This window comes from Chrysemys picta, chromosome 16 (genome assembly GCF_011386835.1).
Source record: "Chrysemys picta bellii isolate R12L10 chromosome 16, ASM1138683v2, whole genome shotgun sequence".
Lineage (NCBI taxonomy): Eukaryota > Metazoa > Chordata > Testudines > Emydidae > Chrysemys > Chrysemys picta.
This window is the reverse complement of record NC_088806.1, coordinates 28,658,374-28,798,508: the sequence shown is the minus strand read 5'-3', so window position 1 is coordinate 28,798,508 and position 140,135 is coordinate 28,658,374. Positions and strand designations below refer to the sequence as shown.

At 47.9% G+C, this 140,135-nt stretch overlaps 6 protein-coding genes and 1 long non-coding RNA gene across 27 annotated transcripts; 3 read left to right on the top strand and 4 right to left on the bottom strand.

Moving 5' to 3' along the window:
• Window positions 1-1,201: 1,201 nt before the first annotated feature.
• HTR3B (5-hydroxytryptamine receptor 3B) lies at window positions 1,202-18,911 on the bottom strand. The gene is made up of 8 exons (XM_008172359.4): window positions 18,757-18,911; window positions 13,327-13,371; window positions 12,093-12,202; window positions 11,217-11,386; window positions 10,719-10,876; window positions 5,182-5,392; window positions 3,939-4,139; window positions 1,202-3,848 (listed from the first exon to the last, which is right to left on the bottom strand). Exons 3-8 carry the CDS (start codon window positions 12,200-12,202, stop codon window positions 3,577-3,579), a joined length of 1,122 nt encoding a protein of 373 aa, XP_008170581.2. The 5' UTR covers window positions 13,327-13,371; window positions 18,757-18,911; the 3' UTR covers window positions 1,202-3,576.
• A 17,356-nt stretch (window positions 18,912-36,267) lies between these two features.
• On the top strand, window positions 36,268-81,623 carry USP28 (ubiquitin specific peptidase 28). 13 transcript variants are annotated; one of them, XM_065570647.1, is made up of 27 exons: window positions 36,355-36,424; window positions 38,503-38,580; window positions 45,151-45,228; window positions 47,471-47,603; window positions 51,785-51,890; window positions 52,763-52,925; window positions 54,333-54,419; window positions 55,044-55,181; window positions 55,693-55,766; window positions 56,887-56,963; window positions 57,473-57,621; window positions 59,793-59,920; window positions 60,123-60,218; window positions 60,473-60,652; window positions 61,385-61,578; window positions 61,933-62,003; window positions 64,586-64,814; window positions 66,894-67,097; window positions 68,813-68,952; window positions 69,146-69,331; window positions 70,489-70,584; window positions 72,757-72,935; window positions 73,028-73,106; window positions 73,742-73,821; window positions 75,282-75,405; window positions 76,565-76,763; window positions 78,971-81,623. In XM_065570647.1, exons 3-27 carry the CDS (start codon window positions 45,160-45,162, stop codon window positions 79,144-79,146), a joined length of 3,357 nt encoding a protein of 1,118 aa, XP_065426719.1. In that variant the 5' UTR covers window positions 36,355-36,424; window positions 38,503-38,580; window positions 45,151-45,159; the 3' UTR covers window positions 79,147-81,623. The 13 variants fall into 13 exon arrangements, 12 of the variants coding, with proteins under 12 accessions (XP_065426720.1, XP_005291461.2, XP_023964837.2 ...); XM_005291404.4 differs by lacking the exon at window positions 38,503-38,580 and having other exon boundaries at window positions 36,269-36,424; XM_005291405.5 differs by lacking the exons at window positions 36,355-36,424; window positions 38,503-38,580 and adding an exon at window positions 43,451-44,887.
• On the bottom strand, window positions 81,349-86,836 carry LOC101944013 (claudin-22). The gene has a single exon (XM_065570657.1). It carries the CDS (start codon window positions 86,689-86,691, stop codon window positions 85,999-86,001), a length of 693 nt encoding a protein of 230 aa, XP_065426729.1. The 5' UTR covers window positions 86,692-86,836; the 3' UTR covers window positions 81,349-85,998.
• Window positions 86,792-115,495, top strand: LOC101940098 (G protein-activated inward rectifier potassium channel 4-like). 2 transcript variants are annotated; one of them, XM_005291409.4, is made up of 4 exons: window positions 86,792-95,130; window positions 104,736-105,009; window positions 107,000-108,254; window positions 112,152-115,495. In XM_005291409.4, the coding sequence occupies exons 2-4, from the start codon at window positions 104,794-104,796 to the stop codon at window positions 112,517-112,519; spliced, it is 1,839 nt and encodes a 612-aa protein (XP_005291466.2). In that variant the 5' UTR covers window positions 86,792-95,130; window positions 104,736-104,793; the 3' UTR covers window positions 112,520-115,495. The 2 variants fall into 2 exon arrangements, with proteins under 2 accessions (XP_005291466.2, XP_065426724.1); XM_065570652.1 differs by having other exon boundaries at window positions 104,733-105,009.
• A 1,094-nt stretch (window positions 115,496-116,589) lies between these two features.
• Window positions 116,590-118,036, bottom strand: LOC135976101 (uncharacterized). The gene is made up of 2 exons (XR_010593336.1): window positions 117,557-118,036; window positions 116,590-116,911 (listed from the first exon to the last, which is right to left on the bottom strand). It is a non-coding gene; the product is annotated as an uncharacterized LOC135976101 (long non-coding RNA).
• A 157-nt stretch (window positions 118,037-118,193) lies between these two features.
• On the top strand, window positions 118,194-124,194 carry LOC103306390 (centromere/kinetochore protein zw10 homolog). 3 transcript variants are annotated; one of them, XR_006174831.2, is made up of 3 exons: window positions 118,195-118,733; window positions 120,095-120,196; window positions 120,495-124,194. XR_006174831.2 is itself a non-coding variant. In XM_042851855.2 (2 exons), the coding sequence occupies exons 1-2, from the start codon at window positions 118,650-118,652 to the stop codon at window positions 120,290-120,292; spliced, it is 282 nt and encodes a 93-aa protein (XP_042707789.1). In that variant the 5' UTR covers window positions 118,194-118,649; the 3' UTR covers window positions 120,293-120,331. The 3 variants fall into 3 exon arrangements, 1 of the variants encoding a protein (XP_042707789.1); XR_010593331.1 differs by having other exon boundaries at window positions 118,195-119,335; XM_042851855.2 differs by lacking the exon at window positions 120,495-124,194 and having other exon boundaries at window positions 118,194-118,733; window positions 120,095-120,331.
• A 227-nt stretch (window positions 124,195-124,421) lies between these two features.
• On the bottom strand, window positions 124,422-138,430 carry LOC135976097 (centromere/kinetochore protein zw10 homolog). 6 transcript variants are annotated; one of them, XM_065570659.1, is made up of 5 exons: window positions 138,321-138,430; window positions 134,857-134,931; window positions 128,336-128,444; window positions 126,873-126,974; window positions 124,422-126,574 (listed from the first exon to the last, which is right to left on the bottom strand). In XM_065570659.1, the coding sequence occupies exons 1-5, from the start codon at window positions 138,329-138,331 to the stop codon at window positions 126,566-126,568; spliced, it is 306 nt and encodes a 101-aa protein (XP_065426731.1). In that variant the 5' UTR covers window positions 138,332-138,430; the 3' UTR covers window positions 124,422-126,565. The 6 variants fall into 6 exon arrangements, 4 of the variants coding, with proteins under 4 accessions (XP_065426731.1, XP_065426730.1, XP_065426732.1 ...); XM_065570658.1 differs by lacking the exon at window positions 124,422-126,574 and having other exon boundaries at window positions 126,582-126,974; XM_065570660.1 differs by lacking the exons at window positions 124,422-126,574; window positions 138,321-138,430 and adding an exon at window positions 136,621-137,927 and having other exon boundaries at window positions 126,582-126,974.
• Between the last annotated feature and the right edge of the window lie 1,705 nt (window positions 138,431-140,135).

Sequence of the window (140,135 nt, the reverse complement as noted above, 5' to 3'; positions counted from 1 at the left end):
TTTACATCAGCCACCAGTCGTAAAGAATGAGCTTTGGTCTGTACCAGGGAGGGCTGGATCTAGACAGGTGTCTGAAGATACAATGCACCGTCTCCCATCACTGAGTACCTGAGCCATCCAGCCCCCCAGGTCTGGCTTGTTAGGCTCCTCCTCCATCACAAAGTCTATCAAAGGGACCTCTTTCTGCCGGACTGCGGGTGTGAGAGAACCAGGACGAGAACCTGCCTGCTGCACCAGGACGGACAGTCTTTTTCACCATTCTACTATATTTCATTGATTAATTAGCAGCAGCACAAAGGGGCAAAGCAGCTATGAACCTGGTGGGGAAAGGCACTGCCAATGGCTTCAGAAGCTTTGTATCAGCCCATTGTAAAGGAGAACAGTGCAACCAAGAGAATGGCTAGCAGTTCCCTATCTTTTCAAGCAGCTGTACCAACTTACCAGGCTAACAGCTCAGCCAGGGACCCTCACCCCCAGTTCAGAATGGGCTGCCCCAAAATCCCAGCCTCACAACTGGAAGCATGACTGATAGGAGAGTGCACTGCTGCCTTTGCTGCGTGTCCGTGTACCCATGCGGGGAGGCGTGTCCGTGTACCCAGGCGGGGAGGCTCATCGGTAAGGGCTGGATTTTGGTACCCTAAATCAGGTTCAAGAGGGCCTTACCCTGTGAGAAGCCTCATTGAGCTCAATGGAGAGAGATGGGTGCACCACAAGTATCTGAAACCCTTTAGACACTGGGGGTACAGTGAGAAATGGCTGAAGCATCTGTCCAGGTCCGAGGACCAAGGGATGGGAATTGGTGGGCTTGGAGAGGGCACTGTCCAAGTAAAACACAGGAGCAAAAAATGTTGTTTCATTAAGGGTGGGATCTTTCCAAATCCCAGGGATTTTTCCTGCTCATCATGTCTGTTCTCAATGGCACTTCTGGGGCTAAAAGTTTAAAATCAATTTCAAATTGGGCCCCAAAATTTAATAAAAATACTTTTTTATGTTTAATGCCCTAAGAAATGAAAATGTTTCCATGAACTAAACCAACTAGAACGGTTGTTTCTAAACAACTGAATGGGTAGCTGCTACCCTGACAACGCAGTGCTGAGAAGCTGTCCGGGAAAGTTACAGTCAGCAATGGTGCAAGTTCGCATGGTTTGCATTTCTCTCAGTTTAGACAATCGCTATCTAACGGCTGCCAAGTAATTTGGACTTTTTGATAGTACATTCACTTTTAATATTCTAAAACGAGGCAAAGCAATGTATCTGTTACCAGCATGTGATTTCTAAGCAGATGGGCCCCTTATAATTCAGAAGCTTGATTTCAACTGAAAGGGAATTAATCAGATGTATTTCTGCTGGACAAAGTACACTCACCAGGGAAGTTCAATAACCTTCGATTCGGCCCAGCAAGGTGATGGGGGTTGAACAGGAGCTGATAGTGTGAGGTTTGCAGTGGAACCCAAATAAACTTTTTTCCCTTTGTGGGTTCACATCTCAAGTGAGTGTCTTCTGCCCTCTAGGCAAAGTGCTTGACTGTAACAATGATGGCCAAATGCTAGCAAAATATCCTGTTTTGGGATGAAGAGGTGACCTGATCATTCTCTTCCATCTGTGATTCTCATTGGCTTTATTCATCTTTAGAAGGGAGTGTGATTGTGACAGGCGTAATGGGTCCAAATTTATAGCAGCAGCATTTTGAAAATAAGATTTTACTAGCACGATAAGAAAACTGCCCCACATTGTGTTCCTATCCTTATAATAAAAATAAACGGGGGCAATAAATAACCAGCATCGCCATGGGAGGGAAGATGGGACTTTTTCACCATTCTACTATATTTCATTGATTAATTAGCAGCAGCACAAAGTTCTTGGCTGCCTGGAGGGGACAGTTATAAGTGTGTTACTGTTTTATTAAAAAAAAAAAAAAAAAAAAGCAGCGCTCTATGTAATGCACACGAACCTGGCTTTGTCATAAGAGGATGTCTCCTCCACACTGACTTCTGTTTAATCTGCTTTGAATAGCTCTCTGATAAATGATTGCCACGCCGGCTCCTGGCACGGTGATATTTGCAGAAGTGGGGAAAACACTTTAAATGCAACAACTTTTGCAATGTCATTTGTTAGCATTTGAAGCTCTTTACCCACAAGCACTGAATGGGGATGTAGACAGGTGAGATCTTTCCACTAGTTGAAATGGACCTGCCTGGTTCAAAGGAGGGAAAGCAGACACTGAACTAATGCCGTGGAGGAATGGCTTCATACAACCCAGCCAGAGTACTGTTTGTACTGGATAAAATGCTTTACTCTCTGCATTGGTACTGTACAGTGAGACAGTAACTCAGCATCAGAGGCCAGCAACAGGGCAGACTGGTTGTGCGTTGGGTTCTGGGAAGGGTTGAGCGCTGTGGGTTGGAGCTGCTGGGGAGCTCCAGCTGCATTGCAAACGCTCTCCAGTCTCGCAGCTCGCTCCTTGGAAGCAGGTAGATTTTGGGCTCCATCTAACAGAGCAATAAATCATGCAACAAAGAGGTTTAAGTGACTTGCCTAAGACCACTGAATGGTAGAACTGGGAATAGAACACAGGAGTCCGGATTCCCAGTTCCCCTTGCTCTGGCCACTGATGGCAACAATGCATGTGCTTAAGGACTTGGCTGACTAGGGATGGACTTGAGCATGTAAGTAGTACTAAGCATGTCTGATACGTTTTGCCAAATCTGTGCCTGGGAGCTGTGGGCCGTTTGTTATGCCGCTTGGCCCTGTCAAAGGCAGCCCTTACCACTAGGGGGCGATGTTTCCATAGATGCCAAGGGTTAGCAAGCAGCGGTCCCGTGGGGCAGAAAGGACTGGGAAGTACCTGCATTTCTAGGCATGGATGGGAATTGACTCTGGGTGCACCCCACCTGCCCCTCTCGCTGGATTGCAAAGCTGGAATGCCTCAGCCAGCTGTTGGGAGCAGAGAAAACTCCACAGGCGTCTGTGAACGCACTGTCTGGGGAAGCGCCTCCCAGTTGAAATTAAGGGAGGTCAAGACAGAGACGTTGTTCCCACTGGTGGAAGGGGCTGGGTGGGGGTGGTTCAAAACCTGTCTGATGTTCTTCATTTCCTTAATAGCAGTGGAAGCGTTTCATGGGCAATTGGAGCAAAGCACTAGCGCGGCGGTAACGAGCGGCGAGAGACAGCTGCAGGTAAAGGCTCTTTGTGGGGTTTGTGTTTTTTGTTTCAGCATGAATTGAGTTCTGGAGGGAGGGTGCCAGAGAGATGATCCTGGAGACCAAGCGCTCCGCAGATCCACAGAGCAGGGAAGGCCCCCTGGAGGATGAGCTGAAAGGTGAGGGGGTTCAGTCCCGATGGGCCACATGATCATTGGCAGAGGGTAAGATTTTAGGCCCTGATCAACCTGCTCTAGATTGGAAATGATGCCCTACAGGTGAAAAGTCTTGTCCTCCCGTCCCTCTGACCTGGATCTAGAGCCCAAGAGACGGACACTCAGTAGCCCATCCCCTGCCCCTGTGAGCCGAGCCAGACCCCACCAGCATTGAATGTATCTGCATCTCTGATGTTAGCTTTGCCATGCCCCCACTACCATTACTGGGCGCTCCAGACCACCCACAGGGAGCAGAGTGTGACTGCATACACCCCCAGGGTCAGGACGTACACCCAGAACAGCAGCCTGTCCAGCCTGTAGGACAGCGTGAGCCAGTTGACTTCTCGTCTGCTGGCCCCGTCTAGTGCACGGAGCTGGGAGCTGATCAGGAGGAGCTCTGCCAGGATCTTCTCCATTGGGGCCTTCCAGGCGCTCGTCACCTTCCAAGGCCCCTCTCCTTTCCCTTCCTCCTGTTCCCCCCGCAACGAGAGACCTGCAATGACAGCAAAGCATGTTCAGCGAGGCAGCAGTCCAGGGGGCTGTATGTGCACAGAGTGCACCGAAAACCCAGCCTGGCTTGTACCTGCAATGTCACCAGCTGCGTGCAGCCTGGGAACCTGGGGTCTCTCGCCGGGGCCTCCTCCGACTACGGCACTGCTCACCCGGCAGCCGGAGAAGAGCCTTTCCCGCACAGGGTCTTCCCCCAGATGAAGGAACTTTACTAGCAGGATAGACTTGGACAGGCTGAGAACCAAGAGGGCCATGCAAACCGTGAAGAACACCCCTGAGGCAATGAGGAAAGAGAAAGGAACGTTACTGAGTGGGACAGGCAACCAGGACACCAAACGGCAATGGCTGAAATAGTCTCTCAGGGTGTGTCTACACTGCAGTCATGGGGTGTGACTGCAGAGCATGTAGACATACCCAAGCTAAGTTTGATCTAGCTAGGGCAAAGCTAACTTGAGGAGCAACAGTAAGGAAACCATGGTGGCAACATGGGCTAGCCCCTCAAGCATGTCCCTAGGGCCCTGAGTGTGCGGGGCTAGCCTGTACTGCCACAACTTCACAGCTAGGTGAAAGCTAGCTTAGGTACGTCTACACCTGTTGCAATTGCAGCTCCTGATTACAGTGCAGACATATCCTAAGGCTCTGCCCACACTGAAGTGTTTTCAAACCATTTTCAAACCCTCTTACCGCAGCCATGCAAGGTGTGCATCCACTGTGTTAAAAACATTACTACCCTCCATAAACCTGGTTTCAGCTAGCACAGTGGTTGAGAAATACAAACCCAGTCCACTCTGGGCTGAAAATCTGACACAACCATGCTGCTGAGTGCCTGGCCAAGCCATGCAGGATGATTGTTTGGGTGAGGCCAGGAGGGTTTGCAGGGCACACAGGGTGTCAGCGGCACTGTAGTTCTTTTCCCAGAGGTTCGTTTGCCGGAGGATGCACACGTCAAATCAGGGTTAGCAACAGGTGCTTTAAAGGAGAAGAATAGTACTGGCACCAATGACTGGCTGCCCAAGAGAGGCCCCACCTGGTCAGAGTAAGACACCTAGTCAGCAGGGAAGAGCTGGATGAATGTCCATCAACATTTCCCTGCAGTGAGAATGATTAGACCATGGAACTTTCCCCCCAAGGCAGATGTCCCAAGTCTGCCCATTTTAAAGCTAGTCTGGAGAATGAATCTGGGCTGGATAGGATAAACTCATGGGTCTTCACCATCTCTGACCTCTAGTGTTTGCAGATTTACATGCTCCCTTAGCATAGAGTCCCTACCATAACAGCCCAGCCCGTCCAAGATGCACTGGCCAAACCCAGCTCACCAATGAGGGGAGTGCTGACCGCCGTGCCAGGCAGTTTGTCTGACATGTTGACTTTGAAGACAGTATAGCCAACCAGCACGCTGGTCTTGAAGGTTATCCTGGTGCCACAGTTGGGTGGCAGATAGAAGCTGGCCAGGTCAATGACCATCAGGAATAGACTGGGGATCAGCAAACTGACCACATATAGCAGGGGGCGTCTTCGGATAACAACCTGGGGTGGAGAAGAGAAGTCAGCGCCAATTCTAAGTGTGACCTGAAAACAATGGGGCTTTGGATTTTTAGCATCTTTCAAGATGCAGAGACCTGTCACGTAAGAGCACGTAAGTGGGGGCTCCTCCATGCCACTCACCTAAGTGGTGCAGGGTGGGCCAGGAGCGAGGGATTGTTACATTGGCCAGAACTTTTGTGAATTCACCACCAGCTTGAATTTTCTCCCCACAAACCTGGAACATTTTTGAGATTGGCAAGAGTTTGGGGAACTCTTATTCATATATCTCTCCACATGATCCCTTTGCCTCTGGGCTTTGCAGATTCAGACAGAAGCAGACATCCCCAAACACCAAGAGTGGTTGCATTTGCTGTATTTGTGATCCAAGTAATGAGACGAACCCACCTGCTTCCTCCCTGCCATTCATCTTGGGGACAGCTGTGCAAACCTTCCTGCTGCAAAACCTGTAGCCCTGAGAATTCACCTAGTTTGGGCTTCAAATGGGGAAACACAATCAGCTGTGTTTCATGCAACTGTTTCTAGGGCCTGCAAACCTTTAACGAAAACTTGAAGCCAAACATTTTGCGCTCTCTCACTGGGCATGACATTTTTGAGACTCCAGTTCATGGGTTTGTAACTGGGTCCTTCATGAGATTTCTAGGTGGTGGAGTGATAAGTTCTGGGTCCAGTGAACTTTTCCAAATCTATCTGCATTGCAGAGGTTAACCCAACTTGTTGGGTTTGGTTTGAGTCTTACCATCGCCAAAATGGATCGGAAGGAGCCCGAAACTTTTAAATCAAAACCCTTGGGTGTCAAAGCACGTGATGAGAAAACGATTCCCACTAAAAAACTGTTGCAAGGCAGAGAACAGTTTTTAGTGAGAATTGGTTCCACTCAGAGTGTCAGAATGAAAATCATGAGGGAAGAAATGTAGCCTAGGTAGCCCGTTCCCCCTCTCTGCTTCTGAGAGTCTGAGTTTATTGAGCAGTACTGATCTCATTGCATCTTGGATGTTTCTCTCTGGCCATTGGTACCATGCTCATCACCGTGGTGCTCTTGAAAAGCAAAGCATTGGCCCAGTGTGTCATGTTGCCATGTGGAGCTCACAGTCTGGATCTCACCCTTTCCGGCGGGGTGAGGGAGAAGAGGGAGCCTTGCATGAGTTCCATGAGAGAAGCATCTGTAATTGGCTGGAGTCCTGCACCCAGGTTCACCCACAGCACAATACAACAGATTTCTACCAAGTTCACTGCCCTGGGTCTGGTAGCCAGATACCAGGGCAGACTTAGTGAGTCAGTGGAGCCCCCAGCCAGATGTGGGACGTGCTGTGGCTGCATCCTGTGTGCTACCTGAGCCAAGGCTCAGAGCAGGAGCCAGGTTGTGCATAGACCCCAGTTCTTCTCACTGAGCCACCAGGAGTCAACTGGGGTTACCTCCTCCTGGCTAGGCGGGTAGGACCCACGCTGAGCTGGCCTCAGCTGGGAGTCGCTCTCTGCAGATCTTAAACCAGCCAAATCCCATCCTCTCTAATAGGCTAAGAAGTGGATGCCTTTAAATTCTCCAGCAAAGGGAGGAAAGCACTTTAGTTTCAGTCGTGTTCTCCATTAGACACCCTTCAGGTGTTAGCAATATTATGCCACAATTTCATTATCCATTAAAGCCAGGTAATAATAAGTACACAAAGGTATTTGCAGCCCATTGATGTTAATGAAGGAGATCAATCTCATTCCGAGCATGTACAGCAGCCGCACATTGGAGATGGAATATTACCCAAGGTTAGGCATGAATTGTCTCCTTGATAGCAGACCCCACCAGCACTTAATTTTGCATGACTGTCTTTATGGCACAGACAGCATTTGACACCCAGACACAGGTTTGCCGCTAAGTTTGCTACGTTCTCTCCCCCCACCTCTGTGATTTCTCTCGCAGATGGGAAGGTTGCAATGGTCTCCTCTCACCTGGGCTACCAGGGCAGTAAGGAGTCAAAGGTGACTCTGGCTGGAAAGCTGGTCAGGTAGCGCAGGGCTGATTTGTGCTGTTTTCAGATGAGACCTGCTCAGTGCCCAGGGTCAATGCCCAGTGGACTCCTGTGTGAGTGACGCTGGGCACAACTCCCTTCGCCTGCTCTTGGGGGAATGGGAGGGCAATACCCAGGGTGCCCCTACCCGTCAGTTCAGTGCTGCCCCTCAACCCCCAGATTCCTAGGGCATACCCCTGAATCTCTGTGTCACTGTAGTCCACTTATTTTCCTGCTGTCCAGGACCCCGGTGTCTGTTTCTGCTCCAGCCCAGGCTCAGAGGAATGTGTCCTGCTGTGGCTGCTGGAATGGGTCCCAGACTCAGAACTGACCTCCTTGTCATGGCAATTGTCTTCACGTGGGGTCCCCCTGCTCACTGCTGAAAGCAGCCCCAGCTTCCAAACATTGCCTGAGCCTTGCGACGTGCCTGGCATGGCCCTGGGGCAAGTGCCAAGGGGACGGGTTTGCTGGGACCGAACAAGGCAGCAGTGAGTCTGTACTGTAGGTACAGGGGCAGGAAAGAGGGCTGCTGGGGTGGGGACTGCTTACATAGAGGGGATATGCAAGTAACTGGGTAACTTAAGGACAGATGGCTCAGTACTAACGCAATGTAACATTCACCCCGCCAGGACAGGCGCTGGATTTCCATGGGGCAAACCACACCCCAGGGTCTCAGCACCAGTAAGAGAGTCTGAGCCACTGGAGAGGCTACCACTGCCACTGCTGCTCAAGGTAATGCTGCCTGCTCCCCCACTGTGCCAGCTTGCAGATATGGTACTAGGGGCATTGGAGGGAAGATGCTAATGATTTTTTGCAGGAATGTAAATATATAAAAAATGTTAAATTCCCCCGGGAACATTTTCAGTTTTTCAACAAAAACTTAGAACCAGAAACTAAAAGGCTTTGGGATTTGAATTAAAAAACTGAAATCTTGTTCCTGAAAATGGTTTGGTTTTTATGAAAACCTGGAAAATGTTAATAGAAAACATGGAAAATTTCAACTAAAAGTTTGAAAAAGCCACTTTCTGTCAAAAATAAAAAATTTTACAAGAAAAACTGGCCCTTTCCTAGTTAGTAGGCCAGTCTGGGGCGTCCCCTGACTGGCGAACGGCACTGAACAGTTGGGTAAGGGGGTTCTGTGCCTGCATTAAGGTCAGCCATGCTGGGCCTGATTCTCCTCTCGGAGACACTTGGGTAAATTGCAAGTGACTTCACTGAAGTCAGCTAGAATATCCTCCAGCCCAAACCTTGGCCCTAAACTCAGTCACTGTTAGTAGGATCCTTGTGCGAGGTCTGATTAACCGCCAGGTTTCTGCTTTGCCTCTGTGTTCCCCTTGGTGTATGAAAGGCAGGGAGAGAGGCTGACCTTGTGGTGCTTAGCAAGGGGGACTTGCTGGGAAACTGGGGAGGCCTGGGCAGCAGTTGGGGAGCTGTCCAGGGCCCAGGGGGTCTGATAAGTTTCTGAGAGGCTTCGGGGTTCTCGAAGCCCTGAGTGTTGAGTTTGCTGCTTCCACCGAACGGGTGTGTGTTTCACCTGAGTGCCAGATCCGCAGCCCACGCTGCAGGTGCTTCTCTTAGTGTTTTTCCCTTTAACTGCTCTTCATTATTCGCTCTGGCATTAATAATGTTCGCAGGCGGCTATCTTTAAAATTAATGAGGTGTTTAACTCTTAGTCAAGAAGCTCATCAAAACAAAAACACATTTTCGTCCTTCAGCAAGCGGTGTGGACGAATTAGCTGCTTCCCCTTCACACTCCAGCCTTCGCCAGTAAGGAGACGCAAGCCACAGGCTGTCTCCTCAGTGCTGCTGCTTGGAACGTAGGTACGCTGTCAGTCGATTTCATGAGCGATGTAAGTGTCCATGCTGGTGTGACAGAGGGATGTCTGGGGCAGAGCACCTGCAGCAGCCCTGTTCAGTGCCTGCAGTGTCCGCTCTATCCGTGTACTACACGGTTACCACCTTAGCATCTGGAGCCCTAAGTCCGTGTGTATAGACATGAGGATCTGCAGGCCTGAAGCAGGGTCTGCTGGCTCCTGGGTGGCTGCTGTGTCCACATGGCCACTCAACAGCTCTGGCAAAGCAGGGAACAGTAGCCTATGCACTCTACAGGTTCAAGCAGCACCCCGGCTGTCCCACCCCGGAGGTCGTGGCTGGAGGAGTCTACGGAGTGCCCTGACTGGCTCAGGCATGCTATTTAAGGGACAGGGGAATCACCTGGAGTCTGGCTGTGCAGTCCTGATACCATGCCTTGCACCTAGTTCCTGACTCCAGCCCTGCCCCTGGCCCCGCTCCTGGTCCTGGGTCCTGGTCCCCTGTGTTCTGCTCCTAACTTTGCACTCTGCCAACCCTACTTTGGCTGGCCTGTTGGCCCTGGCCCAGTATGGTTCATTGATCTCGACTCTGATCAGACCCTGTGGCGTGACGTGATACAGAGTGCTGCTTCTAACCTTGACCATCTAGACCGGGGTAGTCAATTATTCTTTGTCAAGGTCCAAATTTGTTGGTCACGGTATAGTCAAGGTCCGGAATTGAGAGAAACATGTTTCACCCCGCAATAACGATGATAAGTAAATAAAAAGATTTTGCAGTCCGTTCAAAAGCATGTGAACTTGGACTACGTTCTCGATTCCACTCAGACCTACGCCCCTTGGCTGGGGATCCTGGCAGTAGGTCACTGTATGGTAGCCATCCCTGCACCGGGATCAGGTGTGAGCTCAGAGCTACCATACCTCAGCATTGGTCTAAATTTCACTTTCTCTTCGCTGGCGTGGTCGAGGACCAGTCTGAGCTCCTCTTTTCAGGCTGCATCTGTTACTTTTCTGTCTTGGAGTTCTCCCCACCCTGCCCCGACGGAGAGCCTGGCAAATGCTAATGCTGTCTCGCTTTGGAGGTTGATCTCCAGGAGCCCATAGAGAGAGAGCCTTGCCTCTTGCGTTGGATCATGTGGTATCCAACCAGCATCCAGCCGGTTGTGTCCCTCTTGTCTACCTCATCCTCAGTGCTGATACTGGGGCATTTTACAGAATGACCCGCTTTCTCCCTCGCTACCACCCTCATCTTGGCTTGTCCTCCATGTTGCAGCCGCCCACTTCCCAGTGGATCACAACCCATGGATAGCCAGGAATTGCAGCATGTCACGTGTTAGAGAGAAAGTGAAGCACAGCAGAGCCCGTGTGCTCATGATGGATTCAATGACTCTGAAGCCCAGCACAAATCGCTAAGCGGAAGAGAAGAAAAGGAGGGAAAGTGGAAGGTGCCAAATGGAAAGATGTCCGCGCATTAGAGGCAAAGGAGAAATCGCTGATACCTACGTTAAACTGAATCTGGGCAAAGCGTCCGGTCTCCATGTGCAGGACCCGGGGATGTGAGGGCACGGAGAGCAGCTCCCACTCACCGTCATCCAGAAACAGCGTCTTGTCATTCTTAATGTCCTCACGGCTTCTCCAGAAGGTGAGGTCCACATCCTCCACTGAGAATGACACAAACAAAGGGCTGGGACTCAAGGGAAGGGATGGTCTCACCCCGTTTCTTCCACGAGCTGCCAGTGGCCACAGGGGAGCCAGTGTAAAGGCAAAGTCAGACTTACAACCCCCAGCGTGAGATGGAACTGGCTACCTTGCTGCTATAGAGCTCGCCTGCTGACTTACGAAATGCCTGGCATTGATGCTGGCACCAGACCGGCTCTGCGTTCCAAAGGGAGCACTCAGTGGGGCACCTACCCTGGGCAGCGCTGACCTAGGTCCTGCAACACATGCTAGTCATGTTCCTCTTCACCATCCCAAGTCTGGGCCGAGTCCTGTCGGGCTCACCTGTGTGCAGGATGCTGCTGAAGGTCAGGCTGCAGTTCTGGGTGTCGAAGGGAAAGGCGTAGGCCTCCAAACTGCACGCGGACACCACCTGCATGGGCTTGTAGTTCTTGATCATCCCAGCAGCATTCACGTAAACGTAGGGGAGATCGGGGGACCTGCTGACATCCACGCTGTACAGAACAGGAGGGTTTGTTGCACAGGGAGGGTGGGGGAAAGAGACCTGACTAGTTCATTGCACAGGATACAGGCAGTGAGGTTTTTTTAATGTCCACGCTCAGGATTCCAAGCTCTCATGCGACACTATAGGTGTAAGGGTGGTCCAGTGGCCAGGGCATTAGCCTGGGACTTAGTAGACCCTAGGTTCAATTCCCTGCTCACCCTGTGTGACCTCCGGAAGTTTCTCTGCCCCTCAGTTCTCCATCTGTAGAATGGACTTAGAAGCAGCACCCTGCCTTGCTCCCACAGGTTCTGCGGGGATGAAGCCATTAAGGTGGTGAGGTGCCCAGGCACTACAGTTGTGGGGACCAGGTTACGTATCAGACAGAGAGTGCCTGTGGCACTCAATTTACGAGGCTCAGAAGGATGAAGCGCCAAGCTGACCCTGCTGTGTTTGGAATCTCTTGCTCCACAGAAGGGAAGTGTCTCACACCTGCGACTCAGACTGTTAATCCATCCCCTGCAAAGCCTTCAAACAGCTCGTCCGGAGCCGTTAGAAACAAGATCTTTTTCCTCTCTCCCCCCTCCCCCACCCCCCCGATGGAGCCTTTTGTTCTTGCTGTGGGCAGAGGCAGAGCTTGCACTGATCAGCCAGAAAGAAGCCCTGAACCCACCCCAACCTACTGCGTGCAGTAAAACTCTGACCCGATCCAAACTCACAATTCGTTGATGACGATATCCGGAGACCAGAGGGTGCTGAGTGGCAGGGAAATCTCCCTGATCCCATCATAGAGGCTGGAATTCCAGGTGAGAAACTCATCCTTCCACATCTGTGGGAGGGAGAATGGAGTGTGTGACTGCCCGGGTGGTTTCCCATATTGTGACTCGGCAAGGCCGGTTAACCGAGGTGCCACAGTGAGTTCAAACCACTGACTTCACGATTTAGGGGATGGTAGGTACAGAAAATACCCCTGCATTGGGAATGTGATAATCGCTTGATCCCCTGTGCGGGATCAAGAGCGGCTCAGGTAGCAGTGAGTCCCACTCTGCTTCCTACAGGATAGACTTTTACAGGTGTGTAAAGTGGATATTCTCATCAGAACACGGCTGCTTTACCTGTCACCAGGAGTCTGTACAATTGGTGCTGATGCAGGCACCCCTCTTCAGCTCCACCATCCCCATCTCAGGCTGGCTCAGAAAATGCATTTCTCAGAGTCTGCAGTCTCTGAGACTTGCCTGTGTCCAGAGTGGGTTGAAATGTGAAAAGGACATTCCCCCCCTCCCCCATTTGGGGGGGGGGATTCAAAATTTGAAATTAAAAAAATGCTAATTGACATTTTGAAATGTTTTGAGCAGCACTACATATGTATGCTTGGTTCATCTACCCCATCTGACGCTTTTGAGGATGGTGGAGAACCCGTTTAAAACACCTGACTGATTTTTTTTCCCCCAATTCCACATAGGAAGGAAAGAAGGGAATTGGTGTGGGAGATAGACCCCACTGCAGGTGAATGTACCCTGGCCCCTGGAAGATATCCCCCAAGATGTTGTCAAATAATATCAAAGGAATACATTTTGAGAAGATTGCAGTCAGATATTCCACAAAGGGAAGAGGCTAAACCTATCGCATTATTCATTATTAATGATTTTTTTTCAGCTTTTTTAGAAATCAAAGTTGTTACTGGGACACTAAAAGTATCAACTCCAACACACACATGCAAGACTCCAAACTTCTTTCCCTAAACCCACCCAGATGGGTACAATAACAAGATGACATTTAGCACTAACATACAGCACTATCTATTGGTGGAGGTGTACTCTGCACTGATCATTACAATATTAACTGAGTCAGAAAGCAAACAACCTAAAGTAATGTATAATAAATACTACAGAGCAATTAAGTTCTCTCTCTGCTTCAGAATCACATGTAGTTAGGGAAGAAAATATCATTTACCTGCCGAAACCAAATGCTTGTTGTTAGCTTTTGATTCTGTGTATTCTGTAGGGGGGGGGGAAATAAAATCACATGTTTAACAAATTACATAACTGACTCAATGGATCGTAAAGAGACATGACAACTTAAAAATCACACTGCTCTCAGAACGGGTAGGCTCTGCTGTACCCATTGGTGTTACACATAACATCTAAGGTTGCTCTAGACGAAAGAAATTAAGTAAGTATTATTCATTATTTCTTTAGTGTGATGTTTTGTACATTTTTCCCATTGAGAGTCTTTGGGGTTTTGTGCCATAATCCATTAGGTGCTTTTGAAAATCTCTCCCACTCTTTGTATATCATCAATTTCAAAAATTTCCTGTCTGTAATCAGGTAGATCCTGCAATCACCTGCTCCCAGCTGTAATATCTGCGACGGGGATAGTCCCATTGGCTTTTACAGGGTTACTCACTGTTCTAAGCGATGTGCCTAGTAATAGCTGTTCGCAAGAATGGGACCTGAGTTAGTGAGCTTCTCCAGTGCTTTGCATGAGGCTTTCGTGCAGTAAAATGGGATAGAAGAACATTTATGAAAGAGGAAAATAAGGTGTGTAAGAATAGGATAATATCCCTTTAAATAGCGTGTGAGCCCTCCAGTAGTGCTCAGTGTGTTCTGTGTTTTAGAAGCCATCAAAACCAGCCCTGTGTATACAAGTTTGTGTATATTTAGTAACCACCATTCTTTTGGACTCATCCTGTGATGCCTTCATATTATTTTTGTTGTGCGAAGAGCTAAAGAAACAACAGAAACTGAGATTGTAAAATCACCAGGCCTGCCAGGGAGAGCTCATGGAAGACTTTCAACTCATTTTTTTTTAAACTGACTAGATTTCAATTTGATTGCATCCCTTTACATTTCTCTCTGGTAAAACCAGGCCATAGAGAAGGATCCTGAGGTTTGTTTGGCCATCACCTCACTTCATGCCAGCCTGCGGCTCCCATTTGTTGTTCATCTGTGTCTGTGCAATCCTCACTACAGTAAATTATCTTTGATAAAATAGTACTTTGGCTGCACTTGACTCTCTAAATGAATCATCAGTCTCTCTCTTGCACCCTAATTAGCTACGGTGACATTAATCAGGCTGCTAAGCATAATACCATATTCTCAGCAAATCCAGGGCTAAAAATATGAGGCTGAGCTTGTATTTGTAATCGGGACATTCATAATTTCTCAAAGGGAGTTGTCTCAGCTGCTACAGGCAGCCACTTGTGTTAAATCTTTGTGTGTGTGGATTTTCCTGCTCATAAAACAGAAGTGTGACCTCAAGCTAGGTGTATTTTTTATGACATATAGAAATTCCCTCCCTTTGTAATGATGCAGCATATTTTATTTTTCCTCTTCATTACTCGCACGCTTCAAGTTGGGCACGTACATAATTGTTTGTATTATTCTTGAGGCAAAAGGTTTTCTCAAATTACTAGTATCTTGGGATGGAGCAAAAGCACAAGTTGAAGAAAGAAGGCTCCTTTGGAATACAGGAGATCAAATTTCTCCCGAAAGAGATGGAAGAAAGACACTAGTTGTTAATGAAGTGTGACTCCCATCTTGATGGAATGAGAGAGAATAGCAGGAATGCTTTGGGTTTGCTGCGGACTCGGAGCTTGGAATTTGTATATCTATGCCATTTTGAAAGTGGATTAAGCTCATTTCCCTGGAAAAAGTAGTTTAGGAAATCATTGGAGATGAAAAAGAAACTGCAACATACTTTCCAGAATCCTTGGATCATCACACAAAAGGTTGCATCGAGAAGAAATGAGTCAGCCCTATTCAGACACCTTTGCACAAAATACAGATGACCTGTTTCTATGATGTCCTCTAGGGGGAGGCCTGCATCAGCATCCGAGACAGGACTTGGTTCATGCATGAAAAAGAAAAAAATAATTTATAACTTTTGTTTGGCCATTTGGCTAAGTTCCTTTGTAATGGCTGAATATCCACTATGTCCTCTCCTGGGGGACTATAATCTGCCTGCCGGAAGGATGAATTCAGTGATCTAACAGGTTTTTTTCCCCACACAGTGAACATCTATGATCCTATGAACACGTGTGATCTGTAAAAGGTGAGTTCCAGGTTAGATGACCTTAGCCTAGGGGGAGCAGGCTGCTGTTTGGCTCACCTGATCAAGTTGCCTATTATGACCCACAGTAATAGTCTTTTGCAGGATGGATGTCAGGCCAGTTTCAGATTTGGACAAGAGAGGGACTCAGCTAATGGTTCGTCAGCACGAGAGATTTGCTCCCACAGTTGACTTGACTTTAAGAAATTGATTTTGTTGCAGAGAGCAACATTTAAAGTACCTTCAACCCTCATTAATCCTTTTTGATTACATCTTAAATCAAAATGATCAACTGCAGGATCACAGGCCCACAAAATGGGGAGCAACTGGACAACCCCATCCTTTTGTGGGTCCACTCCTTCCATCACCCCCACTAATGCTTATAATTCTTGAGCATGCCTTCACCGTATGCCACGATGACGCCACCACCATTGTCTATTCCTTTTGTTCTTACCATAAAAAGCTGTTTGTTGATGGCTATCCTACACTTACTGCTAGATTCTCCATTTGGCCCTGACAGAGATCCCAGCGTTAGAGGGGCCCGGGGTGAGCGAGGAGGAAAAAAAACATCTAAGGCTAAAACTTGAATCTTTTTGTCAAGTGAAACAAGAAGTTTCTCAATGCCAGCTGGCTGGCATAATTGGTTCTCTCGTGGTATTATTCACAGCTCTTCCCTCTTTCTTTTTCAGCTACCTTCCATCTTGCTTGTTAAAAGCAAAGGATATTTTGGAGAATTGGAATTCATTAGTCTTCCTAACAGAGGGAGACTACTTAGACTTAAATTGGTGGTTAGCAAATATACAGATAATTCCCACACATTCTTATTTATCGTCTCCAGTTCGGCAGACTATAGAAACAGATGCCTGAGCGTCTGTCTGGGAGGCTCTAGTCAATGGAGTGGAATACAAAGGTATCTGGGATTCGGAATTGACGAAACTCAATATAAACAAATTGGAACTCTTCTCCGTTGACTAGATTATCTCCCTAATCAGATTTCCCCAAGGTACTCATAATAACTTGATATTCTCAGACAAGACTAGTCTTTTATGTACATGAAACAGGAGGCAAAAGATCACAATAGAAGTCAGAGGCAGTGATGAAGATGGGGTGAGAGCTCTTCACACGAAACAATGGTTGCTGAACAGTTCGTCTATTACTACATGCACCTGCTGAAGTCTCTACTGCATCAAGCCCTTTAAAGCCTACAGCTTCTTGATGACATTGGCTCTGGAGCCAAGTCTCTGATTAGATTTATCTGATAGCATGAATACGGATATTTTGAACATGCATTCGTTATAGCCAAGAAAGTAGAGAAGACCCTGACTTAAATACTACTGCTCTCCTCCTGGTCTGGTGTAATCACTTCACCCAAACCCCGCTAGCTGGCATCTAATGGAGTGAAGATGATGAATTCAGAAAGTGAAAGCTTTGCCTGCATACTATATAATTCACCACTTCCTACTGTGTACAAAAGATAACGAGGGACTCATTACAGTTAAGAGGGATAAAAGCAAAACCCTGCTAGAGCTGCCGTTAGAGCCTCTTTTAGTTACTGTAACAAAAAAGGCATTTTCCAACTCTGCTCTCTCGCATTTTCTCCTTATACAAGGATGATGGAAGGTCCAAGGCAGGAGGAATTAGATTCTGATGGGCTAGACACCTCTAGAAAATATGTGCCTCACTCCCTTGATCTACACCCAAACTTTGGATCTGTACGTACTCTGAAATGCAATCTCGGAGCACCAGCAAGGAATTAAACAGCTGCAATGTAAGAGGTAATTACAGTGCTTGTAGTTATTTGTTAATTCATGTAGCATATTTCATATAATTAATACTGTGCCCACACTCTGCCTATGTTAATACACTTGCCTGCTCCTCAAATACATTTCAGCAGCTTCCAGAATATCAAAGTGGCTCAGGTAGTCTGAGGAGGCAGTTTGATTGCACAGCGCTTCTGACTGTGCTTAAACAGGCACTGCCAAAATGAAAATTCATATTTTAATATTTGCCCCGATCGGTGCTCTTAAGAACATTTTTAGCTTGTTAAAAAGGGAAGAATTCTATACGTCTAATTTAAATCACACTGGCTATTTTTGTGGTTTCTTTTACTACTTGTATTTCATTCCAGTTGGACGGTGTCATTGGGTTGCTCAATTTTACTTTGCTTATAGTCAAGTTTCTTCCGAGGATATTGCAGGAAATTGTCACATGTGTACAACTCCATTCCCAATGAACCAGCCCATACACCCTCCATAACAGGGAACGTGGTGCAATTATTTCCCCTGTGCTCTGCTTCTGAAATACCAGGGGGTTATATGCTGTGAATATTGAGTTTGATCCCTGCAATGGTATTAATAGTACCCAGGGAATATCTACACATAAGATCAGTAGACCCTGAGATACCAATGGAAGCAAGTGATTCAGTGACTTTCACATCCCATCCCAGTAATAGACAAGCGTTGGGATTCTCTGATCTGGTCTGGCAGCAGAGGTTTCTTAAGGGAAAAGGCATAGAGCATCTGTTGCTCTCTCACTGGCACTGTGCACTTATATGTAACGCACGCAGCACGTTGGGGCTCATTCTATCCATTCTTTTCCGCTCTTTCCAAATTCCCTGTAACTTGGGTCTTAAGTTTCTGAACTCTCCCCCATCATTTTCTGATACCCCAACACACCAAATTTTCTCCAAAAGCACCAAAGCCCTTAAGCCAATGTTTATTACATGGTAGCCTGTCTGCTCTGAGCTCTTGGTTAGAATGTCCCTTTCTGGTTCTCTTAACTTAGCACAAAGCTATTTGAATGTGGGTTTCCACAACTGCAAGGGAAGCTTTAAAACTGGGATTTTCAATGTAGCTTAAGGGAGTTAACACCCAAATCCCATTCAACTTGGATACTGGACTCCTTTAGGCTGTTTGGTAAATCTAGGCCTCAGTCCCTCAAAGCTGTTTGCATTGAAACTGATCAAAATAGAGGATTTACAAATGTCTGTCTGTATTTGTATCTGTCTGTCCAACCTTTTGCAAAACAACCTATTGTTAAAAAAATATTTCTTCACTGAACTGAGTTGTCAAGGATTATTTATACTTATTCTCAGCCTGAATTAAATCGAATGGGTCACTTTAAAAACTTCTTTTTAGCCTTTTGAAATTCCAGAAAGTCTTATTTAAAGGGAGCAGGAGCAAAGTGGTTTGTCGATAAACAGACCGCTCCTTCTGCTGAAAAGCACCATGCACAGCCACTGGCATCCATTCAACTCCAATCTCCAACTAGCAGATTCTACTGTATTATGAACAGCGGGACACGGGTTGTAAATCGGCTTGAGATTGTGTTTACCACATCCAGCACTGCATGGACAAAGAGGTCAAGGTAAACGGTAGTGGCCTTTGACCAGTTTCTGACAGGTCTCACTCCCTTGCTGTAATTCAGTAAAAGGTGCCTGGTCAGACGATGCAAAGTAGAATTTCTGGGCCGCTGAGCATCTGTGTTTGAGCTTCCTGAAAAACAAATGAATTTGTGTAATTAGAGCTGGCAGGTAGAGGAGGAAAAGTTGTTAGCTCGTTGTTGCTGAGGCTGGGTTTATTTTTGTATGGGCTGATTCAAGGCTGACTTTAGGCCAATTCAACCAATTCCCCTGAATCGGGCCCTGCCCCTAAGAGGGCCCCGCGCCCAAGCCCCGGTATGGCGTACCGGCAAGAGCCGGTGTGCTGTACCCGGGTGGCCCGGTTTCCCCAGGGGGCAATTTAAAGGGCCTGGGGCTCCCAGCAGGGGATGGAGTCCTAGGCCCTTTAAATTGCCACCAGAGCCTCACTGCTGGAGCCCTGGGGTAGGGCTGCGGGGCTCTGGGGGCTATTTAAAAAGTCCAGGGCTCCCGTTGCTTCTACCGCCCCGGCCCTTTAAATAGCGGCTGGAGCCCCGCCGCTTCCCCAGGACTCCCGCGGCTATTTAAAGGGCCAGGGCATTGGAAGCAGGGGAGCCCCGGGCCCTTTAGATTGCCCCTGAGCCCCGGACTGCTGCTGCTACCCCGGTGGGGGAGGGAGGAGGAGGCGGCACTTACCGTACATGGTGGGCTGTACCCGCACCCTCTGCCTGCACCAGCCCCGCACCCCCTGCCCTGCCCGCACCCCCTGCCCTGTCTCCAGCCAGCCTCGCACCCCCTGCCCTGCCCACACCAGCCTTGCACCCCCGTCCTGCCCGCAGCCAGCCCCGCACACCCTGCCCTGCCGCTGCCCGCAGCCAGCCCTGCACCCCCTGCCCACAGCCAGCCCCTGCCTCACCCCCTGCCCTGTCTCCAGCCAACCCTTGCCGCACCCCCTGCCCGAAGCCAGCCAGCCCCACACACACCCCTGCCCGCACCAGCCCTGCATCCCCTGCCCTGCCCACACCAGCCCTGCACCCCCTGCCCTGTCTCCAGCCAACCCCTGCCGCACCCCCCTGCCTGAAGCCAGCCAGTCCCGCACTCCTCTGTCTCCAGCCCTGCCAACCCATGCCGTACCCCCCTGTCTCCCTGCCTGAAGCCAGCCAGCCCGCCCCACATACCCCTTTCTCCTGCCAGCCCCGCACTCCTTGCCCTGCCTGCAGCCAGACCCTACCTCCAGTCAGCCCCTGCCCTGCCTCCCGCCAGCCCCATGTCCAGTGGTGCCCTGAAGTTCCCAGGGCAGTAACCCTGCACACCTGCTTCAATGAGGGGGGCAGGGAGCAGCTGGGACCCAAACATGTGCACACCCTGGGGTGACCAGACAGCAAATGTGAAAAATCGGGACGGGGGTTGGGGTAATAGGATCCTATATAAGAAAAAGACCCCAAAATCAGGACTGTCCCTATAAAATTAAGACATCTGGTCACCCTAGCACACTCCCAGGGAGTGGTGGGGACCCACACACTTGAAAAGGAGCTCATTTCTAGTTCAGGCCCATCTTTTTAAAAAAGAACTGTAGGTAGGGTTAACATACATTTGCATTTTCCCTAAATCGCCGTCCGGGACGTATGGTAACCCTATTGGTACAAAAAATACATACTGTGGCATATCCCTTAAATCAGAACTTTTTATAGGGAACCAGTTGCCAAGAAATGAAAGGCTTTTTTTTACGTGTTTTTTTTTTTTTAGTCATCCCTGCCGGGGCCCCGCCAAAAATGTTTGAATTGGGCCCTGCACTTCCTAAAGCCGGCCCTGGGCTGATTCATTGGGAACGGGGGAAATCCAGCTTGTGTCCTGCGACAGGACTCCATGGCCCTCTGAGCAATACAGGGGGAGGTAAAGGAGAAATGAAGACCAGCAATTGGAAGTGACACATTTCTGAGTGTTCCCTCTGAAATGCAAAACGATATTTTGCTCACGAGCTTCGCCAGACCTTGGGGAGCACAGTCTCACCAACTCATTGGGCTGAAGCAAATTGCCAATGCGCGTGAATGAAATCTAATCTGCGGTGTCCTGCACATGCAGTTGCCTGAGCACTCGGTGCTTTTGATGGCTGTTTTGATGAGCTGCTGAAGGTACGAGAGATCCAGCAGGAATCTGTAAATGAGATCGCCTTTCCCCGCACACCAGGCCTGCTCATACCCATTCCTTGATGAAGCATGCGGTGTCACTAGCCGCCAGAGGCGGCAAATTCTATGATTTATCAATGTCACTGAGAACAAAATGCTAGAGACGATGCTGTAGGTGCCCTGGCGTGAGTCGTGGAATAGTCCCCTTCGATCGCATCAGAGCTGTAAGCCAAATGAGCATTTCGTTCTCTAGCTACGCTCTCAGGAGCAGCCTCGTCTGTTCAGCGCCTCGGGAGGGCCCTCCCCCCAGCACCATTTTCAGGGCAGTTTTCAGAAGCTGTAATTTAAATAAGAGCAGCGTGTAAGATCCCAGCTGAGACCCCTTCACCGTGGCTGCTGCCAGCTCAGCCAGGGGGATAGGTCTCCCAGCTGAGACCAACTCCCTGCAGCTCCTACTGGTTCAGGTCGGGAGGGGACAACTCCCGCCTGAGTCCCTTTCAGTACAGTTCCTAGCGGTGCAGTCCGAGGGATGCTCCCTTTGGGCTCAGCAAGTGGAGATGCTGCATATTGACCACAAGGATCTCCTTTTGGGTCTGGGCTTTCGAATGCCCATGCAATGAGCACAGCTGCCTGATGAGGGACCCCACTTTTTGGTTAAGTCAGCGCCAGCATTTAGATCCTGGAGATAAAGTTACACTAAATATTACCTACTGTGAACTGGGATCCCTTCTCCCCTGGCCAGCAGAACCTGTGATGTAACCAGAACATTCACTGATACATTCTGGGATACAGCGGGCCAGATTCTCAGCCGGTTTAAATTGGTGTAGCTCCATTGCAGACAACAGGGCTTTGCCAATTGACATCTGGTAAGAATCTGGTCTAGCCCATTTCAATGTGGGGGGTCTTCCTGTGCAATCTCCCATTGCTTGTCTTTACTTCTGTCCAACTGATGAAGACTGGACGTAACTCCTTGCAGTCCTTAGCAATGCTCTTCCAAGTGCTGCTAGAGGGGGCACTGGACAGTGACATGAAACAGAGTGTTCCCCCCCAGGAGCTGATATTGCTTCTTACACAGGCCCAGAGACTAAGATAGCCCCAGGGGCTGAGTTCTTCCAGCTGAAGATACTGTCATCAGCTGCCCAGCCTCGGGAGGGAGGTTAGAAATTGCCAGACCAGAGTGGATTCATCCATCTAATCCAGCATCCAGTCTCAAACAGTGCCAGCACCAGATGCTTCAGAGGAAGGTAAGGGTTAGGTAGATGTGTGATCATCTGCCCTCCATAAAAGTCCCATCCTTATCCCTAATAATTAGAGATTGGATTAAACCCTGCAGCATGAGATTTTATCTCCCATCCAATACGCTTTATTGTTAGTAGAAATTATGCTAACTCTGGATATTTTTGTTATCCACCAAATAGTCCAATCTCTCTTTCGATCTTACTACATTCTTTGCTTCCATGACATCATGGGGCAATGAGTTCCACAGTCTAACAACACAGCAAGTGGAAAAAATATGATATTTTATCCATTTTGAAGCAGAGAAAGCACCTTCAGGACTCACTCTCCCTCTCCCTCTCCCCCCATTTAATCTTTCAGAAAACAGACCCAATAAGAAGGTTGGGTGCTTATTTAGATATATAAATTGCAAAATAATTGCACTTTTGTTATGAAAGCGAATTAGCCAGAGGAGGATTAATTACGGCAGAGACCGATTCAGAATGTAAGTGACCATTAATTAATACTAAATTATTCCTCTGAGAGCTAATGTGACATTCACATGAATGTTAGACCAATCCCAGGTCAGCACTGTCTCAACAGACACAGAAAAAATCCATCAAGAGTGGCTCAACGAGGGTTTTCCCTGTGACTTCTCAGGGCATAGTAATATAATGTAATAATTTACACTGCTTATGATCATTAGGAAGGGTCACCTGGAACTGGAACATCTCTGTATCATTGTGGGTGGTGAGTGGGGGGTGGATGTGAACGGAAACAGGCTGGAAATAAGCCTGTTTTCTATTCCATCCCATCACCTGTGGATACTTTAGTTAATCAGTATTGTCTGTGTATATCTCATGCTTTTTGGCCCTGATCCACAAGGTATTTAGGCTTCTAACTTCCATTTAAATCAATTTAGCACAGCTTGGAGTTGCACACAATATTCTGGGGGAGACAAGAAGGAAGACAACTGTAGTGCAACAGGTGAGAAGCGCAGTCTGATACACGCAGATACACAAGAAATTTCTGTAGATCTCTGCCACTGCCGTGAAGGGAGGAAACTGAGTCAACCCCTCTCCTGCCACAGAGGCAGCAAAGTCAGGTCCTGTAGAATTCTTCCAGACTAAATGGATTCTGAAACCTACGTTGTCTCTTCTCGACCCTACAGGCCAGTGCCTGTCACTGCAAGGACCTACCTTCTGGCTTCATAGAGCAATGAGACACCTGGGTTTGAGCCTCATCTCTGCCGTGCTTTTGCTATGTGACCTTGGGCAAGTCACTTCATCTCTTTTGGTCCTCGGTTTCCCCATTGTAAAATGGAGCTAATGATACTTGCCTTGTATCTCTCCATCTGCCTGTCAATATTATGCTTATAGCTATGTTATCTGAGTTCATGGGGCATTTGTAAAGTGACTTAAGATCCTCAGAGGGGCGGTTATTAGTTGTCCTCTCTCTCTCTCACGCTCTCTCTCTCTCTCTAATAAGACATGCACTGTGTATAAATTGTAAACTCAAAGGGAACCTGCACAACATCAGAAGGCAAAATCTCTCTGCAGGTTCCATGGGGAAAGGTCTACTCGATGGAGTTAATGACAGCACTAAAAATGATCAATTGTAGGATGCCTGCTTTGAGTCAAGGTTCTAAGACTCTGCGCCCACCTCTCACCATTGTGGCAATGAATGAACGTGATGCCACTGGCCTGCATTCCAACCCCAATTACGGAAACATTATGGACTGAAACTGAAGTGAGTCCCATTTGCAGCCCTGCACGGAGGTGGGATTCCAGCACAATCAGGGTTCCTGACCTTAGCAAAGTCTCCCGTTCAATTGTCAGAAGAAATATTAAAACCAAAATGAAACTCGTGTCTAATTTACAAAGAGATCTAAAAGAAGCGGCTGCTTTGTGCACAGGCTTGGTTCAACTCTGTGGGAAACTGATGATAAATAGTTAAAAAAAACATGGGGACTTTTCAGTGAAATGAATATCATTAAAAGTGAGATGTTTGTTTTCCCTGAATTTTAACAAGACCCGTACAAACCTCCCAGCCTGAAAAACTGGTGATGAACTTTACATAGAAAATAAGGTACTGACTCACTACATTTTTGGACCCTTTCTTTTCTCTCTTACATACTGTAGACAGTCGCTGCTACATGCATCACAAGAGACTTCTCTGCATCATACATGTCCTAGCACACTGTAGATCTCTGAGACTTTGGTAGCTTACCCATTGAAAGCACTGGCATTTTCTAGACTCCTAGTCAGATGAATGCTTGCAAAGATCTTGCTCATCTTAATTATATCACAAAATTGGACCAGCCAGAGAGGAAGCAGCACCCTTGGGTACCTATTCATTGCATGCTGTCAGGGTTAACACAAGATGATCCCCTATAGTATATATTCTAGTCTAATTATATAGGTAGGGAGTACATAGTGTGTGTGTGTGTGTGTGTGTGTGTGTGTGTGTGTGTGTGTGTAATATATAAAATCCTACACAGTGTTTGCAGGCATGGGTTATAGCATCAGTCTTGTCAAATAAACTTACCTGAGAATAAGAGATTAAGGAGAAAGAGGGACATGAAAACAGCTGCCATCTCATCATCTGCAGCATCTGGCTTTGTCCAGCGCTCCCACCATTAGAGGTTTTCTTAAGTGAAGGTTAACAGTGTCTCTCTACCGGGCTCCGTTCCCCACTACAACGTCACTCTCTCTAAAACATCCAACAGGGGCCGAGGCGAATGAAGCCGTTACCTGAACGTTTCTGGGCTCTCTGCTAGCTCTGAAATACCCCAGCCCCTTCTGATCTGGAATCGGATTATAGGCAGCATTTTAATTTCATTGACATTCTAGCGCTAAGTGAATAATGGAATCCGAGGCTGGTCCCCAGGAGAGGAAATACCATACTAATATGATTTCCTTTAGTGCTCTTACCTGAGGCTGTGCCTGTCGCTGACTTACAGCATGCTAATTCCATTAATAATTGAGGCCCAAATAGCTGCTTTAAATCAGACTTGTGCAGCGGTGTCTTCAGCATTTGACAATAGTTACTGCACTCTTGAATTACCTTGGATAATGGAAACCTGCTATTGTTTAATGAAGAACAATCGCTAACAGTGCGGGGGGGGAGGGGGGGAATCCTGTCTGCTTTTTGTCTTTCCTGACTCTGTAATTAAAAGATGTATTACACTGTGATTAATGGGAGTGCCTGGGTAGCGGTTTATTTGGCACATTTCAGAAGGGGAACGGGACACTCCCTGACAGCAGGATTATTTCAAAGGCTGTTCAGGTCCCTTCTGAATTGGCATCTGCAAATAAAACGGGGATTAAGTGCCATGAATGCACTTGCTCTCTGTCCAGGTTTATGGTAGAAAAGGGCCTGGATCCAAACACCCCTTTAACTTTGCAGCTTGGGTCCATTGCTGGGGTTTGTGCTGCTGGTTAAATCAAGGAAAGGACACTGTCCAGGCAGCTGCGGTCTCTGATGATGGTGTCAACCCAAATGGAAGTAGAGCTCCTAGTTCTGGCCGTGGAGTTTCCCCTGGATAGTGGGAGACATGTTTCCAGCGCTGGTTTGTATCCCCATGGGCCACCACTGCAATGACAGAATATGCCTTCTTTCTAAACAGCTCTTTGTTCTCTATGAACCATGTATGTATCAGTCCAGCAACTCTGAGGAATCCACCTGACCCTTTCTCTTGTTTGGTAACATGCCCTGCTACCCCAGAGCTAGGAGTGAATGGAGGTCAGGGCATCTTCTGAAAGGTAAGAACATAAGAACGGCCATACTGGGTCAGACCAAAGGTCCATCTAGCTCAGTATCCTGTCTACCGACAGTGGCCAATGCCAGGTGCCGCAGAGGGAATGAACAGAACAGAAAATAAGTGTTCCATCTCCTGTCGCTCATTCCCAGCTTCTGGCAAACAGAGGCTAGGGATACATTGTGTGAAGAAATACTTCCTTTTGTTTGTTTTAAACCTGCTGCCTATTAATTTCATTTGGTGGCCCCTAGTTCTTGTGTTATGAGAAGGAGTAAATAACACTTCCTTATTTGCTTTCTCCACACCAGTCATGATTTTATAGACCTCTATCATATCCCCACCTTAGTCGTCTCTTTCCCAAGATGAAAAGTCCCAATCCTATTAATCTCTCCTCATACAGCAGCCATTCCATACCCCTCATCATTTTTGTTGCCCTTTTCTGAACCTTTTCCAAGTCCAATACATCTTTTTTTGAGATGGGGCAACCACATCTGCAAGCAGTATTCAAGATGTTGGGTGTACCATGGATTTATATGAGGCAATATGATATTTTCTGTCTTATTATCTATCCCTTTCTTAATGCTGTCCAACACTCTGTTCGCTTTTTTGACTGCCACTGCACACTGAGTGGATATTTTCAGAGAATTATCCACAATGATGCCAAGATCTCTTTCTTGAGTGGTAACAGCTAATTTAGACCCCATCACTTTATATGTATAGTTGGGATCATGTTTTCCAGTGTGCATTGCTTTGAATTTATCAACATTAAATTTCATCTGCCATTTTGTTGCCCAGTCACCTAGTTTTGAGTGATTCTTTTGTAGCTCTTCGCAGTCTGCCTGGGACTTAACTATCTTGAGTAGTTTTGTATCATCTGCAAATTTTGCCACCTCGCTGTTTACCCCTTTTTTCAGATAATTTATGAGTATGTTGAATAGGACTGGTCCCAGTACAGACCCCTGGGGGACACCACTATTTACTTCTCTGTTCTGAAAACTGAAATGGGAAAGGCCTCTTTTCTGACTCCCCAAGAGGTAGCTGAGTTCACCAGTGTCTGATAATTTACCAGGATGGCACACTCAGACAGGATAGATGTCTGGTCCATTGCTCTCTGTTCAGACACACCAGCCTCTCTCTCTTTCTCCACTCCCCCTCTTCTTCGGGACCACCAAAGAATCACAGGTTCATCGCATCATCACTGATCTGCGAACTCTCTCCTCCGGTGTGTCCAGCTCCCAGTCACTCTGTTTCGGATGTCGATTGTCACCAGGCAAAGGTGAGAGCGGGTGTATATGAGGGACTGAATATACCTGCACGAATGGATGTGTGCAATATTTCTGTACACAGAAACCTTCTCCGGGTATGTCTACACTCCAGTAAAAGACCCACAGCCTGGCTGCAGCTGACCTGGGCCAACTGACTCAGGCTTGGGCTGCTGGGCTGTAAAATAGCAGTGTCGATGTTTGGGCTCGGGCTGGAGCCTGGGCTCTGAGACTCTGCGAGCTGGGGTGAGTCTGAGCCTACGCTCCAGCCTGAGCCCAAACCTCTACACCACTATTTCTATCCCTGAAGCCTGAGCCCGCTAAACCTGAGTCAGCTGCCCTGAGTTCGGAGACTCAGTGCGGGGTGTTTTTATTGCAGTGTAGGCATACGCGTATAGGCCCAAATCCTGCAGTTCTTACTTTGGCAAAACTTCCACTGAAACCCCTCGCAGTGAAGTCCATGGAGGATTTCCCTGAGTAAGAGTGGCAAGGTTTGACTTAAAGTGCAGGCATTTTGATCAGAGTACAGTACCATTTTAAGTCCAGGTTCTCTTCGTTCTATTCCACAGAGTGTCACTAGATATGTATTCATTCTAGGCCTAAACTGAGATCTACCCAGAGATACGTAGAAAGCCTCTTGTCTGCCCTTCTTTAGTATGTTCTCTTGACCATCTGCCTGTCACCAGATGGTCATTGTTAATGATTTACAATCCATCACAACCTTCATTAACTAAAGTACCGTCAGCCTCGGGATCCCGGGCATTATTATTCTTAGCAGGTAGACAATTGCTGCTAGAGCATGTGTAGCTTTTTGGTGACATTGATACCAAGGCAGTTTAGTGGATGCTAATCCCACTCTGTGTCCAGCCTTCTGGAATACACCATGTGAGCTGGCCTTCCACTTCTGCAGTCATTTGAGTCTGCAGTTCTCTTCCCTCCATGCAGCCTCTCTCTAAGTTGGTCAATGTCTCTGTTAGTCATCAAACTGATGCATGTGTGTTTTATGAACGTTCTTCTCCTGGACTCCTTCTTTAAATCCATCCTCCCTAACTACAGAACAGTCCTCTCCGCCACTGACCTTGACTGTGGTGGGGGGGAGATCTGCCCACCCACCACATAATTCTCCTGTGCTCAGTTTTCTCTGTATTTCTCTGGCTGGATTAAGGAGGGGAAAGGAAAGGTTTTGACTATGGTAGACAAATTCAGGAAAAGGGTCTGCTTAGCTTTGGAAAATAGCAACTCTGGACATATTCTCAGAGATTCTGCAAGAATCTGGAGAGGGCATTACATGGAGTCACTATTGCATGCTGAGGATAGGGGAACTGGAGTAGCTGTCTGGAAGGGCCTCTTCTCTCTAAGCACTAAAATGGTTTCGACTGGAATTCCATAGAAAGGAGCCAATGGCCCTGAGACTGTGCTGAAAGGAGAGGAAGGATGCAGCGCTGGGAGCCTGTAAGAAATGTGAGGAATTTGGTATATGTCATAGAGCAGAAGACAGGGCCTCCCAGAGGGGGAGGCAAGTGGGGCAATTTGCCCCAGGCCCCGCAAGGGCCCCCACAAGAGTTTTCAGGGGCCCCCACGAGCGTTTTCGGCGGGTTTTCGGCGTCAGGTCCTTCAGTGCCGCCGAACACACCCGGAGCGAGTGAATGACCCGCTGCCGAAGACCCGGAGCTTCTTCCGCTCCAGGTTTTCGGCAGCAGTTCGGCGGCTGGTCCTTCACTCGCTCCGGGACCCACGGCCAAAGTGCCCCAAAGACCCGGAGCGGAAGGACCCCCGCCGCTGAAGACCCCGGGCGGCCCTGGCAGAAGAATGGGATTCACTGGGATCTGCCTGCTGTCCTGTGTTCCTTTCCTATTCTTTGCTTCCCTAGATGGCTGGACAGACTGGGGTATGTGTCCTTAGTCACTTGATGTCACCTGCTGGTTGACACAAGAGCAGCAAGGTTAAATTGTTCATCCTCTTCTACACCCAAACTACTTCAGATTAGTTCTGTCATCTTGATTTTGTTTTCTGACACACTCCACCCCCGGCCCAGACCCATTTTCCTTCTCTTGCCCTCTAGGTTGAACCTTGAGGTCATCCTGTTTCCCTTGCTTTGGAGAGCTGTCTCAGCTTTCTCCAAAGCATGTCAGCATCGCTCCTGAGCTGACGGGCTGCAGAGCTGTAAGATGCATCCCACCCCACCCCCAAGGGCTAAGCACTTCTGATCCTGCAAGGATGGGACGAGAGAGGCCAGCAGAGATCTGCAGAGGAGCTGAGGTGGGGTGCTGGGGAGCTTCCCAAGAGACACTGAGTGTGTTGCCTCATGGGGAGACAGTGTCACTGTCTTAGACACTCCAGCAGTGGGAACTTCGGAAACACCAGACGCACAGAGTACATCTACACTGCATTGAAACACCTGCAGCAGACCTGGGCCCACTGACTCAGGCTCATGGGGCATGGGTTGCGGGGCTAAAAATTGCAGTGTAGATGCTCAAGGTTGGGCCTGAAGCCTGAGCTCTGGGCCCCACCCATCCTTCATGGGGTCCCACAGCCTGGGCTCCAGACCAAGCCCCGTACATCTACACTGATTTTTAGCCCAGGCCAGCCACAATCATGCTACAGGTCTTTTATTGCAGTGTAGACATACTGATAGGGGTCACTGCGGAGCAACATGAGACATCTCCCTCCTCCAGGAGTTGGTTGTGCTGCTATGCCAGAGACATGAAGATCCTTGAACCTGCCCCCTTGCCTATTGCATGGTGAATCCTTGCCAAGGGTCTGGGGTAAGCTCTGCTGGGAATGCTTCCTTTCATCTCCTGTGCTTGGTTGCCCTCTGCATTCAATTCACTAGGAAGGCAGCGATGTAGCTATGGCCCCTCCCAAATGGATGGCTGCCTTAACAGGCTGCGGAAGCGTTTATTATGCAAACGTAATAAACATAATAAGGGATGTGTTTATTATGCAAACAGCAACTGAGTTATGTGTCTTTTAAGACTACTAAATAGTTTTTAATTACTGCTATATCAGTAAATCCCATAAATATGCAAATGCAATTAGTTCACAAAATAGGCCCTAAATATCTTTATTCCTCTCCAACAAAGTTCTTTGAAGTTAATCGCCAGCTCCCTTTGTTCACTCCCTTGGCAGTTGTGCTGAAATTGATGGGAATTATGACAGATGTACAAATTCAGGGGTACCAGATTTTTTCTGAGTGCCACATCTGGACAGGCAGGGACAGAAGATTGAGGGGGAGGGGGTGGCACAGGGAAGTTGAGGGGCTGTTCCCTTCCAAACAGTAAGCTAGATCATCTTATATTTTACATGCCACATTTGTGCTCTGTGCTGTTCAAGTCACGGATCTCAAGATAGCCCTCTGCAGTACACAGCTCATAACTAGAGCTGGCCAGAGGATGACCATTCTGGTTCGGGACAACTTTTTGAGGACTCAGAACTTGTATGCTTTGCATTGGAATGAAAACAGAACCTTTCAAATGATTGCATGAAATACAAGTGTGCCGAAAAGGACAGGCTTTCAATTCCTCTCTCTTGCTCTGGTTAGAAATGAGCAGAGAGCCCTGGACCTCAGAAACTGTCCCAGCAAAAACTTAGCTGAAATTGACAGGTGTCTGTGAAAACATTTCAGCTTTGGCAAAACACCATATTTCAACAAAAATACATTTAGTCAAAAATGTTCAAACCAGCTCTACTTCTAGCTTACGAAAGCAAGCACAGAAAAAGAAGATGCACTGGCAGTAATTGTAAGTGTATTTTAATACTCTTATGCAAAGCCATTTTTCCTGTCTTTAGGAGTTTGGACTTCCTAAGATATTCCATATCTCCAGATTAGCCCCCTATTCCTCCTGCCCCTTCTTTCCCAGTGTTGAACACTTCTACGTGAAGATGTGGCTCTCTGGAACCTGCAAGTCCTCTACGTAACCAACAGGAGATGCTCCTTCTGGAATGTGCTTTATTTAGTATGCTTGGGTCAGATATTTTTTTAGAGCATTTATTTAGGCACCTAAAGATGCAGACAGGACACACAAAAACACATTGGTCTCTAACTCAATGGGAGTTTAAATACCTTTTAAAAATATGGCCCTTTGCGTCGTGGAAAGAGAATCAGCTATTCACTATATCAGGGATTGGCAACCTTTCGCACGCGTCTCGCCAGGGCAAGCACCCTGGCGGGCCGGGCCAGTTTGTTTACCTGCCGCGTCCGCAGGTTCGGCCGATCGCAGCTCCCACTGGCCGCGGTTCGCTGCTCGAGGCCAATGGGGGCTTTGGGAAGCGGTGTGGGCCGAGGGATGTGCTGGCCGCTGCTTCCTGCAGCCCCCATTGGGCTGGGATGGCGAGTCTGGCTTACCCTGGCGGGCCGCGTGCCAAAGGTTGCCGATCCCTGCACTATATCGTACCACCAGGAAGTGGTTTCGTGTATGTCTGGACTTACTTATTTCATCTGAGCTGCCTCAACTATGTCTGTTTTATAAACTGCCACTCATCACCTGTTTCAGGTAAAGGTGATATGAGCAACTGGAATTAACAGAGTTGAACAACAGAGCCTGACTTCACTGAGCTCCCAAACTTCACTGAAAGGTGGTGACTTCCCAGGAGCTGAGGCCTGCATGTAATTTGCATAAGATGAAGCATGTAGCAGCTAGCCACATTTTTAACAAGGAACAGCAACCTATGGGGAGAATCTCTCCCAGCATGCAGTGCTTCATCTTAAGTAGTTTCAGGCTTGAACTTTCCACTCAGATGTAGCTGGAGCATTGCGTGTTGGAAGCAGCAGTTTGCAAAGGATGCACTTAAATACAGTAAAAAGAACAGGAGTACTTGTGGCACCTTAGAGACTAACAAATTTATTAAAGCATAAGCTTTCGTGGACTACAGCCCACTTCTTCGGAAGATGCATCCGAATAAGTGGGCTGTAGTCCACGAAAGCTTATGCTCTAATAAATTTGTTAGTCTCTAAGGTGCCACAAGTACTCCTGTTCTTTTTGCGGATACAGACTAACACGGCTGCTACTCTGAAACCTTAAATACAGTAGAACCTCACAGTTACAAACACACCAGGAATGGAGACTGTTCGTAACTCTGAGGCAGCTGGGCTCCCAGCGGAGATCCATGCTGTTCCTAGTGGGGAGCCAAGAAGCCCGGTGTGGCTGCCCCCTGTTCCGGGCAGGGGGAGATCCATGCCTGGAGGCCAGTCAACGGCTGTGCTCCCAAAGGGGAGCAGAAAGCCCAGGCGGCAGCCTGGCTGGGAGTGCGGAGCTAAGACCCTGGGGTGCAGCAGGACTCCCTGCGAGGAGTAGAGAGCCCAGGCAGCAGCCTGACTTGGAGTGGAAACTCGGCAGCCGCCTGACTGGGAAGCCGGGAGCCGGCTTTCTTGTCAATTTCACGGCTCCAGGATGACAGGCAGTAGAGGTAAGTTACATCTGGAGGGACACTGCATCGCCTTAATGACACCGACATAAGACCTACGCCTCTTGTGGAGGTAGCGTTATTAGGTCGGTGTAGTAGGGCACTTACATCAGTGGGAGCAAGGCCATAGGGTATACGCTGACGTAATTAGGTTGATGTAAGGCAGCTTATGTTGATCTAACGCTGTAGTGTAGACCAGGTCTAAATTGAAGTACCAGCTAAACTGTTTGTTTTATGAAGTCAGCATAGTCAGAGTGCCACCTTGTGGCCCTGGTGACAAACATGGCTTTTTTTCCTCTCTTTTTGTTGTTGTTGTCATGATCAGCCCTGGAAAAATGTGATAGGTCAGGATTTAATTTGATAGGCACGGTGAAATGGTGATCCCGTACTATGGAAACCAACTACATGAAACATGCTTCTTTTTTTGTAACAGAAAATCAACAATGATTCAACAAGAAGATGACCAAGAGAACTCTTTATAAATGTGTCTCCTCTTATGTGAGTGCTATTGGATTCTCTGTTGTGGTTTTTTGTTTGTTTGTTTGTTTTGTTTTTTTACTTCCCTTTCTGAAATTAGGTTGGTGTGTTCTTTGGGGTAAGGAGGGGTTGGGCATATCCCCTTGGCCAGACGCTATTACTGCACCTCCTGGATAGGGCTGGGCTCAAGTAGTGGCCACAAATTTTGCCATTGGGTGGCTGTTTAGTGGACTGTATGAAAAGAGCTTGGGCTCAGGCCATTCCCCACTGGATAACAGTCCAAACCGTATCAAGCACCAATACAACTGGCCCTCTTGTTGTCAATCCCAATAGAGAAGTCCTGCAGCATGAATTGCCCTCTCACTCTTGAGGAGACCCCTCCTGCAGTTCAGGCGAGAGGCAGATGGGCAGGGTGCAGAATGGCAGGAGCTTGCACTGCTAGTGCTTGTGCTGTGGAGAAACGGAGGACTTTATTCTCTGGGGTTACTTATTTGATGTCTTCACCAGCATGAGATTCACATATCAATTTAAAAGTTAGACGAGAGTAAACTGTAGCAGCTTCAAGTTAAAGTAGTCAATGATGTAACTTTTCTAATGAGTTACCCTGCTGTTAATGAAAAGTACATAGCAGGTGAGACATACCTACGCATCTCGGACATGTAAAGCTATTATGTAACTAATGTTCTAGGCTTTCTCCACCTGGTTGGTGGAATTACCAGCTCATGAATGCTCTGAGAGGCTTGGCATTTTGAACTAAGGGGCAAGGAAAGTCACCCTTGCTGTGTTCCTAGAACTGGTTGTCACTAACAGATAAAGGGGACAACCCAACCTTCCAATCAGTCAGAACTACCTGCAGGTTGACAGCTTTTAGTCCTATAGAAAGGCATTTGTCCGAACATGGAGCTCCACTTCATAAGGCACAAGCAACAACTGTCTCTAGGAAGAGAGAACTAGTCTAGAAAATAGCCTATAATGAATGCTAATAGCTAATGCAGCTCCAGCCATTTGGAAGGCAAAGTAGGGAAAACACTTCAGCCAGAGCTGTGCAGTTTCATGGAATGCTGGCAGATTAAAAAAAATACAGCCTGGATTTTTTTTTCTTGATGAAAGGACACTTTGCACCACAACCAGCAGAGAGGAACCTAAAGTTAGTGTGCTGCCTACAGCTTGACCACCCTAGGGGGGAGGGAGTATCTTCCTTTGGTGCACAGTTTCTCTGCCACATCCGTCAGGCTGCAGGTGGTGTGGCCAGAGAAAGGTGGGCTAGACCAGCCCCAAATGCCAGATTACTCCCTTGGTTGCCCCAATTTACACCGCTGGTTTGGGCTGGTACAAAGCTAGTCCAAGATCAGGAGTGCACAGATGGATTAAAGCCAGTTTGGCACCCCTTCTGGTGCCCTAGGCCATCACCCATAGCAGAGGATTTAGCCCCATATGTATGTTTTTGCAAATGCACATCCTCCCTGCATCATATCAGTAAAACTGATTGAATTTTACCATTCTCCTTTACTTTCCTGCACTGATGTGGGCATGTTTTTCACTTCACTGAGCTGGGCCAGTGAACAGAACAACTCAGTTTCATTTCTGTTTCTTTCTGGACACTTTTCTAGCTTTCCCATGGTAAGCCCAAGCTGCAGTGTTTGGGTTTCCCTCAGGGCAGGGGGATGTTTACAGCCAAACAAGCACTGTCTTCATTGACATATTTTCAAAACACTTTCATGACAATATTTCTGGGACGGTTAGATGCTTTCAAAATATTTTGTTAAAAAACCTCATCTGCCTGCCCGGGAAAGGGGTGGCAGCACCAGAATAAGGCACGTTTCACCAAAGCCTTGAGAATTGCACTTTGTGAACGTGAGAGGACAAAAGCCCAGCCATGTAACAGTTGCAGTCCCATAAATAGCATGTAGTCCTCCAGTCTAAAACATCAACCACCACAGAGAGTTTCCAGGGCTGATTCTCTCCTACTATTATTCTTTATATTGCAGTAGCAGCTGGGAGCCCTAGTATATGGGCTAGGACCCACTGTGCTAGGTCCTGTACATGCACAGACCAAAACGATGGTCCATCCTAAAGAGCTTACAATCTTAGTAATGAGTGACAGAGAGTCCTGTGGCACCTTATAGATTAACAGACATATTGGAGCATAAGCTTTCGTGGGTGAATACCCACTTCGTCCGAGGCAGTGTAATGAGTGCTCAGGTTTACAATGCTCAAAAATAAATATCTAGCCCAGAAGCAATATCTAAAGAACCGGAGCTCAGCTAGCCGGTACGATAGTTAATCAGCTCAAACAGGTGAGGCGGTTTCTAGGTGATGGTTTGAAGTGACCCAATGATGTAACAGTGCAGTGGGGTTTGGACAGTCTGAACTAGACAGAATCTCGGAGCATGCAGCCAGGTGCACCCTTTTATGAGGGTTGCTGTGGAAGGGAATACTGTTTAAGGGAAGAGGGGAAGGCCATGGGTTAGAGCACTAGTCTAGGAGGGGGCAACCTGGGTTAAATCCCTGATCTGCCACAGATGACCCGTAGGTAAGTACTTAGTCTCCCTGTGCCTCAGTTCCCTATCTGTAAAGTGGGGATAATAGCATTCCCCAAACTGCATAAGGACTGTGAGGTGCTCAGACACTGTGGGAACGGGGCCAATGACTACCCTCGCTAGCTAGCTGTACGGCCCTATGGACGCTTGTTTACTTTTCATCAGGATTCCAGCGATTTGAGGTTTCCGTGAGCTGCCTGGAGTACGAGAGCAGGTACTAGGTTCCTGTGGGATGGAAATGCGGTGGCAGCCTTGTGCCGCTTGGGGCGAGGCAGGGCTGTGACCCAGCCCGGGCTCAGCCCGCTGCGGGGAGATGGGCCAGGGCGTTACGATGCTGGGGGAAGCGCGCGGTGCTGCGCTGGGGGCGTTGGAGCGTGGCCCCCTCAGTGGGGTGCCGGTGCCAGGTGATGGCTCGCACGGGGTGATGGCTGGCAGGGGGTGAGGGGGTGCCACTGTCGTGCCAGGGGGTGGGGACTGTCTCATCACTGACTCCCTTCCAGCACGGAGGGGGGCTGTGCCCACCTCAGGGAGCCTCCTGGGCTGTGCCCATGGAGCGGGGGGGCTGTTCCCCTCTGCGAGGAGGGTGTTTCGGGGTGGGGGGGCTGTGCCCAGCGGTGGGCGGGGCTCCCCGAAGGCAGTGCCCGGCGGGGGCGCGCCGCGTGCCCAGCCCGGGGGGGGGGAGGGAAGGTGCTCGGCAGAGCTGAGGAGCGAGCGGGCGCGGCCCCGGGCGGCGGGGGCGCGCGCAGCGTTTCCCGCGGCCGGGCTGGCTGGGGTCGGGCGGCGGCGGCCGAGCGGGGCCCGGGATGACGGCGGAGCTGCAGGCCGAGGCCGAGGCGGGCGCCGCCGAGAGCCAGGGCACGGTGAGAGCCCGGGGCGCGGGGGAGGGGAGCACTGGGATCCTGCTCACCTGGGGGGGGGCCGATAGCGGCCGGGCCCCCCTGCGATCCCCACGGCGTAGCTGGGAGCCCCGCCCCGGGCCGCGCCCGCTGCTGGGGGGCAGAGATGTGGGGCGGGCCCGGCCCGGGGCTCTGGCTTGGGCCCACGCTGCGGGGCGGCCCCGGGCGGCGGGCTGGCGGGGCGGGTCAGCTGAGCCGGAGGCGCTCAGGGGACCCCGGGGGGCGCCGCCCACGGGCTCTTCCACGCCGGCTTGTCTGTTTCATCCCCTTCGTCCTCCGCTGCCTGGACCCGTCCCCGCTCCCCGGGGAGGCCGCGGCGACCTCAGGGCTGAGCGCCCCGGGGTGCTGCAAACCGGGGGTCCCCTTGGCTCGTCACCCCCAGGTGTGGTTTTCAGGGGAGATGGTCATTCCCCTGGCCCAGGGCCGGCTTCGACCAAACCCCAACACCTGCTGGGGGACGATGGCAGGGGCGGCTCCGGGCACCAGCGCAGCAAGCCCGTGCCTGGGGCGGCAAGCCGCGGGGGGCGGCGTGCCGGTCGCTGTGAGGGCGGCGGTCAGGCGGCCTTCGGCGGCACGTCTGCGGGAGCTCCGCCGGTCCCGCGGCTTCAGCGGCCATTCGGTGGCGGGTGCCGAAGGCGTCGGGACCGGCAGATCACCCGCAGAAATGCCACCGAATCCGCGGGACCGGCGGACCGTCCGCAGGCGTGCCACCTGACTGCCGTGCTTGGGGTGGCAAAAAACATAGAGCCGCCCCTGGGTGATGGGAGCAGAGAGGGAGGAGGTTAGTTCCATGACCACCACAAAAGGTTAACGAGCCCCAATAATTCCTTCCTTTAGTTCTATTATATCCTGGAATTTCAACTCAAAAGTATTCCACACCGGCTCCAAAAGAGTCGTACCAGAAAAGTTCAGCCGGTGCACTTTACTTTTTCATCTTTTCAGTTAATAAATTAAAAGGCTAATACAGTATTTGGCACTTATGCAGTATGTACCCGTTTAGTGCATTTTACAAACTTCTTTTCTTTACATGCTTACCACAATGTTAACCGTATTGTGGCATTTACTTTATCGGCCGGTCATGATGTCATCAATTTATTTTGTGAAGGGCAAGAGATCTCTTTGGCAGACTTGCAGCATCTTTGCGGAATGATGATGTTCCCTATAATATAGGGATGATTTGCTGGGTATGGACAGATGCTAACATGAGTCATGTTCTGCCATCAGTTTGCTGTAGTAACATCCATATATTTGTGGCTTAACATTGTACGTGATTTTAAAACCGTTCATGTTAGCTAGCTAGTGTCAAATGGGAAGAATTTTAAGATTTGAGAGATCAAAGATATTAATAAAGTTTTCTTCAGCTTTTTGATGGAAGTGCCTTAAACCTGTTCGTCTCGACTGGTTGGACTGAAATCTTTTGTGATGTCTTTATTTTCTTCCCCACACCTGTGCATCTGAGAAGGAATGGACACAGCTTTCATAACACCTTGACTATGTAGCTTCATGTGTCTGGTGAAGATCTTGCTTGGGAGTGACTGTACCCAAGTGCACCCCTGTATTCACACCCTACACATGGTTGTAATAATCTTTGTTCACAATATGGCTTGTAAGATATCATTTGAAAACGAATAACCTGCTGGTCAGTAATATCATGGTGAAATGTATGTGACAACGTTATATGTAAAGTTATGAACGTAAGCTAAAATCATGATTGAAGTGTGTTTACCAGACAAATTTGGGGAGTGGGTAAACCTGTTTCTCAAAGACAAAGCTGATGCTTCTAGCCAGGTGTCATCAAAGCTGATGGGCCATCATTTATCAACTGGCCATTCTTTGGCAAGGAAAGTGGGCAGGAACAAAAAGATCAGAATCGTAGCAAATACTATGGAACCTCTTTCACCACCAGGTTTCTTGACTCCATCCTCACAGCAGGAATGAACTTTAACTAGGGGTAACCCTCAGAAAAATGCTTTTCAAAGGTGAGGGGCAAAAACATCCCAAATTATCTTTCCCTATCTATCTCTCACCTTTTCACCCAAAAGGCAAAAGAAACAGCCATTGGACTTTGGGAGCAGATCCTGGCCTGAGAATTTGGTCAGCAATGTTGCTGGAAAAATGTGGTAAGGGTCTTCACCTTGAACCAAGTCAAACTTGTTAAGTTTAGTACTAGGAAGCATTTTATCTTTTTTTCTTGCAACCATTTTTGACTTTTGTGCTTTATACTTATACTCCTTATAGTTAAATAAACTAGTTTTTCTTTTTTCTTTAATTAAAACTAATCCAGGATTGTGAATTGTTTGGGGTAGCTTCATTTAAGGTCGCAGACTGTGGTATATTGATCCCCTTAGAGGGGCAACAGACCTAATATACCAGCAGAGGGCTGGACAGTGCAGAACACATGTTTTTTGGGGGGAGAAATCCAGGACAGGGAGTGTGTTGGGGTCACCCTGCAAGTAGTAGCCAAGACTGCTGAAAGCCAGAGTGTGGCTTGGTGTTTGCTGACAGACTGTTTGGGTCAGAGTTGCTGGACCAAGGCTAAGGCTGGACACAGACACTCAGGATGCTGTTTGTGAGGAGCCCAGGTTGGGAGCTACAGCAGCAAAGCATTGCGAGGCACCCCAGGTTGCAGGGCAGGAGTGACAGCCTCTCACTGGTTTGGATTGCACCCCGAAATGTCATAATGACTGCGTGCTTCCAGCTTCTATCAGTGAGAGTTTTTCTTTTGACTTCAGTGGGCTTTGGATCAGGCCTGTGGTGGACAGAGACCCATGCTTGAATCCTTAAGTGGGAGCAGTAAAAGTATCCCGGGGGAAGGGAAGTTTAGTGTAAGGTTGCTGCTTGACCGTGCTGAAGACTGAATTATTCTATGGAAGGTGTACGGGACAAGCAGTGACAATGCGAGCTTCCCTCATCTCTGTATGTTGCCACTGCCAATGTGCCTCAACACTGACTTGGCGGGACATGTCTAAAGTGAAGAAAAGAGTTCGAGCTCCATGGCCCATTCATTCCTTATGCTGTCTGCCAAGGGTGCCGTTGGAGGGATCAATTAGTAACAGGGCAGGTGTCTACAAAGAACATCTGCACACTAGGAATCCCACTGAGGATCCCCCCCCCCACACACACACACACTTGATTCATGCAGGCCATTGAAAATAACAGCTACGGAAGTATGAATTTCTGTCTCCATGAAGGAAGCTAACCCCAGTGAATATTTATCTGTCTGCATTCTAAAGTACACCTTTGCTGTTAACAGCATGAATTGTGTCTTGTTTCATTAGTGACTGAAGTGCTACATTTAAACAAACAAAAACAAAAGAAAACAAACAAGCAAACTACCACCAGACATCACTGGAATGACTTAGAATTTTCTTGGGACTCCACTTTTACATTTTTTTGGTGGATTAGTACATAGGGATAAAATAATTTGCAAGAAATAACTTTCTGAAAACCTACTCTATCCCTCTATCTTGCTGCCCAACTGGGAAGAATGTTTGGGAATATACTAGGGGAAGTTTATCCATGGGGAACAAATATTTAATAATATGCTTCTCAGTTTCACAGAGAAAGGTATAACATGATTCAAAAGATGGATAATCTATCCAAAACATGATCCAAGTTGAAGCTAGACAAATTCAGACTGGCAATAAAGTGTACATTTTTAATGGTGAGAAGTATCAGGGGGTAGCCATGTTAGTCTGTATCTACAAAAACAACAAGGAGTCTGGTGGCACCTTAAAGACTAACAGATCTGTTAGTCTTAATGGTGAGAGTAATTTACCATTGGAACAATTTACCAAGGGCAGTGGGGGATTCTCCATCACTGATCATTTTTAAATCAAGATTGGATATTTTTCTAAAATCTGCTCTAGGAATTATTTTGGGGAAGTTTTCTGGCCTGTGTTATATAGATATATGATCATAATGGTCCCTTCTGGCCTTGGAATCTGTGAAGTCTGTGGACACCATTTCTGTCTATATAACCCCTCAGTAATTCATTTTACCTCTTGCCATTATTAAAACAGCCTTTAACTTCTGTGCCATGTACAAAGACTCATCTTCTGAAGCCTTTTTTAATGTAGGTTGTATTACTTGCCTTTAGAGGATCCAATTAAAACTGTTCTGAAGGATGCAAGTTGTATGTCCATAGACATCTGTAACATGAAGAGAACATGAATAGATTCACTTTCAATCTCATTTAAGTTTGAAAGGCCAGGGACTTCAGCCGAATCCAAGATCTTCAGGGAACTATGTTCTTGAGATAATTTGGCTGTGGGTTCTGCATTGGAGAAATCAGTGGGAACAGGCAATTGATTTTGTGTGTGTTCTAATTGTGCAGTATTTATGCAGTTCTAATGTCAAAATTGTACAAGACTCAGAGTCTGCATATGTACATTAAAGCAATGGCCAACTATTTTCATCCTTCAATCTAGCTAGGTATTGGATTGCAAAAGGTTTTACTGCACAAATGCTGGAATTGTTGTTAATGTCCATCTGTAGGTTTTTAATCTTCTTGATATCTATTTTCCAAGCATGATAAATGTGAAGTTAAAATGCAGTTGGTAAAGGTCACCTATCTTGTGTGCTGCTTCCATGCAGGCCACTGTGTTGTCCTTCATGCAGACTGCTATTTCTGCCGTCTATCCTGCCTCTAGCCTGTCCTGCTTTAAATCTCTCCTCAAAGCATATTACTTCAGGTAGTTTATATTCCATAGCCATTTTAAAACAACAAATCTAGGACTCTCATGACTCCCTTAGCTGATTACACCATCATCTTCCCCTCTGTCAGCCCCTTGTTGTTTATCATCCTATTCTGTTGCTATAGTCTTAACGTGTATTGTAAGTTCTTCTGGGAAGGGACTCCCTTTCTTGTAACGTGCCAGGCACGTTTGTGGTGCTGCCATATATTATAATTGTTTCCATTACATATGTCCAGTTTCCGAGGTGGCACAACACACAGACTAGTCAGAACAGAGTGGGGATTTTTAAACCATTTAATAAATATGACACTTAAAACATGCCAATGCAGATGTGTTGGCACTTGCCAGTGGTTGTTTGCCATGAATGCAAACCCTCTCAGTATGTTGTACAGAGGAAACCTTCAGTTGCAAACCCTAGTCTTGTGACTGACATGCTAGTGCAATAAATTGTGCCTTAGTGGAGACCCAGAGGAACAACACAAACTGATTGGCGAGTAGGAAATGGTCTTTAACTAAAGGTTGGATAAAATTCCACCAGAAGCCTTCGGGATACGTCCATAAAGGTCACTTAAGACAGAGAGTTGCCTGTTGACTCTAGTTGCTTAGTCCCTCTTTCACAGTAAAACTGTTCCTTGTTGAGCACACAACATGTCTTGTCCTGGCGTGTGTTTAGTTATTGTGTGTTTTTTATTAACGTGAGTTAGACATAGGTAAAAGGTTTATGTTGAGTTTTCCTCCAGACCGAAAAAAGAAAAGAAAATGCCCTGCAGCGCAAAGGGGAGTTAAGCAACTGGAATACAACTTGGTGTGGCAGCAAAATTAGAAACATGATATAATTGGTTTGCCTTTGTGAAAGGACTGCAACCCTGATCCTCAGAATGTTGGCATTAGATCAGCATGCAATTTCCCATTCTACTGCCTGCTAGTCATAAGAATTTCCTGTTTCTTTTTTCTCCGGAGTAGCTTTGGGGATAGGGAGAGTTTTTATCCAAGAATTAACCTAAGTGTGTGTGTGTGGGGGGGGGGGGGGGGGGGGCAGTAAGATTGGTTTTTACTCAGTGCATTCTCAATAATTTTTGATTTTTGTAGTTTTAGCTTTTTATATATTGTAGATTATGAAAAGGATAAAGAATGTGAGCTCTTCGGGGCAAGCACTGTGGTGCACCCATTTCTCCAAAGCCATGTTGCTGTTTGTTTGATAATGTTTCTAAGTGAAATAGCAGCAATTGAATGACTGCTGTTTGTACTTTTGATGGATGGTTGGAAACAAAGGTGACTTGCTTAATTCCCCTAGGAAAACATGACTCAAATTAGATCTGAATGTGTAGAGTTACTGTTAGGCTTATCAGACTATGGGAAGGATTTTACAGTGGAATTGCAGAGCAATAGATTTAGGATCAAATAACTGTACAAATTGGTGAGATTAAAACTCTCTGGATAGGACTGAGGGTGGGCTTCTAAAGAGCCCCGTTAGCATCAAGTATGTCAGAAGTGATGGTGGAGATTTCTCTCTGGGTGCTAATGTCTTTCCTACACTCCTGATTGCTGCATTGCAAAGCTGTATCTCACTGTCTCTAATTCCAGTTGAAACCAAATGCTAGAGCTAGAAGGCTGCTGAAATGTTTCTTATGCAGGAAGAATTGTCACGGACTAGAATAATCAAGAGCTCTGACTCTTTATGGACAATTGACCCCTCTAGCTCAGTGCTGTCTCTAAAGTTATTCATAGCACTGGGATGCTTAGACAGTAAAGCTGATGACCACCGCTACAAAAGGACAGTCCTTTGAGTCAGTATTTATACCAGAACTGGCAGTTAATACAAAGTAACTAGGTCTATATGAAGCATTTACAGATGCTCCCCAGGTTACACAAGACCCAACTCGCGTAAATTCGCACTTACGGAAAAAGTTCCGTAAGGCAGAAATAGGATTTTCAAGTTGTGGAAATTTTTGTGTAAGATACGGGTATACGTTTCCGACTTATGTTAAATTTGAGTTATACAAGGCTTTCCGGAAGGGAACGATTGGGTAAGTCAGGAGGCGTCTGTATTAGGTTTCAGATGTGCTGTGGGTGATTATCATTAGGCTTGGCAGAATTCAGTTTTTATTTTGTGATAATTTAATGGATAATATTGATTATTTTAAAACATTTTTTCATTTTTATCTGTTCAGATTTTCAGTTGCAGGAAATTATGGGGCACCAGACAATAGTTATTTAGTGACAGTAGATATTGAGAGTCAAAAGTTAAAGCTTTATAGCCATTAAAACACATATTGTCAACGTTGTATGTCAAAATATACAAAGTTAAATATCCATAGCTCAAACTCTAATAAATTCTCATGTAGCATTTTTCTTACTCTTTCTATCTGTAAGTTTCAGTAATTATCTATGGAAATATTTTTTGGTCAGTTTATGTGTGTGTGATGAAATTCAAGTTTGACATTTACCGATAAAATATAACCCTTTTATCTTACTCCATTTACCACAAATTCTTTGTCCAGTGATCCACATAGACTTTGGAGTTACCTCTGTGCAGCAGATGAATGCTTTTGTCTACCTGTAAGGCTGAAAGGCATTTTTCACCATGCTGTTGTTGGAGCCCTAGGCTTTCAGATCCAACAGACCAAGTGCTGACCATTCCTGACTAGTATTGTTTGACTCATTCTGAAGTGAATAGGACCACAGTGTGATCTGTAGAAAACTGGTGTCATGAACTCCCTCAGGCTAATAACTTTTAGCTGGCTGGCTTCCACATTTTGCACCAGCTGTAGTGGTCAAGGGCAGCCCCATCTGCCTTTCATAATAATTCAGTCTGGAGGTTGGAAAGGCCTGGATTGCTCTGACAAGGATTCTCAACAAAGAATCTATCACAAGACCAAATGCAGGTTGGAAAAAAAGATTTCTGGCCACCAAAGCCATCTGCGACATCTGGCCCCTTGACTGCTCCTTAAGCTTCTCTCAGTTGCAAACTTAATTGACAAAGAGTGGCCATCTCCCACAAGAAGAAGCGCATACACTGTCCCCACCATGCTCTTGAGCTGCTTTCACAACCAGCGAGAATCCCCTCCGTCTTATCCGGTTTGAGCTTCAGCCATCTCATTCTCATTCCAGCCCCTGTCTTGGCCAGGCACTGGAAAAGTAGACATGCTGCACCATCCAGACTCAGTAAAAAAGACCTGTGAAACTGCATGTCACCCCAATATTGACAACTCCACAGTCTGGACTGCCTCCTTATCCCCCATAGCAACCTCAGACACAGTAAATAAGGGGAATGTGGAATAAAACGCTGAGGAACTCTGCATAGGGTCACAGATGTGAAATTTCTGTATTTCTGATATAATTTACTCCTGATGTTTAACAACAAAAAGAAGAGAGAGAACTTGAAACCTAAAATAATGTCTTTCATGGTCAAGGGTTGGTTGCAGTCTCTGTATTGAAAGATTTTTGAGTGGTAACTCAACCAACAAGCAGCTAGCTAACCAAAAATTCAGAGCTTCTTGTGGGAGGAGGGGAAGAGGATTCTCCAGGCCCACTGTGCTCTATATCTCTGTCACCTTATTGTAAGTGAGAAGTGACACACACAAATGGCATGTGCAACTAGGCTTAAAATAGCCCTCCATCAAACCCACACACATTCCCTGGGCTCCTTATATGTCCTAATGCACATGCTGCTTCTCTTTGAGAGGATTGATTTACATGGGGCACTGATGCCCTGCCCCTCTCCCCCAGTGTAACTATTGGCATTTTTACCATTTCTTCTCAGATATGCCTTTTAACATTCTCTTTTAAATACAAACAAAAATTAATGTTAGTCTGTAAACCCGTTGGAAGAATTCTAACATATTCAGATTCAAGTCTGACAGTGTCATTATCTCAGGGTGCTGGGTCTTGTGTTAGTCAAAATCATAAGCCCCTGACAAGACGCGTGGCAGAAGCTTGGTGTCTTTCTCATTCACCGCCTTACATGAACTTTCTTTGTCCTTTGTAACACAGAATTGCCAAATGCTCTTAAACCGCTTGGGAGAAATCACAGGAATTCAGGATCCCTCGTTCCTTCATGCAGCCCTGAAGGTTAGTATGCTTTGCGGAGATACTGTGAATGTCGTCGTTGTTCTATTCTCAGCTGACTTTGTCTTGTTGCGTGCGCTGCTTCAAGCTTTAACCTGTATATGAGCTTTCTGTAAATAGCATTTAAACTCCAAATATTTGTTTGGCATTTGTAATATGCAGATATTAGAATACTGCCTTGCTTGAGATGCTCAAAACTGGACTCGACAAAAATAGTAGAATATGTGCTACAGGGAGCAATTCTGTCCAGGGCCGGCTCTGGCTTTTTGGCCGCCCCCCCCCCCCCGCCCCCCCCAAAAAAGGGGCAGCCAGAACGGCAAAGCAAAAAAAAAAACCTGCGGCGCGGGAGAGAGAGAGAGAAGGGGGCGGCCAGGGCTACAGCAGGGGCGCTGCCACGCGGCCCTTCCCGCTGCGCCGCCGCCTGCCGCGAGGGCTCCGCTCCGGTCGGCGGGGAGGGAAGGAAGAGGACTGCCCTGCAGGGCGCTCTGGTTCTCTGCGCTGCTGTCCCCTACAGGGCGGCAGGAGCGGAACAAGAACAAAAACAAAACAACAAAAAATGTGGCCGTGCTGCCCTAGGATTGGGCGGAATGCCGCCTCCAACAATCTGCCGCCCCAAGCACCAGCTTGCTCAGCTGGTGCCTGGAGCCGGCCCTGATTCTGTCCACACAGGAGAATGGACCAAGTCACCTATTAAGTTATTCCCTGTCTAACTTCTGTTATTTTAAAGACATGAGAGGCCTGTGTGGGTGGATACATGAGTGCCGCATATGATGTTATGGCTGGAAGGAAGTAACTCTTCTTTGGATTAATATCCATTCTTCTAAATTTTGAATCAAACTATAACAGGAGCAGTGCCCATACTTTTCCAGCAGTAGGCTTTAAGAACCTGTTCTGCAACTACAACAAGTATTATGCTGAGATGCTGTAATCATTTCCGGGAAACATTGAGGTTTGGCTCAAGTGGGCTTTTTCATGTATGTACTGAAGCATAACAATAAATAAAAATGTGGGGTAAAATAAGTTTTACTTCAGCTAAACAGTCTTCACAATTCTCCACAGCTGAAACAACCACCACAGACTTGTGGTTTGTGCTTTCAGACTTGTGGTCGTTTTGCCAGAACTGGGAGCAGAACAGCATATGCTATAAAGAGGCACATGAGAGGTTCTGAGTAGAAGAAGAAACACTTTCCTGGAAAGATCCCTACTATAAATCATAGTGTGCATTATAAATTGCAGCAGAAAACAGGGAGGGACTGAAGGGTAATACAGCGCTAATATTATCTAGTCTGGGACCACTGGAGTCTGTTCTCTTGAGGTCTGTCAGCCAGGAGGTGGCTGTTGCTGCTGACTGCATGAGGAGACTTTTTTAAAAAAAGAAGGAAACTAACAAATAACAAACAAAAAATCCCCTTCAATGTTTCTTCAAGTGGGAGTTGTTGTAATGTGAATTAATTGATTATAGAGTTTTGGGAGGGAAAAAGCTTTTTGTTTGTAAATTTTAACATTGCTTTGTTCCCTAAAACTAAATAGGTCTGTCTACCCATGTTATTTTAAGTTCTTTCTCTTGTGATATGGGCTGTATGCTCTGTGTTTAACATATGGTTCCTGTAGTTCCTTTACACATTCCTACAATTATAAAGCAATGCAGAGGGCCACACTCATGACTTTTTGAGGACACAGTGCTCCTACCCATTAATGACAGGTTTCAGAGTAGCAGCCGTGTTAGTCTGTATCCGCAAAAAGAACGGGAGTACTTGTGGCACCTTAGAGCTATATGCATCTGAAGAAGTGGGCTGTAGCCCACGAAAGCTTATGCTCTAATAAATTTCTACCCATTAATAAGGCCCCAGTTGAGTAAAATGCTTAGGCACGTGCCTAACTTTAAGCACATGAGTAGTCTCATTTCAGTGGGATACTCAGATGCTTAAAGTTAAGTATGTGCTTAAGTACCTTGCTGATATTAGAGCCTGTGAATGCTCTAATCTCTTTTAAGGAAACCAGAGTTGACTGAACGACACTTAAGGTGTAGAATGAACGCTAATTATTTATCATCTGAGAAATTTTTCAGCTTTAAAATTTTAACTCCTTGGCAGTCAGCTTTTCCGCATGGCTGGAGAAAGCTGACCTGGTACCAGCATGTTCTCTTTCATGTGGATGGTGTTGATTTTCATTCAGATGTATATAAAAGAATCTGGAATAATGGGTACTTGGCTATTCCCCCCCCCCCTTTTTTTTTTCCTCTCAGGCCGCAAATGGTGACCTAACAGATGCAGTCAACTTCCTCACTGAGGAGTGTGTTAAAGAGCCAGGCCAGGAAGCAGTCGCTGTGGAACCATCTGACTGTGAAGGGAGTGCTGTGGGCAAAGAGCAACCCACCAGTAGGTGGTTCATTCTTATCTGGAATATTGTGTGCATTCGTGGTCACCCTTCCTCAGAAAGTGATATGGGTTTATCACTGATAAGAAATTGCTGGCGGTGAAATTCATCCTGCCGGGCTACCCACAAGGCTTGTGCCCTATATAAGCCCCACTTAGGCGCTTTTCACCAAACTGATGAACTGTCACTTTGAATTTGTGTAACAAGGCAACAGGGAACAACTGAGTCCATTTTAGAACTCCACCTTTTTGTTTCACCCTTTCTGTTGCATAGGCCAGGTACTGCTCAGGATGCGGGGTGTCCTTGCTCTTTGAACCAATGTCAGTCAAGTGAAGTGGTTAAGGAATGTGTAGGTTTAACAGGATTTGATGTTGCTGAAAATTGGTTCAGTTTTATGGACCTCTTTGTTAGACAATGTTTATTTGTCTTGCACAAACGTGCTAGACTCTTAGATTTTTTTTTTCTTTGTGCGCTCATTGCTTTACAGCATATTCTTTCACATAACATATGGGTATGGCACAGTCGTGTAATTCTAGCAATAACAGATTGCTTAGTAATTGTCAGCCCTACCTTGACACTACCTAATTATTTTAATCTGATTCTCATTTATAAGATTATTTTCTTGTTTATTTTCAGGTGGATGATATTTCTCATTAAGAGTACTCTCTTGTGTGTTCAGTTGGGTTTTCATTCTGTGGCTCTCTTGTACTTCAGGCTCCAGGGATCAGGCTCTGAATGCCCAGTGTTTCTGAGAGTACTTCCACTTGGCTGACATTTTTTCCCAGGTCAAGTAAACACCTCTTAAGTGATTGGCAACACGCCCTATCTTCCATGCCCATGAGTTGCATGGTAGAACTAGCAAACAGTGGTTGCTGATAACATACGGATAAGAAGGAAACAAAATAACCAAGTAAGGTCCTGCCACCTGACCAGAAGACTAGAACATTATGGTCAGCACAAAAAATACAGACGGCCTTATTGTACAGGATTAGAACAGTTTAGTGTCTGAAGGGCTTTGGCCAGGAGTGGGTCTAAGAAGCACTCACTGGGGAGGGCCTTGTAACGCAGGTAGACAAAAGGAGCTTAATGTTTTCCATCCATTTCTAGTATTCAACTATAACTAAAGACTGGAATATAGTGCCATAAGCCATACTCAGCATGCCACTTGCCCAACTGCAGTGATTTTCATTTTTAAAATCAGTTGTCTGCTAAGAACTATCAGCTCTTCTTGGAGGCTTATGACCTTCTCTGATCACTCCCCCCGCTTTGGTAGCCTTTTGTGACCTTAAGGGCTAGTCTACACCGGCAACGCTAAAGCGCTGCCGCGGCAGTGCTTTAACGTGCCTTGTGTGGTCGCGGCGCTCTCTCCCAGCGCTCTAAAAAACCTACCTCCACGGGGGGGGGCGAAGCTCCCAGCACTGGGTCACTGTTTACACTGGCTGAAATTTGCTGCGCTCAGGGGGGTGTTTTTTCACCGCCCTGAGCGAGAAAGTTGCAGCGCTGTTAATTGCCAGTGTAGAAAAGCCCTAAGGCACTCATACACCATAGCATAGAGAACTGAGGATAGTTGTTAAGACATGTACTTCTTTCTACAAATGCGTTAGCAGCCTGGGGAAACCAAACTCCTTCATTTAGTATTTTCTTGAGCATTTAAACCTAGTCTTTAAGCACTCTCTTTGAAGCTTGTGTTCCATCTTTGATCGTTCCCACCCACTGAACAACCAGCTTCTTTTGTCACGAGAACTTCCTTGCTAGCCAGTTTCTCTTTCATCTAGAGAAGTAGTTCTTCATTCACTCACACATTTACCTTTTTTGAGCTTACTCCAGCCTCTAAGGCCCCAAGTACCAGCAGGCTAGTTGTCCTAAGTACCTGCGTGTGTGTCTGATGTTAGAGCAACCGGGAGATACACAGCCACTAAGGGTAACATTTTCAAAAGCGCCTGAGTCACTTAAGTGTCATGGGGGCACTGCAAGTCAATAGGGTTTTTAGCTGATTTTGAAAATTTTACCTGGAGCAACTGGTGGAGACAGGCTTTGATGGCATAAGGTAAATAGCCTGTGTCCCATCTGCATTATATATTACAACAATTGCTATCACACACACAGCTGTGTCGTTGATGTTAATTGCTGTAAAATCACTGCTGATGTTTTCCTTAGAAGGTAGCGTACTGCACTCTTTTCCTGGAAACAGGTAAATGCCAAGAGCTGCTTTTTGCCAGAAGCATGGTTGGAAAGATAGTATCTGGCGGGGGCAGGGAGCCATGCTTCACATATCAACAGATCAAATAAGTATTTTTAACTTCTGGGAGGGCTCACTTCACCCCATTTCAACAGGTTCTTGCTGCTCAGCAGCTAAATCTGTTTAGTGTCACTGCACAGCTGAGTAATGCTACTGACAGCTAGAGCACCGGTCCTAGACAGTAGGCCACATGACATTCTTCCAGACAGATTACTGGGAACTAGGAGTTTGAATAACTGGAAATTGTTTTTAAAAGCAATTACATGCTTTGAAAACAAAACAAAACACCCAAGTATAAATATAAGCTAAAATATAAAGAAATGTATATATATAAATCTAAACGTACAAGTACCTGGAAAGAATTTCCTTTAATCATGTAAAAGACAAATATGCTGCACAAACAATGCGTTCCCTAATTGAGCTGCCTGTTCTGCACTAAGCAGGTTTATAAAATAAGAAGCACCATACTCAGGAGTAGCTGGGGGGCCAGTCAATTACATTTTATTCTGCTGTTTAAGGCCCATCTGTTTCAAAACGGCTGCTTTCTTCGCTCTCTTATTCCCAAATAGGTGGCAAACAAAGTGATCTTGTAATTGGCTGAGCATTCACAAGACTCAATATGGGACCAGTGGTACACAATGTCTGACTTGAATTTGATTCCAAGTCTTTGCACAAAATGTTAACAAACTAAACCCTTTTACTTCTTAAAGCCATTTCAGTAACTAACACTGAGGGAGTGGTAATTAATGAAGAGGACTGGTTGCTAATACAGAACAATCTATATTGCTTGTTAAACTGAGTGCAAACAAACAATATGTGTTTTTATAAAGCCAAATGTAAATGTATATATCTTGGAACAAAGATTTTTGGCCATACGTACAGAATGGGGGGTTTCCTGGGAAGCAGGGAGTCTAAAAAAGAGTTGGGGGTTGTGGTGGATAATCAGCTGCACATGAACTTCCAATGTGACGCTGTGGTCAATAGGGCTAAAGCAATCCTTGGATGCATTAACAGGGGAATCTCAAGTAGGAGTAAAGAGGTTATTTTACCTTTGTATTTTGAACTGGTGCGACCGTTTTTGGAAAACTGCGTATAGTTTTGGTGCCCATAGTTAAAAAAGGATGTTGATAAATTGGAGAGGGTTCAGAGAAGAACCACAAGAATGATTAAAGGATAAGAGAAAACACCTTGAAGCAGATCAATTTGTTTACCTTAACAAGCGAAGGTTAAGGGGTGATTACAGTCTAAGTACCTACATGGGGGACAAATATTTAATAACAGGTTCTTCAATCTATCTTAGAAAGGTATAACATGATTCAATGGCTGGAAGTTGAAGCTAGACAAATTCAGACTGAAAATAACACGCAAATTTTTACTAGTGATGATCATTAACCATTGGAACTATTACCAAGGATTGTGGTGGATTCTCCAACATTAACAATTTTTAAATCAAGATTGACTATTTTTAAAAATATATGATTTAGGATTTATTTGAGGGGGAAAGTCCTGTGGCTTACAAGAGAATCTGACTAGATCACCGCAATAGACCCTTCTGGCCTTGGAATCTGTGACTCTGTGGTACTAAGAACTTTAATTAAGGCTTTCACTTTGTTTCCTTTTGTTAGACCAGTCCAAACGGCTTCTTATCCGCTTCCCATGTCCTAATCAAGGTATAAGGAAATCCTGGTCTTTCAATAGCACCGTGCAGTGCACACCTTTTTCCCAGCTTCCTGGTAGATTGTAGAGTATTTGTTTTTTAAACTAAAGGGACATGGAGTTAATTTAATTTTTCAGCAGAAAGTTGTGATATTTCTGCAGTTTGATTTAATTGCATGAATGTAGCAAAATTGTGTTAACATTGTTTGGTCCTTGGCCTTTTTTTTTTTTTTTTTAAATGTTTCACTGCTTCTAGTGCAAAACTGATAACTTCACTTCAATTTCCAGATGTGATTGATCTAACTCCTGATAACAAAGATGACCTCCAGGCAGTTATTGCTCTCAGCTTCCTGGAGTCTCTGGAAGTTCAAGCAGTGGAAAGAGATGCTAACAGGTCAATGAATGTTGTTGTTTTTTGTTCTTTACTTCTACATGCACCCTGGGGCTTTATGCAGAGTGTGTTCTTATCAACTGTAAAACAAACGTTATTCATTCAACTTAAGAGGGCTTAGTGATGTTGGAAGGTGCGTGGACTATCACCCTCTGGGGACTGTCTCCAAGTTCCTTTGTGTCTGACTTGGAGAGACTGCATACCACACTGAAGGCTCGTTATCTTCATGGCCAGTCCTGTCCCTGTCACCTCTACTGATGTGACCAACGTAGAGGCTTTTGTGGCACCTATCCATTAAGAACTGTACTGAGGCCTCCTGCCTCAATTTCATTTTACATAGGTTACTAACAGCCATTCACTTTGTCCCTTTTTAACTGGGTTGCATTTGTTGAGTTTATCTCCATTAACTAACAAACAGAATATGCTCTGTCTACAAATCTCACATGTAGGTCTATAAAAAAAGAAATGCTTGTAGTATTGTTACCCATTCCACCCCACAGCCCCTCCAACCCTATTTGATTCACCACCTACCTCTCATCTTTAAGAATGGAAGCTCTGTGAGGCAGGTGGGATGGCTATGAGTATCTATCAGCACAATGCCCAGCACAATGGGGCCCTGATCTGTAATATAATAGATAATAACATAATAATCCTAGAGATGACAGGCACTGTATGCCAGTCTGTGAGCCAGCTTCATGTATGTCTCCTGTTTGGGACTGCAGTAGTGTCCAATTCCTTTTGTCTTGTTCTGTTGTGGTTACTTGACTAGCCAAGCTTACATACCAAAATGAGTTTTTGTCCCTTTTAAAAGGCTGTCAAGACTCTCGTGTGATGCTTTCTTACAATGTCATGTTTGCATACTTGTCCTCTGCCAGGGCTCACAAAGCAAATGCTGCTGAAAACAAAAATCGCTCCAAAAGGAAACGGTGTGAAGTCTGGGGAGAGAATCCCAAGCAGAATGACTGGAGGAGAGTGGATGACTGGCCTGTTGGCATGAAGAACATTGGAAATACGTGCTGGTTTAGTGCAGTCATTCAGGTAATGCAGTGGTAGCAGTAATACTTTACCCTTTTGTAATCCTGCCATCTTGGGGTCAAAACATGCATTTCATGCAATTAAATAAGCTTTGCAGCACCTCCATGATGGAAGTAATCTCCTCTTTTTGCAGGTGGGCAAACGTTGGCACAGAGAGGTTAGTTGACTTTCCCAAGGTCACAGTGAGCCAGCGAGCTATTCTGTATTTCTCCATATTCCTATCAGTAACTTCACATTAATATAAAAAGAAAAACTGGATGTCTTCACCCTGGGATGTAGTTTTTTGGGAGACTTCCATTACAGAACTAAGATTTGAGAGCAGATTGTGCAGGCCCACCCGGTTTCTACTTCACATTTTAAACAAAAATGATCTAAAGTGTGAGTTTCTTTTTGCGGCAGCATATTTTACTCTGATCCTGTTCAAAACCAGCAGCCAAGTGATCAGAGCAAAAATGAGATACAGAAAAAAGGCTATATAAATATATCCATGTATTTATTATTATTTACAAATGTGTGTTCTGTGTCATGGTGCAATGGTAAAATACTTCTTGAATGACAGAAACCAGACTGGTAAAGTGATGATAATGTAATTTTACTGGAGTGAACACTGGCTCCACAGCATATGGTGTATCAGATTCAAGTTAATGGAGTACAGTTAATGGAGTTAGATGCCTGAACTAATAAGAAACTAGACTGGGTGCATTATTAGCGATTATTATTAGTGATTAGTAAAATGAGAAGAGACAGCAGAAAGAAGAACCAAACACACTTAATTCTTCGGGCTCTTTTTACATCAGCAGATAAGTATTGGGGGTGGGAAGAACTCTCCTCACTCTTTCCCAAAAGGTTTCTCTTAATTTACTTAAAAAATTTAGTTGGGAGGGATGGAGGGAATTGAGTCTTGGGGAAGGGGAAGGTCAGATTCATAGATTCTAGGACTGGAAGGGACCTCGAGAGGTCATCAAGTCCAGTCCCCTGCCCTCATGGCAGGACCAAATACTGTCTAGACCATCCCTGGTAGACATTTATCTAACCTACTCTTAAATATCTCCAGAGATGGAGATTCCACAACCTCCCTAGGCAATTTATTTCAGTGTTTAACCACCCTGACAGTGAGGAACTTTTTCCTAATGTCCAACCTAAACCTCCCTTGCTGCAGTTTAAACCCATTGCTTCTTGTTCTATCCTTAGAGACTAAGGTGAACAAGTTTTCTCCCTCCTCCTTATGACACCCAGAGCTGTTAAAGGTTTTACTTCTTAAGGAGAAAGTCACTGAAGAAGTTGGGGGTGAGTAAGAAAAACATACAGTCTGCAAAGAATGAGATGGGCTTAGCAAATGAAGATGAGACCAAAGTCCAGACTTGAGTTGACCAGCCCAGACACTCTCTCTTAACCCTTTTTTCCTTTCAGTCTCTCTTCCAGCTGCCGGAATTTCGTAGGCTGGTCCTTAGTTATTCTCTCCCGCAAAGCATGCTTGAGAATTGTCGAAGTCGCAGTGTAAGTTCTCCTGGAAACGCCTGGCTCTTCCAGGGATTCTGGCCGTTTGTATTGGTGACTATAATAACTGACTTGCTGCTTGTAGACAAGGGTGGGAAATTGCTCTTGAGGATAATCAGTTATTACAGAAATGGTTGAAAGTTTCTCCTATAACTTTTCTCAAAAACTAGGAACTGCAGAGAGAGTGGAAAATCTGTGCCTTGTTAATCTGTTTTAGTGACTCCAGAAATTCAGGACTTGTTTTCTCTCAGTCTCCCCCATACCTCCCCTTAAAACCCCAAGTCTCTAGCGAAAGTCTGAACTTCAGAATATTAGAGTACAGCTTGGCCTTCTTATTCTAGATGCCATATTACTTCTGGCACCTCTCCTGAGCCCAGATTTCACACTTTGAGGAACCATTGCAAATCCTTCAGTTCTCCCATGTACTTGACTCGTGATCAGATCTGCTTTCAAGAAAGATCCTTGCATCATGGCGAAGGAGATATGGGTTCCTAACACAAGTTGGTCTCTTATGAGACTGTCCATTATATTAACGTTCCTTGTGCTGGCGCTGTTAATTTACCTCTTCATATATGTGTCCTACTTTTATTGAGCAGTAGACTATTGTGCTCTCTTCTTTTCTAGGAAAAGAGAAATATTGCATTCATGCAGGAACTTCAGTGTCTCTTTGCTTTAATGCTGGGGACACATCGTAAATTTGTAGACCCCACTGCATCACTGGAACTTTTAAAAGGCGCATTTAAATCAGCTGACGAACAGCAGGTAAAATGGATACAATGCCTCTTGGCTTTCTCCAGAACAGCCCTAATAAAGATATAAACAGTCATGTTTCACTTAATGCCCTGCTACTATAATTCCAAACGCTTGCCTGTCTGTGTTTCACCTGACAAGTTTGTGTAAAACCCCCTCTTAAAGATCCATGACAGTGAAAGGCACGTGCATACCAAAAAGACAGTTAAATAGCCAATGTGAAATTTGTCCCTTCACTGCTATCGGAGTTGCTGTGGGGGACCACCGGATTTGGAACTTGATTTCTTCTCCATGTCCCCAGCATAGTTTCCTCTGACTTAGTGCAGTGCTGGATAAAGTGTTCATCTTTGACCTAGAATAGTGGTAATAACACCTAGCTTGTATAGCTCGTTCACATGGTTAGAGATACCACAATAGTTTTGTGAGTATATTTGAACAAGTGTGAGATTTTAATAAAACCTGCTTCTATCAAAGCCTTTTCTTGATAGAATCTTTCACTCTCCAATTTCTGGCTCTCTTTTAGCAAGATGTGAGCGAAGTCACACACAAGCTTCTGGATTGGCTAGAGGATGCATTCCAGCTGTCCGTGAATGTAAAGTGAGTTGTTATCGTTTGGGTTGTTTTTACTTACTGCCCAGAAAAATAGATTTATAATTAGACTGTTTGGCTAATAGATGCTAGAGTTTAAATTAATATTTTAGGCAAACCAAGAAACCATTTCTTCACTGCAGCAGTCAGGATAATCCCTTTTCAATAATATTCAGCATTCTGTGTTTGCATCAGCATTTCTTGCCTAGATAGGTGCTTTTATTTGATGCGATTGTGACCTACAGAGTACATAAGTTTTTATGGAACTCTTCAACATGGATTATTCACCAGGTAATAAACTCTATATTGTATTGTTTAGAGTTGTTACAGCCGGTGGGCTAAATTCATATTGAATAGTGCATTCATCTGTAGTGTGATAGTTACAATTATAAAAGGTCTTGACATGTACGGGGTCACGCTGTATGAAAAGCATCTGCTTTTTACACTTAAATAACTGTTGATGATTTTTTTAAGTGCAGAAGAGTAATTTTTTTGTCTGTACGGATAAACTGGTTTGTTTAAAATGCATAACTTGAGTTCTGAGTGCAAACTTATCCAGAACCAGCAATTATGGGTTAGAATAGAGGTCAAGTGTCCAGGACTCCTGGGTTGCAATCTTGATTCTGACACTGGCTTACTCTGTAACCTGATCTAGGCAAGTCACTCCCACCTCTGTGTTACCTATCAACATAAATGGGATGATGATATTTACAGAAGCATCTTGGGATCCTTCTAAAGGCACTTTCAAAATGTAGTGTATAATTATAAGTATTACTACAAATTGATGGCTTTCTCTTCTTTTGGTTTGTTTGTTTTTAGGCACAAAGCCCAAGGCTGAGGTTTAGCTGTTAAATTTAAGTCCATTTTAATACCTTGTGGCCTTTAAATAAAAAAAAAAGGGCAGCATATGTAATATTTATTAATTGAGGAACTACCTATTCCCTCATAGCTTGGGTTTGGGGCCATGTTTGCTGCCTTTTCCTCCAGTTATATTAATGTTGGTTATATTTTGTTGATGCCATCAAAATAAAAATTCTAATATATATGTATTCTTGTGAAGGCAAGTGTAACTCACCCATATGCTCCCTTTCTGTCTAACAAAATGCGTACACTCTCCTTTTGAAAACAGCAGCCCTCGAGACAAATCAGAAAATCCAATGGTGCAACTCTTCTATGGGACTTTCTTGACTGAAGGGGTCCATGAGGGTAAGTTAGAGATTTTTGGTTTTACATTTAACTCTTTTTCTGAGTGGTTTGATTGTTGCTGTAGTGTAGATCTATGATATGATTTGTGACATTGTGTGTTGTTGCAGTTTCTTGGTGAGATTGTCTGGTTCTTCGCTATTACAATAGGCATACAGATTAGATTATCTTTATATAGTTGTCCTAGTGCCGGTGAATATAATGTAAAGTCTGTTCTCCAAAGGGTAGTATCCTCTATTAAATACTCACTGTCATGAGCATAGATTTGTAAAGGGTCTCACCTCTAGAGAAGATGAGCCAAAGGGGCCTAATTTCTCTACTTTGATGATGTGTCTAACCTGCCTGCCCGATGAAAGATCTTGGGTGATTTGTTGCAAGATCCCGTGGAGTGTTACAAGCTGTTGTTTTGGTAGGAAACATATAGTTGTATATACTAAAATAAGTTAGAGAGCAGAGAGTTTTTGTTGTTGTTTTAAGGTGGTTTATATTTTTTTTCCTTCCCCTTTATTCAGGCAAGACCTTTTCTAAGATAGAGACCTTTGGCCAGTATCCCCTTCAGGTAAACGGTTATCGGAACTTAAACGAATGTTTGGAAGGGGCCATGGTAGAAGGGGAGATTGAGCCACTACCTTCTGATCAATCAGTGAAGTATGGACAAGAGGTTGGTTGCATGTATTATTTGCTCTTCTTCAAAGGCTGCAGTCAATGTAGTGGACGGAGGTCCTATTGTATCCTGGTAACTTAAAATGGTGACTGTAAAAATTCCCTCTTCACCAAATGTAAAACATTTCGTGGTCAGTCTGTTAAATGTACATTAATGTTAAATGTGAGTTGATATCTAAGCCACCAAGCCCTAGTTTATTTGTAAAGACCTTGTTGTCCAATGTAACTTACTCCAGGAGTTTACCCTTTTAAAAAGGCGCCTGCTTCTGATGTGTAAGTGTGATAAAGTCTCTCTCTTTCTATTGAAGCCTACCTGTACCTGAGTAGGGGAGAACCACTGCCTCCATATTTTCGGAGGGTAAAAGTACAGTGCTTAACTCTATGGTATGCCATTTGGAATTTGTATTTTTTTCTCCCTGTTATAGTGTTCATTTTTCTCTCTCGTTGTAACTCTTAACCTTCTGCCTGTGCTGATTATTTTTTTCCTTTTTTTAATTACTCAAATCATGAGCCAATCATAAACTGCTTAACTTTGTGACAAAGTAAAAGGTTAAGATACACACATTGCATTCAGCCTCACTTTATAGATAAAAGCAATGGGAAAATTAGACGACAGAGAAGGTCAACTAAAATGATGGAAGGATTCATGTGATGTGAAGGCAGACTGAGGGAAATTAGCCTGTAGGCCATGTTAAAAAGGTGCTGGAAGATAACACTAAAGAGATGTTTGCAAGGGTTGGTGGTAAAAGGGGGAGGAGGAAAAGTTTCACTCATTAGGTGAGTGCCTGAAAGATGAGTTGCAGTGACTTGAATTAAAAAAGAGGTTTGACTTCAGGATGAGCTTGTTTTAAGGCCCATCTAACTTTGGAATCAACTGCCTGATTTTGGTGATTGCTGCTCCTGTGTTAGAGCACACAGACACAGTCGAAGCAGACTTCTGGTAGGATTGGTGTTGTGCAAAATCTTAGACAGTGTGAGCAAGATGGAGTTCAACAGGTGATAGGAGAGGTCCATGGCTTTTAGTTCCTTTAAATGGTTAACTAAAAAGCAGGGGAAAGTGTCTCAAACAAGGAAATAAGCCAAGGACTGTCACTTTTAATTTTAGGAGATGTGATTGGAAAATCTGTGCTCATTAATTTAACTTCCCAGGATATCGTGACTAGAGGACTTCATGATAGGGGATGTGGAAAATAAAGTGCATTTTATCTTTTGAGACCTTAGGTGAGTGTTTTGAAGCCTGATATGCAGCAGGATTAACTAGAAATCTGTGTCTTTACCTTGATAGCAGGTGTATAAACATGTCCCTGCTGTTGTTGGTTATGAGGATGTTTGGTTGACTTTTCTCAAAAGGGTCATGATAAATGGCAGCTTCCCTCTGTCTACATTAATATTGACCCTCACTGACAATATTATTGGTGCATTTTGATTCTGCGGATGAACCGTTGTGTTCTGGCTTTCTGATATGGATCTTTCAGAGCAGTATTATCTTAGTGTACTATCAGGAGCCCACAAGGGGGAGGGTACTGTCTGTCTGGCACTGCGTTAGAATGCATGAAATATTCTTCTGGCAGTGGATGTTAGAAATAGTCTTGAAAGCTGGGAGCCAGGGAAAGTATAAATGCAACTGCGAATAACCTTTTCAATGTAGCATTTAGAGCAACACTCCAAATACTGAGAAGGTGATCTGTTGTCTGTGCCTCTTAAGCTAAAGAGTTTCTGAATAGACCAAGAGAGTAGTTGAGTGCACAGAGATTGGTTAAGGGCTGCTATTTGTTGATGTTCTTTGTGTGCCAGCAGCAATGTGAAGTAACTCTCCCTCTCAGTGGGCCTACAGACATGGTTTCAGTGTAGCATTTGCCAACTTATTCTAAATTTGCTCCTTGACTAGATGGAAGTCTATCAATCTGAGTGCTCTGGGCATCAAATATTGACTTTCTGGATATTATTTAACTATGTTTTGTCTGGTGAAGGTCTAAAATGGAAGTGGAAGTCTTATATTTTGTAAAATTAGGCTTTCTAAATAGCAACTCATGTTGATTTAGTTCACACTTTGTATGTATAAGGGAAGAAAGTTATTGGGGGGGCAGAATTACTTGTTGATATAAAATGTGCCATTCAGCCATCCTCTCAAAACCTGTGCCCTCATTGGGGCATTTCTGTTTGTTACAGCGTTGGTTTACAAAGCTCCCTCCGGTGTTAACCTTTGAACTCTCCCGGTTCGAGTTCAATCAGTCACTAGGGCAGCCAGAGAAGATTCACAACAAGCTAGAATTTCCCCAGATTATTTATATGGACAGGTGAGATTTTACAAGGCTGTTGTATTTCAAAACTGATTCCTCACACTTTGCTCTGTTTTATTCTAACTAGAGAAATAGAGGGGTGGGTGGGTCTGTGGGCAGGGAAATGTTAAAATTTATGCATATGAGAGACAGTGCAGAGCTTAGAGGTATACAAATCTCACTCAGTCACTTTTTTTGGGGGGGGGCACTATTTGTTTAGGTATTTGTACAGCAGTAAAGAGATTATTCAAAAGAAGAGAGAGGAGACGAGGAAGTTGAGGAAGCAAATAGCAGTTCTTCAGCAGAAATTGGAAAGGTAAGCAGCCAACTCCCTCCCCTTCAAGTTGGTGTTTTTCTCTTTAAACAAGGCATGAAATTGAATAAGAGCTATTTGTGTGCAAGAGCTTAATTTAAGTAACACAACAGTTAGTTATTAGTATAACCAGCAGCCACTAGGCATTTATATTTTATAATAAATATGGCTTGCGCATACTATTTTCCTCTCCTTGTAAAATGAGTTGTGTGAGGATTCAGTTAACAGACCTCTGCTGTCTTGCTTCTGTTCTTTAGATACATGAAATATGGCTCTGGCCCAAGCCGCTTCCCATTACCTGACATGCTACAGTATGTTCTTGAATTTGCCAGTACAAAGCTACCTTTAGTTGTTCCCTCTGCTCAGGACTCTCAGATGACTCCTGCACAGTCCCCAGCTGAGAGCTGTGGTCTGAATGAACCTCTGCAGCAAAATAGGTGAGGAAAGAAAAAAGTTTGTTGGCTAAGGAAAGAGCTTTGACCTTTTGAGCTAAAGAGTCCTGGATCATTGCTCCAGGAGCTGTTGTCGTATGGTTCAGTTGTCTAGGCACTCGGGACCTTGGGGATGTGTGGTATGAACACCAACACAGACAGTCCCTGCTTTTGAGTATCCTGCTCCCAGATGGGTGCTACCAATCTGTGCAGATAACACGGCATCCAGTTTGTGCTTTTTTCCTCTCCAGAAACAAAGTCAAACTGCTATGTTTAAGCAGTAATCTTGAGATAAATTATGTGAACTCTTTGCACAGTGTAGTAATCTTTTGTTTTGTTTCATCAACCATTAAAATAGTGCAATACTGAAGTATCACAAATCCACCCACCATGGTTGGCTTGCGCTCTGAATTTAAGCAAGCAAGTAAATGCGTTCTCTGGTAAAATGGGAAGGAATTGTCAGTGCTGTGGATTGTGGCTCTATGCTTCACTGTGGAGTCCTGTAAGAACTCGCGCTTTTACATCACCTCTTGTCTTGGGATCTGGTCCTCTCGGAAGTGACTGCACTACCAAACTGTTCCCTGACTAGTGAATACGTGTAAGCCTGGCATCATCTGGGATGGAAACTTGCTTGTTCAGATCTTGAATATTTTTTTAAAGCATTGTGAACTTGAGTATGCTCTCTGGAAACAGCAGCCTGAATAATGTGTCCATCAATATGTGGCTTTTGCTTCATAGTGTATTAGAAACAGAAAGTACTGAGAACACTGAAGGTGCAGCATCCACTCTGATAAACCCTCCGTCCCAGCCCTCCTGTTTACCAGCAGAAATGCCTGAATGCCCAGCTCCTCGTGTGGTCACTGAGGAGGAGATGAGCCTAGTTAGGACGTGCCTGCAGCGATGGAGGAGCGAGATTGAGCAGGACATCCAAGGTTGGCCTCAAGTATTTATCGTGCATTTCAGCCTTTTGCTAACCTAAATTCCCTCTGGCAGCTTCAACTGTCTAACTCCTGAACCATGCTCCACCCCAGAGGTGGCTGCTTTTCAGCAGTGAGTGTAGCAATAATCCTTAAATGTAATGTGATGTCCAGTATATATACAAGGCCCTGGTCTATCATAAGATAAGCATGCACAACTTTCTATTAACTTCTGTGGTAGTAACTGCATGATTGTATCCGAGGGCAGGCAAGGGCCTATGTTCTGATTACCTCTGTACTCCCATGTGTTTGGAGTGAAGGGGGCACTATCTAAACAAAGCTGATGATCTGTGTTGTTGTTCTCAATAGATCTGAAGGACTGTATTACCAGAATCAACCAATCCATTGGTCAAATGTATGGTGACCCTGTCCTCCGTCAGGTAGGAAGTGTGGCTTTGTTAGGTTTTCATAGAGGGGCTCATTAAAATGATATAGTGCTGCTGGTGTGTGCCTATAGGTCACATTAATATTAGGGAAGTTGCACGCATGTACGTAGGAAGGGGTGGGTGTCTAAATGTTTTGCCAAGTTCGCTTTGAAACGAAACACATGCCTTTCTGAGGAGGGAAATAACTTACTTAAAATGGTGTTCTTAGTAGGTGACTAATAGGATCCATGAACCTAAAAACAAACTGAACATAATGCATTTAATATAATCTTAGATAAACACTTGTCACTGTCAGTTTCTCCCATTAGCACTTGGGCACCTGCACATGCTAAGATGAATTTTGTAGAGTCATAAATATCTGGATTAGTCAAAGACCCTGAAGGATGAACTCCCTATGTCACTGCAGGGTAGTCATGCTCTACTATGTTTACCAGTTGAACAATGCCCATTGTATAATGTGAAATCCAAGTTGTTGGTGGTCAGTTTACTTTTTCTGCTTTAGCATATTTCAAAAGTTCCCCGGGAAAATTTTGTTTTAAAAAATTTAAGGATTTTCAAGAAATAGTGTGTTTTCCCCCCTAGCTTTCTTGATGAAATCTGAGGTAAACTCTAGCCTTTATTTTGCTGCCCTTTCCCTTTAGTATGTAACAGGTCAGCCCCTTTGTGTGTTCTTGGTTATAGATAGCTGATTTCTTGGTGCAAGATGGCCTGGCTTAGGGCTCAGAATTCTTCTCTCTGCTGATTCACACTTTGTAGTTCTACCTACCTACATGACGTTGCCTTGGTAGATCCCTGATGCGAGATCTCTTGCCCTGCCACTCGGTGACTGGACCTGTTTCAAAGCTTTTGGGGATGGGGCAAGAGGTAGTGTGGGAATGAGCTCTCTTCCAGTTTTCTAGAACCAAGAGTCCAGAAACTCCTCCACTGCCAACTGTCTCATTTCTGTGCTTTTCAGCCTCAGTGGATGCAGAACCTAGTTCTCTCCCTGTATTAGGATTAGAGTTTTAAAAAGGGGATTGTCATTAGCTTTTTCTCGTTTTGTGTTTGGACTTTTTCTCACAATTACATTTTCTGTGCCTGGGGAAAGTGTTCAGATTTCATTACTTCTGTTCTTGACCTAATATTTCTATCAAGTCACCTTCACTGTGGATGCCTTGCAATGTATGACATCTTAGATAGGCAATTGCTCCATCTGCCCACCAGCCAGGAACTGCAATGCCTGTAAATACTGCAAACAAATAATAAAGGCTTTCCAGCAAGAACTGGCCTAGAAATGTGCCTGGATCTTGGGCCCACATAAGCTGGCGGAGACTTTGTCAGACCAAGAGGGCCTTCTAGGTCTTTGCCTGAGAAGTCTCTGATCCATTGGAGAAAGAGCCAGTCATGTGGTTCTGAGTCTGAGCCTGTCTGCAGAAGAACTTCTTGCATCCACCACGGCATGAGGTCTCTGAATCTTTACCTGCGAGTAGAACAGCCAGTTACTGAGAGTCCCAGGCTCTTCTTGGATTCATTTGTTTCTGTATCAAAGAACAGGAAGCATAGGTTGAACAGGCATCTGAAAATTACACACCTGTCCTCTGAATCTGATTCCAGTTATTCCCTAGTGCAGATGACTACCTTACAGCCTATAAGACCAGAGATAATAAGGCTTTAGATATAAGATGCTTAGATCATTTATTGGAACCTGAGTGTTCAAGGAGGATTGGTAGGTGTCCTCAGACTTGTCAGATTCCCAAGATCTGAGAGTGATGAAGTATCCTCTGATCCATGTCACTCAGATACTTTGGGCAGGAAGGACCTGGGGAACTCCTGTCCTGAGTAGACTCTGCAGAGAGGGCTTTATTTTTGGATGGGTTTTGGTTATCAACCTGAACTATTCTATACTCTCTGGTGTGAGAAGGGGGTCTTCGGGTACTGTACTTTGCAATAGGTTCTGTCACCACATAGCAGTGCAGGTAATCGTATAGTTTGGAATTACAGGGGTGTATTCAGAGAATCAAAGCCACTGTAGTAAGTGCATTTTTAAAAATTTATACAACACTTGTGGGATGCTTCTCCAATCTTAGTCCTGAAAACACTTTGTGTGTGCCAGGCACAAGGCTCTGTTAAAGGCAGCCAGGCTGATTGCTTGAGAATTTTTGTTACAGATTTGAATGCAAGGGGGCTTGGCTCCAAGTTCCAATTATCTTTCACCCCAGCAATAGGAACCAGAAGAACTTGTGTCTGGCACATCATGGGTCTCTGGCAAACATTTTAGAAAGAACCTCAGTAGTAAGAAACTCATTAAATAGTTTAGATGAGATATGGTGACTGCCACACATGAAACATGAAATTAGTTTGACAGGTTTGGATACCAGTGGGGTGGTCAGGCTTAGGATTTCATGGTCACACTGGTAGTGGATAGAAGTGTTTTTAAGCTGAGCTCATCAAGGGGAAGGGAATCTGTTTACATCAGGCAGTCGAATGAACGAATGGACAATTTTTAAGCATGTGACAGCTGTGAATGTCTTCATAGATTTTCGATTACTTCATCCATTCAAGATAAGCCCAGAAATCATGTCCATGTGAATTTTCAGGTTCCTTATCGCTTGCATGCTGTCCTGGTTCATGAGGGCCAAGCAAATGCCGGTCACTACTGGGCCTACATATACGACCAGCCCCGGAAGAGCTGGCTCAAATACAATGACATCTCTGTGACAGAATCATCCTGGGAAGAACTGGAGAGAGATTCATATGGAGGCCTGAGGAATGCCAGTGCCTATTGTCTGATGTACATCAATGATAAGCTGTCCCACTTTGTTGCAGGTACTAGAACCAAAGCTACAGGTAGAACTTAGTCACTTGTGTGGTGTGTGTTGCCTTCGTAGCATTGAATGCTCATTAACCTGCTCAACACCGCTGTGACACTAGTAAGTGTTATCCCTGCTCTGTGGATGGGGAAGCTGTGACAGCGGGGGGTTCCATGGCCAAAGAGGGAGTTGGAAGCAAAATGGATATGTGAAGTGAGATAAAAATGAGATGCTCCCTGTCTTGTGCTTGATTCACCAGCCCAGGTGAGCGCTTGTTCCGACCTTTTGGGATGATACTAAAGTATTGTTTCATATAGCTTGGTTAATGCAGGCTTATAGGAATTGCCATACTGGGTCAGCCCCCTTGTCCATCTATCCTAGTATCCTTGTCTTGCTGACAGTCGCCAGACCAGGTGCTTCAGAGGAAGGTGAAAGAAACCTTGCAACAGGCATATGTGGGCTAATCTGTCCCCCATTAAATTGAGGATGTCCTAATCCCTAATTGTTGGAGATTGTCTTAACCTCATGCTTCAGGGTTTTTCTTAGGCCTGGTCCATACTAACCCCCCATTTCGAACTAAGGTACGCAAATTCAGCTACGTTAATAACGTAGCTGAATTCGAAGTACCTTAGTTCGAACTTACCGCGGGTCCAGACGCGGCAGGCAGGCTCCCCCGTCGATGCCGCATACTCCTCTCGCCGAGCTGGAGTACCGGCGTCGACGGCGAGCACTTCCGGGATCGATCCCAGAAGATCGATTGCTTTCCGCCGGACCCAGAGGTAAGTGTAGACCTATCCTTAGCATTAACTGTAACTATTCTTCTTGTCCATATAAATGTCCAGTCCTGCATTTGTCTTTGTGTTTCAGTTGGCCTGTATTCTGGCATTCTCATTGTGTCCGTGTACAGTCGGCAAATCCTTTATAAGATCAAACAGAATGTTTCCTACTTTGGCCTGGCCATTTACACACCCTGCTCTTTGTTTTGGCTTCTGATAGATAGTGGTAGCATAATATACACAGCACACCCAGTGCATGTTGCTTATGCAGCGTATCGTCCCTTCTGTGCCTGAGATGAATTATCCCTAATGATAACTGATCCTTGTAATTGTGTGTTTACAATGCATGAGCGTGTAAGCAGCTACTTGCATCGTACAGCTGTTGGCCATCTAGAAGAGCCTAATAATTTCGTACATGGCTCATTTTGATATAATAAAAGCAAACAATACAGCAATAGTCATTGCAGAATCTAGCTAATGGGAATGAGGAAGCTGAAACAAGTTCTTGTTTGTCTTCCTAGTGCTCTGACTTTTCAGTTTCTAAACTGAACCCATCCTATGCTTTTAATGAGACTTCATATACATTTAGTGCTTTTAAAGACCCTTGTACTTTTAAGTATTTTTATAAAGGAAAGAATCTGGGATAGGGCATTATCATTCGGTATTAGATACACTCCTCATTATATTTTTTCTTAAGTGGTACTATAGAGCTGAAATACCATTATTAACCAGTGTCCCATTATGCCTAGATATTTCAGTACCTGTATAAAATCACTCACTACCTGGAATCCTTGCAGTTTTGTACCCCTCAGTTTCATGTAGTGGTTGAAGTGTGGAGTTTTAAGCTGAACTCCAAGTTTTCTGGTTATTGTCATTTTAAGCCCCATCTGTAGCATTATGGTAGCCTTTGGTAAAGAGAAATCTATGCCCTCTCTCAGCCCTGGTCGTTACTTCAAGAGGGTTTACCGAGCCCAGGTGCGCCATGCAGAAATGTACCTTTCTATGGTTAGTTATTGTTTGGATTACTATAGTGCATAGGAGCACTAGTCATGGACTAGGACCCCATTGTGCTAGGTTCTGTGTAAACACAGAACAAAAAGACGGCCCCTTGCCCAAAGAGCTGACCATCTACCATCTTCTTGTACTTGTTTATGGAGCATCCTGAATTCAAATTCCAGGAAAAAATATTCGTTTCCTTCTTTATTTTTCCAATCCATTTGATCAGTCTTCCTTAACGTTTCTAGATATTCCTCGTTTGCGGCAGTATTATCTTGCTGCTGTGTGTTTCATTGCTAACAAAAAATCTTGCTTTTCTGCAGATGCTGCTGCTGATGCAGAAACGGGACAGTTTCAGAAAGAAGTAGAACTTCTGCCACCTGAACTCCAGAATTACATACAAGAAGACAACTGGAGGCTTGAACAGGAGGTGGAGGAATGGGAACAGGAGCAGTCCTGCAAGATCCCTCAGATAGAGCCTTCAGCTACTTCTGAATCTCAGGATTTCACTTCTGAATCAGGACAAGGTAACACAAGATCAGTGTGTTATCAGATCACGTTCCGTGTCTCTACAATAACTTCCCTGCAATAAATTTCACCATTATCGGAGCTTTTCATAACAATTTTGAACGCTTGGGGAAAGCTACCAACTAAACTCAGTTGCTGAATTCCCATCATATCAGCAGGAAAAAGCTAATGTTCGATCATGCATAGCTAAAGACATGCCATCAAGTTTGATCATATCCTGTTTTACAGTCAGTGCCTGGCAATGATCTAATCTCAATTTGATTTAATTATATTAATAATTTGTGTGTTTATTGTAGAACATTGACGTGTTCACCTCTTGAGTGGGAGACCACTCATTACAGCAGTCCTTTTTCGTGTGAGTCTCGTTGAGATTCACAAATGTGGTTGTGTGTAATATTGCCATTGAAGTGCAGTCATGCTGTTTAATGGTACACAGCAGCGTTTCATGTTTTAGGACAGGAGGTGAGGAAGAACCTCTTGAAAGTGCAGGGAGATAGTTAGTTAATTAATTCGTCTCCTTGGGGAATTAAATTTCAAACTCCAGAATCAAATGTGATGTAAAACTAGGGTTGTGCATCACCGTTTACCAAATGATACAGAAATCTCTCCTCAAATAAGGTTTTCTGCCATGTATAGTCCAAAATTCTGTCCTCTGAGGCCACAAAATTATTTTTCTGACCAGCAGAATGTGTGACATACTGGCCCTTGAGCTCAGGGTCTGTTGAGCTGTGTACAAAAACCTTAGGTCCTAATCTGCTAGAGCACTTAATTCATAGATTCATAGATTCTAGGACTGGAAGGGACCTCGAGAGGTCACCGAGTCCAGTCCCCTGCCCGCATGGCAGAAAAATGTAATGGAGATATCCCATCTCCTAGAACTGGAAGGGACCTTGAAAGGTCATCGAGTCCAGCCCCCTGCCTTCACTAGCAGGACCAAGTACTGATTTTGCCCCAGATCCCTAAGTGGCCCCCTCAAGGATTGAACTCACAACCCTGGATTTAACAGGTCAATGCTCAAACCACTTGGCACATCCCTCAGCCCACGCCACTTAAGCATGTGTTTAACTTTAAACATGAGTAGTGCCATTGATTTCAATTTGACTACTTGTGTGATGAAGTGCTTTGCGCGATCGGGTCTTTTAGGGTACGTCTACACTGCAGCTGGGAGCAAACCTTCCAGCCCAGGTAGGCAGATTCATGCTAATGGAGTGCGAGCTAGTGTACTAAAAATTGCAGGGCAGATGTTACAGCTCTGGCGGAGATTTGCGCTAGCCACCCAAGCTCAGGGGGTCAGGTAAACTTGAGAGCCTAAACTGCTGTCCGAGCCACAACATCCACACTGCTATTTTTAGTGTGCTAGCCCGAATCTGTCTCCCTGGGCTGGGAAGCTTGTTTGCAGCTGTAGTGTAGATGCACCTTAATAGAGTTTAATGACCTGCCATTTGAAATGTTGACTTTTCTGGAATGTTACCCAAGAGTTGAGTTGTGTGTGAGGAAAACTGAGCTGGCGCTTCCGTAACAAAGGAGGCTGCAACCAGTGACAATGTTATAGAAGGTGGAATTGCATGGGAAGGACATTGGTCACTGTGCCTGGTAAATACTAAGGTAAAGTACCATGCAGCCATCCTATTTACCATTTTTCTGTCTTCCATTTGGATTTGTACCTTCCTGGTGCCATTACTGAATGTTAACATCTCTCTGAATTTCCAATCAGACCAGTCCTCAGGCTGTGAACACAGCATACGCTCGCTGTCCTCCGAACATGCCAGGATTGCAAAGGACCAGACTGCCCAGGCCATTGCAAATACAGCTGATGCCTATGAGAAGAATGGTGTAGAGGCTGCTCTGTGTGAGGTGAGAACTCTGGAACGTGGCCCCTGAAGCAGCCCGCTGTTTTTGCATCTCTGTGTTAACAAACCTCTTTCTCTCTCACTTGCTTATAATTCTGCAGCACTGCTGCATTTAACCCAATCCCTTTCTACTTTCCTCTTTGGTTTTGGTTTTCTCTTTGTTTCTTATTCTCTTTCTCCTCTTTCTGCTGCCACAGCCAAAGGAGGCAGAACCAACGAAGACCCAGCTGAGAGAAACAGCCCTTACAGTTCAGTCAGAACAGCAACAAGATGCTAAAGGGACAGAGTCTGCTGCCCAGCCTAGCTCACAGGTCTCTGAAGTGGAGATCCCCAGAGTGGGGAAGATTCTGGTTAGATCTGATGCAGATGGATATAATGAGGAGGTACAGAGCCCAGTGCAGGAGCTAGCTATTTTTCTGGCATTAATCTTTGCAATTGTGGGTTGCTTTGGGGCTTTCTGAAGATTTGTGGTGAGTAGTGGTTTTGACATGAAACTGTGTAGTTCAAGTATATTTTTCCCTCTGTAGTAAGCAAAGAGGTTGGATCCAATCGTTTAGCAATTTACTTTTTAAAACTATTTGAAAAGTCTGAAAAGTGACTCTGTAAAAACACACACTCATCTTCTTTTTTAAGTCCTCTTCCTCTCCTTCCTTTCCTTCCTGTCACTCATATCTAAGGTGTTTCTAGGGCGCCTGGCTTCACAAGGAGGTTTTTGTACTTTTTTTTTTCACCCAGTAGTCAATGGCTTTGATTCTATTTTTCGCATAAGCATCATAATTGTCAGCTGACAATGTCATACAGTCAATGCCATGTGACTTTTCCAGTCACAGGTCCTGTATTTGATGCTGGCAATTGAAAGAGCCCCATTATGAGGCTCAGTATACCACATCAGACACCTTAAAAATGTTCAGAGTCTTTTTTCTAAGTATAGTTGCACATCAGCTACACAAATCTGTCTGCAAGAGAACGAATGTGTTCAGACAATTAGTTTCCAGGGGCATTTTTAGGGTTTGGTGTGGGTTTAGCATTGTCCTTTGCATAAAGCAGTATTTATGTTTTGTCTCAAGGATTTTATCAATGCAATAGCTCCATCTGTTGAGCTGGATGTGACCTGATTGCATTAAATATACACTTGTGTTGTAATGGTAGGACAATGGAATGCTCTGCCTCAGGCATTGCTCTCATGTTAAATGGTAGTTTTGCAAGGTTCTCCCCAGTTATGTTCCGTGTGCTCTGTATTTTCACTTACTGATGACTTTGGGGGGAAGAGAGTGCAGGAGGAGTAGTTGGGGTGGCACAGCGAAGGGTTCAAACATCTATAGCAGCATGGGCCGTGCATGCAAGAGTTGGACTTGCACATAATGACAATAAACTTAAATTTGTAGTCAAATGGCAGCTCTGGGTTGTCCCATCTCCATTCAGATCTGGACAACTTTTCTTTAAAACTTTACCTTTTTTGTACTTTTTTCTTGTATATCTACAGCTTTTCTTCTATTCCTCTCTGTTCTTGTGTGTGGGTTTTTTGTTGTTCTTGTGGTAGGTGATGCTTAGCCCAGCCATGCAGGGTGTGATCCTGGCTATTGCTAAAGCCCGTCAGACATTTGACCGGGATGGGTCTGAAGCAGGGCTTGTTAAGGTACCCTTTTATTTTCCTTTTTAAAAATCTCTTAACACACTAGTCTGACGTCTTCAGTGAAAAATGTGTGCTATTTCAACATGTTACAGATGTGAGTTGGCCACTTCTCTCTCTTCCTGTGCAGTTCCTTTTCAGCTAAGTTTTTTTTTTTCTATTCCACGTTTCCGTTTATCCACTCCATTACTTGTACTAAGAGGACTCTATTAAAGAAAGATTGTCAGGCTAAACCCATTACATTTTATAAGCATCCTTTCTTGTGTTACAGATAGCCCCTTAGACTGCAAGAACGGAAAGATTTTCAAAACTCTGATTTGCCTTTCACGTCTCATGCTTGAGCACAAAATTGCACTGTTTAGGTTGCACACAATGTTTTTGTTTAAAACGTATGCACACATACAAACGTTGGAATCTAAGGCAAATAATATAGAAATATTTCTAGTAGTCCTAGGTTTGGGAAAGTCTGTTGTTGCCCCCTTCCCAAGCCTGCATTTTGGGCCAGATTAGACCTAATATTGTCCATTTAAGTGAACAACCCCTCAATGTTTATATCTAACGAAAATGGAGGTGTGGGTGGGCATGTTAGGAAGGTAGTGTAAGTCCAAATCCTGCAAACACCTATGCATGTTTTTATCTTTAGTCACATTAGTCAATGCATCCCTTGAGTAAAGTCAAGCAAGTGCATTTGCCATAGTCTGTTTAAAGCAACAGTTTGAGAGTTAAGAGACCTGAGTTCTTATCTCAACTCTGATCATGACTTGCTGCGGGACCTTGGCCAAATCACTCCACTTCTCTCTCTCCCCAAGTGCAAAAATGATACTTCCCATACCTATCTCACAGGAGCTTGTGAGGTTTAATTATGTCTGAAAAGCACTTTGGAGCCCTTGAATGGAAGGTACTGTATAAGTGCTCAATATAATTATCACCAGAAAATAAAAATTAAATTTTAATCATAACCAGGCCATATGTGGTGTGTAATTAAATTTGGGCCATAAATGTACACACTTACTGTAGGAATTTCTGTAAAATATGTCCTCCTAAGCTTATGCAATGGGAAGAGGGACTAGAAAAAGGTAAATATTGTAAATATTCCTGAACAGAGAGCGGGTCATTGCTAGTTTGGGCTAGATATTGTAGAGAAACAAACAACTGAAGTTAAATAAAAAGAGGGCTTAGGAAAATTCACTCATTCTACCATCCAATTGGCTTCCGGTAGTCCTAAATCACACCGGTGACTTCCTGTAATTGCAATTGAGAACGAACATCGGACGGGGCTTTTGGTTTACTGACTATCATGTATTATTGGTCAGAGTAACATTTTGCCAGCTGCATTCTTGTTCCTCTCACATTGTAACAAAGGTTTGAGATGTCTCTAAAGAGTTCCTTAAAATGAGCACTTGGACTGGGATCTTCAAAAATGCCTAAGAGAGTTAGGCACCCAACTCCATTGAAAGTCAGTGGAGCCAGTGCCTACCTCCCTTGGGTTCTCTTTTTAAAGGTGATGTTTTTGCTTAAGGCATAGATTGATATGATTCGGCCATCTTTATAAAGTGGAGATGGTATATTGTTTGGGTGGAGATGTGCTATGACTTGGTATAGAAAATCCTCTAAGAAACCTGGCTAGTGTGTCTTGCTCACATGCTCAGGGTCATACTGATCACCTTTTTTGGGGGGAAATTTCATTTCTGACCCCAGCCAGCCTGGCAGGGACCTTTGGGGATTTTTCGCTTTTTATTGCGTTATGGGGTGTGGTTTGCCTGCTGGTATCTTCTGAGCCTATCTCACCTAGTCAGTTCCCTGCCATCAGAGGGGCCTTGGGCATTGGTGGCACCTCGGTCTCTCCTGTTCTCTGCCTGTAGCACACAACAGTGTAGTCTCTTGTAGTTAACTGAAGTTACTGGGCTCAGCATAGGGTTATCCAGAGGATATATAATGGCATATCACATACAGGAGGTCACACTAGACAATCTCATGGTCCCTTCTGGCCTAAAACTAATGGAAGATGCCCTAAGCAATTGCCAGCTAATGTAAGTAGCAGTTAGACATCTCTGCACCGAATCCTGTCAAGTTACAGGACAGTTATAGCCTTGTAATCAACCTTTCCACTGCAGGTTTCAAATTCAGTGTGCAGCACTAATAAAGAATAGGCATTTAGCATTTGCTTGACTTTGATAGGCATTCCATGAAGAGTACTCCAGACTGTATCTGCTGGCCAAAGAGACCCCAACCCCTCACAATGACCCCCGGCTGCAACACGTGCTCATCTACTTCTTGCGGAACAATGCTCCCAAGCAGGTAGTGGAGCGGACCCTCCTGGAGCAGTTTGCAGATAGAAACCTCAGCTACGATGAAAGGTTTGTGCCAGGGGATCCACTATCATGACTTTCTGATTTGGGATTCTGTAGCTTCGCCATTCTCTAATGTCTCTCTCTGTTGCACTGAGCAGGTCAATTAGCATTATGCAAGTAGCACGAGCTAAGCTGAAGGAGATTGGCCCTGATGATGTGAATATGGAGGAGTATAAGGTAAGGGACTCGAACTTTTTCCTTTTCTCTAATGCCTTAGTGCTGGAGGTGTCCCAAAGCAGTGAGCAAGATAGTGGCAGTGCATTGACTGTGCAAACAAACACAGCAACTATTACATACCCATTGGTAATGTTATATAGTTAGAAGCATTAGGAGCTGTTTCCTGAGGCGTTCTGACTAGGACACAGGGGTTTCAGTTTAGCCCTATCCCTTTTGAAAGGTGCTGTGGGATCTTTAACTTGCTCCTGGAACAGTCAGTCTATAGGATCAGAATGGGAGCTGGGAGCTGTGTAGCTAACCTCTTCCCCCGCACCTCCCAACAGATCATCAGCTGTTTGTGTTTTCACACTTGTTCTAGAGGACTCATTCGGTGCTCCCAGTTTGGAGTTAAACATTGCCAGAGACTCCTCTGTCTTGGTGAATGTGTTCTTGAGCTGTATGGGGAAGCAAAGGGGATGTTGAGAACTTGCCCCCAGTTCGAGTGAGCTCATGTTCCATGTAAGAGCTCTCCGTGCCAGAGGCTGAATGAGCTAGCATACCAGGTTTTGCTGGGGGTGGGGGACTTGTCCCAGACGTACGGGTACATGAAAGCATGTTATTGACTAACCTGTAATATTCCCTGTTACCCTAAACAGAAATGGCATGAAGACTACAGTTTATTTCACAAGGTGTCTGTTTACCTGCTGACAGGGTTGGAACTCTACCAGAATAGAAAGTAGGTTTAATTTAATTATATTTACATTTTGGCTGAAGCTATGGGGTAACTGATACCTAAAAGCGCCTGCTTCTCTGCTAGCACCCCTTGCTCCTGACATGTAGCACCCTATGTATTGCAATTTGGGGACCCTTGTGCTTTTCCCAAAGTACTTGATTCCTGACCTGCCAGTACTCCTTGCTGTACAGGCTCAGAGCTGACCTTGAGCCAGAGTGTAACTATTGTGCTGAGTTAATAAGTGGATTTGTGATATGGCCTCTTACACAGTTCCCAGCTTGTTTTCCACGAGCGGAACTTTGCATTCTGGTCCTTAGAGAGGATTTAGCGCACTAACTGCCTTTACTTGGCTCTCGGGAAAGTTGGGTGAAAATGAAACTCTCATTGTGTTTGAAAACAATTTGACTCCTACATAGAAACAGAGCTCCCTGGAACTTTGAACTGAAAAGCTGGGCTTTTCCCCCCATACTGCAAGCAGTATACCGTATAGACAGCTGTATGGAGAAAGAACATTCCTTTTCAAAGAGGAGTTCAGTATTTCAGAATTTGGTTTGTTCCAGTTCGGAATGTAAACTAAAAGTTTTGGAATTCTCAAGCCCTAGCTCTGAGAGAGCTTGCTCGGCAGGCTGCCCTGGCGCCACGGAAACCCTGGGGTCCCCGACTCTCAGGCAGGGCCGGCTCCAGGCACCAGCCCAGCAAACAGGTGCTTGGGGCGGCCAAGGGGAAGGGACGGCACGTCGGGCTGTTCGGCGGCAATTCGGCGGCGGGTCCCTCTCGAAGGGAAGCACCTGCCGCTGAATTCCTGCCGAAGAAGAAAGCAGTGCAGTGGAGCTGCTGCCGGAGTGCCGCAGATCACAATTGCGATCGTGGCTTTTTTTTTTTTTTTCCCCGCCGCTTGGGGCGGCAAAAACCCTGGAGCCGGTCCTGCTCTCATGTAGTCCAGTAGGTGGGTAAATTGGGAGGAAATCAGGCAGGTCAGGGGGTTCTCTGTCGGAGTTTGGTTTAAATCGAACAGTCTCAAAAAACGTTTAGAATTAGATAACTGGCGAGTTCGGATGAAAACATGTTTCATCAGAATTTTTTCGACCAGCTCTAAATACAACCGTGGAGTCTCTAAAGAAAAATACTGTTCTCCAAACTTCTAAAAGTGTCTTTCATCTCCAAGTTCCCACTGAAACCAGAGGAATTCTAGACCAGAGTCTAAATATTGGGGTTGAAACCAGAAAGCCAAAGCGTCCCTGAGGCATACGGAAAGCTAACCTGCCTAGTGTGGGGGCTGCTCTTGAGAGGTTTGCTGAATGAAAAAGAGAGAAGGGAGCAAATAACACCGTTAAGAAGGTGACGTGTTTGTCTCTGTTGGGGAAGAAGTGGAGAGTCTGGCCTGGGTGGACAGCTTGACTGCAGCTTTTGGACTATGTGGCACCTGGTGTGATGAACTACTAACACCCTTCTCCTTCTCCAAGGTACCAGGAAGCACTGACCTACCTGGTGTATGCCTACCAAAGTAACACCTCCCTGCTCATGAAAGGACCCAACCGAGGGGTGGATGAATCACTGATTGCTTTATACAGAAGAAAATGCCTCTTGGTTTGTATCTTACTGAGTCTTAAATTGAAAGTGAACAATCTCAGTGGTAGACTGGTCAGCCTTAAATACTCCCCCCTTCTAGCTCAGTGATTTCAGCTCACATCTGCACATTGTCTCTTCACTCCAGGTTGCCCAAAGAGACAAATGTATCATGCACCTCCTTACAGACAGGGTACAAGAGCCTGTCATTAAAACAGTCTTTCAGGGAGGGGGTGGATGCCAGCCATTTGCTTTTCACCAAGAGCAATATCGACTCTTCCCTCCCTGTGGGGAGCCAGCGTTGCTTCTTCCTGTGTCACCAGTGGGAGTCTTTTGCCGGGCACTAGGTAACGTGGCTTTCCTTGGGAAAGGAATCAGCAGCAGCAGCCTGAGACTTATTTGTAGTGCCTGCTCCATTACGGCTGCTGAGGGCAGCGTAATGATATCTAAGGCACCTGTTATCATGGCATCTACCCCTTCCCGAGTACCATCACTAATATGAAAATCTAGGAAGCAAAATTCACTGAAGTGATGGAGTTTGGATCTCAGGGAATCCATTTGGTGTTTCTGGATCTGAATCTTAGCGTCTCAAAGCCAAAATTATTTGTATACTTTAGAGCTAATTCTGGAGCAATATGTTCTCTCTGATCTAATCCTTCTAAGGCGGTGGTCCCCAAACCGTGGGGTGTGCCCACATTCGGGGGGGAGGAGGAGGGGGAAGAGTGTGGCAGGGTCTGGGCCAGTCCCCACAAGGGGTGGGGAGGAAGCACCACCCAACCCTGCTCTGCCCCCAGTTCCATTCCAGCCCCGCCCCCAGCTGCAGCTCTTTCTGTGGCTCCGTGGGCCTAGCGGTGGCCTCGATCTTGGCTGTGGCCCCAGCTGCGGCTCCGCTCCTGACCGTGGCCCCAGCTGCGGCTCCGCTCCTGACCATGGTCCCGGCACCAGGCCCTCTTCCAACCTCTACTCAAGTGGGGAGAGGGATGACCACAAAAATTTGGGGACCACTGTTCTAAGGGTTACATTCTCTTGGTGCACACGTCAGCTCCCATTAGTCCGTGTGCATTCCATACATTCCCATCAGCTGGAAGAGTCGTGGGTCATGTGCCGCTTTCCCAGTAGCCTGTTCATGCTCTGAAGTCAGGGCTTTTTCAAATGTCTGTGACCCCTGATTCTCCCACAGAAGCTGAATGACATGGCAGCGGCTTTGTTTGTAAGCCGTGCGGAGGCAGATGTGTTGGAGGGCATTAACATCCTGAATGAGCTGATCATCCCCTGTATGCACCTCATTATCAATAATGACATCTCCAAGGACGACCTGGATGCCATTGAGGTCATGAGGAACCGCTGGTGCTCTTATCTGGGACAAGAAGACATGGATGGTAGGGAATTGCTGACTTGTTTGCTTCCCTTAAAATCCTATGTTCTGAGTGGTCAGGTTGTTCCATAGATCTAAACTACAGAAGGACTTTACTGCCTATTTAAAATCCTTCCTAGCATCTTAGGATTTGCCCTGTATATGTAGCGTGTCTGGGCATTTGTGACTGGACTTAGGCCTGAAAACATGTGCTCATATTTAGAGTGAAATATGTTATAGGACAATTTCATTGTTGTTTGTCCTACAACTACAGAAAATAGATCCCTGACCATTGAAATATAAGAAGTGAATGATTTAAAAATATGTTTCAGAGTAGCAGCCGTGTGGGCTGTAGCCCACGAAAGCTTATGCTCAAATAAATGTGTTAGTCTCTAAGGTGCCACAAGTCTCCTGTTCTTTTTAAAATATGTGACATAGGCACCTTGGTCTCATCTGTTCTTTGTGATCAGTACTTTAACCTACGTTTCAGCCAGACTGATTTCACGGACACACTAACATTAGCAGATTTTGTTGGCTTGTATATGAATGCTCACCTGTAAGATAAGAGATAAAAGGTTCTAAACTGACTGAGTGCATTTGTGCTTCTAAGCATGTAGCTGGCATGTGAGACACTCTGACTTCATGCTGGAAATGAGACATACTGACAGGAACTTTTTCTAGCTGTGTACAGCTTCATAACTACAAATCCATGTACAGTAGCCAAAGGGTTTGAGGAAGGGGTGGGGGAAGCTAGCTGTGTCAAGCTTTGAAGAGGCTTTGCAATGAATTGCCCATTAGACCCAGAGTGTAGTGAGGAGATGCTGGTCATTCTGGGTCTGAATTTCAGTGTTGGATAACTGCGTTTATTCTGCATTTCCTTTCATGTGCCGAAGTTAAGCTGCCATGACTCCTCTCAGCCTGGGTAAGAGAACAGGCTTGAGACTCTTAACACTGCTTATTTTAACCAGCAGAGGGTAAACTTGCTACAGGAAAGTGAGGTAGAAATATGGAGGATTGTTCTCAAAATGCTGGTGCAAAGTAGAAAGCTGGAGAAATTTGCTAGCAGTTTGACTTCCCCAAATTTGGCCTTGTTATAAACTCCTCCATGTAATGGAATCCCAATAGTGAAACTTGAGATTTGAAAGGAGCAGAACTCAGCAGTTTCCATCTCTCATTGTGTTGCATGGGCCAAGTCTGTTGTCACCAGCCTCTGTTCATGTTGCATGTAAAATTGCTTGTGCATTAGATTAAGTCAGTTGATTTTTAATCTGTCAGCAGCAGAAAAGGGTGTTGTGGTAATGGTTTTAAGCACATTCAGCTGGAAAGTCTTGAGCTCCTCAAATTAATGAGCTACTAGAGAGCTGGCCTGCCAAGTGCTGAAATAGGGGAGGAGTTTCTGCTAACACCTGATGTGACAGGAACAGCCCTCCCACCGGAGAAATGTTTACATTCCACCATTGACCCGACAGTGAGGTCAGAATTTTTTTTACAGTAATTGGCAGTTCTGGTTAATTTTGTTATGCAGTACATCATCAGTTAGAGGACTGTGCCCTTTTCTGCTTGTTCTTCTGTTGGGGCTACATTCCCATCACTCTCAGGGAAGGGGGTGTCTACTTTTGGTTTTGCATTATCAGATGATTACAAATTTGGCTCGTTGTGTGTTGTTGGAGTTTACTGGGTCAGCACTTGGAGGATAGTCATTCATGAAGGACTGAATAATGCTTGGCCTATACTAGATGTAGTGCATAAATCTGAGATTGCAAGGTTAGAGGCTTAGGTTTGGGATGACCATGTAAAGTGGCCTGGATTGAGGAAAGCCTGTTTGGTAGTGGCACTGGTAACATACGCCAGTTATATTCCTAGTAACGTCACATCACTGGTTTGCCAAGCAGCTAGGTTGTGATACCGTGTACGATAGGTTGTGTGTGTTAGGGGCGAGGGAGGGGAGGAGTTTGGTGTGGTCTCTCCCCCCCCCCCACCCTTGAACCATATGGTATTGGCTACTGATAGAGACAAGATACAGGACTTAAATAGACCAGACATTGTCTCTCCTCCATAAAACAATACTCATCTGTATGCTCGAGGTGAGCAGTTTTTGGCTGTGGTAGATAATTATCTAAAAAGCGTAGCAGCTGCTTTTCCTTGCAACGCTAAAACCTGCTGCGATTGGCCTTTTTTTGTAACTGCCTGTTCCAGGTCATTTGACTCTTTCCTCCTCCTCCACCTCCACAGCCAACCTGCAAACGAAGCTGGGCGAACTGCTCCCCAGGCTCCTGGACTGCTCTGCAGAGGTCGTCATTCTAAAAGAACCGCCGAAGATCCGGCCCAACTCCCCCTACGACCTCTGCAGCCGCTTCGCAGCCGTGATGGAGTCCATTCATGGGGCCGCACCTGTGACTGTCAAATAAACTTCCAACTTTCCAGCCCTAGATGCGGTACATAGGAACCCACCTATTGGCGTAGTATCCTGCTGTCAGACAACATTCGAATGGGAGAGGGAGGAGAATAGGTAGATAAAGACGATTCATATCCAGATGTAAACCATGCTCTTGGTGTCAATACAAAGGAATGAAAAGCAGTATTGCACTTAAGATACAATTGTCAATGAGAATGCGAAGGGCAGGAACCACTGTTGTAAGATGGCACAATATATGGCTGGCAGTAACAGCTGCTTCTCATCTCCACAACAACAAAAAATGCACTGTCTCTCCATTCCTTGCCCCTTTCTAAAATGTCCCTCAGGCAAGATACTTGGGACAGTGACAACAGCCGCACAAGAGAATGGTTCATTGACAAATCAGTGACATTTATTAGCTTGGTTCTGGCAAACACATCCACACCTTTCTAAATTCTTAGCTGAAAGAGCTTATAAATCCAGATCTTGGCAAAGTACGGCTGGCAGGAGTCTGAGTCGGGAGACTGAGAGACAGCGAGGATTGATGGCACACTGTGTATGCAAGACAGGCAGGCAGGCAGTCATGTGTGCAGATACATATTTTAGTTGATTGAAGTCAAACAGGAAGTTAAGTTGTCTCTTGTTTTTTTAACAGTCAAACAAATATGTCTTGTTTTGAGACAGACAAAAGCAAATAGTGACAGTGTACACAGTATCACTGTGCTAATAATCAGTAACTGGTTAAAGAAAACAAAATCCCCAAAGAGAATTCCCCTCCCGGATCTGACAATATTTCCTCCTCCACCCAAGGTTATTGATGAGAAAATTGAGCATTGGACACTAAGGTTAGCGTAAAAGCAGGGCCGGCTTTAGGCCAATTCAACCAATTCCCCTGAATCGGGCCCCACCCCTAAGAGGGCCCCGCGCCCAAGCCCCGGTATGGCGTACCGGCAAGAGCCGGTGTGCTGTACCCAGGTGGCCCAGCTTCCCCAGGGGGCAATTTAAAGGGCCTGGGGCTCCCAGCAGAGGATGGAGCCCCAGGCCCTTTAAATTGCCACCAGAGCCCCACTGCTGGAGCCCTGGGGTAGGGCTGCGGGGCTCTGGGGGCTATTTAAAAAGTCCAGGGCTCCCGTTGCTTCTACCGCCCCAGCCCTTTAAATAGCGGCTGGAGCCCCACCGCTTCCCCAGGACTCCCGCTGCTATTTAAAGGGCCAGGGCGGTGGAAGCAGGGGAGCCCCGGGCCCTTTAGGTAGCCCCCGAGCCCCGGACTGCTGCTGCTACCCCGGTGGAGGAGGGAGGAGGAGGCGGCACTTACCGTACATGGTGGGCTGTACCCGCACCCTCTGCCTGCACCAGCCCCGCACCCCCTGCCCTGCCCTGCCCGCACCAGCCCCTGTCTCCAGTCAGCCCCGCACCCCCTGCCCTGCCCACACCAGCCCCTGTCTCCAGCCAGCCCCGCACCCCCTGCCCTGTCTCCAGCCAGCCCCGCACCCCCTGCCCTGCCTGTAGCTAGCCCCGCACCCCCTGCCCTGTCTACAGCCAACCCGTGCCGCACCCCCCTGCCTGAAGCCAGCCAGTCCCGCACTCCTCTGTCTCCAGCCCTGCCAACCCATGCCGCACCCCCGTCTCCCTGCCTGAAGCCAGCCAGCCCGCCCCACACACCCCTGTCTCCAGACAGCCCCGCACTCCTTGCCCTGCCTGCAGCCAGACCCTGCCTCCAGCCAGCCCCATGTCCAGTGGTGCCCTGAAGTTCCCAGGGCAGTAACCCTGCACACCTGCTTCAATGAGGGGGGCAGGGAGCAGCTGGGACCCAAACGTGTGCACACCCTAGGGCGACCAGATAGCAAGTGTGAAAGGGGGTTGGGGTAATAGGATCCTATATAAGAAAAAGACCCCAAAATCGGGACTGTCCCTATAAAATCAAGACATCTGGTCACCCTAGCACACCCCCAGGGAGTGGTGGGGACCCACACACTTGAAAAGGAGCTCATTTCTAGTTCAGGCCCATCTTTTTAAAAAAGAACTGTAGGTAGGGTTAACATACATACTTATTTTTCCGAAATCGCCGTCCGGGACATATGGTAACCCTATTGGTACAAAAAATACATACTGTGGCACATCCCTTAAATCAGAACTTTTTATAGGGAACCGGTTGCTAAGAAATGAAAGGCTTTTTTTTACATGGTTTGGTTTTTTTTTTTTTTAGTCATCCCTGCCGGGGCCCTGCTGAAAATGTTTGAATTGGGCCCTGCACTTCCTAAAGCCGGCCCTGCGTAAAAGCATGTATATTTGTATTTTTTTTTGTAAAAATGTACTGGGGGAGTGAGGGGGAGAACCACAGTTGGACACTTTTTAAGGGCAGTCTGTGTTTTATTTGAATAGACTAAACCAAAATGTTCTGAATAAATGGGGAAGAGAATTCCTATTTGATAGGACTATGCAGGTTTTATAAATGTGCAATAAAAACATTTGTTTTATTTTAGAGTGAAATTGCTCCCTCTCTGTTTTATTTTCCTTTGCTGTCAAGTTTTAAAACACTTCTATGTCTTGGAAAGAACAGAAGAAATGAGAACATTGGCCCACAAGATCATTTTAAACTTTCTTAAATTACAAAGATCGGAACTTCAAGAAAGCTTTGAGGCTGACCTACCAAACCTGTGCTAGTTCCTCAATGAAGAAAGAATGACACCTAGTGGCAGAGAGGTTTCTATGCTTTGTTTTTTGCTTGGTGGTGTGTTGGGGATTTTCTCTCTCTGTCTGCGTGTAAGAAGAGAGAGAAAATGGTTCTGTACAGTTTGTATTGTTAGCCAAAGGTGGTACTGTTGTTTCAACCCATCATTCATCAACATTTAACAAATCTGTCACTAAAGACTTGGCAACACTATAGTTTGTAATCGCATATTAACATGCTGTAAATTGTAGTGTAGATAAAGAAAAAAATATGGTACAAGTCACGTTCTATCCTAGGGTTAAAAATGGCTAGCAACAAACCTAGGGTTTAAAAACAACTAGCATAAACATTTATTGTTTGTCTGCACTACAGTTTTCAATCTTGTTTAACGTGTTAAAAATGATTACAAGTTACAGTGTAGCTGAATCTCTAGTGTATCAGAGTCTCTTGAGTTCTCTTAAATGTAAGTTAAATAAGGGTGAAGCTAGCTGTAGATTTTGAGTAGCTTTGAGCTGTAGTTTTTCTCCTGACTTACTTTGTGTCCAGGTGGTTGTGGGGTTTTTTTACTTCAAGATAAATAGTATAAGTGTAGTTGCACATTCCCTTTTGCTCTGAATTAGCTTTTCAGTAGGAGACAAATTTCAATAGGAGACAAATCCTTCCTGGTGGTTGTACTCTTTGTCCAGACGTACATCAGCCCATCTAGCAAGAATTGAGGTCTAGACAAATGGAGCCACTTGTAGAGAAGCTTTTTGTATCTTACTTCTGGGTGAAGTTCACCCACCTGGAGTATTGGGTCACCTAAGGCTCTTTCACCCGCCTGTCCTCCGCTGTACATATTCCAGAGACTTTGACACGCAGATTGCTTATTTTGACAGGCCACCCAAGAGAAATTCCTTTAGAGAGCCCCACTTTGAACCCCTTTCTATTTCGAGTCGTTCTGCAGCTGGCTGTCTATATGCAGAATGCCTTCAGGAAACAGCCATTTCCAAGCACACAGCAGTGAGTAATTCACTTGGATTAAATTAGCAAAGAGGAAGGAGAAACACTGTAAGCTCCTGCAGCCAAACTGTTTATTCATTTGGGACTGAAATGTTTGAGTTTCATATTCAGTTGCTCACATAAATCTGCATTATAGCAGAACCATTACCCTTTTTATAGTTAAGCTTCTGTTAGCATTTCCCTAGCAAAACACAGATTTATTCCAACAGTTCAAAACACAGCTGTAAAAATAAAATAAAATACCTTCCAGATGGGGACTCGATGGGCAAATTGAAGATAGACATTTATAGGGCTAGGTTAAGAGTGCAAAATAGTAATAATTGGTGGAGTTCTGTTTGAATGCAGACAGGTGAGGATTAGTTGTCAATGACAGGGTGACTCACTTTGCCTGTTTCACCCTCACCTGGTTATTTAACTTTGGAGTTGGGGTTCACCCTCTTTTTCCCCAGTTAACAGAGTCAAAACTGAAAACACTCTTAAAGAAACCACCCTACCACTGTGCAGAGATAGTCACATACCATTACCTTTTTAAGGGGTGATGGTGGAGCCAAGGGCCTTTGATATTTCAACTTTGTGGCCTTAATTGTGTTTCATATTGTCCTAAATGGCTTGCTTTTGCAAGGTGGGATGGTGGTGATTCTCTTGTTTCCTAGCTACTCTCTGTTATCATCTAGTACCAAAACACTCAAGAGACCTCCGTTTTTGGTAGTTTCAAGTCTGGCTTGTTGGAGGAGTGGTGCACGGGGTTCTGAGATATCCCTAACGCTTTGTCTTCCCTGTCCCCGAAGTGCCTATCTGTTTTGCCATATAGGTAATTTCTCATCAAGTCTTTACTCCATGACCCTGCTAACAATATTTGCTGTTCACCGCCACTCTAGACTCCCTCATGTCCACTGTGCTATGTTGATAGTTTAGTAGAGGGTGTGTAATTTTAAAGACCCCTCTGTGCAAGAACTAAACCAGTCATACCCCTGCAAAAAGCCAGTTTGGCTGCGACCGAATAGAATATGATTGGGGGAAATCCTAATGTACAGAGTGCCATTGTTCGTACAGTCATGGGGATATTTGTCCCATTAAACTACTACCAAAAATATATGAACAATAGATCTCCAACTCCACACACAGCAAAAACCAAGTATTAGGAAATTAAAGGACTTGCTTACTTGTAACACTAATCTGCTTGAAGAGCCCAATCCAGTGTCCAGTGAATTCCATTGAAATCTTTCCATTGACATTGGATCAGGCTTTAAAGCCACAAACGCATAAAGGGAGCCTACTGACGCTAAAAAATCTGGGCTGTCACACAATTCTCTTCTCTCCCCCCTCACTCCCTACGTTGATTTCCCCAGGGTGCGGATGACAGTGACAGCCAACACCTACGAGTCTCTTTTGCCTTTGGGGGTTTGTCAGGCCCCTGGAAAGTAGCGAACAGTTTGTGTAGATCTTCGAAAAGCACATTCCACCAGCCAAGAATGTTGCCCTCCTGCCCCTGCGTTTTGCATCTCTTGATACTTGTTACAGAAATCGGACTCTTCGCTGCTGCTCTTTACAGTCCCTAAACTGTCTGTCATCGACTAATTTCCACAGCAACCAGCTGTGTTGCCACAAATACGGGATTTTGACTTGGTGTGGGGCAGCGGGAGGGAAAGGGGGAAGCTAGTGGGAGGTGAAGGCAGCAGCAACAACAATCATGTTTTCGCACATACTTAACGGACAACTGGGAGCAGCAGAATTGGCTGAAGAAGAAGGTCGTTCCGAATTTTCGGTGGGTTCCTTTCAGTTCTTTTTAACATGAATTTTAAGGTTCTAATATGTATGCACTTGGGACCTGATCCAAACCTATTAGAGAAAATGGGGAGACCTTCTGTTGACTTGGATCAGGCTGTGAGACCACATCCTGAATTATCCATACAAGCAAAGTTCCCATTCATGAAAGAAATACGTGCATCATTTCAAGTAGCGATTGGGAGATTTGAAAGGCTGATGGAGGGTGGATTGTTCAGGAAGCTCGGGCGGGCTCCCTAACGTTCATTTTTTGGCCTGTCCGCAAAGTTTCTAAAATGTCCTGGGTTCAGCCAGGCTAGGAAAATCCCTGCGAATAACCTTGCTCTCTGCATATTGGTATCTATGCTGGGACGAATTGCAAATTGCAAAACCAAACTTTTTAAACCAAAAGTGAACTACTTTGATTCTCAAAAGAATTCTGGTTTTGGATGGGGGCTTCCTTGGATTGATCTCATTGTCACAGACATTGTAAGCAAAGGTTTTAAAAATAACAAAACAGAGTTGTTAAATAGTACTGTAGCATCAGATTTACTCCTGATCAGGCAAAATGAGTATTTAACAGGTTTCTTATATATAACTCTATTAGTAGTAACAGTAAGTGAATACAAGCATTTTTTTTTGGTAGCCAAATGAAAATTTAGGAGATCTTTAGAGGAACAGTTACATTCTAATTGTTATACACAAGTGATCTAAAAAAGAATTAAATTGGATAACATTCTAATTGTGGGTCTGATATTTTTATGATTTCACTGACTAGTAAATATATGCCTCTGATTTTGCACCTTTCATGGATGTGGAAAATGCATTTTTTGTATAAACTGACTTTCTATAAGAAAATTTCGCTAGATGAACAAAAATACTGCAGCGTTGCTCTTTATAGTTAAAATCCTGCATCCCCATCTTCTCCTTTGATGCTGTTCAAGATGCAGTTACTTTTTGAGAGCACAGAAACATGTTGCCATCAAATTGAATAATTTATGTGGTGGAATTTATCCCTGTGTATAGATAGATATTTCCTCACCCACCTTGTCTCCCTACAATGGACAGTTAAGGAGCGATAACCTTCAGAATTGCGTACAGAAGTTACTATCCTATCAGAAATTTCCAAAGATGCTCAAATAGAATAATCAATAACATGCTGCATTTAAATGTTGCTAGAAATATGAAGTGCTATTTAGTTTTCTGTGTTCACCTCACTGATTTTATAGTGCCAGGCTCAGTTTGCAAGAGTCTCAGAAAAAGCTTTTGCTCTTTAAAACTTACAAACACACAGGAAGACAAAACAAATAGCAAGACTTAATAATGTCTTATGGACAAAAAAGTAGCTAATCATCCTGTAAATCATTATGGGAACGGTCTCAAAATCTGAAAAGCTAGGGAGCAGTACAGAATTCTGTGCCGGAAGTCTTAGATTACCAGGTCAGCGTTTTTGGGGTGTGAATGTTGGCTCCAGTGTCGCAGTGCTAATGGATCTTGCACCTGTGTTGGCTCACGGCAAGCTGCTAAAGGCATTGTTGGCATTTCCGTCCCTTTCAAACAGGCTGAGCAGATGATGAGCAGCCCGCCTATTACAAGGAAAAATCCAGCAAACCAGCCCAGGAACATTGCTTCCCCAAATTCCCATCTAGGTACAATTTCTGGGACAGTTTCATCCCAGAATTCATTTACGGTGTTATAGGCGAGCCAGGAAACTGGAATGAGGGTCATAATTCCTGAGATGCCAAAAATCACTCCTCCGCAAAGCGTTAGTTGTTTCTTTAGAGCCGTTTTTTCTTCCCAGGCCTTGCAACAGTCTAGCCCACAACTGGAGATCAAGAATCCAAGAAGTCCCGATCCATTAGAGAGGAACATCAAAATCCTGGACACCCTGAGGTCCAATGGCAGAGCCAAGAAAGACTCATAGCTTTTACACTCCATAATACCTTCCTCTTGCATTACGCAGACTTGCCAAAGCCCCATGGTCCAGATCTCCATTTCATTCAAGTCCAGGTTGAGATTCTTCCAGAGTGGCACAAAAGTCGCAACGCAGGATGAGACCCATCCAAAGAATGAGAGAAATATTCCTCCCAGGTGAACCTTCGTGTTACAGCTCCAAGCCATGCTGGTGCTGTGTGAGTGAGCTGTGTGCCGGTCACGATGAATTTGGGTGTTTGAGCAGAAGCTTTTGGTATTAACTCTTTTGAAGCTGTGCTACAGAGTAGGTTTCCATGAATCTGTTCTTTCAGTTGACGGGCTGTTGACTGAGAGCTATTATTTGTTTCTAGCTTTCAGAGGAGTAGCGTGGGGGAAATTCAAACTTATACCACTAATTCCTGGGTGTGGCAACAATTATTTTCATGTTTTGTTGGTTTTACTGGATTAAAAAAAAAAAAAATTCTGGCAGGAGTGCCTTCTAGCAGTCCAGCCAATTCAGTGCTGTGCAGTAGGGCATCAAATGATCAGCCCCTACCAAAAGTATGTAAGCATACATGAAAACAGCAGCTGTGGGACCCTGCAACTACTGCAGTGTGGGTCCCAAACAAAACGCACTAACATAGCCCAGCCCAGCTCAGCACTTGGAGGCAGATTCAGCTGCTGCCAACAGGCTGGGAGGATCTCCTGATCACTGCCGCTGAGATTCCAACATGCAAGTGGGTCTCCACCGTGCATTCAGCTACTGAGGGATGGACGTTGCGGTACTCGGATCAAGTCTGGTCTTATGCTTGGTCGTCAAGTGTTTTTCTCTCCAATCATTTAGTGCTCCTCACTTGGCGGTCATCTGGCATGGCTGGCCAGGCTTTTTAAGGTTAAAGTCAGTTCTATGAGCAATACTTAAAAGGCCCTCCGTTGACTTTTCTATCTGTACTCCCTATCCAGCTGATCCTGCCATGAATCAACTCCTCCAGAAGCCAGGTGTGAGGGCAGGTGGAGTGAGCAACCGAAGTGCATTTCACCATTGATGAAAAGGGGGAGAGGGAAGCAGAGTAAAGGAAAAAGCAGGACAGAGAACTGGGAGAGCAGATGTGGGAAGGGGGAAGAAGGGGAATGTGGAGAGAAGGAGGCAGAGGAACTGGGGGTCTGTGCCGGGTGGAGAGCAGTACAATAATGCAGAGAGGAAGAATGGAACTGGTGCAGTCAGATTGGTCTCAGACAACACATCTGAGAGGAGTTTTCCCTAAAAAAAGGTTCGGTGGGGGAGAGGAGGGTCTGGCTGTCTGTGCAGACAGTGTCACAGTGCACTAAAGTCTACCTAATTACAACGGGCAGCCAGTCCCATTTTGTTCTGGCCACCACTCCATACGCAAGACGGTTTAGCAAAAGACTGACTAACCCGCTCCCACCAGGCCTCAGAAACCCGGCAGTGAGAGGCTTGGCAGAGAAAGTACCTCTGGACAAATGGTAGCTCCAAGAACGACTGGGATGGGGTGTTGAGAAGAACCCTTGAACAGCTAGAGAAGATGTGGAATACTTGAGCCAAACACCTTCCTCCTTCCCCCCCCCCCTCCGTTAATGACTCCAGCCTGATGAATGACTCTTTATCCCGTTCTCAGAGGCTTTTTAAAGTGTTGGCCATTATTCAGTCATTAAATAAATATCAAAGGAGCTTGGCATGCCACAGCAAGGAATCAATTGTGGGCAGGCCTTTATGAGAAATCCCGACATTTGCATCTCCCGGGGCTCACTTGGCATGCAGAGGGGAAATGCGACCTGTTTGCTCAAGGCGGGTGTTGGAAAGGCTGCCGGCTGGGCAGCACTTTCGTAATAAGCGTAATGACAGCGATCAGTTCAACTGAAGTACTTTACCTTCAAGCAGCTCGAGGCCATTTACAAACTCTGGTGAATTACACCTTTTAATCTGCTCTAGTGGGAGATGGGGAGCACGTTCTGGGATCTGATGCCAGGGTGCTGGGCATGAGGCAAGGAACAGCCTTACCCGGATGGGGGAATGAAGGCAGAACGAAGCGAACTCACTTGCCTGAGGTCGCACCCCATGTCAATGACAGCTGTACATTCAGGAGTCCCGACTCCCCGTCCTGCTGCTTTAACCACTAGGGAAACTTTCTTTGATACATATACTTGAAAACAACTGTTTGAATTCATCTCTTTGTCTCACCGGTGTCGTGGTTTTTGTAACCAGACAGCGCCAGAGGGAGGGAGCCCATGGTCTGAGATCATTTAAGGTGAATGGGAACCGGCTCCCAATCAGAAAAATGTATCTGTTTGTTTTTGCATTACTCTATTATTGGTCCCACCAGGTCCACCCTCCCCTACCCAGCAACGACTCCAGCCTGATGAATGACTAGTTAGCAATGGTCACCAACTGTTGCTTCCAAGGAAGGCAAAACATCCGTCACACTGGTGGCCACCTTCTTCCTGCCCCCAGCTGGTGAACGGCTTCTGGCTTGATGCTGTGTCCAAGGAGATGGTGGAACTCCATCATCTATGGCGGAACCCTTCCCCACTCTTCCTCCAGAGGCTGCAGAATCTGCCCTGCCACTGGAAACACTTGTCCATGTCCTATTCATAGGGTCCCAAAGAGCCAGCTTTTTGCCTTTGAAATACCTCAGGTAGCAGCAAATGTCAGGCAATCTAGAAGGGGAGACCACAGTGTTGTGGAGCCCCAACCTTCCCTTCTTTCTCAGTGGGATCCCAGAAGGTTCTGTGAATTGCAACAACATCTTTGGACTTAAACCCTAATGGCACGCCACATCCTCAGGAAATGCTTTGCAAGCATTGATCCTCACGACAACCCAGTGACTGGTCCATGCTGTCATCCCCATTTAAGGGACAGAGCAACTGAGACACAGATTGGTGCAAATCTATCCCAGGAGTTGGTGGCAACGCTGGGATTAGAATTGAGGAACTCCTAGGTACAGGACATGTTTTGCTGCTGAAATAAAATACCCTGTTGTTTAAAAAATAAATGATGGACTACGTCATAGGGAAGGTCTTAAGTTTCTGTTTGCACTCACTCCCCATCTGTCCCTCCGTGCACAGATATATAAAGGGAACACAATGTCCAGCTTTTAGAATTCTTTCTTTATTGGGGGATTAGTAACTCTAATCTCTCACTCATCTGCCTCCTTTGTTATCAAGAAGGATATTAAGGGCCAAGGCTGGTAAATTACTGCGTCTCCTTCACTGTGGTGGTGGTGTTGGGGATACTGTGGTCTTCCAACTCCAATTGAAGGATTGGAGTCCTAGATCCTCTACCGCTTGGATTTACAAGTTGTGTCAGTGGTTCATGTCTGGTTCCCCCTCCAGTACCTTTGTTTTTAGGTGTGGATGGTGGGAAGTTATCTCAGCACTGAAAATCCACTTGTGACTGGAAGTTAGCCAGTGGAACTGAAGCTCCCGGACTGGCTCCCATGTTGTGTTTGGCACACTGAAGCCATTGGGCCTGCCTTTGTGAGGTGTTGGGGGCCCTTTGCGGGCTGAAGAGCACGCAGCATCTTGCAGGCTCAAGCCTTTGTGCTGCAGAAATTCCGAAGGGAAAACTCGGCTAGCTTAGCTGCCGCTTTGCGTTGGATTTTCAAGGGCTCAGCAACCACCACTGGGGCCAGGTTCTCTATGGTGCTCAGTCCCCAGCAGCGCCCAGCGTCTGAGAGTTCAGCACCCAGCGCGCCGAGCTCCTTAGACAATCTGGCCACTTACGTAGGACCCTAAATGGGAGCTAAGCTCTTTTTGAAAGTCTGGCTCCAAGCGCTCTTGTCCTTCGGCTGGTACCGGTGGCTGCTATTTGGTAACTGCCAGGTGAGTTTGGCATTGGTGCAAGCAGCTTGAAGGGGCCATGCCAACGGGGCGGTGAGGACTGATGCACTCTTCCCAATCCAAGGCACTGCCCTCATGCTCTAGATGCCTGTGCTGGAGCCATGGGAACCCCCACAGTAACAAACCCTTGAGCTGACAACTGAACCCCTCCGGCAAAGTATGGAGCACTTTAAAAAAATGTGTTTGTTTAGTCTGAACACTTGCTAGCTTCATTCTTTTGGGTAAATAAGCCGTTTCCTAACCTCCTTGGGAGGGTTTCTTTCTCCTCTCTCTCTCGGTTTGTTCTCAGTTGCCAGCGCCGCTGCTTTCCTGCTCCCACCAGCCTCTGCTGTTGAATGTGGGAGGAAAGCTTGGAGCCTGTGGCTCGGCCCTTGGCCAGCGTGCGGCACTGTGTGCTGAGAAGCAGTTCCTGCTTTCCCTAGATGCAGTCAGGTGAGGAGATGGCTATGGGGCATGTACTTGTCATTCTGCCTGGCTTGTGAGGTGTGACCTGAATCCATAAACTGCGGCAACTTCCGGCGGAGCATAGTCATCCAGCCTGAACACTAGCTGGCTCTGAATCCCCTCTGCTTCCATGGGAGTCCAAAGCCAAACTACCATTGGTGTCAGTGGCAACCAGATCAGGCCGTCTTAGGGGAATGCAGCTCCTCCACCCACTGCAGTCAGCAATGCGGGAGTCATTTCCTCCGGCCACTGGGGGAAATGGCTTTGGCAAGGGGGTTTCAAAGGAGCCTAAAGGAGTTAGGCACTCACTCCCTGGTGAATTTCAGCTGGATTTGGGATGCAAACTCCCTTCAGCCCCTTAGGAAAGCTCAACCTTGGTCACTGTCAGGGTTCAATTTGTGGGGAACAAAAGGCCAGGCACAGCTGGGATTGGAGAGGGAGTACAGGTCTCTGCAGAGATTCCTCCCCCGGCTCATGGGCACACACGTGGCACGTGTTTTGTGGGGAGTCAAATCCCTGCAGGATTTCTCAGAGTCAGGCCAGAGTGATGCTGCCCAGCTGGGATGTCATTACGTGCGGCTGAGCTCAGTGAAGATCAGAACCGCCTAGAGCATTGGGGGAAGGGGTGGAGGAGCTGCTGCCTAGAAGCTGAAGCACCGTGTTTGCTATTGAAGCATTGACGCCCCGTGCAGGGAACGTGGCCAGAGGCTGTGCTGGGGGTTCGTTTATTGGTGTTCTTTGGACTGTACAAACCAAACCTGAAACCCCAGAGAGGGGGCTGCTTAACTGGGGTCTCCTGGGATCTTTCCCTCTAGCCGCGCAAACTATGACTCTTCCCCAACCTCTACTAATGGCAAAATGCTCCAATCCTGTCCCTTTGGAGTGTCTCGGGGAGCAGGGGCTGCTGCCAGCCCCTGTCTTCCCCAAGGGCTCTGGGCGTGGCCAGGATCCTCCGGGGCACCATGAGGGCTGTTCACAAAGTCTCTTGTATTCTTTGCATGACAGATCAAAGGCACCAGAACAAGGACGTTCCCGAGCAAATCCTCCATACCGATGCATTGGGCGATGTCTTCTACTCCACTTGTGATCACAAGAACGTCGGCAGAGAGATCGGCTCCAGGTGCATCTCCCCCCCCCCCGGCCACGGGGAGAGGTAAAGGGGACTGGCCCGGTGCACGTACCCCAGTGACGTGTAAGTGCCATTGAACATGCATGGCGCATGAGAAGCCTGTTTCTCTTCATTTTTCAGTCCCTGCTGCCTGTCACTTCATTTGCAGCGTTGACATTTTGGCTCTTTGTCTCGCTCACCCGCCCACGCCTGCAGAGAGGGGCTGGCTAAGCCTCTTGGGGCTGTACTATTGCTGAAGAATGAAGAGAAGCAGGCTTCTCATCCTCCATGGCACCTCACTTGTCACTGGGGTGCACCCCCTCCGCAGTGCATGTAAACCCCCCCACCATTCTGAGCTCAGGGGCAGCCCTGGGCCACTGGGACCCGGGGAGAAGAGGGGAATTGTTGGCCAGGGCGACGAAACCAACCCAACTATCTCCCTCCTCCAAAAGGCACCTTCAGCGTTCACCTGGGACAGCTATAAGGGACCTGGCCTGGTGTTCCCCTGGGGATGGCACTGTACACCCGTGGCCCTCTTTAGCTCCCTGCTGCACTGTCAGCATTGGGTCTGTGCCCAATTTGTGGTGTGTGACTTGGGATCTCACTAATCCCAAGGGGAGGAAATTCTGCATTCTCTTCTGGCACAGGGCCATGGGGCCTGGGCTTGGCAGCTGTTTGGTTAGAGCAAATGTCCTAAGGCCCAGAGTGTGCGTGCGGGGAGCGCCGGAGGGGGAGCGGTTTCTCCTGATCTCTGCAAGAGATTCCTGCTGCTCTTTGTCAGGGCTTGTCGAAGGGGAAGCAACCCCCAAGTTGTCACTGGGCTACATCTGAGAGCAACTTGGGACTCACTCTCTGCCACTGACATCACAGCGTGGGTCGTTCCAGCGCTACTGGAAGGAGGCAGACCAGGAGACTGAATCCCTCGGCACCCGTGGGACAGTTCCAGCACAGACAACAGCAGTGCAAGCTCCCACCCCCTCTTCCTTCCCCCTGCCCCTTGCTAACGTGACCTATCCCTAACCCGAAGGCACCCCTCTGGTGCGAGAGCCGTCTCCCTGGCCCCTTCTGTCCTCAGGGCCCCCAGCCATGCCACGGTGCGTGGGATGTGGACATGTGCTCTTTGGAACTGGATTTCACTTCACACAGGCTGCTGAGCAGCTAGCAGATGGCGGTGGCGACTTCCAGTTGCTACCGACCTGGGACGAATTTGACTTACTGAACACTGAATCCAGCCAATACATCCCAGGCCCGATCCCTGGAGGCAGAACACTCGGGATTGTCGCTTACTAGGAAACATGTTACCCAGGACTGGTTTGTTTATTTCCATGGCCTCCTTCATCCCCATGATCCTAAAGTGCATGCAGGTCTCCGTACTGTTGTTTGGGAGGGTAGGTTTAAACTTTAAACATACCAGCAAGGTATTAACCCGGGGGGGGGGGGGGGGAATTGTATTGTTTTCCAAACTGACCTGTAAATTAAGAATGCATTTGATGTCTTCAGACATCGTTTACCTGAACTCTGACTGCAAGTTACTAAGAGAGATTAAACTACTGTATTAATAACCCTCGAGCCGTTTAAGGCACTGGCTAAGCAGTTATTTATAACCGGGACGCTACCTGTGCTATTTTTAACCTTCTCTCTGTAGAGAACTAGGTTTAAATGTAGCATGTGGCTGCTTTTAACAGCCCCGGTAGCTTACGCTGCACTCAGGAGGTATTGATAGGCTGCAAGCTGTTAGTTACCAGTACCAGACAACACAACACGGTGGTGTTAGATCCTGAATCATTAGCAGAGTCGCTGGACAGGCCTATGCTATGGAATCGCATGGTTGAATGAAACAGTCACAAAATGTCAGGTCTTTGTTTATGGACCTGATGAGAGCTGGCATTGTGGGGGGAATTGAGGGATTGTGTTTCTTAGCAACAGCTGACCCCTCCCACCCAAAGACAGAGAGGGAATATAGTCCCTGATGGGTGGCATCATGAATGTTAGAGCAGGGAAAATTCCCCCTTGCAGAACTCCTTATTAGAGCTGGGAATGCCTTCTAGTCTTTGCCCTGCGGGCCAGGGGCTTGCCCGAGCTATGCTTTTGGTTAGACCACGTACTAGCACAGCCATTGCCCCGCGACCCCCCTCTAACTGCGGCTTGTTACTCACCTGCTGCATCTTGTTTTTAACTGAACTGGGAGCTCTTTGGGGCAGGGACCGTGTCCTCCTCTGGGTGGCGGAGGCGCCCATCCTGGCCAGGGCTTCTGGGTGCTAGACAGTACATAGTGCTCCCTTCAGGGAACACAAGAGCTGTGTTGGGGAATCCCAGAGCAGGAAGGGGCTGAGCCTACAACGCCTTCTCAGGAGTGGGTGACTGGGGCTACCTGCCATGCTGTGACCCCGTTTGATCCCCTATTAGAAACCGAAGAACGGTTCTTTCCCCAGCACTCCTTGTCTCAGTCCTTTCCCCTTTCTAGCACCGTCCAGCGTCACAGGTAGGAGTGCGCGGAGCTCTGCGGTCCTGCTGGGAGGTAGGTGTTATCCCACAGTTCACATATGGGGAAATGTCGGGTAGGCTTTTCCCAAGGGTTTGTGCAGCACCTAGCACAGTGGGGTCCTGGTCCAGGAATGGGGCTAGTAGGTGCTACCACAGTACAAACAATAAATAACTGCTAATGTCTTAGAAGTAAAACCGACGAGTCCTGTCTCACAGTGCTTTAGCCAGAACTATCTGTCGGCTGTCTGTCAGTGCGGTGCTGGGCAGAGCCGGGCTCGGGTCCTTGGGCAGGGGCTTAGGTAACGTTTTGCTCCAAGCCGGCGGAAGGGGAAGCCCCCTTCTGTGTGCTGCACACGCTGGAGCAGAAGCCCTGGGAGATTAACCCTGCAGGCTCCAGCGTCCCCCAGGCAGCATGTCTCCTCCTTGCCCAAGCCTTCCTGATTAAATCATCTTGAGGTAATTCTGCGTGTCATTGAGACAGATTAACGGGTGACCTTCTTCTCCCAGAATGGGATTGGAAGCTGATGCTGAGCTCCCTTACCCTGCGCGCTGCGAGAGGATTTGCATCCAGAACTGATGGGAAGATGCGTGGAGGCGGATGGGATTCCAAACCTTAGGCTGGCCCCAGCCCAGTGACGAGGCTCCGGATTGCGTCGGGAAAGTCGGTGGGAGAGTTGGCTGGAAGGAGAGGGGTTGCACACCTTGGGCTCGCCTGTTCCTGCCCTGGCAGGGCACTCAGTTGGAAAGATGAGGTAGGTGCATTGCTTCCCAGGAAGTCTGCAGGCTGTGGGCTCTGCGCTGCTATTGCATGGTTACTGTAGGGGTCCTCTTAGCTAACACCAGTCTGGGGGGATTTGTCCCAAGGAGAAGGTGCCAGGACGAATGCCTGAGCCGACCTCTGTTAGGAAAACTCAAGCAGATCTGTAACATGAGTCTGTTCTGCAATGGGAGTCTGGGGAAGGGAGCTGCACAAAGCATTCGGGGCGCTAAGTGTCGGCCAGAGGAAGATGATGCATGGAAGTGGGGTCCACTAGGCAAGACAGAGTGGTTTGCATGGCCCTGTGCAGCAGGGATGTTGTTAAGCCGACGGCATCACCCTGGGAGACACTTACACAAAAGGCTTGTCAGACACCAGTCTCTCCAGTGTCAGCCAGTCTGGCCTCTCTGCAGTGCTGGAGGGAACGTGGATTGTCTCTAACTGATGGGCAGCTAGACTAAACTGCAGCTGGCTGCTGCCTGGAGGGAGATCAGAGGCAGAGTCACCTCACCCCTGCAATCTGGGGCCCAAACTGCCCTAACTCAAAACCACATCGAGGAGCAAAACCAAAAATTCCCCCGTTTGGCCATTTCCACCTGCAGCACTGCATCCCTTGACTGTCTGAGTGACCAGTGAGTGCCTGGCTTCTGTGGGGTGCAGTGCAGGGACACCACCCCTATAATCCCATCTGATTCTCTGCCAGGTAGAGGCTATAGGACCCAGGTCATAGGCAGCATTGAGTCAAGATAATAAGAGAAGCTGGATATGAGTCAACAGTGTGCTCTTGTTGCCAAGAAGGCTAACGGCATTTTGGGCTGTATAAGTAGGGGCATTGCCAGCAGATCGAGGAACGTGATCGTTCCCCTTTATTCGACATTGGTGAGGCCTCATCTGGAATACTGTGTCCAGTTTTGGGCCCCACACTACAAGAAGGATGTGGAAAAATTGGAAAGAGTCCAGCAGAGGGCAACAAAAATGATTAGGGGTCTGGAGCATATGACTTATGAGGAGAGGCTGAGAGAACTGGGATTGTTTAGTCTCCAGAAGAGAAGAATGAGGGGGGATTTGATAGCAGCCTTCAACTACCTGAAGGGGGGTTCCAAAGAGGATGGAGCTCGGCTGTTCTCAGTGGTGGCAGATGACAGAACAAGGAGCAATGGTCTCAAGTTGCGGTGGGGGAAGTCCAGGTTGGATATCAGGAAAAACTATTTCACTAGGAGGGTGGTGAAACACTGGAATGCGTTACCTAGGGAGGTGGTGGAGTCTCCTTCCTTGGAGGTTTTTAAGGCCCGGCTTGACAAAGCCCTGGCTGGGATGATTTAGCTGGGAATTGGTCCTGCTTTGAGCAGGGGGTTGGACTAGATGACCTCTTGAGGTCCCTTCCAACTCTGATATTCTATGATTCTATGATTCTAAGATATGCTGTTGGAGCTTAGGGGCTGGCCTTGTGAGCTCTGAAATACTCCGCAGGTTGTTGAACTTGGCTTGGTCCCAAGCAACTCGTAGCTCACCACTTAGTTTAGTATATAGTGGGCAAGACCAAGGGCTGAACAGAGCTTGCTGCTTCTGTCCTGCCAGGACAGGTGGATACTGGGCAATTGCATTAGTGGCAGTCGTTAGAACCTGGGTGCAATTCCCTGGCACTTCCCTAAATAGCAGCTTAAAGTACAGACTGAGTTCGTGTGGCAAGTTTCTTCCTTTCTTACGAAGTTTGAAATGTGTCTCATGGCCCATGTTATATGTGGCATAAAATCCTTCCCCAAATATATATTTGGGCCCAGTCCATCCACATTGGAATGACAGAACATGGCTGGAGGGAAAACAACTCCAGCTCCCTACCAATCTTGGGTTTCCACCAGTGGGGTGACTCTGACCCTTGGAAGAATTTTAAATAGCAACTCAAAGTAAATCTGCCCCTAGCTGGGATAGAAATGTACAGGGGCTATCAATCCTCATGCTTCAGGGCATAAACTGATCAGCATCTCAGAGGAATTGGAAGGGTGCTAGCCTGGGACTCAGCAGATCCAGGTTCAATTGTCTGCCCTGCCACAGACTTCCTGTGTCATCTTGGGCAAGTCACTTAGCCCCTCTCTGCCTCAGTTTCCCATCTGTAAAATGGGGGTGATAGCACTTCCCTACCGCAGAAGGATGTTGTGATATATTAATGATTGTGACGTATCCAGATCTTAATGAGGGCTAGATATTTACTTTAGACAGTCAAAACCTGGGAACAGGAAAGCGTTTCTCCCCGGGGTCTGCTGGTACTGGCCACTGTTGAGACAAGACCGAGCTAGATGGACCATTTTCTGGTTTTGAACGCCTCGCTAAATGACTGTATGTAGAACCCAACAGCACTCTAGCCAAGCAGCAGTGGGGAAGGACTTTCATTAGTAGCCAGGAGCCAGGCTAATCGTGTGGAGAGGAGACAGGCTGGCTGCTCTGCTATACGATGACAGTAGCTGTTTAAAGTGTGGCGGGCATTTTCCAAATCCCAAAGAAGACCCACTCCCTGCGTACAGTCTAAAGAAAATGACCAATGATGCACCAGCCCTGTCTGCCCATTGCTTTGCTGGAGTGTCCTTAGCTTTGGAGGTGGCTGGGGGGCTCTATCTCCTTTCAGGGACCCCATGAATAAGCTTGCAAGTCCCTGAACACTTGGTAAGTCAGGCCCATACAGAGCTCTCCTTCAGCTCTGTCTCAGCTTGAAAGCATGTCTCTTTCACCAACAGATGTTGGGCCAGTAAAAGATATGAGCTACCTTGTCTCTCCAAGATCCTGGGACCAACACGGCAAAGAGCCAGAGGGACATTCTAACAGCCAGACACACAGCTGCTCTGTATGTGAGTCTGAGCAGAAGGGCTCTGTCCCTTTTCACACTGCAAGTCCAGTTCCAGTTCCCCTCTTTGTGTCTGAAGCTGATCACGATGGTAACTGGTTTGGGGCACTATAGAGAAACCAGCTAATGCTGGGGGTACAGCCGAGCCCTTCTCCCACGTGAGCACGGCTTGGCGTTTTGCTGCCTCACTTTCCAGGGCGGATTTCCAGGAACTTGGCATTTGGTAATATCTGCCTTGCTGGGATTAAACCTGAAACAGCTGAGCTGGATGTGAAAGAGAGGAGCTCAAAGCTGATTGGTGCCGAGTGGGACGGGTTGGATTTGAAGCACAATGCTGAGATGACCATTCTCAGCAAGGAGATGTGGGGGGGAGGGTGTTGGGACTCCAACTTGCCTTCTCAAGCGTAAGCAGGGGACGGTGAATCTTGTGAATGTTACTTTACAGCCAGGAGTGACTGATGGGGCAGGGAAACTGAGCTGAGCTCTTTCTTCATTCAGTGAGTGGGGCGAAGAGCAAGTCCCAGATGAGGCTAGCACAGCCAGGCTCCCAGGGTCTTGGCCGAGGGGAAGCCGCTCCCAACCCAGCCCAGTTCTCTAACGCTAGCTGGTAAATGTTCAGAGGCTGAGGTGCTGTTTGGAGCTGGGCCTGGGCCTTCTCAGGCTTGCGGTGATAGGAACAGGGAAGCTGGGTGCTGCTGAGGTCTCCCTTTGCCACAGCAGAGAACACAACAGTCCGTGGCTCAAGCCAATTGTTCGCCAGTGCTGCCTGGCTGCTGGCAGGGTGGGAGAGCAGATGCCTGTGCCCTCACCGTGAGGTGGCCCTTCCCATCTGGCATTGCCAACCTGGGATGTTTCTCCCCTCACACCGCTTTGCTGTTTGGAGATGCCCGCCACATAAACCTCCCGTATAGGTAGAATTTTCTCCTGATCCCCTCTCAGCCCTTTTGCTGCCTTTGGCCTTTTCTTAACCCACTGCCTTTAGCTCCTGTGCCTGTGACGCTCAGGAGATCTGCACAGCTTTGCCACAGACTGCCTGTGGGACCTGGGACATGTCACTTAGCCTCTCTGTGCCTCGGTTCCCCATCCAAACCATGCAGATAATAGCCCTGTCCTACTTCGTAGGGGCCTTGGGAGGATGAATACATGAATGATTGCAAGGAGCTCAGGCCCTACAAGGAAATGGGCTCATGTCAGGCCCTAGACACACAGGTAGTTATGGCCTCCATGTTCTCTGCCCTCTGGCTTGGTTTGAATTTCCCTGTGGGCTCGCTGGTTCTCTGGCAGGCAGGACTGGTATCACCATGTGGCATGACAGAGTAGGAGCCTCTGCTCCAGACGGGGCTAAGCTACCATGCCAGTGAGTCTGTGCCCTGACCTGCAACCTCCACTGCCAGGCACAGCTCCCTGCCACCAGCGTTTGGGCCAGGGGCTCTCGCAAAGCATTCCCCCTCCGCCTGGGACCAGCCCCCGTCCCATGAGGGGAGTGTGTTCCAGAAGGGAGCTCAGGGGCCTCCACTCAAACAGGAGGAGGCAGCGCCTCTCACCAAAGGGATTTATAGTCAGGATCCATTTTGCTGGACATGTTTATATCTTCCTCTGGGAAAATACTTTGAGTCTAGAGACTGCGTGATCCAGGAAGGGTAGCAGGCTATTGCCATCGTAGTGGGATCAGCACTTCTCCCACCAGGGAATTTCTTATTAACCCCCTGACATGCGGTGCAAACTCTGGGTCATTCCAGCTTAGTCCTGTCCAGCATGGGTGATCCAGCCAGGGAGAGGGTGATCCGATCAGAGGCAGGGAAATCACCTTGCCCTGGGCCCCCTCCCACCCAGTATGGAGACCCAAGGTTACGATGGCCTCTGGCTCTCTGGGTGGGTAGAGACCAGGAGCTCAGTGAGATCAGTCCCTGGTAGGTAACACATCAGTGTGAATCAGGAGACCCACATCGACCAGTGTTTCATGGCCTCAGTAATGGGGTGTATCTGGGAGGTTAAGCCGGGTTTGGCCTGGTGCTCAGAGCTCTGTTGGGGACGTGGTGGACTCCCTCAAGGGAGGCAACACAGGTCTGTCTAGTTCAGAGCCTCTACTGTGTTCTACAGGTCATTGACCTAGTTGCGTGCACAAGTGAAATTTAAAACTGGTAACACTGTGTTAGCTGTAATCCTCCGCTACACGTGAGAGCTGGATGGGCAGTATCGCTTGAACAGTTAGTGCTCCACAAGCTGGGTTTCAATGTGAAGTGCTCTAGCCTGCCGCGCGCTGTCTGTGTGGACCCTGCTGCCACGCACTAACAGTCCCCTAGTGTGCATTGACCTACTCTCTTTTCAAAGCGGGAACTATTACTGTGCGGTGGCAGGGTTCACATGAACTGCTAGCATGCAACAGGCCGGTGCACTGCAGATTTACATCCTAGCTTACCACGCACTGACTGTTTGTCCAGACAAGCCCTTGGATTACAGCAGCACCTCAAAGCACTGATGAGCTAGGTGTTGTACAAAACAGATTGCCAGGTCTAAAGAGCTTACTGTCTAAATAGACTAATGGAGGCAGGGGAAACAGAGGCACAGAGAGGTGAAGTGATTGGTCCAAGATCACACAGTCGGTCAGTGGCAGGATTAGAGGTGAGGTCTCCTGACTTCCAGTCCAGTGCTCTGTCCACTAGGCCATGCTGCCTTCTCTGACAGCCCTAAAAGGTGAATTTTCTACAAGAAAATTACCTCCTTGGCAGTGCAGGCAGTTGCCACTCTGACCCCTAGAGCGTGACCTTTCCAAGCAGGAGAGGCACATTTTCAAGTGATGTGTGTGCCACGCTTGCACATGTCTGTTCTCAGCTGGCCACTGTGGCCTGGAAGAGGGGAATAGTTAAGGCCGATAATTATTTCTGAGGTAAACTACCCACCCCAAAGCCTGAGAGACTTCCTCCCACCCACGTCCAGAGATGGGCAAACAGTGAGAGAGAGAAAGGACTCGGGGATATTTGTTGGCCATGTCTTTCACATCAGGAGCTTGCTTATTAAGCCGTGCTCCACGCCGTTTTATCTGCCCCCAGCCCTGTCTAGCATGGTTTGCGTGTCAGTGCACATCACTGCAGGATGGGAGTGCTCTGCTTTGAGGCCTGTACCTACAAACATCACGTGAATTAGTTTACGGACTAGAATCAAAGCAGAGCAAAGTCTGGGTCAAACTACCCACTGCCAGACTCTGCCCACTCTCCACCTCCCACAGACCCGAGAGCAGCTCCTGGGGAAGGCCAGCTTGCCTCAGCGGGACAGTAAGCACCCAGGGAGGCAGTTACCTCCTGCTTTGATAGCTTGTGCAATGCTGTTATGTCACATAATTGGCTTAGCCATCTGGTATTGCACTGAAACCCCCCAGCCTCTCACCCCAAACTCTGTGCCCCAGCTCTGCCGTAAATCCATTATCTTAACACACTTTGCTGGCGGGGGTTGGGGGGAATCCCCAACACAAGGTTCAAAGCCAGACCCAAATCCCCAGAGCCACCTGGGGGCCAGACTCTCATGTCTGTTCTTCGGTGCCTTTGAACTGAGGCTCCCCTGGCAGCGCTGCTGATGGGATGGAGCCCTGAAGAGCTAACAATGGGGGATTTGCGGCTCCAGGGTTGGCCCTGGCCCTTGGTGAATGTTTGCCTGGCACAGCTTGGAGGCTGCCAGTAGAGTTCTCCGCACAGCCCTACCCCTAATCCTTCAGACCTGGCAGTGAGGAGGGGAGGGGGGATGTCAGAAACCGGGAGGATTGGGAGGGACTTGAAACACCAATACGCTTGGCAATTAGCCAATGTTCCAAGGACAGTTTGGAAACACTGTGTGGAGAGAGCTCTGCTAGGTCCATGGTGGTGTTCCTGTTAAGTGCTAAGTGTTTTTATTGCTAATAGCAATAACTGTCATTCTTTGATGATTTGTACTAAGGTAGCAAATCGAGGCCCTGATCGTGGATGGGATCCCCACTGTATAGGGCGAGTCACTTAGTCTTTCTGTATCTCAGTTTCCTATGGCTAAAATGGGGATAAAAGCATTTCTCTCCCTCGCAGGGGTGTAGTACCTCTTTGCCTCACACAGGAAAGGTTGTGAAGTGCTCAGATACCACAGGAATTGGTGCTGTATGCGAACCATAGACGGATAGAGGAGGTTGAGAACCACTCTGCTACGGCCCATGTTAGGTAGATCTGGATTTAAAACAAACTGGTTCTAACAAACACGCTTCTGTAGATGGCAGGCTTCCAGGTGGGAGGAAATGTAAGCAAACCCTGCCGTTCTCACCCAGAACCAAGCACCAAAGTCATTGTGACCTGCCCGCTGTGACATTTGTCTTGCTCTCCTTGGTGCTGTTTGTATTTCTAAGTAGCAGTTTGGGCTGCGTCCAGCTTCCCTTTCTATGAAAACCTCTGTTAAAATAAATACAACTTTTGGGAGTGAGTGAAACGTGATCTCAAGACAAAGCGCTGTGGCTCCATTGACGTCACTAACGCTGGCAAAGGATTTAGAGATCTATCAATGAAACCCTTCTTTTTTTTAACCTATGGCTTTGGGCAAATAGCGGGGCTGTCATTAGTGAATGGCCTGTCCCTTTTTTTCCCTCCACCAAAGCAATCATGCAGAATGACAAGCTCAGGGGACTGATTTGCTGGGGATTTATGTCTTGCTTTGTTAATCCACCTCCAACCCCCACGTTGTGTCCTCCCCCAAGCCAGATTGTGTCTGGATCTTGCGCAAGGTGCTGCTTGTGTGCTAATGAAAAGTCCGCAGTTCATCTGGGACTTGGCTTACTCCCTCAGAGTTCAGGACAGATGCTCTGTGTTATTAATACTGGGCGGCAGCACGAGGGGCGAACTACTGGTGAATTTCATTGAGGCCTTTTGGGGTGCTTTTAGCTCCGCAGCCTTAGCACATGTGCAGAGGAAGGTGAGGGGGACGTGTCAGGGCTCCCCAGTCATAGAGACTGGACCCAAACATTGGTGCTGGGGTAAGGCCCAGGGTAACATTTGCAAAAGGATCTAAGGGACTGAGGCACTTAAATCCCATTTTCAAAAGTGAGTTGGGCACCTGTGTCGACACTGCAAAAAAACGACCCACAGCAACAAGTTTCAGAGCCCAGGTCAACTGGCTCAGACTTGCAAGGCTCACGTTAGGGGGCTAAACATAGCCGTGTAGACGTTGCCACTTGGGCTGGAGCTCAGGCTCGGAGTCCTCCTGCCCTTGCTAGCTTTCAGAGCCTGGGGTCCAGCCCAAGCGGGAATGCCAACACGGCTACTTTTAGCCCTGGAGCCTGGGCCCAAGTCAGTTGAACTGGGCTCTGAGACGTGCTGTCGCATTTTGTTGTTTTGTTTTTTGCAGCGTAGATGTCCCCTAGAAGCCCGAGGCCTGGTCTACACCTAAAACTTGGCTCGTCCTCGCTACGTCGCTCAGGGCTGGGGAAAATGTCACGTGCCCTGTGCGGCGTAGTGAGATCGACCAATCAGACTCAGCTCGGTCAATGGCAGAATTGTTCTGTCCACCTCACTGCCGCCTCTCAAGGGGGTGGATTCACTACAGTGAAGGGAAAACCCCTCCCGTGGCTGTCGTACGTCTCTACACCCCGGGGATGGAGCTGCAGCTGGGCCACTGGAGCACTGGGAGGGTAGATGTACCAGGAGTCTGTCTGAAAGTCACTGGACGTAGGCTTCTAGGCTCCTGGGACTTGGGCTCCTCAGTCACCGAGGAGCTGCTCCCCTTGTCTATCTTGAGTGCCAGCCTCCCGTGTGGATGTGCCGAAGCTCCGTGTGAAGTGTCTCCGTTAGGGTTTTGCACTGGTATAGCTACAGCATTATAGTGACATTGGTGCAAATTTCCCTAGGCTAGACAAGCCCTGAAATTGGCTATAACTGTTTCCCTTAGAGAGGAAGGGGTTAGGGCATTTGCCTGGAGACCTGGATTCCCATCCCTGTCCTGCCACAGCCTTCTTGTGTGACCTTGGGCAAGTCACTTAGCCTCTCTGTGCCTGTTTTTCAGAAAGGGGTGAAGGCTGCCTACCATCTGAAAATCAAGCCCCTCTAAGGGATCTCAGGGCACCCATGCTTCCGTCTCTTGTAGTGATTATCAGGAGATATTCAGCAATTTCCAGATCAAGAGACTGTGGTCTAGCAATTGGAACAAGTGACTGGGACACAGAAGACATGGATTCATGTCCCAGCTCTGCCACACACTCCCTGTGTGACCTTGGGCAAATCATTTATTCTCTCTGGACCTCAGTTCCATATCTGCAAAATGGGGACAATGATCCTTCCCTCTCTTGCAGGGGGGATGCAAGGATAAACCCATTGATATCTGTGGGGCACTTAAATATTGCAGTGACAAGGGCAACAGAAGCAGCTAGCTAGAGACAGACAGGTCAGCTGAACTTCCCCCCAGCTCAGGAATGCTGGGTTCAGACTCTATTCAGCCTCTGCAAGTTCAGGGGCTTCTCTGGAGTCTGTCTGAGAGCAGGCTGCCTCAAGGGACCGAGGACAGCCTTTGTTATATCCCCCCAGTGCACCCAGCTCCGGTCAGCGGGACAGGGGTGTGTCTGCAGCACTAAGCCATGCTCAGAGGTGAGCACCTGGGCTCTGCCAAGCCAGGCTGGCTCCCCTCTACCCTGAATCTGAACGGGGTACATGTACTACTGTCTGGAATGAGGACCCCAGCCCCATTGACAGTGAGCTGGCTTTTGGTACTGAACTTGCCCACTCACTCATTAAAATCACCCCCCTCTTTATGTTCTCACCCAGCAGGACTCCCCACCGGAGAAGGTGCAAAGCCCTGGGGTAGCGCCCCGGCCCCCGATCAGCCATGGTGCTGCCCATCGCCAGCAGCAGCATGGAGCTGCAGCAGGACAACGGGCTCTGTGTCCGCAACAACATCGGCGGCTGCCGGCTGAAGTACGAGGAGCCTCGGAGCCGGAGGAACTCCATCCCCCCCGTGCAGACTCCCACCGCCAAGCACATGCTTGCCTACCTGCCCCGGCCCCCGACGGACACCAGCAGATACGGCGCCTTCCCTCAGAAGGTAAGGCTGCTCCCATCATTAAAGGACATGGCGAGGCTGGGCACCTCCGTTTGACATGCAGCCCAGCCTGATGCAAGCAACGAAGAAATCCTGCCCCACCCCATCTCCCACAACAATCCTGCTGAGTCCTGCTCACTCTTGTACCCACATAGCTAGGAAGGTAGACAATGGGACAGCCCAGCCCAGCTGGGGACAATGTTCTCCCCAGCTCCTTTAGCTGAGAGGTTCTTGACACACCTGAGGGGTGTGTTAGCGCCAATCATGGGTGATTTCATTCTGCCTCGCTCGCTTTACCCCCAACCTCCAGCCCAGTGTCAAATAGATCCAGGATTCTTCTTCTGTACTTCCTGTCCTGTGCTGCTGGGCAGCTGGAAAACAGCCGCCGTGTTGCTCCCAAACGGGGGCTGCATTTCAGCAATGCTAGATAGGTACATGTGTTTGCAAAGCCCTTTGGCTGAAAGGCGCTATACAAATAATATCGGCTGCAGCCAGGACCATGGTATATTGACTAAAAGGTGGAGCCAATTGTTTGACTACACTTGCAGTTCATTCTTAAAAATGTTCAAGGGACCAAAATAGCCACATTTCTTGGCTAGAGACAACGCAGTACAATGTGACAAGGAGACATACATACCCTCCTTCCAGAAAGCAATTCTTATCTTGCAAAAGATGTGCTTCAAAGATAGGTATTTCAGCTAGTAGTATCTACAGTATGATTTTTCAAGTTACACCATTTTCTACCCATCACTAAAATCCAACCCACCAGGTGGCAACACTTCCTTAACTTGTTCTTTTGTTCTGCACTTTTCTTATCTCTGCTTTGGAACAGATTTAAAAATTTTATTAAGATGTTAAAAAAAATAGTGAAGAGAGTTTGAGCATAGATGTTTCTGGTTATCATGGAATAACATACAGATTATCGAGGGTGCAGAGTTTGGTTTAAGATAAGGTGGCATGAGGAATACATAATCTGCAATATCCCCGATTGGGGGTAAAAGTACAGACATTGAGATATGAGGGTATGAAGTTCATAAAGTGGCTATGTTCGGGTGTGGATTATAATGAGTGGATATGATGATGAGGATGGATTGACCCTCATTTGGTGAGATTTAATGTTCAGGGAGTTTATGGTTCCAGTTCATATGATCCTTGGAAACCAATTGGGTGCAGAGGTACTCCCAACCTGTGCTAGGACATACTATTCATGTGTCTTGGCCTTGACAGGCTTCCTATTTTCTAATGCCAAAACTGACTTCAGCTTTGCAAAGTGCTGTGGGATACCTGACATCATGGGTGAACAGAACTGTAGAGAGAGAATAATAGATTCAGCTAACGTAACTTCTCAACTCTTAAATCTGTCTAACGTATCTATCTAATGTATATGGTATTGATACCATATGTATAATACCCATTAATGCTATCCTGGACATGTATAGATCAGCTAAGAGGTATCTAAGTGTTGTTTTTTGAAGTTTTCCCTCCTTCCTTCTTTACCTCTTGCTTCCTACTTCCCATCCCTCTAGTCTCCTCAGTCATTGGTTGTTCCTGCACAGATGCTGCTACTGGGGTGGGAAAGGCTTTATCACAGAGATGAGGCTTTTATTTAACTCTCTCATGGTGAGGGCTGGGGACTCAGTCTGCTATCAGTACACCTCTACCCCGATATAACGCTGTCCTCGGGAGCCAAAAAATCTTACCGCGTTATAGGTGAAGCCGCGTTATATCAAACTTGCTTTGATCCGCCGTAGTGCGCAGCCCTGTCCCCCTGGAGCGCTGCTTTACTGTGTTATATCAGGTTGCGTTAGATCGGGATAGACGTGTATTAATAATTGTGTGTGTTTAAAGTACCACCTAGTGGCCCAGCTGTGATTGGGGCCCCATTGTGCTGTACCATACACATGAAGAGCTTAAGGTTTAAATAGACCAGACAGACTAAGGATGGGAGGGAAAACAGGTGCATTTCTCTTGATTGGTTCTTTTCCCCTTGCAGCCTGAAATGATGGTCATCCCCATGGGCCTATCAGCAGAGAGCCAACAGCAAACAGACCCTGCGGCTGAAAAGAAAAATGCCCCGATGTCAAACTTTGTGCCCCACTCCTGTGGCTCAAACATCCCCAATGACAGATCAGTCCTTCAGAGGAGACTCAGTATGGTGGAGCAGACCAGCACAGGTGCGGTGGTACCCATAAAGCACCGGCCCAGCGTCTCCATCAACACTGAAGATTTGCCCAAGTACCGCCGGGCATCGCGCAATGATCCCCTGCCTCCACTCCGGGACATCAACACCCGGTGGTACCCACGGCATGCTCTCAGTGTGCCCAACATCCCCAACTCAGCACGGAAAAAAACGCCCACCCGGAGCATTGTCTCCGTGACCCCCTCAGAGAAACCTCAGAACCGGCGCTGCAAGCTCATGGACGACGATCGGCAGTTCAGCTCCGCCAACAAGCAGCAGCGGCAGCGCTATGTGACCAAAATGGGCAAGTGCCAGGTGAATCTGGGCCGCATCCAGGAAAAGAAGAGGTTCCTGTCGGACATTTTCACCACCATTGTGGACCTCAAGTACCGCTGGTTCCTTTTTGTCTTCATGATGTGCTACATCGTCACCTGGGTGGTCTTTGGCATCATCTACTTCTTCGATGCCTGGATTAGGGATGACATCAACCACATAGGAGACCCGGAGTGGAAGCCTTGCATCGAGAATGTGGACAATTTCATATCTGCCTTACTTTTCTCCGTGGAAAGTCAAAGGACCATTGGTTATGGCTCCCGGATTGTGACAGCCGATTGCACTGAGGGCGTCATTTTGCTGATGGCCCAGTCCATCGTTGGGTCCATGATAGATGCCCTCATGGTGGGATGCATGTTCGTCAAGATCTCCAGGCCCAAGAAGCGCGCCCAGACCTTAATATTCAGCAAGAAGTGCGTTGTCTCCCACCGGGATGAGAAACTCTGCCTGATGTTCCGCATCGGCGACCTCCGGGACAGCCACATGGTGGATGCGAAAATAAGGGCCAAACTGATCAAATCCAGACAAACCAAGGAAGGGGAGTTCATCCCCTTGGAGCAGTCGGAGCTGAACCTGGGCTATGACACAGGGGAGGACAGGCTCTTCTTGGTGGAGCCGCAGATCATCTGCCATGTCATCAATGACCACAGCCCCTTCTGGGAAATGACAGCAGAGTCGCTGAAGAGGGAGCAGTTTGAGATCATTGTGATCCTGGAGGGCATCGTGGAAGCCACAGGTGGGTGCTGAGGAGGGTACGCAGACCCCTGGTGGGCTTGGGAAGGTGTTATCCTCACCCCGCTTAGGGGCTGCTCCATATTACTAGACCCAGGGGCGCTGTGATTGGGTTTCCTTCCTTTCCCAAACTATCAGGTAATGGCCGCCACAGGAGTCAGGGTGCAGCACTGGCAGGACACTCCGTTCTAATACTCCCTCCCTCCGTGTCCTCAGGCAAGTCTCTGAATCTCTCCTCCTGAGCTCCCTGCTCAGGACAATGAGACTTCCCTGCCTCACAGACTGGGTTGGGGGGGAGATGTCAGTAGGGTCTGCAAGTGTGTTGAAGATGGAGAGCTGGGAGGTGATGAGTATTATTAACCCGTTGCTGTGATCTGGGGCAGCAGGACATTGGTGTCTTGCTCAGAGAGACAGCTGGCGGGGCAGGGGGCTAGAGGGCCCGGCAGTGTGATCTGCTCCAACAGGAGGTGCCATATCAGACTAAATGGCCCAGTCACCTGACCTAGTCCCACAGATTAGATCCCACACTCGTTGCTCTCTTGGTCTGTTGTACTGAGGTGGAGGGTGTGGGGTACCAGCCTAGCTGGTCTGTCCCCCTGCTGCAGTGAGGTGGGATGCGGCATGACACGAACTTGGCTTGGTTATCTCCATCCCTGCGTTCCCCTAAACAGTTGCTTAACATACTGAGCTGACTCATGGATTTTGTGTGTTTGAAAGACATGCAAAACCAACCACCCAGGCAGCCGTTGGCATCAACGGCTTCTCCCGCTCACACAGGGCAGGTGGGCGGACTTGGATCCCACACGTTACACTGAGCCTTGGCACCATCCCGGGAGAGTGGGAAAAGAGTAGTTGGGATACAGGCTGTCCTGAAAAGAGATGGTGCAGGTGGTACTGCAGGAAATGCCCATTCGCTTCTAGGTGGAGCTGGGCAAAAACCAGATATTTTGGTTCACTGACAGTTTTGAAAAGGTGAAACAAATCATTTCAGGTCAGCCCAAAAATTAACCTTTAAAAAACGTTCAATGATTCAAAGAATTAAAAATCATTTCGGGTCAAACATTTGACCCACCAGTAAATGTCTGTTTGATTCTGAGCATGTTTAAATGTTTTAATTTTTTTTAAACAAAAATAAATTCAAAGCAACTTTTTGTTTTGACATTTCCTTTTAATTGAAAAGCTGGGAGATGTTTCATTTTGAAAATGTCAAAACCAAACATTGATTTTTTTTTTCCTGAATGTTTTTTGGGGGGTTATTTTCAGAATGAACAATTTAGCGAAACGGACACGAATCTACAAAACATTTGTTTCACCAAATCAACCTTTTTTTTTCCCACTGGAAAAAATATTTCGGTCAAAATATGTCACGCAGCTCTAAATCCTACACAGTGTTAGCAAGAAAATTGCCTCTGGGCTACCACCTGTACACTGCAGCCATTTTCAGCAGCCTGTCAGGTAACCCTGCTCTGAGCCCCACTTACTGTATTGGCTGCTGGTGTAACATCCCTCAGCCCTGACTGTTAGGGGTGTGAAGGGAGTTCACAATCCATGGCCCAGTCAACCCGCGGCGTCTTTTCAGGATGCTACATTGGCAGACAAAGAATGAGTCAGAACATGCTCATCAGCCAGATGGCTCAGGGGACCAGGACTGAACCTTTCCCCTGGAGGTCACTGGCATGAATTGGGCACAAGTGAGTGACCAAAGGTCATTGCCATCGAATGGTTGGTTACTGGGAGGCCATGAGGTGACCCAGGGGTGGCACAGTCCCTTTATCAGTGGAGAGAGAGAGAGAGCTACATTTCAGAAACCATCATTGCAGCTGGTACTGACTGACCTCCTTGCTGGCAGTCTCAGCAAAAATGCTGTGGACCATGGAGACTAAACTCCCTTCTCCCCATTTAACGAGGTCCCTCCAGCTCGGGACTGTAGCCCAGTGTTGAGCTGACGTGGAGGAAGCCTGCTGTGGATTCCCCAAGGACCCAGAGGGGTCACTCTGGCCCTTTTCACTAGCATGACATTCACTTAAAAATGGTAGGAAGCTACTGGAGGGAGAAAATATCCCCCAAACACTTAACATGCATGTCGAAGAGACTAGTACCATTCAATGAAGACCACCAACTTCCCCACCTGTCTCTCTTCACTGGAAAAAACTGTTACAGTTGTTGCCAACTCTCATGATTTTTTTGGGGAGGGGTGGGAAGACAATTCTTAAAGCCCCAGATTGGAATCATGAGATGACATGAGAATCTCAGCTTCTGTTTGTATAAACACCCACTTTTTTAGCCCTCATGGTTGTGGAGAAAAGCTTGAAATTGTGCACCCTAGAGATTCCATACCCAGAAGACAACTTGAACAATCCAGAAATTGGTTATTTTTAAAAATCTCTTTATTTTTAAGCCCATCTCGTGTTCTTTTTTTCTTTTCTGGGGGGGCGAGGGGAGAAGAAGGGGCTGACTTGGGATTGGTGACATTGGAATTGTGTTAATTACAGGTTTGTGGATGGATGATTTAATGCCATGGTACCCAGCTGCTTGATATGAAATTTTCATTTTGATGGGTTAAGCTTCATTTCCCCTCCCCCCATCCCTTTTAAAAACCCTTGCTTTTTGTTCTTTATCAGTTCTCCACCTCTTCCCACTCTCTCTCTCTCTCACATGCACACACTTCTCATGGAGCACACACCCTTTCTCAATCTCACTCTGCTGCCCTCGCTGTACTATCCTTCATTGCTCCCGAATAGATTGTCAGCGGATTTGGGCTCCCTCTGCTGGTCTTTAGCTCTTGGGCTTTGGCTTTCCTAGAGTCAGAAAAATGGTGATTTAAAAACATGAGCTGCCAGTTCCCATCCAGTGTTCAAACTTGTGCAAGATGGGGATGGGGCGGTTGAGGGACCTGGGTGTCTCCTCCCCCAGAGGGCAAGTTTGGGAAAACCTGCTGCCTTATAAAGCAGTTTGGCCCATTCCAAAGGCAAAAATATTGGTGCTTCACAAGTATTATTTTGAGGCCCCGGGATGAATCTTCTCTAGCAGGGACAATAGAACCATTTGCAGACCTAGTTCCTTGCTACCTCTATCAGGGGCAGGGAAATCACCCCTTGCAATCTGGAGACACAGTATTGATCAGGCATTCCCCAAAGCTCCTCCCAGTGTGTAACTGATCTAGTCGCTACCAGGGACCAGTGCACAATTGTTCCCTACAGTCTAGCCTCCAGATAGAGTTCTTTCTAGCCTTGTTTCATGGTGAAACATTGGGGAGACAAACATGTATATGGAAAACTAAATAGCTACCGTCAGTCTACGTGAGTCAGACAGCAATCCTAGGATAGGTCAAACTTTGAGCTGAGAAGAGAGCCCTGCTGGCCTAGAATCACAGACAGATTTGGTTTCATCTAGTCCATAGCCCTGGGAACCAGCACAGGACTGGGTTCTTATTGTATATTTATCAGTATATTGTCCAGTCTAGGTTAAATGTCCTGGTTTTGGTGCCCAGATTAGCACGGTCTGCTCCTTTCTAATACAGGTATTTATCTGGCTCCCACAACTGTGCTTGTCTGAACCTAAATATCCATTTCACGTGCCTCAGTAACTGCGCAAATACCCATTCAGCACAGGAGACTTACCCTTCAGCGGCTGACCAGGCACATGGGAATTGCCAGGTTGTTCAGATCCAGGGTTTAACCTAGTCCCGTATCCTGAGTCTAACACTCACCAGTACCAGCTGACTCAGAGGAAGGTGCAAGAAACCCTGCAGCTATGGGTTGACCTGTCCCCAGGCAAAGTTACCTCCTGACCCCATTAGTCAGCAGTTATCTTCTGCCCATGAATCCATTCTGTATCCCCTTTTGCAATACAACCTGCCCAATTAATGGTCCTGACTGCATGTGCTTCTCTCTCACTGTAGGAATGACATGTCAAGCCCGGACCTCTTACATAGAGGACGAGATCCTTTGGGGATATCGGTTCGAGCCCTGCATGACCCTGGAGAAAGGAGCCTTTCGAGTAGACTACAGCAGGTTTGAGAAGACATTTGAGGTGCAGACCCCAGCAGCCAGCGCTAAGGAGATGTACGAACTGAAGGAGATGGAACGTCAGGACCAGTCCACCCTGAGCTTGTACTGGGACCACCTGGTGCATCCCTGCTTCTCAGCCGAGCTGAACGATGTCCTGCAGGATGAGGGTCCCAGTGAGGAAACCCTGGCCAGGCTGGGCATCCCCAACATCACAGAGGAGGAAATGAGTGCCGAGTTCCAGAGCCAGATCGGTGTCTGAGCTCCTCCCCAACACAGAGTGACAGGAGACACCCCAGTGCAGCCACTTGTCTGCCCCAAGTACAAGTGCTGCTGCTTTGCATCCGGAGATGTCCCTGGTGCAAGCGGGGGGAGAGGCAAAGGGAAAGATGCACTGCTGCTCTCCGGCCAACCTGAGCGTGCATTGAGGTCTTCACCAGTGAGCTCTGTGGTGGAGCCATTGTGCTCTCTCTTTCTCCAATTCGGGCAGTTGATGCTACCTTCCTATGGAGGAGGTGGTGGGGTTAAAGACCCCTGTAGCTCCCTACTCCAGGCTGGGGTAAGGGACCAGGGAAATGTGGAACAAGGGCTTGGGCCACACAGCCAGGAGGCTCATCAGCCATTGACTGTTATGTGGAGGAAATGTCACCTTCCCTGTGCGTATAAGGTGCTACCCTGGGGTAGGCCATAAGCAGCAGAGATCAACTTGAGACCTGTAGATCTTACGGCCTGTGCTAAATGACCAGCTCTGCTAGCTCAAGGGCTGTAGCAGAGAGTGACAGAGAGCCCCCCTGGGTGGGTGTGGGTCACATGACACAAGAATTAACAATCCCACCTTCAGACATCCCAGGGAGTGCCGCTTGGAGGGGGGCTGGGAACCCCTCTCCACAGTCTCTGGTTCCCATTATGTCCACATCAGGCACTTTAGGGTTTGTGCAGCCCTTTTGGTTTCATACATTCTCCTGCCACCATGCCATGTCCTTCATGGACTGTAGGTACCCGGAGCTGGTGCTTCCCCCAGACACAGCTCGGGCACTCACGTGGAAGTGTCTCCTACTGACAGTGCCATATGGAACTCTCTCTCTGTACGGTGTATCCCTCCCCACTCCTTCCCTGTGTCCTCTGACCGCTGTCCCCACCCTCTCAACACATCCCGCGTCTCCAGGTCGAGCTGCAGCTAAGTGGAATTATTTTTGCTAAATCTTTTGTAATAAGGTCATGGAAAAACAAAAAAATTCAGCGGGTGATTAAAATCTCTCAAACCCATAGAGAGCAGCATTTTGTGGGTGAGTATAGGCACTGGGCATGTATGTGTTTGCATATGCGGGCGGGTTCCTGCCCAGTCTACAGGGCCACTGCCTGTGCAGGGGGCTGAGAATGGGAACGGGAGCCTTTTACCAGTTGGATATTGTTTCAGATCTGAGCCCAGGTGCTCGAAAATATTAGGCATCTAACTCCCACTGAAATTAACAGGAATTAGGTGTGTAAAGAGCTTGGAGGATGGGGCTGGTGATCCCTCACTCCCATGCTTAGGGGTGAACAGGCTGGGGCACAGACGGGGCACACCTGAAGGTCCTTGTGGGGGGGGAGGAGAAGTGCTTCTGTAGCTGCTGTGCATGGTGCAGCATTCTAGGAATAACCAGAACCTGTTAGGCTCCCGCACTACAATCTGACACCTTTCACTAGCATTGTGAATTTGCTTGTGATCAACTCTGTGCACAACCTCAACTCCCAAACTCAAAGATCCATGGGAAGCATCTTCTAGCCTTTCCCTCCATCTATTAATAGCAACAGGATTTTCCCCCTCCAGTGAATTAAAAAGGAGCAAATTCATCTGTATTGCCCCTTCCATCTGCCACCAGCCTCTGCAGCTCCTTGATCTTATATTATCCATGGGAATGAGGTTATATTTTTCATCTTGTTTATTAACAATCTGGCTGTTCAGGCCAAATGTATAAAGCCAACAGGGAAGGCCATGAGCTGCCCAACTTTGTCTATTGCTTTGCAGCTAGGGCTGTAGACTGTTCTTCAGCTGGGGGCGATCCTGCTGCTAGAATACAGGGATGGGAGATTCTCCTACCAGTTATTTAATGAAAGTTCAGGGGAGACAAAGATACCTGCTGATAAAATCTTACACGCCCAAAGCATGTGAGAAAGACGGCTGACTGCAGCATTAACACTGGTGACTTCCCCCTCCAAGCAGTGTGGGAAGGCAAAGCAGCTGGGCTTGCCTGCTACTGCTTGTCCAGTCTGAGATACTTGGCCTCTCTGCACACTCAGTCTGGTAAACGCAGCAGGGTCACGGGTAGCTGTCCAGATTAACTCTCTGCCTCTCCCGCATCCATTGCAAAGCAGAAATGCAGAGGAGGGAAACTGACAGCTGTTCTCAGGAGAGTTCCCTGCAGTCACATAACAGAGCATGGAAAGTGGGTTAATCTGTTTCCTTTGCTGCTATTTCATAAAATGATTGCAAAGGGTATTCTCAGTCATATGTTCCTTGTTGTGATTAGATCAAATATTATGCAATCAGTCAAAAAGAACCCCATCTACCACTCACTGATCCCAGGTTTACTTTGAGCTGTTTTTAGTATTTAATTGTACTGAAGTCTACAGGAAAAGAATTGCCAGTCTGTGATACAGCTACAATCTGTGCAGAGTCTAGCCAGTGGTCAGCTGGCTCTCTTTAGCTAATCCCCTATTCAGCTCCCACTCCACCTGAATAATATACTCCCACCAGCTGTGTATTATTGCTTTACTGATAGAAGTGTAGGGGAGCAGATAAAATGCAGGTTAAAGACATGGTAGGCCTCACTACTTTTGAAAGGCAGTTTACAAACCCATTTTTGCATCCAGGTATAGAATCACAGGCTTAGAAGGGCTAATCGTTACTACAAGCAACACCTCCAGTGTAGTTATGGAAGGAGAAGACAAAAGGAACAAATTAACTGGGAATGGTCATCACATTATTTCACACTGGTTAATGGATTAGCTCCTATTGTGTGTGGGAGCAGCTGAGGACAGCAGCAGGTTAAAATGCAAACTTTTCCTCTACAGCTGTGTTGCTTCACCTCCCAGAGGTCAGTCTGAAAAAAGGTGAATGTTACCTATATTTCTATCTTTACCACAAGGGTGCAGGGCCTGTTCTGCAGAGGACCAGGCCACTGCTGGCAGTTCACATGGGCCTTAGCTCTAAGCCATCATAGTTTTGGATTACTGAGGTACAGGCCTCTTGCAGCTTGCCCCCCTGAATCCTACTAGACAGCTGTGTTAATAAGCATGGTGCAGGCAGCCCTTTGAGTTTAGAGGCTAGCAGTGTAGTTTCCTTAGATGCTGGTGGCTTTGTGCAAGCAGAAAGGAAAGAACAGTACAGGCTTAGCCACTTACAAGAAAAATACTGAACTCTCCCCCAGAAATCCAAAAGGGATAGTCATTTATACTGCACCCAAACAGGGTGTTTGTTGCTACAATGGTGGGGGATAAACCATAAAGTGTCTGCTGTGAAGAGCAGATATTTAATTGTAGCTATATCACAAACACCAGAGCAGGTGGGAGAGGGAGAACAGCTCTTGTTATCCTAGGAGATCACTTTGGTAGAGAGCTTTGCAGCTGTTTAAAGAGCTGCAGTAGATCTACCTCTGTTTGATCACAGAAATCAGTTCAGCCCTGAGGCTTCCAACTCCTGCAGCCTCATGTTTAATTAGGTGTAATCCAGTCTGACTTTGGGAAGGTCCATTTACTGGAGCCACCAGCCAAGTCTCTCCAGCTACACTGCTCTGGCAAGTCTCCCCCACCCCATCCCTGGCATCTCAACAGCCCATGGCACAGTTCTCTCCTAGAGGCTGAGGGGAACCAGCATGTAAAGGTTACCTGTGGAGAATCCTACATCCTTCACTTGTAGGGTATACCCATAGCCTCAAAAGTTTAACTCTAGAGCAGCAATACTCAGACCTGAGTGGTTCAGAAGCCACATTAGCAATCATTATCCCAAACATGCCCCAGTGGTGTGAATTAATTGTTTCATTTACTACAGATTTATATTTAAACATTATGACATGGGAAAGCTTTAGTTTTATATGTTCACAGCAACATCAATGGCTTTGTGCAAATTAATATAAGAAAAGCATCCTGAGTGATTAAATCACTGTTGTAATAGGTGCTGCAAAGAGCTGCAGGAGACAAATTAAAGAGCTACTTGCAAGCTGCAGTCAGAGGATATCTGCTCTAGAGTTTGATGTCTCAGAACATGGCTTCCCTGACCCTTGCTGGAGATCCAGGGGGACAGTGTTCTCAGGGAGGTTGGCCAAGCAGCTGGGAGGGATTTTAAATCAAGCACCAAAACCTCCAACTCAGAACCTCATAAGCAATGGGAGAACCACCACTGTCCCAGGTTGGAAGTTTTGCTACAAGCTTCTCTTCCACCCCGTCTCCCCAACAGAAAAATCCAACACTTGTGTTTAAGTGGAAGCTTTTATGGGAAAAGCTAAGACCCTTCAAAACTATTTATTCCTTGTTTTTGCTTTTTGGAACAAAGTGAGAAATTGACAGGAAAGTAAAGTTTGTCTGGAAGGTCACACAGTAAGTCAGATACATTTCCCATGGAGATCTCCCAGGAGAGCCAATCCCCTCCAGGTTTCAGAGTAGCAGCCGTGTTAGTCTGTATCCGCAAAAAGAAGAACAGGAGTACTTGTGGCACCTTAGAGACTAACAAATTTATTAGAGCATAAGCTTTCAGGCAAGAGGAAAGGAAGCAAACATTCAGGTCACTGACCCCTCCTGCAGAGAAGACAGGTGAGTGAGGGTGTCTCGGGTGCAAAGCAGGAGTAGACCTGGCTGGGGGCAGCCTCTGGAGCAGGTGCAAAGCGCTCCCCCCTCACAGACAGCTTTTCACAAGCCTCCAAAGGGGCCTTTCCCCTTTGCAGCGGCCACCTCCCAGCAGGCACTAGAGGAAGCCCCCCCTTCCCCTCATATGGCACCAGCCCAGCTCCCCCCTGCCCGAGAGCCAGCCCCTCTGCCCCCCCACGCCGCACCTGCCCAACCCCCCTGCCCGAGAGCCAGCCCCCAATCCCCGCTCCGGCACCAGCCCCCCCGCCCCTGCCCAACCCCCCTGCCCGAGAGCCAGCCCCCAATCCCCGCTCCGGCACCAGCCCCCCCGCCCCTGCCCAGCCCCCCTGCTCGAGCCCCCCCCCATCCTTCTCCCGAGCCCCCCCCTCCCCGCAGCCTCTGGGCGGCTCCGGCGTTCTAGCCCCAGCTGGCCCGCGGCACCCCCGGCCCGGGCCCCTCCCCCGTCCGCCCCACTTACCGCCTTCGCTGCGCGGCCCAGCGGCAGCCCCCGGGTCCCCCTGGCCGAGAGGCAGCAGGTCTGGGGGTCCCGGTTTATATTCCCCGCCCCGCGGCAGCGGACCAATCAGACGGGGAGCTCGTTCACGCGCTCGGCGGCTGCGGACCAATAGAATGGCGGGGAAACAGCAAGACGTTCGAAATAGGTTTGTCCCACGTCGCAGCTCGTAGGCCCGCCCTGCGTGCAGCACTCTGGGAGTTGGAGTCCCGACCGGGCCTCCTCAGACACGTTCGTGAGAATAGGAGTCTCGCAGGAGGGGGCGGGCGGACTCACTTTCCCGTGGTGCCGCGCGGTGGCGGGCCGCTGAGGAGGGGGTGGCCGGGCGCTGGGTGCCCAGGGCTGCCCCGTCCCCCTCGGGCCGGGGGATCCGGGGGCCCGGGCCGAGGGGGCGCTGGGGGCGGGGGGGTGGGATCATGGGCGGGGGGCAGTACGTTAAGGCGGGTGAGAAAGGCTGTCGGGGGGGCGGGGTGTGAGCGTGGGGTGTGTGGGGGGGCGGGCTCTGGCGTGGGGGGCCCCAGGCGTTAGGGGGCGGGTAACGCAGGGGCGGTGCAGGAGGCGCTGGGGGGTGGGGCGCTTTGGGCCAGTGAGTCCCGCTCGTGTGTGCAGCGTGTCAGCGATGGGGGGGGGAGGGGGTCTGTGCTGCTCCCACCCTGGCCTGTGAGACGTTCCCTTGGAGCCACTTGCTTTGTCCCGCTACCCGCGAAATCATTCGGCCCGTCTCAACCGTGTCGGGCTGCAGAGAGGGCTGCGATGGGAGTGGGAGGCTTTGGCCCCGTGGCCACGGCCTTGGGGTGTCTGTCTGTGGGTGTTTAGGGTTGCCAACCCTCCAGGATTGGCCTGGAGTCTCCCACAATCGGCATCAATCTCTTGGTGACTATTGAAAGCAACCCGGGAGGTTTTAATAGGCTGTTTTAAGAACATGACATGACGTCATGTTGGGAAAAAATATCTCCCGGAATAGCTTCAGTCCGAGTTGGCAACCCTATGGGTGTTTGTTTTTCTGATCCTGAGTCCATCCCTTCTACCTAGGGCGAAGTACGAGTTCCTCCCGAGCATGCAGAGCGCTGAGGACTTGGTGTCACAAGTGGACTGTCTGTCCGGCAACATCGACCTACTGAAATCCAGGATCGAAAATGAGGTGACGCAGCAGCGGTTTCACTTTATCTGTATCTAGCAGCTTTCATCCTGCATCATCCCAAAGCAGTGCAACTCCACTGATGTGCAGCCATGAGCATGCTGGCCAGGAAGGCAGGGGAGGAGGATCGTGGCTAAGGATTCCAGGATGAATCGCCGCCTCTTATAAAGAGCGCCCTTGACTGAAACATACCGATGTATGATGTATCAGACCTGGGATAGAAATATGGCGGGCTGTAGCTTAGTCAGTAATTATGTAGCTGAATGGTTTTCCGTGGTGCTCATCACAGTAGTTTCGGAGCCCCTCGAGTATATTAATGCATTTATCTTCTAAGCCTCACCGCATTGAGATAGGGAGGAATCATTCTTATTTTGCTGATGGGGAAACTGTGGCACAAAGAAGTGGAATGACCTTGGCTAAGTATCCGAGGGGTAGCCGTCTTAGTCTGGATCTGTAAAAAGCAACAAAGAGTCCTATGGCACGGAGATTCTGTGCAGAGCTTGGAATTGAGCCCAGATTTTCTGTATATTGATTGCAAGACTGTCCTTCCCGTGGCCTCCTTATACTCCTGGACTAATTCTGCCTTGCCACTCTGGCTTTGAAAGGTAAGTTAGAAAGGCTCTAATGCAGGTGGGATATAAATCTGGATTTTTTCTTCCCAATGGAGAGTGATCAACTCAAAAATCATACGATGTGAAAATAACTTTTACATCTGATACCAGTTATGCTATGTTAAAAGTGAAAGAATCTTAAACATCCACTTTACTTGTCTCTGTTTATTTGTTGCTGTGTATTTAATTTATGTTTCTCAGAGTATACAATAACAATCAGTGACATCAGTTACACTTGTCTGTAGTCAATTTCAGCTTTGGGTTCCTAGTGCTGCAGTATTTAAGGTACAAACAGTGCAAGAGATTGTTTGTTTGTTTCTTTATTTAACAGTTTGGGGATCTTTTTTTTAAAAAGGGGAACACATCTATTGATCTTGCATGCCTATGGAAGCTTTTAAAATGTATAGTTAAACTGTACTTTTGGCTAAGTTCACATTGACATTTATCTCATTTAAAAGTAGAGAACTGTTAAAGGCACTCTGGAATTTCATTCAAAGACAGAAACTGAATATATACACATTTCTGTCACCTGCACTAGGTAAATACACTGGGGAAATAAAACCTTTTTTCCTTCTAATTTGTTTCCGTTATAATAACTGTAGGTGTTGTTTGTAACTTTGGGAGGTAGGTACGTTTCAGGCAGCACGCTGGTGTTGTCATGTCGGTGTTACTTTTGAAATAGAAATGGCTCTCCTAGCCTTCGGTTACTGTAAATGAACTGCTGAAGGCTTGATGTCTGTGCTGCTGTTCTAGGTCCGGCGAGATCTGAACGTGGCCATTGTGGAATTTACTGAACTGAAGCAGCAGCTGGAGCGAGACTCGTTGGTTCTGAGTGTGCTGAAACAGCTGCAAGAGGTGAGGAAGGAGGCTGGGAAAATGGCTTCAGATCGCAAAGTGTTTCTGTACTTTGTTCCACTGACCTCTTCCTGGGTCTCCATAGTGAATAAATAATCATGACTCTTCTGTCTCTATGACAGAGATGACCATCGACCTCCATTTACATTCTTTACCCAAAAAACCCCCAAACCAACCTTCTGTAACAGGATTTTATTCTTGCTTCCAAATTAGCAACAGTATTCACCCTTGTGATCTGAGAGAATCTCCCGTCCCAGAGCAGGGAACTGATTCAGCTTTTTGTCTGTTCTTTAAACAGAGCCACTAGGAGCAAAGCAAGGGACAGGCTGAAGGAGCAGAGCCATCCCCAGGGTGACATGCCAGGCAAAGAAGAGTCCAGGACAAATGTATCCCCACTACGCAGCTTTGTCCCAGTTAATATGTAGTTACAGTGGCTCGGCATGAGTTGAAAAGACGGAGGGAGCCGTCAAACCTGCCTGTTGCCAAGGCCTCTAAGGAGGCATCTCCAGCAGCCCAGGTGTGTTCTCTGGTGTAGCGTGAGGGGCAGCCTCGCTGCTTTTGCCTGTTGCAGCTGATCCATATTAAACAACTAGTGTTTGGGCAAAGGCTGCTACAGTCCTCCTGCTCTCGTGCAATGGATTAGCCCCATGCTTGGGCTGTGCGTAAGGGGCGTTCAAATCTCCCCTCGGCTTGTGTTAAGAAGGACGTTGGATGGATGTCAAATGGAATCTTCCTGCACGTCCCCTGAGCTATGGGGGGTTTCATCTCTCTTGCCGGTGGAAGTTGTTCCACTTTAATTAAGTGCTGTTTAGGCCAGCACTTTACTCAGAGTCTCTCGGTAGCCCAGCGGTTAGGCTATGGGCTTGGCCTGTGAAAGATGGGGGTTCAAGTCTGCTGTGGTCCCTGTGCCTTCCACTTTGGGGAATAGGGCTGGGCTTGCTCTCCTCTTGCCGGTTGAAGCTCTTCCACTTTAGTTAAATGTGCTCTGGGCCAGCCTCGCAGCAACCCTCACTCTCTTGTCCAGTGGTTAGGATACTCGCCTGGGTTGTGGGAGATCCTGGTTCAAATCCCCCAGCTGCTTGTTCGGCAGGGATTTGCACAGGGATTTCCTGCCTCCTCGGCGACCGTCCTTTAGGGTGGGCCATCCTTGTCCGAACCCCCTCTCTTTCTCAAGAGGCCATTGTCTTCTTGGGCCGGAGAGGGGATTCGGACAGGGATCGCTCACCAGTGACTCTCCCCAGGAGGTGGCGGCCCCCAGTTCACACCCCTCAAAAGAGCAGGGGAGTGCCCTGGGGTCTGCCACAACCTGGGCGTGTATCCTGATCATGGTGGACAAGAGAGAGAGGGGGTTTTACTGCTCAGCAGCAAAGCCCCTTTAATTAAAAGAGCAAGAGGCCCAGTGACAGGCCTCTTGCTCAGCTAGGAGGGGTCTCCTCTCACACCTCAGAGGCCCTCCTGTCCCCCCAGAGCGGGGAGTTGAACCAGGGTCACTCACAATCCAAGCGAGTACCCTAACCCCCGTACCATAGAGGGACTTGAAAGGGTCCCTTGCTCCGGTTAATATATAGTTAAAGTGGAAGGCTTGAGCGGTAAGAAATTGAGACGCCCATCCCGTCTCTGGGAAGGGATTTGAACCAGCACCTCTTTGCTTCTTGGGGGAGTACCCAAACCACAGCACTACAGCAGGACTCACACACAGCCCTTGGCCCAATTCTCATGTAATATTTACTGAATGGGTCCTACCTTCAACAGAAAGGACTGAGCGAGACTCCTCAGCCCACTACCTCCTAGGCAGGCACTTAGGCCATTCGGTTGAGAGGTTGGCAATCAACCTGCAAATCCCTTCTCAGGGAGCATAAAGGGGATTTGAACCGGCATCTGCCCTTTTCTAAAGGCAGGCGGCCAAACCACTGTACCACAGATGGACTCACAATGTAGGAGGGGCCCAGTGACTATTTAATTACCTAATGACATTGGCCCACCTTCAATAGGAAACACTGAGGGAGCCAGCCCATTGGAATACCTCCTAGCCCAGCACTTAGAGCATTCACTTGCCAGGTAAGAGATCAAGGTTCAAATCCCGTTTCAACCAGCATAAAGGAGATTTGAACCCCAGTCTTCCACTCGCTGGGCACACAGCCCAACCACTAGACCACTCTAGGCTGCTTGTTGGGGTTTTGACCCAATGAATATGTAATGAAAGTGCAGCGGCTTCAACAGAAAAGAGCAAGGGAGCCCCCGGGGCAGAATACTGCCTGGCCCAGCACTTAGAGCATTCACTTACCAGGTAAGAGATCGAGGTTCAAATCCCGTCTCAGCCAGCATAAAGGGGATTTGAACCCTAAGCTCCCACAAACTGACCACAACCCCAAACCACTAGGCCACACAGGGCTAGTTGCGAGACTTGCTTCCCAATGAATATGTAATGAAAGTGGAACAACTGCAGCAGAAAAATGAGACGCCATCGTCACCAGGTCCTAACTAGCACCCCTCTTAGTCCAGCAGCTGCATGTTCATTCACCTTGGAGACAGGAGATGGCTCTTCAAGTCCCTTCTCAGCAAGCTGAGGAAGGAGTTGAACCTGCATCATCCACATGCTGGGTAAGTACCCAAGCCACTGGACTACAGAGGGATTCATAGTAACGCCTCTGCCCAACTGCTCTTTGATGACAGCGACACAGCCTCCAGCGCTCTAGCTGTATAACCAGGACACATACCTGGGCTGCTGCAGCAGGTCACTCTTCCCGCACACCCCTTTCAGGGGGTGGCAGAAAGGCTGATTTAAACCAGCAGCTCTCACAGCCCGCAGGAGGAGCCCAACCACTGGTGTAGAGGGAGCCTCTTGTTTCACCTCACCACACCCCAGTGCTATTTAAATAAAGTAGAACAGCTTCAACAGGCACCATTGAGCAGCCCAGGACCCAGTGATTGGGGCACTGCCCGGGCGATAGGTGAGGCCTCTTCAAAGCCCTTCTCAGCAGGCAAGGGGGAAATTAAGATCGTAGGAACGACCAGACTGGGTCCGAGCCAATGAGCTGTGTCGCCCAGTCGCCTCTCTTTCCACAGTGGCAGATGTTTCAAAGGCAATGAACAGAAGAGGGCAATTAGCTAGTGAGCTATGCCACGCCCACTGTCTGGCAGTCCTGAGGTCTCGGGATGCCTGGCGCACTGGGCTGCGTCCCTGACCGTCTTGGCTAATAGCTGTTGGTGGAGCTATTCTCCACAAACTCGCTCATTCTTTTTGACCCCACTTACAGTTTGGCCGTCACCACATCAACTGGCAACGACCTCCACAGGCTGACCGCGCGTTGCCTTTGGTTTGGTTTAATGTTTGGTATTCATGTCCTCGGGTCATCCCGACTCGTGTGCTACGTGCAGGGGTAACTAACACATCCTTAGTCACTTCACACCTTTTATAGAGCTCTGTCATCGCCCGCTTCAGCATGACTCATCCAAGCTGAAATGAGGCCAGGGCCCCCTCCCACAGTCAAAGGTGAGGCCCCTAACCACTAGGCTGAAGGTTACATGATAGGCCTCAGCCTCCTTCCCACTCTCTCGTCAGCTGTTTGGTGGGGCATTCGCAGGTACCGAACAAGCGCAAAAGAAACGGTTTAGTCCCCTGAGGGGTTCCTGGCCGTGGCTGGCAAGCAGCGTTGGGTACCGGGGTGGGGTAGACGCTGGTTCAATTGCCTTCTCTCTGCCCGATGAGATGGGATTTAAATAGGGCTCTGCATTGTTGCAGGTGTGACCCCCAGTCAGGGCCGTAGGGGCTAGTCGGAGGTGGGTTGCCCTTTGTAGCAGCTTGAGGCTGTGCCACTTTCATCAAAGAGCAGTTGGGCTCCCTCTACACCAGTGGTTGGGCTCCTCCTGCGGGCTGTGAGAGCTGCTGGTTTAAATCAGCCTTTCTGCCACCCCCTGAAAGGGGTGTGCGGGAAGAGTGACCTGCTGCAGCAGCCCAGGTATGTGTCCTGGTTATACAGCTAGAGCGCTGGAGGCTGTGTCGCTGTCATCAAAGAGCAGTTGGGCAGAGGCGTTACTATGGATCCCTCTGTAGTCCAGTGGCTTGGGTACTTACCCAGCATGTGGATGATGCAGGTTCAACTCCTTCCTCAGCTTGCTGAGAAGGGACTTGAAGAGCCATCTCCTGTCTCCAAGGTGAATGAACATGCAGCTGCTGGACTAAGAGGGGTGCTAGTTAGGACCTGGTGACGATGGCGTCTCATTTTTCTGCTGCAGTTGTTCCACTTTCATTACATATTCATTGGGAAGCAAGTCTCGCAACTAGCCCTGTGTGGCCTAGTGGTTTGGGGTTGTGGTCAGTTTGTGGGAGCTTAGGGTTCAAATCCCCTTTATGCTGGCTGAGACGGGATTTGAACCTCGATCTCTTACCTGGTAAGTGAATGCTCTAAGTGCTGGGCCAGGCAGTATTCTGCCCCGGGGGCTCCCTTGCTCTTTTCTGTTGAAGCCGCTGCACTTTCATTACATATTCATTGGGTCAAAACCCCAACAAGCAGCCTAGAGTGGTCTAGTGGTTGGGCTGTGTGCCCAGCGAGTGGAAGACTGGGGTTCAAATCTCCTTTATGCTGGTTGAAACGGGATTTGAACCTTGATCTCTTACCTGGCAAGTGAATGCTCTAAGTGCTGGGCTAGGAGGTATTCCAATGGGCTGGCTCCCTCAGTGTTTCCTATTGAAGGTGGGCCAATGTCATTAGGTAATTAAATAGTCACTGGGCCCCTCCTACATTGTGAGTCCATCTGTGGTACAGTGGTTTGGCCGCCTGCCTTTAGAAAAGGGCAGATGCCGGTTCAAATCCCCTTTATGCTCCCTGAGAAGGGATTTGCAGGTTGATTGCCAACCTCTCAACCGAATGGCCTAAGTGCCTGCCTAGGAGGTAGTGGGCTGAGGAGTCTCGCTCAGTCCTTTCTGTTGAAGGTAGGACCCATTCAGTAAATATTACATGAGAATTGGGCCAAGGGCTGTGTGTGAGTCCTGCTGTAGTGCTGTGGTTTGGGTACTCCCCCAAGAAGCAAAGAGGTGCTGGTTCAAATCCCTTCCCAGAGACGGGATGGGCGTCTCAATTTCTTACCGCTCAAGCCTTCCACTTTAACTATATATTAACCGGAGCAAGGGACCCTTTCAAGTCCCTCTATGGTACGGGGGTTAGGGTACTCGCTTGGATTGTGAGTGACCCTGGTTCAACTCCCCGCTCTGGGGGGACAGGAGGGCCTCTGAGGTGTGAGAGGAGACCCCTCCTAGCTGAGCAAGAGGCCTGTCACTGGGCCTCTTGCTCTTTTAATTAAAGGGGCTTTGCTGCTGAGCAGTAAAACCCCCTCTCTCTCTTGTCCACCATGATCAGGATACACGCCCAGGTTGTGGCAGACCCCAGGGCACTCCCCTGCTCTTTTGAGGGGTGTGAACTGGGGGCCGCCACCTCCTGGGGAGAGTCACTGGTGAGCGATCCCTGTCCGAATCCCCTCTCCGGCCCAAGAAGACAATGGCCTCTTGAGAAAGAGAGGGGGTTCGGACAAGGATGGCCCACCCTAAAGGACGGTCGCCGAGGAGGCAGGAAATCCCTGTGCAAATCCCTGCCGAACAAGCAGCTGGGGGATTTGAACCAGGATCTCCCACAACCCAGGCGAGTATCCTAACCACTGGACAAGAGAGTGAGGGTTGCTGCGAGGCTGGCCCAGAGCACATTTAACTAAAGTGGAAGAGCTTCAACCGGCAAGAGGAGAGCAAGCCCAGCCCTATTCCCCAAAGTGGAAGGCACAGGGACCACAGCAGACTTGAACCCCCATCTTTCACAGGCCAAGCCCATAGCCTAACCGCTGGGCTACCGAGAGACTCTGAGTAAAGTGCTGGCCTAAACAGCACTTAATTAAAGTGGAACAACTTCCACCGGCAAGAGAGATGAAACCCCCCATAGCTCAGGGGACGCGCAGGAAGATTCCATTTGACATCCATCCAACGTCCTTCTTAACACAAGCCGAGGGGAGATTTGAACGCCCCTTACGCACAGCCCAAGCATGGGGCTAATCCATTGCACGAGAGCAGGAGGACTGTAGCAGCCTTTGCCCAAACACTAGTTGTTTAATATGGATCAGCTGCAACAGGCAAAAGCAGCGAGGCTGCCCCTCACGCTACACCAGAGAACACACCTGGGCTGCTGGAGATGCCTCCTTAGAGGCCTTGGCAACAGGCAGGTTTGACGGCTCCCTCCGTCTTTTCAACTCATGCCGAGCCACTGTAACTACATATTAACTGGGACAAAGCTGCGTAGTGGGGATACATTTGTCCTGGACTCTTCTTTGCCTGGCATGTCACCCTGGGGATGGCTCTGCTCCTTCAGCCTGTCCCTTGCTTTGCTCCTAGTGGCTCTGTTTAAAGAACAGACAAAAAGCTGAATCAGTTCCCTGCTCTGGGACGGGAGATTCTCTCAGATCACAAGGGTGAATACTGTTGCTAATTTGGAAGCAAGAATAAAATCCTGTTACAGAAGGTTGGTTTGGGGGTTTTTTGGGTAAAGAATGTAAATGGAGGTCGATGGTCATCTCTGTCATAGAGACAGAAGAGTCATGATTATTTATTCACTATGGAGACCCAGGAAGAGGTCAGTGGAACAAAGTACAGAAACACTTTGCGATCTGAAGCCATTTTCCCAGCCTCCTTCCTCACCTCTTGCAGCTGTTTCAGCACACTCAGAACCAACGAGTCTCGCTCCAGCTGCTGCTTCAGTTCAGTAAATTCCACAATGGCCACGTTCAGATCTCGCCGGACCTAGAACAGCAGCACAGACATCAAGCCTTCAGCAGTTCATTTACAGTAACCGAAGGCTAGGAGAGCCATTTCTATTTCAAAAGTAACACCGACATGACAACACCAGCGTGCTGCCTGAAACGTACCTACCTCCCAAAGTTACAAACAACACCTACAGTTATTATAACGGAAACAAATTAGAAGGAAAAAAGGTTTTATTTCCCCAGTGTATTTACCTAGTGCAGGTGACAGAAATGTGTATATATTCAGTTTCTGTCTTTGAATGAAATTCCAGAGTGCCTTTAACAGTTCTCTACTTTTAAATGAGATAAATGTCAATGTGAACTTAGCCAAAAGTACAGTTTAACTATACATTTTAAAAGCTTCCATAGGCATGCAAGATCAATAGATGTGTTCCCCTTTTTAAAAAAAAGATCCCCAAACTGTTAAATAAAGAAACAAACAAACAATCTCTTGCACTGTTTGTACCTTAAATACTGCAGCACTAGGAACCCAAAGCTGAAATTGACTACAGACAAGTGTAACTGATGTCACTGATTGTTATTGTATACTCTGAGAAACATAAATTAAATACACAGCAACAAATAAACAGAGACAAGTAAAGTGGATGTTTAAGATTCTTTCACTTTTAACATAGCATAACTGGTATCAGATGTAAAAGTTATTTTCACATCGTATGATTTTTGAGTTGATCACTCTCCATTGGGAAGAAAAAATCCAGATTTATATCCCACCTGCATTAGAGCCTTTCTAACTTACCTTTCAAAGCCAGAGTGGCAAGGCAGAATTAGTCCAGGAGTATAAGGAGGCCACGGGAAGGACAGTCTTGCAATCAATATACAGAAAATCTGGGCTCAATTCCAAGCTCTGCACAGAATCTCCGTGCCATAGGACTCTTTGTTGCTTTTTACAGATCCAGACTAAGACGGCTACCCCTCGGATACTTAGCCAAGGTCATTCCACTTCTTTGTGCCACAGTTTCCCCATCAGCAAAATAAGAATGATTCCTCCCTATCTCAATGCGGTGAGGCTTAGAAGATAAATGCATTAATATACTCGAGGGGCTCCGAAACTACTGTGATGAGCACCACGGAAAACCATTCAGCTACATAATTACTGACTAAGCTACAGCCCGCCATATTTCTATCCCAGGTCTGATACATCATACATCGGTATGTTTCAGTCAAGGGCGCTCTTTATAAGAGGCGGCGATTCATCCTGGAATCCTTAGCCACGATCCTCCTCCCCTGCCTTCCTGGCCAGCATGCTCATGGCTGCACATCAGTGGAGTTGCACTGCTTTGGGATGATGCAGGATGAAAGCTGCTAGATACAGATAAAGTGAAACCGCTGCTGCGTCACCTCATTTTCGATCCTGGATTTCAGTAGGTCGATGTTGCCGGACAGACAGTCCACTTGTGACACCAAGTCCTCAGCGCTCTGCATGCTCGGGAGGAACTCGTACTTCGCCCTAGGTAGAAGGGATGGACTCAGGATCAGAAAAACAAACACCCATAGGGTTGCCAACTCGGACTGAAGCTATTCCGGGAGATATTTTTTTCCCAACATGACGTCATGTCATGTTCTTAAAACAGCCTATTAAAACCTCCCGGGTTGCTTTCAATAGTCACCAAGAGATTGATGCCGATTGTGGGAGACTCCAGGCCAATCCTGGAGGGTTGGCAACCCTAAACACCCACAGACAGACACCCCAAGGCCGTGGCCACGGGGCCAAAGCCTCCCACTCCCATCGCAGCCCTCTCTGCAGCCCGACACGGTTGAGACGGGCCGAATGATTTCGCGGGTAGCGGGACAAAGCAAGTGGCTCCAAGGGAACGTCTCACAGGCCAGGGTGGGAGCAGCACAGACCCCCTCCCCCCCCATCGCTGACACGCTGCACACACGAGCGGGACTCACTGGCCCAAAGCGCCCCACCCCCCAGCGCCTCCTGCACCGCCCCTGCGTTACCCGCCCCCTAACGCCTGGGGCCCCCCACGCCAGAGCCCGCCCCCCCACACACCCCACGCTCACACCCCGCCCCCCCGACAGCCTTTCTCACCCGCCTTAACGTACTGCCCCCCGCCCATGATCCCACCCCCCCGCCCCCAGCGCCCCCTCGGCCCGGGCCCCCGGATCCCCCGGCCCGAGGGGGACGGGGCAGCCCTGGGCACCCAGCGCCCGGCCACCCCCTCCTCAGCGGCCCGCCACCGCGCGGCACCACGGGAAAGTGAGTCCGCCCGCCCCCTCCTGCGAGACTCCTATTCTCACGAACGTGTCTGAGGAGGCCCGGTCGGGACTCCAACTCCCAGAGTGCTGCACGCAGGGCGGGCCTACGAGCTGCGACGTGGGACAAACCTATTTCGAACGTCTTGCTGTTTCCCCGCCATTCTATTGGTCCGCAGCCGCCGAGCGCGTGAACGAGCTCCCCGTCTGATTGGTCCGCTGCCGCGGGGCGGGGAATATAAACCGGGACCCCCAGACCTGCTGCCTCTCGGCCAGGGGGACCCGGGGGCTGCCGCTGGGCCGCGCAGCGAAGGCGGTAAGTGGGGCGGACGGGGGAGGGGCCCGGGCCGGGGGTGCCGCGGGCCAGCTGGGGCTAGAACGCCGGAGCCGCCCAGAGGCTGCGGGGAGGGGGGCTCGGGAGAAGGAGCAGGTGTATCAGCACCTGGCCCTGGGCTCCAGCGGGCCCCGTGGGGCCGCTCGGCTGGCGGCGGGCGGGAGGGAGTGGGGGGTCTCGGGCAGGGGCGCTGGGCTGGGGCCGGGCCGCCCAGAGGATTCAGGAGGCCTGGGGCATAGCGGGGGAGCTGCGGCGCTTGTACTCGCCCCGTGTATCACCACAAAGTGCTCTCGCTCCCGTTTTGCTACTTTGGGTGTACTGAGCATGCTCAGTCGAACTGAGCATGCCCAGTAACCTTCGTTGTAGCCACTGCCCTCTCTCTGCCCTTACTTCTGCTAAGGATTTGCTGCCTCCTCTTTGGGGGTGTTTAAAAGGATTAAGGGGGGCAAATAGCACCGGGGGGCTGTCAGGGTCTGAGCAGGGGGCAGAACTTTACTGGCCTGGGGGGTTCAAGCTACTGTAGCTAGCGGCAGAAGAGGGGCTGAAGGGCAAAAATCGGTGGTGGGGGGTGAGAGCCGGGGTTAAGGCGGGGGGGGGGGGACGACACTGCCAGACCCCATGCGGGTACAAAACCCCCGTTTAGGGAGGGGGAGGGGGGGAACAGTGACCCCGTGGCATGAGCCATACACTGTGCTCGCTAATCCAGGGGTGTGGGGGGGCAGAGGCTGTTTTTGTTGTTCTCACAGGGACGCTGCATGTCAGCCTCGGAGCAGGGGGCGGGTTCCTGGGACTGGGGTCTTAAAGGCACAGGCCTCCAATTCCTAGCCTGTCAAAGCTTAATCAAGGCAGCTCCTCTCTATCCTATACAAATGTTGCAGGGCCAGGGCCGCCCAGACGGGGGGGCCAAGTGGGGCAATTTTCCGCAGGGGCCCCCACGAATATGTCGGAGGCTGCCCCCGCCTCCGTCTTCCCCCGGTGTCTCAGCGTGCCGCGTCCGGGAGCGGCCCTGGCGCACTGCAGCGCCGTGGCTCCAACGCTGTCCGGGGCTGCTCCTGGTCGCAGCACGCTGAGGCTCCAGGAGTGGGGGTAAGCGCCATGGTAAGGGGTGGGGCACCCCCCCCGACCCCATCCTAACCATCACCATCACCCAGCAACAGCCCATTATGTAATTGCAAATGTATACATACCATTAAAGCATTTAATGTTTTAAATAATGTATTTAGTGTATTTTCAAATTATTACATTCAAAAATTAATTTGTATGTCACTGGTTATTTTTTACATTTCCAAATACATGTTACTATAGTATTGCAACTGTTTTTATGGAAGGGGCCCGCAAAATTGCTTTGACCCAGGCCCCCTGAATCCTCTGGGCAGCCCTGTACATGGCTACGTTACTGATCCAGCCAGGAGACTGAATGCGGTGAAATATTGTACAGACACCCCCTCCCTCCAACTCTGCCTCTCACATTTTGAATATGTAAAAGTGTCTTCTATCAGTTTCTATGCCTATATGAAATCACTGCAGTTCATTTCTCTTGTATAACGTGCTGAGTTGCTAACTCCCTCCCAGAGCCCACATGTCTGCACCCCCTCCTGTACCCCAATCCCATGCCCCAGGTCAGAGCCTGCACCCCTCACTCAAACTACCTATAGCCTGCAACCCTCCTGCACCCCAACTCCATCCCAGAGCCTGCACCCCAAAAAGGGATGGATTAACTTTTTGTGGGCCTGGTGCTAAACATATTTGTGGTCCCCCAGGGGGGAAATGGGGACATGGGGCATGGGGGGCAGAGTCCTCAGAGCGACGGGCTGGCCGGGGGCAATGGGAGATGGGTCATGGCACGGCAGGAACAATCCTGCTCCACCCAGCCCAGTACAATGGCACTGTTTACAAAGCGGGAGCTGCCAGACGCACACTGGCCAGCCCGGCCCTGTGCTCCCATCATGCTTCTTCCCCTTAGGGGTGGGCCCATGACCCCAAGGGTGATACCAGAGTGGCCCCTTTGGTCGATCTGCTTCCTCCTGGCTAATGTGACAAATTGATCTATTGTACGATTGAGGCGCGCTGTTTCACGTATTTGTGTGTGAGTCCGTGAAAAGGGAGGTAAGCTTTGGGGGTACGGAGCATGCCCCTGAGCCCAAGGTGAGACCAGAGTGGCCCCTTTCATTTTTTCCACTGGCTTCCGCCTTCCTTATTTCCAATGACTTGTCTGCTCATGCACCTATCACTGGTCCATGGGGTTGCGAATCAGGAGGGATGGGGTTTGTGGTAAAAAACACTCATGGTCTGCTTCCTCCTGGCTAATGTGCCAAATTGATCTATTGGTCAATTGAGGCACACTGTTTCACGTTTTTGTGTGTGAATACATGAAAAGACCCCCACAAACCCCCATGCCCAGTGCCCTCCCACAGACCACTCTGAACCCCCCTCCTGATCCTCTCACTGCCCAGTGCCCCCTAGCTGTAGACCCCCCACAGCCCTCCGACAACTGCACAGTGCCCTGCCCCTCCCTGCCCAGAGCCCCCCCACAGATTCCCTCACTGCCCAGTGCCCTCCACTGCCACAACTGCACAGTGCCCCACCCAGACCCCTGCACACTTCCCAGTGCCCCACCACACACAGATCTCCCCACCCCCCACTGCACAGCACCCCCCCAGACCCACTAGAGACCTACTCTCCCACACCCTAACCCCCAGCCACAATACCCGGCCCTGATGGGAGGTGACTGTGTCTGCCAGGCTGAGCCGGCAGCGCAGCCAGAGCTTGTCCTGGGGCAGGATAACTCAGGCCCTTGGGGGTCCAATCAGCCAGGCTGGAGCAGGAGCAGGGCCTACCCGGGCCAGGCTCCCTCAGGACCCACATGCCTGGCAGGACCCAGCTGAGCCTCCCACACTCTCCCCCTCCCCCAGCCGTCCTCTGGGACTGGCTGAGACTGGCCCAGCCTCTGCACCAATCCCAGGTGGCTCTTTCCCTGGGGAGGCAGGTGGGACCCCACAGGTCCCAGGCAGTGGAGACAGCTCAGAGCTGGAGCAGTGCTGGGGAGTGGGGCATATCCCTGGGACATGACTCCTGAGATCCCACCCACAGCCATTGGCCCTGTGGCCAGCAGCCCTGCTGAGCCCACATGGTGGCCCCCAGCTGCTGGGTGATGAGCCCCCTACAGCAGCGGCATAGCCAGGTTCTAACATCAGGGATTTCTTGTATTATGTATAGTGAGTGTATTATATAAAAAACAGGTAGTAGGGTTTACAATGTTCTAATAAGAGATTATGCTATTATTATCCAGTCAACTTGCACACCACTATTTTGAATTAGTGATAATTCACAGAGAGAAAGAAGAAAGCTGAATTTAGAGAATAATTATTAAACAGATTCTTTGTTATTCACTCCAGTCCATAGCACACAGCACCATAAACCCAGTAGAATCTGGCCAAGAGAATATTCACCTCAAATTGTCATCTGCTACACTACCCCTCCCCTCCCCTCCCCCCGGCCAATTCCCAGTCATGACTATTCAGCAGGTCTGCCCAGAGGGGGGGGGGGGGCAAGTGGGGCAATTTGCCCCAGGCCCGGAGTATGTCGGAGACTCCCCACACTTCCGTCTTCCCCCATCCCATCCCCCGGCGTCCTGGATGTGGCATGCTGAGGCTCCGGTAGAGGGGGTAAGCGGCATGGTAAGGGAGGGGCCGGACAACCCCCTGACCCCATCCCCCCACAGCCATGACCCCCAGCTCCAAGCCCAGCCCCTCTGAGCCGGACACCCCCCTGACCCCATCTCCCCACATCCCTGAGCCCAGCCCCTGTGAGCCGGGCGCCCCCCAACCCAGAGCCCAGCTCCCCCCTGGAGCCCTGGGCAAGCAGCACCACCCCCAGGCAGCGACAGCCCATTTGCACCAACCATCACCCAGTGAGAGCCCATTATGTAACTGCAAATGTCTACATCCCATTAAAGCATTTAACGTTTTCAAATGTTGGATTTAGTGTATTTTCAAATTATTACAAATTATTTTTTGAATGTATTTCACTGGTTATTTTTTACATTTCCAAATACATGTTACTAGAGTATTGCAACTTTTTTTTATGGAAGGGGCCCCCAAAATTGCTTTGTATATGATGCAAATTGGAAGAGTAAAGTCAAAAAAATCCCTTTTCACGGATTCACACAAAAAAAGTGAAACAGCATGCCTCAATCATGCAATAGATCAATTTGGCACATTAGCCAGGAGGAAGCATAGTGTGAGTGTTTTCAACCACAAACTCCATCCCTCCCGTTTTGCAACCATCCCCCAGAGGAAGCAGACCGGGAGTGTTTTCCACCACAACACCATCCCTCCCGTTTTGCAACCATCCCCCAGAGGAAGCAGACCGGGAGTGTTTTCCACCACAACCCCATCCCTCCCGTTTTGCAACCATCCCCCCCAGAGGAAGCAGACCGGGAGCGTTTTCCACCACAACCCCATCCCTCCCATTTTGCAACCATCCCCCAGAGGAAGCAGAGTGTGAGTGTTTTCCACCACAACCCCATCCCTCCCGTTTTGCAACCATCCCCCCCATAGGAAGCAGACCGGGAGCGTTTTCCACCACAACCCCATCCCTCCCGTTTTGCAACCATCCCTGGACCAGTGACAGGTGCATGAGCAGCCCAGTCATTGGAACTAAGCAAGGAGAAGCCAGTGGAAAAAATGAAAAGGGGCCACTGTGGTCTCCACTTGGGCTCAGGGGCACGCTCTATACCTACAAACACTACCTCCCCTTTCACGAATTCAATGAAAGCGGCCACTCCAGTCAGGAAGCAGATCGGGATAGTTTTTGACCACCTACCCCATCCCCTCCTGATTCGCAACCCCATGGACAGGCGGTAGCAAGTTAACAAACAGTTTACCAAACTGCTACGCTGCATGGCAGAAACCGCTCCCAGTAGCAAAAGGGGAGGGCAGCACTTTGTGCTGATACACCGGCGGCGGTCCGGGTCTTCGGCAGCACTGAAGGGTCCCCGCCGCCGGAGACCCGGACCGCCGCCGAGCCAAGGCTCACAGGGCCCGGGGCAAACTGCCCCACTTGCTCCTCCTCTGGGCGGCCCTGTGTGGGGCTCGGGCGATGGGCTGGTGCCGGAGCGGGGATGGGGGGCGGGGCGGCTCTCGGGCAGGGGGGGGCTGGTGCCATATGCGGAGGGGGGCGGGGGGCTGCCTGCTGGGAGCTGGCAGTTGTAAAGGCCCCTTTGGAGGCTTCTGAAAAGCTGTCTGAAGGGGAAGCTTGGCACCTGCTCCAGAGGCTGCCCCAGCCAGGTCTACTCCTGCTTTGCACCCGAGAAACCCTCACTCACCTGTCTTCTCTGCAGGAGGGGGCAGTGACCTGAATGTTTGCTTCCTTTCCTCTTGCCTGGAGGGGATTGGCTCTCCTGGAAGATCAGGTTGGGAAATGTATCTGACTTACTGTGTGACCTTCCAGTACACTAATCAGATGTACTGATATTTGGGGCTTTTTCTTACATAGGCTCCTATTATCCCCCACCCCATCCTGATTTTTCACACTTCCTCTTGTCACCCTACCTTCCAGACAAACTTAACTTTCTTGTACATTTCTCAAGAACAAGGGGAATAAATGATTTTCAAGGGTCTGTTTTTTCCAGTAAAAGCATCTACTTTTAATCACAAGTCTTGAATTGTGTTTTTGGGAAGATGTGGGATAGAGGGGAGAGGTGAAACTTGTAGCAAAACTTCCAACCAGCTATAAGGTGGTGGTTTTCCCATTGCTTAGGAGGTTAAATTGGTGCTAGATTTAAAATCCCTCCCAGCTGGCTTGGTTAACCTCCCTGAGAACACTATCCTCCTGGTTCTCCAGCAAGAGTTAGGGAAAGACATCTTCTGAGACATCAAACTCAAGAGCAAATAGTCTGACTGCAGCTTGCAAGCTGCAAATAGCTTGTTGCAGCCCCTATTAATACACTGATTTAATTAATCCCTCAGAATGCTCTTGCTATATTCATTTGTACAAAGCCATTGATGATGCTGTGAACATATAAAAACTAAAGGTTTTCCATCTTGTACTGTTTAAAGATGAATCTAGAGTAAACAAAACAATGAATTCACACCACTGGGGCATGTTTGGGGTAATGATTGCTAATTTGGCTCCTGAACCACTGAGATTTGCTGCTCTAGAGCTAAGCCTTTGAGGCTATTTGTATATCCTAAAAGTGAAGGATGCAGGATTCTCTTCCAGTAACCTGTACATGCTGGTTGACTTCAGGCTCTCACTGGGAGAGCAGAGAACTGAGCCCTGGGCTAATAGGACCTCAGAGAAGGTGTGGGGGAGATGTGCCAGAGCAGTGTAGCTTGAGGGACTTGTCTAGTAGTAGATGATGGTTGAGCATAGGCCTGCAAGGCCATCAGGCAGATAGATGGCTGCTTGCTCCAGTAAGTGGGCCTTCCCAAAGTCAGACTGGACTACACCTCTAAGTATGAGGCTGAAGAAATTGGAAGCCTCAGGGTTGAACTATTGCTGTGTGGTAGTAGAAATCAGATCTGGAGCGCCCTCTACCGAAGTGATCTCCTAGGATAATCACTAGCTGTTCTCTCTCTCCCACCTGCTCTGGTGTTCCTGATGTAGCTAAAATTAAGTGCCTGCCCTTCAGAGCAGAAACATTGGGGTTTGTCCCTTACCATTGTGGCAACACACACACCCTATTTAGGTTCAGTATAAATGAATATGTACCCACCTTTTGGATTTCTGGGGGAGAGTTGAGTATTTTTCTTGTAAATGGCTAAGCCTGTACTATTCTCTCTCCTTTCTGCTTGCACAAAGCCACCACCATCTAAGGAAACTACACTGCTAGCCTCCACACTGAAATGGTTGCTGCCCTATGGTTATTAATACAACTGCAGAGAAAGATCCCCCAAATTGTCTCAACTAGGGTTTAGGGGAGCAAACTGCAAGAGGCCTGTACCTCAGTAATCCAAAACTATGACTGCTTGGAACTAAGGCCCATGTGAACTGCCAGCACTGGCCTGGTCCTCTCTGCAGAACATCCTGAAAGGGAGAATAGGCCCTGCACCCTTATGGTAAAGGTAGAAATATAGCTAACATTTACCCTTCTTCAGACTCACTTCTCTCTGGGAGGTGAAGCAACACAGCATATCTGCTGAAGAAAAGCTTGCATTAGAACCTGCTGCTGTCCTCATCTGCTCCCACACACAACAGGAGCTAATCCATCAACCAGTGTGAAATAATGTGATGACCATTCCCAGTTAATTTGTTCCTTTCATCTTCTCCTTCCATAACTACAGTGGAGGTGCTTGTAGTAATAATTAGCCCTTCTCAGCCTGTGATTCTATACATAGATGCTGATAAACTGCATCTCAATGTCTTTAACCTGCATTTTATCTGCTTCCCCCACACTTCTATCAGTAAATCAATCATATGCAGCTGGTGGGAGTGTATTATTCAGGTGGAATGGGAGCTGAAGGGGGGATTAGCTAAAAGAGAGACAGCTGACCTCTGGCTTGACTCTGCACAGATTGTAGCTGTATCACAGACTGGCAATTCTTTTCCTGCAGACTTCACTACAATTAAATATTTAAAACAGCTCAAAGTAAACCTGGGATCAGTGAGTGGTAAATGGGGTTCTTTTTGGCTGATTGAATAATATTTGAACTAATCACAACAAGGAACATATGACTGAGAGAATTCCCTTCGCAATCTCTCATTTTATGAAATAGCAGCAAAGGAAACAGATTAACCCACTTTCCATGCTGTGTTATGCAACTGCAGGGAACTCTCCTGAGAGCAACTGTCCGTTTCCCTCCTCTGCATTTCTGCTTTGCAATGGATGCAGGAGAGGTATAGAGTTAATCTGGACAGCTGCCTGTGACCCTGCTGCATTTACCAGACTGAGTGTGCAGTAGGAGACACTTCTACGTGAGTGCTGGGGCAGCACCAGCTCCTGGTACCTACAGTCCATGAAGGACATGGCATGGTGGCAGGAGAACGTGTGAAACCAAAAGGGCTGCACAAACCCTAAAGTGCCTGATGTGGACATAATGGGAACCAGAGACTATGGAGAGGGGTTCCCTGCCCCCCTCCAAGCAGCACTCCCAGGGGTGTCTGAAGATGGGATTGTTAATTCTGGTTTCATATAACCCATACCTACACAGAGGGGCTCTCTGTCACTCTCTCCTAGACATGTGCCGTCTGCAACAGCCCTTGAGCTAGAAGAGCTGAAGAGAAAAAGCATGCTCGCTGCAGCTTGGTACGCTGGCGCAGTGGGGCGGCTGCCCTCTCTGTGTAAAGGAACATTAACTTAAACCATGGGGGTGGCTGCACTTCTACATTCTAGTGACCCGCTGTTCCCCAGGATGAAGGGGGCCTGTGCATTAGCTCCAAGCACACCCCTGCCATGCCCCCAACCCCACCTCTGACACAACCCGCCCCCGTTCAACAAAGGGTCAGATCAAACCCCGTCATGCCCCCGCCCTGACACCCACAGCCTCTCACTAGTTCTGCACAGGGCACCAGCACACCCCCAACGTGCCCCTGCTCTAACCCAAGACCCTCCCACCTCACCCTTCATATGCCCCTGCCCTGCCCTCTCTGGTAAGGGGCTAGAGGGGGGACCCCTCTTCATTTAGATGGGGAGCCACGTTTCCCACCCTCTTCCCCATTTTCATGTATGTGATAGACACCGTGTGGGATCCAGCCCCAGTAAGCAGCATCACACTGCTCCTCAGTGGGGGGAGGACTCGATCCCCCACGGCCTATTAACAACAGGGGCTATTTTCTCCCTGCTCTCACCTGGCAGGCATCTACTTTCCCGTCCAGGTAGCCGGCACACAGCATCCTGGGGGTGAGCTCACCAGACTACATGCAGGAGCTGTTGCATTTCTTGGTGCTGATTAAGGGAAAAGACGGTTACTCACCGTTGTAACTGTTGTTCTTCGAGATGTGTTGCTCATATCCATTCCATTAGGTGTGTGCGCGCCGCGTGCACGATCGTCGGAAGATTTTTACCCTAGCAACACCGGCGGGTCGGCTGTGGAGCCCCCTAGAGTGGCGCCTTCATGGCGCTGAATATATACCCCAGCCGACCCGGCGCCCCCTCAGTTCCTTCTTGCCGGCTACTCCGACAGTGGGGACGGAGGGCGGGTTTGGAATGGATATGAGCAACACATCTCGAAGAACAACAGTTACAACGGTGAGTAACCGTCTTTTCTTCTTCGAGTGCTTGCTCATATCCATTCCATTAGGTGACTCCCAAGCCCAACTCAGGTGGTGGGGTCGGAGTGAGACATTGCTGTGTGCAAAACTGCTGATCCGAAGGCAGCATCGTCCCTGGACTGCTGCACTAGTGCATAGTGTTCTGTAAATGTGTGGACTGACGACCAAACCGCAGCTCTACAAATGTCCTGTATCGGAACTTGCGCCAGGAAAGCCGTCGAGGAAGCTTGGGCCCTCGTGGAGTGAGCGGTGAGGTGCGGTGCTGAGACACCTGCCAGGTCATAGCAAGTCCGGATGCAAGACGTAATCCAGGAGGATAGGCGTTGTGAGGAGACCGGTGAGCCTTTCATTCGGTCGGCCACTGCAACGAAGAGTTGCGTCGTCTTTCTAAAGTGCCTTGTGCGGTCAATATAGAAAGCCAGGGCCCTGCGTACGTCCAGAGAATGCAAACGTTGATCCTGGCGAGTAGCATGTGGTTTAGGATGAAAGACCGGGAGAAATATATCCTGGTTGATATGAAAAGGAGAAACCACCTTAGGGAGAAAGGCAGGATGTGGACGAAGCTGCACTTTATCCTTGTGGAAAACTGTGTAAGGGGGCTCGGATGTAAGCGCCCTGAGTTCAGAAACGCGCCTTGCTGAGGTGATGGCTACGAGGAAGGCTGTCTTCCAGGACAGGTACAGAAGTGAACAGGTGGCCAGTGGCTCGAATGGAGGACCTGTGAGCTTGGAGAGAACCAGGTTGAGGTCCCACGTCGGAACGGGCTGACGTTGTTGTGGGTACGTCCGGTCTAAGCCCTTGAGGAATCTAACGACCATCGGGTTAGAGAATACCGAGGACGCGAGTTCCCCTGGATGGAAGGCCGATATAGCGGCCAGGTGAACTCTAATTGAAGATATCGCCAACCCTTGCTGTTTTAGGGAGAGGAGATATTCCAAAATGAGAGGGATAGGTGCGTGCAACGGGGACGTGGCTCGCTGTTCGCACCAACAGGAGAACCGCTTCCACTTGGCCAAGTATGTGGTCCGTGTTGAGGGCTTCCTACTGCTCAGCAGAATCTGTTGGACAGAGTGAGAACACTGTTGCTCTGCCTGGGTGAACCATGGAGCAGCCACGCCGTGAGGTGGAGTGATTGCAGGTCGGGGTGACGCAACCGGCCGTGGTTCTGCGTGATGAGATCCGGATACAATGGAAGCGGGATCGGTGTCCGAACCGAGAGTTCCAACAGCGTGGTGTACCAATGTTGTCTCGGCCACGCTGGAGCGATCAGAATTACCTGTGCCTGGTCTCTGCGCAATTTGAGCAGTACCTTGTGGACCAGAGGAAACGGAGGGAAGGCATAAAACAGGTGGTCTTTCCAGGGAAGGAGAAACGCATCCGAGAGGGAGCCCG

Excerpts from the sequence above, each read along its gene's own strand:
- LOC101940098 (XM_005291409.4), top strand. The coding sequence starts at position 104,794 with ATGGTGCTGCCCATCGCCAGCAGCAGCATGGAGCTGCAGCAGGACAAC. Across the intron at positions 105,010-106,999 it reads ACGGCGCCTTCCCTCAGAAG|CCTGAAATGATGGTCATCCC; the intron begins GTAAGGCTGCTC and ends TTCCCCTTGCAG. Across the intron at positions 108,255-112,151 it reads GGGCATCGTGGAAGCCACAG|GAATGACATGTCAAGCCCGG; the intron begins GTGGGTGCTGAG and ends CTCTCACTGTAG.
- USP28 (XM_005291404.4), top strand. The coding sequence starts at position 36,368 with ATGACGGCGGAGCTGCAGGCCGAGGCCGAGGCGGGCGCCGCCGAGAGC. Across the intron at positions 55,767-56,886 it reads CAGCTGTCCGTGAATGTAAA|CAGCCCTCGAGACAAATCAG; the intron begins GTGAGTTGTTAT and ends TTTTGAAAACAG. Across the intron at positions 69,332-70,488 it reads CAGATGGATATAATGAGGAG|GTGATGCTTAGCCCAGCCAT; the intron begins GTACAGAGCCCA and ends TTCTTGTGGTAG.
- LOC101944013 (XM_065570657.1), bottom strand. The coding sequence starts at position 86,691 with ATGGCTTGGAGCTGTAACACGAAGGTTCACCTGGGAGGAATATTTCTC.
- LOC135976097 (XM_065570658.1), bottom strand. Across the intron at positions 128,445-134,856 it reads CCCTCCTGCAGAGAAGACAG|GGCGAAGTACGAGTTCCTCC; the intron begins GTGAGTGAGGGT and ends CCTTCTACCTAG. Across the intron at positions 126,975-128,335 it reads AATCCAGGATCGAAAATGAG|GTCCGGCGAGATCTGAACGT; the intron begins GTGACGCAGCAG and ends CTGCTGTTCTAG.
- LOC103306390 (XM_042851855.2), top strand. The coding sequence starts at position 118,650 with ATGCAGAGCGCTGAGGACTTGGTGTCACAAGTGGACTGTCTGTCCGGC. Across the intron at positions 118,734-120,094 it reads AATCCAGGATCGAAAATGAG|GTCCGGCGAGATCTGAACGT; the intron begins GTGACGCAGCAG and ends CTGCTGTTCTAG.
- HTR3B (XM_008172359.4), bottom strand. The coding sequence starts at position 12,202 with ATGTGGAAGGATGAGTTTCTCACCTGGAATTCCAGCCTCTATGATGGG. Across the intron at positions 5,393-10,718 it reads TTGCCCAGATTCAGTTTAAC|GTTGTTATCCGAAGACGCCC; the intron begins GTAGGTATCAGC and ends TCTCCACCCCAG. Across the intron at positions 4,140-5,181 it reads GGTCAGCACTCCCCTCATTG|GGGTGTTCTTCACGGTTTGC; the intron begins GTGAGCTGGGTT and ends TCATTGCCTCAG.